The following is a 144,179-nucleotide window of genomic DNA, read 5'->3' on the forward strand; positions in this document are numbered from 1 at the left end:
CACAGCTTGTGTATAACAATATGGAAGTTAATCTACATAAATTGAACCTAGATCATAAATATACTTTTCAAAATATTCGTATGAACAAACCTTGCATAATGATTTGGCACGCACTTTACTGAACTGTGTGATCATACTTCTCCACATATCATAAAACTTTTTTTTATCAGTTTAATGCAAGTTATTTCGTTTTTAAGAATTCACTGTGTAACTATTGGCGACTTGCTCGTCCTCAAAGGTAGCCACTTTCACCACGTGGTAACCTTCAAAATATGTACCGAAACAATGACTAATTTATATCAACTTAATTATTCAACATAATGACTCAGCAGTATATTTAAAGTTACTAAGTTGGTTCACGGATATTCTATTACACATTTTTATTTTCTGTACTGTCTGTTGCTGCCCATTTATGCAGTTCATCTCTTAACTAACACGTTACACAATTTCCCTTCTATAAGAAGCCCCCCCTCCAGTGGCACAATGGTATGTCTGTGAACTCCCACCACTAGAAACTTGGTTTCGATACCAGTGATGGGCAGAGCACACCTATTGTGTAGCTGTGTACTTAATTCCAAATAATCAATCAATAATCAATTAGAAGTCTCTTTTCTTGGCCGAAAAGGGGAGGAAACTTTCTGCTGGTTCGCCATTTCTTTTGAAAGACTGGAGTGAGATAACGTTACAAAAAGAGAATATTTATGCTTCTCAAAATCCAACCTAACAGATGAATCCTTACACTGAACGTAAAGCTTCTTGGGCAATAATTTGTAAGAGCTTAAAGAGAAATCTGTAATATTATTTTTTATACGACTTTGATTTTAAGTCATAGTGTGAGATATAACATTTGCATTTAACTTTGTTTCTTACAATAATTTTTCCAATGCTTCGATTGTATTTGGCGTTTAAGTCGTAAAGTTTAGGATATTTAATAAGTTAGCACGAAAATGAAGTTTTATTTCATGAACTCTATAATTTATCGTTAAATAAGGCGACGGGTTGCTAGGTGATAATGCACAATTATAGGGTGCAATATTAATTTTCGATATAAACCTCTTAAACGCATAATGAGTTAAATTATTCACTTACAAAGCTCCTTTTGCCAAGTGTGAGTCATTTCTTGTGGCGGTGGCGAAGAGATACTGAAACATGTAGTCACTTTTAATGTTGCCCATCGCCAAATAAATTTATTTACTTTTAAAAGTTGTTTTTACTTTTCACAAACATTGTAATCTGCTAGTCAAATTTTGTAATTGACAAAAAAGTATTGAAAATTGTATATTTAATGGAAAAAGTAAAACGTATGCATACCTATCTCGCCGGCGGGGAATCGAGTCCCGGTCTCCCGCGTGGATACTCACCACTACACTATTATTGTAAATAATTTTCTTTTTATATAATTAGCACTTTATCCTGATTAAAAATAAAATAAAAAGAGATAGTGATGGTAACGTTATCAATACGTAAGCTTAATATTGTGTATGTACATAAAAGAAAGTTAATATTTGTAACTTTTATCAACGCTTGCTCTTAAATTTTGTTTTTATTATTATCACATCATCAACTGTAGCAGCCAATTTTCTATCGTACAAATATTTAGTGATTAACTGAAATTAACAGAAAATTATCGTACAATTACTTTACGTTAAAATATTGACGACGGAAAATAATTTCCTTTTGTCTGTGATGGACCTGCATTGCAGCGCTACCTATTGTTAACTCATGTCGCAATTTATTATTAAACACCAATATAATAAATTTCAGTAACTAGAAAATGAAGGAAAGTTAAATAAAATTATTATTAAAATGCAACTTAAAATAATTAATTTTTCAAAAGAGTTTAAAAATAGTGCTCAAGTCCAGAGACGGTCTATGTCAAGCTACTCTAAAAAAGTTGGAACTAAATTGTACAGTATTATAAGTTCTAACGTCTTGGTGATCCTAGCCTTAACATTCTTGTTGCTACGACTGAAACAAAGTTTATGAAGTATATTCAACTCGAATTAAAGCATGGGCTAACCGGGCTGAATTCCAGGGCTTCATACTAATTAGGGGGCCTCAAGCTATGACTATAGATGTTTTGCATGTAGAGGTTCTGTCTCGAGGGGACCTGTGAGTATTTTGTCTAAATGTTTCCGATTAATAAATATCTTTTGATTTAAGTGATAACGCATCCTTTCGTTTGCTTGAGTTAAATGAAAAAAAAAGTCATAATGAGCTACAACCATTTTGATCGAAACTCGATTATTAGTGTTTTGAGCCCTCAAGCTTACTGTTGAGTCATCAAGCGCAAGCGTTGGCTTATTTGTTGTTGCCGTGAGCTGGGTACCTGGTGGTATGGATCATATGTGATTTGAACCTGCTAAAATCTTGTCAAACAGGTTTCTACACTTTTGTTTATCCTTGATTTTGTAAGTACAATTGACTAAAGTGATATACTTTTCATGAGTGTAGGTAGATGATGCAGCACTGGTAGCGCTATATAAACGAGGTTTCAAGACAAATGTTTCATCTGTTTCATATCATGTACTCACAGTAGAGGAGACGTTATTACCAGATCTTCTTTGTAGAAAAGTGACGATATAGGAACGATTTATGTATGTCTATCAGTTTCGTATTTTCTTTTGTTTATTTAAGTATGTCATGTATTGATTTTGAATAAATTACTCTTTTTTTTCGGTAAGTTAACTCAATGTTCAGAAAGCAATTCTTGGAGTTACTTATAACAAATATGCAATATTTCCAACTCTGAAATTCAAAGCACATGAAATTTCGTTAATACGTATTTGAATATACATATCCTCAAAAAATTGGTGATCCTTTTATTGATGTAATAATAACAAAAGAAAATAGGAAAATAGATTTAAATTTCCATGGCGTACATATTAAACAAAAAATTATTCTGCTGTACATTTAGGTTTTTTACTGGATATTTTATTGTGGTTTAGGGCAAAGTTTGTTTTTTTTTCAGTTTGAACTGTATCTAGCCGCTATTTCCTTCTAAGTACCAGTTTGACGGAATATTATGATGTCTCAGCTTTCTGTGCTATTGTTGCTTGCAAGTGCTTCTCTAACACGTTGGCCATGTCAAGCTGGAAGTGCCAGTGGTCAACAAACCTCAGATCAAACAACAGATATCACAACTTCAGACTTCTGGAGGCACATCGACCTGAAGTCTCAAGAAATACCAGAAGAAATTAAACGAAAGGTCGCAGACGTTAATGTCAAAGAAACCAGTATCACAGTCGATGTAAGTTACTTTATGGTATTTGTTTTTCTATATCCTCTTAGCGTGAGGCTACTAACTCATGCGGATTCACTTACAACTAAGATAATAGATATTATTATGAAACCTCTACTAAACACTTAGATAGAGCAGAATCTTAGTTTTCAGCGTATGCTGACAGCTATTTTGTTAATGTATTCTCAAGACGCTGGTATAGGTATTAAAACGTAATTAAAATAAAGTACAGAACAATGTTTTGACCTGTTAACCAGAATATGACTTAAGAAGGTCGAAACATTGTTCAGTATTTTATTTTAATTAAAGTTTTAATACCCATACCAGCTATTTTGAGATACATTTTTACTTCATGTGGGTTGTTAGTGCTCAGTATCAAAACATAATCCTTACTTCAAATTAATTTGTTTAAAAATGGACAACTAAAGGCCTCGATATTCCTACATATTTGCTCTATTGATGACAAATTTAAGTAAAAAATGAAACTTATTTTATAATGGAGTTGTGACAGTTTATAACGTATATGAACGTTCATATTATTTGTTTATATACGTACTATATAAGTAATGATGTCAGAGTAGTGACAAGATGGCTATTAATCTTTACTTGATATAGTACATTTTCTTTTGTTACACATAAGTTAACCAACTACATCATATACTTAACTGAAGCTGCGATAAGTTCCAAGTTCTTTTACATGATTTAGCTCAAATTATGTTTCAAACAGATGTTCTGACACCACAACTTGTAATCATAACCAGTTTTCAACCAGATTGTTATAAAAATTTAGATTTTTTGCAATTTAAGCAGTTTAGATTAGCACCATCTTGAGTCCTGTATACGTAATGATGCCAATAGGTTTGAAAATTATCAACTTACAAGCTGTAATGGTTTCTTAACAAGTATAGCTATAGGATTTTACTAACGGAAACAAGTTTTGGTTTTTGTGTAAAAGTTTAACAAGTTGTAATCAGTCAGTGAAATTCAAGTTATTTATTCAGCATTACAGATTTATTTCCTTTAGACAAATTATTTAAACCCTAGTATTACCGATATACAGTATTGTGCAAAATTGTAAGGACAAAATCAAGGATTAGTTTTTAGGTTTCTGTCAAAAAAACATTGGAGAGTAAATCACAGGTAAAACACCAGAATGTTATTAATCTTCGTATTTAGTACAACGGAAATTCAGTGGAAGTGTTGAGTTCAATAAACATAATACAACAGAAACTCAGTGGAAGTGTTGAGTTCAGTAAACATAGTTTAACAGAAACTGAGTGGAAGTGTTGAGTTCAGTAAACATAGTACAACAGAAACTCAGTGGAAGTGTTGAGTTCAGTTAGCATAGGTTAACAGAAACTCAGTGGAAGTGTTGAGTTCAATAAACATAATACAACAGAAACTCAGTGGAAGTGTTGAGTTCAGTAAACATAGTTTAACAGAAACTGAGTGGAAGTGTTGAGTTCAGTAAACATAGTACAACAGAAACTCAGTGGAAGTGTTGAGTTCAGTAAACATAGTACAACAGAAACTCAGTGGAGGTGTTGAGTTCAGTAAACATAGTACAACAGAAAGTCAGTGGAAGTGTTGAGTTCAGTAAACATAATACAACAGAAACTCAGTGGAAGTGTTGAGTTCAGTAAACATAGTACAACAGAAACTCAGTGGAAGTGTTGAGTTCAGTTAACATAGTACAACAGAAAGTCAGTGGAAGTGTTGAGTTCAGTAAACATAGTTTAACAGAAACTCAGTGGAAGTGTTGAGCTCAGTAAATAGCTAATATTTTGTGTTCCCCTTTTGGTTTAATAACTGCAGATAGTCTTTCAACCATCGTTGCAACACATCTAATAAAAGTGCTCTTTGGAAATTTACTTCAAATGTCTGTAATACACTTCCATAAAGTTTCTTTAGAAGTAATTTTTGACATGTCAAGTTTTTGATCCATCGTGTTTCAGATCTACTTAAGCTGGTTGAGATCCGGACTCTATGGGGTCATTGTATCATTTAAATGACTCCAGCAGTTTCTTTCTTAATGTTTGAAAGAGGGTAGTTATTTTCTAGGTAGTAGAATCCTTAACCAATAATATACAAACCACTGGATATACCATGGCGGATCAGTATCTGTTGGTATCTGTACTGGTTCATTATTCCATTTATTTTGCAAATATCTCCTGTTGCATTAACCTAAAAACACCTCCATACCTTTACATTGACTCCACCTATATTTCATGGTTGGTGCTATGTACTGAGGTAAGTATCTTTCACCTTTCCTTCGTCGGACGTACGACCTATATTTTGAACCAAATATTTCAAAATTGGACTTATCCACTCATAAAGTCAATTACCAATCATTAGCAGTCCACCTTTTGTATTTTTTAGCAGATTTCAGTCTCTTCATGATGATTGGAGATATAAGTAAAGGTTTTCTAACTGCTTCACAACCAAATATTTCATTCTCATTGAGTCTTCTTGACACTGTATATCAGGACACCTTTCTGTCATTCTAAAGAATGACAAGTATTTTCATACTGGTTCATCAGTTCTCAACAGTAAAGTATTACCATGTTGTTTTAGGTATAAAATATTTGAGTTTTCTTACGTGGTGACATGGAAGAATTAGCCCCAGAAAATGGAAAGAATGACAAAATATTTTCTTGTTCTAACACTTTTGTATTTGTGTTTTCTTCTAGCAAAGCCACATCGGACTATCTGTTGAGTCCATCGAGGGGAATCGAACCCCTGATTTTAGCACTGCAAATCCGTAGACTTACCACTGTAACAGCAGGGGACAACACTTTTGTTCAGTACTGTAATTGAATACTTGTTAGATAGATTTTGGTTTGGTTTGTTTTAAATTTTGCGCAAAGCTACTCGAGGGCTATCTGCGCTAGCCATCCCTAATTTAGCAGTGCAAAAATAGAGGGAAGGCAGCTAGTCATCACCACCCACCGCCAACTTTTGGGCTACTCTTTTATCAACGAATGGTGTGATTGACCGTCACATTATAACGCTTCCACGGCTGAAACGGCGAGCATGTTTGATGTGACAGCGATTCGAACCCGAGACCCTCAGATTACGTATCGAGTGTCTTACCCACCTGGTCATGGCGGGCCTGTTAGATACATATGCCCTAATCAAAAGTGAGTGATATTAAGAAAAAAAGAAGACATCATGCGACTATTTTCACAAATGAATATTGAATTTTCTATTTGTTTCATATATAAAATATTTGAAGTCTTGCGTATTTTACAAATAGAATATATGAGTTCGCTATGTGCTTTATATATAAAACCAGTAATTTCATCCTGTTATAAAGTTTTTTATACTGAATGTTGTAATATTAATATAGATGTAGCAATATGATGTAATGTGTTGAACCTACCTGTATGGAGACACCTAAACAGTCTGTAATGTTATTGTAACTTAACACTGTTTCAAAACTGACTTTTAAATGATATTTTTTATAATGGAATTGTGAGAAGGGTTAAGGACTGTTTGATAATTTTGACTGATGGTAAAGATAGTTTGTACTGTTTATTATTTTATATCATATTAAACAACACGATTGGTAAATTGCAACTTCCTAGGTAGGAAATACAAACAGGTAGTCATTTACAAAACTGTCACAGTTTCAAACAGTTGTACATAATTTTTAGGCTTTCTCACGGAATCTTGTTCATGTGATACTTAGCTACAGATAAGCCTTAAAATCTTAGTGAAGAATAAATCGAACACGGATGGTAGGGTGAAGCAAGTAAACCAAAGTTTAATTTAAAACAATAAAATTGTTTATTCAACACTAACACAGTATTCTGTTACCTAGGGGCACCTGGCCTTCGCCTCACGAACTACTACTGATTGTGGATTTGAATCCCGCCATCAAACATGTTCGATCTTTTAGCCGTGGAAGCGTTTTAATGTGACGGTCAATTTTACTTTTCTTGTTAGCGGTGGGTAATGTTAACTAAATTCTTTCCTATGCATTTATCAGAAGCTTATGTATTTCCTGTTTGAATAGGCTGTATTCCAAGAAATTATAGTAGAAGGATTAACTCATGTTTACGGACAACAAAATAATTTCGTTAACTGCAAGGACAATTAGTGTAAAAATTTATGGATATACCTAAATACATTCATGATGTTAAGAAAACATAAATAAATAAAATAAAAAAATTGAAGCCCTGTAGCCTAAATGATTTCAAAAGGTGGAATTTTGTTCATCAGGGATCTTTGAATAAAGATATATTCGAATAAACTGAAAACAGTTTGATTTAGTAACGAATAAAACTTTATTATAAATGCACACCGTTTCGACCTGATTATTTCATTATCAGGTACAAGTAGTTTACAGTGACACAGTAATACACACACTAAAGAATAAAGAGGTCACATGACTGGAGATTGCTTCACAACATGGTAAAGGTATCTTAGTACCCTGGGTGTTGGTTTTTGGGCGGGGTTGTTTTGTTCAATTAAGATAGCTTCCTTCACTCTTTGTTTATCGTTATTTGGTTCTTTGTTTAAAGTTACACGGTTTTTTGTGGATGTACTGTGAATTTTTGAGTTACAATGGTGGAAAACATGGAAGAGTTTTTAATTTTTTGTTCAGTGAATCTGATTTATAATTTTCTTTCGATTTCTCTGATGTAAAATTCTGGATAGGTTTGGTCTGTTTTGGATTTCGCTCAAAGCTACACGAGTGTTATCTGCGCTAGCCGACCCTAATTTTGCAGTGTTTGACTGAAGGGAAGGCATCTAGTCATTACCAACCGCCTCACAGCTGAAAGGGCGAGCATGTTTGGCGTGACGGGGATTTGAACCCGCGACTTTGGATTACGAATCGAGTGCCTTATCCACTTGGCCATGCCGGGTCGAAAAGCGTTGGCACCTTGTCATAAAATTTAAAGATATATTATATATGGAAGGATGCAATTTATAAATATTTCAGTCATAACACCTGCGAACTGTAACCATCCTCCTATTTCTACATTCAGTCAGTTTAATTAAAATTACATAGAGCCAAATAAGTTTCATAAAGCTACAGAAGATTAAATGAACGTATTGACAGTCACAGGAACTTTATTAGTTGTGCTTTATTTTTAGAGATTACCTAAAGTTTATTCAGGCTTGAGAAAATTATTCAATAACTCATATTTTTATATATAACTATACAACCTTCTTAAATTGTCCTCATTTGGATATTTCAAGAGATCTGTCATTGCGTTCTTACCATTCGTACTTCTAATAGCACAATGATATTACACTGCAATTTTAATTTTGCATACGATTTCAAATTATTTTGATTGTTCTTAAGCATAAAGATAAACAAAGGGCTATCTATACAATGCCCATCACGGATATCGAAATCCGGCTTTTAGCCAGTAGACTTGCAGACTCACTGCTGTGATCACCGAAGAAGGAGGTTCTTTGAAAAGTACCTCTGATACTGCACCTTGCAAAAACTGTGAAAGTTCTTGTAACAGGTTTCAGAGATTTGATGTGGCAATCTTTTTGTTTTTTATTTGGGAGTAAAGCAGGCCTATTAAGAATGGTTTGTTTTTACATTGTTAATAATAGGAACAGTCAACTGTGGAGGAGTACTGCCATCATTTCCAGACAACTCTTCTTCATAGTCCTAACCTCTGCTTAAGTATTCTCTTCAGTTGAATTTCTACACATTATTCGTCATAAAAAGAAAACTATACCTCATTTCAAGATTTATTGTATATCAACGATATTTTTATAAAGCCAAACATTGTTAAATATCATTTGCATTTAATACAAATCTTCCCTATATTTGTATCTCTTTGTGGTTCCTGAAGCGATATTCTATTGTCCTGATTCCAAACTTGTACAGTTTTACAATACAACATTTCTTTATCTTGTTACTAAAGATTGGTACTTTCTCTTGACAAAACGGATGGAGAGTCAGTGACATCCCTCAAATCAAAAGTGTATTTTGTAGTTTTAATTAAAAACCCACATTCGTCACAACAAAGCTATAGGAGTTTCAAAAACGTTTCCAGTTGTCGACAAAATAGGAAATATGCTGAAAAAGTGAAAGATGTTGATTCCATGTTTTCTGCTCTTGTGGAATTATTTACCACTAGAATGTCACATATGTAAACATTTTTCTAATGTTACATTATTCTCATTAGAAATTACGTTTTATGTGTTTCCCACATCCCAAACGAAAATCACCAATAAGCTGACTTACCAGTGTTTTTTCCTATTATTTTAGTGCAGCCTATTTGAATAATCTACCATATTTATATTCTTTTACATAATGTACCTAGGACATTAACAATTATGTTTTAGTTGGTACTTCTAGGACTTAAACAAAACTATGTTTCAGTTGGTACTCCCAGAACTTTAACAGCTATGTTTCAGTTAGTTAACCAGCAGAACTCATCCATCACACAATTTGTCGTTCCTTTACAAGGAAAATCGCTGAAAGGTTACAGCAGCAACAGGCCTAATGAATGTTTCTGTGAGGAGAGACACACAGGATGATTGAAATCAATCGAGGCTTTAGTGTCATATAAACTGAAATGGAAACCTCAACTGTTCCACTGTACGAAGGTAGCCATTTTTATTATGTAGAAGAACTGTATGCAAGAGCTTTTCGTTTTTATTTAGTAGAAATAGGTCTATTGACCCACAAGGACCCTGCTATGGGACAGTGAGGCAGGTCCATGTTGGATAAATTAGAATTCAGTGAGTGAGTGCGTCATCAAATAACTGGCCTGCACTTCAGGGGGACTGATGGAGAGAGGTCCAAGCTGCAAAAGAGACAGGAAAAGACGTAGATTTATTAATACGTGTATCTTTGGAGGGCAGAAGACTCTTCACATGATGAGAGAAAGTCTTTATAAGAGAATCAGACAGATTTGTCTGTACCTCCGCTGTACCAGTAGAGTGGAATACAGCAGCATACATCAGAGGTGGAAATGTTGTTTATGGTATTCAAAAAATACATCTCTTTTTCCTTTGCTAATTCAGGGCAAGGACTAAAACATGGAGGGTGGGAACCATTACAGTTAGAGCAATGTGGGTCCGATTGACACTCATAGCTGTTGTGCCCTTAGCCTCCAGAACGAGTACGTGTCAAAGAATTACAACAAGATTTCTTAGAATCTCTAAACCTTTAGCATTGGAAACATGTGACAGATAATTTGCTTTGATAGTGGCAGGCAGACATAGCAATTTAAACGACAACATCAGAACGTTTATAATCCAAATTTTTCCATTTTTACAAATGGAGATAGGCCGAACAGCCGAAACACCTTGGCTGGAGAAACAAGCGAGAATCTCCGATTCAGGGATGTTAATTAAATCTTTCTTCATGTTCACTCCTCTTGAGGAATTCAGATTAGCATGGGAGTAACCTTGAAAGGCATATTCCCAATGGACTTCGATTTCATGAGGAGTGTGCTATCTTGTGTTTAAGATATTTCAACTGAGACCTCTCATATTGTAGCTTTTTGACAAACTCAGAAGATCTAATGAACCCCTTTGGTTACTCCTGAATGATAAAGGGAGCCATTTGTCCTTATGATTGATCGTTTTCTAATGAATTTTATTTTATTTTGACGATCATTATTTTTATAACCATTAGGAATACAGAATGATTCATTAGCCATTGACCCCACTCTCCATGGAGTCCAACAAGAGGACGCGCTACACTACCCAACTAGGACAGTGTAGCTATGCCATAGTTTCGTGAGTGTTATACCCAAACACTAGCATCAGACATATTGCCCATAATACCCGTTGAGAACGTTCAACACCAGTACTCAGTTTACCTCTGCCCAACAAGATCACATGACTGACTTTAGAGGAAAGCATCACAAGTTCACCCAGCTACAGGACTTTACGTCCAAAGTGGTGTGTTTCAGTGCCTCCGACGCCTCTCAACCAATAGAATCCTCTTCTTCCCTTCAAGGTCCTACAAGGTCCCCTCGTCATGTAAAGGAATTCATATCGAGAGGTAACCATTTGGACTTGTTTTAAAAACAAGAGTACCAATACACACACAATATATTATAATGGTTTTATCGTAAACCTGAATAACCATCAACTTCTATATTTATTTATAACTTTACAACATGTCTGAATTATTAGGAAGAATTATATTACGTTCATATTCCAAATCCACCAAGTAGTAAATGGATGTGGATTATGTTGATCCATATGAAATATTTGAAGTAAGTGGTTGTATAGCCTGTTGTTCCTAATGGAATGTTTCTGCTAAGAAAAGGTAGGTGCTGTTGCCCCAGATGGAATATTTATGGTAAATGGTATGTAGATGCTGTTGCCCCAAATGGAATATCTGTGGTAAGTGGATGTAGATCCTATTATTCCAAATGCACTATTTGTGGTAAGTTTTGTTTGTTTTGTTTGTTTTGGAATTTCGCACAAAGCTACTCGAGGGCTATCTGTGCTAGCCGTCCCTAATTTAGCAGTGTAAGACTAGAGGGAAGGCAGATAGTAATCACCACCCACCGCCAACTCTTGGGCTACTCTTTTACCAACGAATGATGGGATTGACCGTCACATTATAATGCTCCCACGGCTGAAAGGGCGAGCATGTTTGGCGCGACCGGGATGCGAACCCGCGACCCTCAGATTGCGAGTCGCACGCCTTAACACGCTTGGTCATGCCGGGCTTTGTGGTAAGTGGATGTAGATCCTGATACTATATGATGTTATAGTTTGCTGTGAAAAATATATTATTAAACATAGTTTTGCACTCTAGCAACCTCGGCAGTTTATTGACGTTTTCATCGAGAATGTCTATCTTCTCACTCACCTATTCATCTACACTCTTCTTCAATGTTTGACCTTTTCCATGACCTTTTCATAGTTTTTTTATTACCTACACCAATCCAACTGTGTATGTTTCTCAGTTTTATATTTCCTTTCAAAGACTTTTCAAAGAAAAAATGTGCTAAAACCTATCCATGAAGTGATAATAATAAATTATTTAACTATGTATACTGTTGTACTGCTTATGGGACATACAACAGTGAAAATAATTTGGAAATGTACAGGTGATTCACACTGATGAGTAAAAAAGAATGAATAGTTGAATTTAAATGTCCAGCTTGCCAGTCTTACAATAAATACAAACAAAAGTAGATACGTTCTATAATGTACTAATTTTATATTTGTTTTAAACCTATCAGTACATTTTGTTCTTACGATAACATAAGTCTATTAATGCATCTTTGTTAATTGTTACTTCAAACTGTTATACCATATAAATCAGCATAAATCAGCTAAATTTTCAAGTTGATGCTTGAACTTTCCAGTTTCATATTAGTCTATACAGCCTATTAAAATGTTTGTATCTGGACATCTAGCTGGTCGAGACATGATTGAGAGTGATTTTCCTTCCATTTCTTATTCCCTCACATTTTCTGCATGTCTGGGATCTCAGTTTGTCTGGATTATGAAACTCTGTCCAACAGGTCTTGTCTTTGAAAGCTGACACGATGAACAAGATTATATTGTACTTGTAGATGTCAAGATACTATCTAACATCATTGGCTGAGATGTGGATGTTGAGGACGTTATGTCTAGAATTGGTGTTTGTGTGTAGAGATCATTATATTCCAATGTTGCTGCATTTTTTAAATACGACAGTGTAGCATGTCAGCTTGTAAGACTCCATGGTGGGTTAGTCAGTCGGCACCAAATTATATCTCATTTTTATGAATACTGTCTTGTTTACGATCTGTTTCACAGTTTCAGATTCTTGTTCTTTGTTGGACAAAACTTCAATCCTTATTGGGTAAAATGATATCATTATTTATCCAATAGGATTTAGGGGAACTCCCTAAATGTGTTGAAAAACTGTCATCAATAGACATTGTTGTTATTGAAACATCAAAGCTCGTTTTTTAGGTATAAAACTGAGAAACGTCTTTCCAAGCCACAGGACCAGGGTGTTAGATAAACTGATGCATCATTATTCTCAGGTTAAAAGTCTCCACTCACAATATGCAGGTCGGGGGTTCGAACACTATGATCAAACATTTCGCCCTTTCACCCTTTTAATTCCACTATTACTTGATAAAAGAGAAGTCTAAGAGTTGGCGGTAAGTTGACTAAGTGTCTTTCCTCTTGTCTATCATTTCTTAATTAGAGACATGTAGTACAGATAACTCTCAAGTAGCTTTGTGTAAAATACAATAATTTACCTGTTCTTTCTAACTTCATCCTGCTATTGTTAACAAAAAGTACAAAAAGTCCTCTGACAGAACATGGCACTTTGTTTGTAGATGACATTCTAGCTTCATGTTATGCATATTTTGATCACCAGTTGGTGCACTACTTTCTCACACCAGTACGCTTGTACCCTATGCTTTTCACTTCTGATCAAGAGCAGGAAGGAACTCTGGGATACGTCAGGTTACTTAAATTCTTAGGAAAGATACTACTATCTTATAGTGTGCAAAGCAGTAGATCTTACTTTGAGGAAATAGAATATTGGACAAGTGCAATATAAATTATATAAATGGTAACAGAATAAACTGCTGCTTACGTCAAGATATATGTTTTATTCTTAAAATTCTATGAATGAGGCTGTAAAACTGAATGTTAATAGTTAAACAAGTAACTTTATTCAATAAAAACTAGAAGAAACAACAACAGCATAGTTATAAGCTTTCATTTCTTAAACAAATTCTGTAGAAAAAAGTCGGTATGTCATTGCTAAAAACAGATAAACAAATTATACATGCTAATATGTCTACGTCAATCAGCAGTATCAAATTTCAGCTTCTAGGGTCATGGCTATTTTCATTCAAAAGATATGTAATACTAACGCATTAGGGATTAGAAAATGTATTGAAGAAAGTAATTTATTTGGTAAAATATTGTGTTAAAAATAATAGAGAATGCAAGTAAACTATAATGACATACTAACAGGTGATGTCAAAACGCAGGCGTTTAAATCTTCGGGTTTGTGTAACAAATGATCCAGTCCACCAAAGAAAAACTTTTGGGTTTTTGATAAGAGATTACATAAATCAATCCAGAAACATATGGTATGTTTCGTGGCTAACTACTTATTTCAATTGAGATGCTGCATTTCTATACTTAGCATTCTGAGAGAGATAAAAGAAAAGAGAGAGCTTTGCCAATGTTAACTTCTTTACAGGGATTCAATTAAAGAAAACTACCTAAGGGAACGATATATAATAATAATAATAAATTGGTTTTCTTATGTAAATGCTTATATGAAATCTAACCTATTCTTTCCTTCAACATTCTCATGAATACTATCATATCACTGAAATGATTTAACTAAAAATGTGCAATAATAGATATCATCCTACATAATTTTTATTTTTGTTTGACTGAAGCTGTACTGGGAAATAAAACCACCTAATTACACTATATGTTAATGTATAGAATAAACTGTCAAAGGTAAGTGATACAAAATGTCTCACTGAAGTAAGGCTGTGATGCATATTATTGCAAAAATATCCAGATGTTTGAAAACAAACGATGCAATGAAGAAATACAAGTTTATTAGACACAAGTTCTAGACCAGTAAGGGTGTTTGAAATGACATTCTCCTACACTGATCGAGTTAATAACCATTGTAATAACGGGACAACTTTGATGGTAGACACATCCGCCAACATAGCCTAAACAAAAAACAAATTTCCATATTTTTATCTAGAAATATAATAAATATAATACACAAATATCAATACATTATCCATCTAGTTAATGAGCTGTTTGTTTATATTTTTTTAACATTTAACAACATTTGAGATATTACATCCTTTGTGAATAAAAGAAAGAACCTGTTTTCAATCTTCAATTATTTTTAACCAATGAATTACAACCATAATTAAGGCAAAACTTTTTCGTCCTAATCCATTTTAACTTAGATTAACACAACAACTGTCCCCCAGTATATTAGCAGTAAATTTACGGACTTAAAACGCTGAGTCCGAGGTTAGATTTCCCGCACTGGACAGAATGTAATAGCTCATTGTATAGCTCTGCACTTAGAAAATAATAACAATCCAAACCTTAATTTTTTATTCAATTCACTCTAAATCTTATTTATAACCATCATGTTGCTTAGTCCCCGAAGTTTTCAATACCTGCTTTTCAAGTTTAAGTAAAGACAACCTTCAATATATACGTAAAACCTATAACGAATATTCTAGCCACAGAAAACTGTAAGAACGTATACACCATATCTATTGACAGTTCAACCTACTTCCAATGTAGCTTGATTTTCTGCCGTCAACAAAATGCTTTTTCGGAAGGACATGATGGCGACTGCAAGAACTAAAACACAATGCTAAATGTAAGTGTTATGATGGTGTAACATGCAACTAACTGTACGACAAGATCTTACTAATGGCTAAACACAACAAGTGGAAAAAATAATACATAAAAAGACAACAAAGTGAAGTTCAGCAACAGATTCTTCCAAGCAAGAAATTAATGCTACTCCAATTTCACAATATTTAACTATTACTACTGCCGGATAGACATATGAATGTATTAATCAAACAACAACGAAGAAGCGGATTTGAAGAAAAGCGTTTGAAGTGGGAAGATAATTGAAATCAGAGTTAATTAATTAATATTTTAAACTTAAACTTCAATCGGAGTACCTCCCTTGGTTAATTGAAATGAAGAACAGAAATACTACCATAAAAAAATACCTCATCCAAAGTTATTAGAAGATTACTAGGCGTTCGCTTAGAAAGATTGTTTGTTTTTTAATTTCGCGCAAAGCTACACGAGGGCTATCTGCACTAGCCGTCCCTTGTTTAGCAGTGTAAGACTAGAGGGAAGGCAGCTAGTCGTCACCACCCACCGTCAACTCTTGGGTTACTTTTTTACCAACGAATAGTGAGATTGACCGTCACATTATAATGCCCCTACCGCTGAAAAGGTGAGCATATTTGTTGTGACGATGGTTCGAACTCGTGACACTCGGATTACGCGTCGAGTACCTTAACCACCTTGCCATGTCGGGCCCTTATTAGTGATATGATCGTTAAATACATGCAATTAAAACTATTTAATTTCAACAAAAAGGTCTGAACACACACGCTACAATAGACTATTTTAAATACTACAACTTAATTACAGTATCATGTTCACTTTTCAATAAGAATAATTATGTGCTGAGTTATTAAGTATATAACAAGAAAACGTCGTTCAGCTATTATAACAAAACCAATACTGGATCTTAATAGGAAACAGCTCGTTTCAACATGGTACTAATTTCATCTTGCACAGAATTACTATTCCTTAGCGAAAGAAAGCTTTTACAAGAAAATTGGCCCGGCATGACCAAGCGTGTCAAGGCGTGCGACTCGTAATCTGAGGGTCACGGGTTCGCTGATGACTAGCTGCCTTCCCTCTAGTCTTACACTGTTAAATTAGGGACGGCTAGCACAGATAGCCCTCGAGTAGCTTTGTGCGAAATTTCAAAAGAAACAAACAAACAATACAAGAAAATTACTGACAGGTTTTATTAAAGTAACAAAATGAAAAGAGCTCTGTCCGAATCTGAGCCAGGAAAGAAACCAAAGAGTTTTTAAAATTACACTTTTAAGCTGGTATAACAAGCATTAATTTATAATAATAACAATTTCCTATTACAGTAGGCTAGGTATTTAGAGTGGAACTGAAAATCAACCTGCAGTTAATTAATCGAATATACTTTTATTATATTTTTACTAAAGAGATTAAAATGCATTGCTTCATTAGTTGGGTATTGTTATTATCATCATATAAAAACAAATTACAGAAACTGGCTTACCAGGAAGAATTTCTAAAGAATCATACGCTAGAATTCGATCCCACAGTAAAAGTACTTGGTCAACTGATAAATAACCGGCAAACATTCGCATTATCCACTTCTGGGCAATCTTCAGCCTAAATCTCAATAAAATCATTCAGTAAATTAGCAAAAAGATTATTGATCAATAAATCTCCAGCCTAACTCATTTACAGGATCCTTAATTATCTAAGCGAAAAGATCATTAAACTAAGCAATCTTCAACCTAAGCACCAGAATTTCTTGACACCTTGGCAATGTATAAACCAACCACTTTGCATCGTCACTTTCTGGTGGGATCATAGACAAGTAAAGAGGGTGGTACAGAGATTTGTACATCTTAGTATGAGTTAATTTTCCCTTGAATATAGACAATTGCAATGATCAACGACACAAGTAATCTGGGTTTGTTGGATACTGCACTAGTTGTTTATCTAACTTAATAGTGGAGTACTTTGTTTATTTTCTGATATTTACAGAAAGTAATCTGTGTTAACTTTCAATGAAAAATTAATGACTAAATTTGTAACAATAAATCAACTAATAAGCAAGTTTCAGTTAGTTCAGGCTTTAACAAACGAATTGACAATGTTTCTTTGATGGGTTTCTTTTGTCATTTGATTTGAATATAATTTTAAACTATGTGAATGTATTGCGTCACAATGTCTGAAATAGTGATGTTGTAAATTAGATTATCACTTAACACATAGACATATTCTTATATTATTTTATAGATATTTTAGCTATCATGTGGTAAATTCAATATATCTACAGCTGTCTATTCTTTACACTTCCCTAGTCAATTACATTTAAAACAAAAAATACGTTAAAAGTTATGTCAAAACCGTTTATGTAAAACACAAGGAACAAAGCTGTATACTTCCACTGTATTACCATTAAACAAAAATACGTATTTATTTTGGTTCCGTGCATACCTTCTTAGTTTACTATTGCCAAAGGACTAGTGCTGAATCATGTGTGTGCTTTCTTATAGTAAAACCATTTCGGGCTGTCTATTGTGTCCACCGAGGGTTATCGAACCACAAGAGTATTTTTTGAATAGGAGAATATGGCACAGCCATAGTTATATCAACCATACAGTTTCTTACGGATTGGCATAGTGTTTAGGGCGCTTATTTCCTCAGTTTACTGCCACGAGATCGAAACCGTTCGCTAAATATGATCAACTTTCATCTGTGGGGGCATTATAACATCATAGCCAATCCCACTAATCGTCATTAAAGTGCAGTTTTAACGGTGTCTAGTATTGATTAACCGCTTCAAAATTAGAGACGATTAACTCAGATAGCTCTTGAGTAGCTTTGCGCAAAATTAAACAAACGAATTACACAGCCCTACATAGTCCAACACGCTGGCCACCCTTGCCTCACAGTACAGCGTAGTCTTAACATTACAACATTTTGCTCCAGCAGTCATCATATTTTAGTAACATAACTTAAGAGACTAATCAGCACTGTCATAAAGACCTTCAGTGCATTTTGATAGTTTGTGTTGAGTCCTTTTTGTTTCATTCTTTTGATATAAACATATGTAAGTCTACAAAATGTGATGTAATTTATAAGATGAAGTTATGAAATTAAAACTTAAAATTTTTAACATAAATTTGTAATATAACTAAGTGAAACTTGACAATTTTATCGAAATTCTAACCAAATATTTATAGTAAAGGTGAACGTTTGCTCCAGAAGTATAGTGTTTCGTTTGGGGTTGAAGAAATAGTTTGTTTGTTTGTACTTTAACAGAAAGCTATACAACAGGCTATCAGTGCTATATTCATCACGGTACAAAAACTCGGTTTTTAGCGTTATAAGCCCTCAGATTTACCGCTGTGTCACTTTGGAGCGCAAAGAAAGTTGCCCTGCACGTTAGATCACAAAGTTGAACAAAGTAACTTACGTTAAGATGATAGAGCTGTCTACCTTAATAGTAGAAACATATATTTAGTTATACGTACCTAATTTGTCTTAATTTATGGTAAAGAAGACATTAGTAACTTATAAGTTTACGATTAAAGATACCTATATCAAAACTTAAGTGGAAAGTTCATATGTACATACGGATGTATATCGTGATGAGCGCAGTGATACATAAGCTGTGGATCAGCCTCGTGAAGTAACATCTCAAACTGAAGACACAGGCAGAGAATCCCCTAGAATATCAGTAGTTAAATAGAACAAATAGGAATATATAAAAAAATTTCACACAACTATTATTTCTAAGGCTACAAATGAATGACACGTTACAGGATGATTTTTTTAAAGCTTAACTTACATAATTAAATAACACAGATATTAATGAGGGTAATATCTTACTTTTGTTATTTTGATATTCATAATGTTTTCGATAAACATAATATTACTACACTATAATATGGTAAGGTTTGATATTACTAAACAAATATTCTATAATAATATAAATTAATTATTTAAAAAAATTAAATACAAATAACTTTAAAAAACGAATTTTAATTGAATTGATATACAAAATAAAAATAATCGTAATTTTGAATCTTGTTTATTCTAAGTTTATATGCCTTAACTATTAGTTGATAAAGTTACATCATCTATTTATTTAGTAATCCAGCTTAAGCATTCATTTACTCAAGAAGCTATATATGTTAGTATATATATATATATATATATACAAATTAAACTTCTATTAAACCGACAGGAAATGCTTGGTGACATAGTTAGCATCATATTTGTAAGCGCACATTTAAAATATTTAAGGCAAAAATAGCATCACAATCAAAATGAGATGAACGTATATCAGCGATTCTATATAACGTGTAATAAAGATACGTTAAATTTAAAGAAACAGCAGCACTGTTTTTATATAGAGCCACCTCAATACAGTAGAGTCAGCTAAAGTTGTAGCTGTCAAAAATCTTTATAGAATGTCAACATTTCTTGCGTGTTGTCCAAAAATGTTTAGTTTTCTGGTATTTGGTTATTTGTAATGAAACAATTTAAAGGTCACAGAAAAACAGAACAAACTACATCATTAAACTGGTTTACCTGAGGATGTGATGAAACAGTGTGAAGACAACAGAGGTAACGACAAAAGAGTTCCTTGAAAACACCGTAAAGTGTCACAGGATCATCATATAAGTAGCACAATGGCGTTACTAAACAATAACGAAAACATCGTGTAGAGAGAAGCGTTACTGACAAACAAATGTTAAATATCCTACAGTATAATAATGTCACTAATTGCACATTATAACAGATTTGTAAACTCATTGTTAAACTTTTGTATCTTAGCAGTATAACCGACTAATCACATGAAATATAAACTGAGTAACAACGCTTTTAACCAAACACTTAACATATTTAATAAAATAGTGTCATTAAAGAATGTGAAATACATGTAAAGTGCTGCTGTTACTAACCAAAACCAAACAACTGCGCATTGTTTTTAAATACAAAGTTCTCAATACGTCAATTAAATAGACACAGTCATGTGAAAAAGTTAGGACACCTATGAAAGCCTGTGTATTTTTGTAACATTTTTGGATATATAAATATTTAATCTCAATGTTAACAATACTGAAAAATTATAGGAATATAACTAAACAATTAAAACTGAAGAAAAGACTTTTAAAGATCTTCTGTAAATGTAATTTTACAAAAATCCATATTCTAACTGAGGAAAAAGTTAGGACACCTCCCACTCAAAATAGCTCAACTCACACACAGGTGTATCACACCAGGTGTACATGATTAAAAGTTTGTTACTCAGCATTTGGAATGAGGCTTGCTTTATTTAAACCTCAGACATTTAGTTTAGTGTGCTCCTGACTGTTAAAGTGAGAGTGAGCACCATGGTGAGAGCAAAAGAGCTGTCTGAGGCATTCAGGAAGAAAATTGTAGCAGCTTATGAGTCTGGTAAGGGATTTAAAAAGATCCCAAAAGATTTTGAAATCAGCCATTCCACTGTCCGGAAAATAGTCAAGAAGTGGAGGGCTTTCAAAACAAATGCTAACATGCCCAGGTCTGGTCGTCCAAGTAAGCTCACCACGAGAGCAGACCGCAAGATGCTAAAAGAGGTCTCCAAACACCCTAACATGTCATTACGTGACCTACAGCAGGCTCTGGATACTGTTGATGTGAAAGTGCATGCCTCTACAATCAGAAAGAGACTGCACAAGTTTAACTTGCATGGGCGGTGTGCAAGTAGGAAACCTTTGCTCTCTACGACTGAAGTTTGTCAGAGAGAATGTAGACAAAGACCAGAACTTCTGGAATAATGTTTTTTGGACAGATGAGTCAAAATTGAATTATTTGGACACAAGAACAGAGGACATGTTTGGCGTAAACCAAATACAGCATTCCAGAAAAAGAACCTCATACCAACTGTGAAGCATGTAGGTGTAAGTGTCATGTGTTGGGGCTGCTTTGCTGCAGCAGGACCTGGACAGCTCACAATAATAGAATCTATCATGAATTCTACTGTGTATCAGGGGGTGCTTGAGGATCATGTGAGACCATCTGTACGAAAATTAAAGCTGAAGCGGAACTGGACCCTGCAACATGACAATGACCCAAAACATACCAGTAAATCCACCAAGTACTGGCTGAAAACTAAGAAATGGAGAGTCCTGGAATGGCCGAGTCAAAGCCCAGATCTTAATCCCATTGAGATGCTGTGGGGTGACTTAAAACAGGCTGTACATGCAAGAAACTTCTCAAACATCTTACAGCTGACAGAATTCTGCATTGAGGAGTGGGGAAAACTTTCTTCAGACCGATGTCAGAGACTGGTAGATGGCTACAAGAAGCGTCTCACTGCAGTTATTTCAGCCAAAGGGGGTAACACTAGCTATTAGGGTGTCCAAACTTTTTCCTCAGTTCGAATATGCATTTTTGTAGAATTACATTTATAGCAGATCTTGAAAAGTCTTTTCTTCAGTTTTGATTGTTTATTTATATTCCTATAATCTATCAGTATTGTTAAAATAAATTGAGATTAAATATCTATGTATCCAAAAATGTTACAAAAGTACACAGGCTTTCATAGGGTGTCCAAACTATTTCACATGACTGTATATTCCTATCTAGTAAAATCGGTGGACTCAGCAGATAGCCCGACGTGGCTTTGCTATATGAAAAACACACAAACTATCTAATAAAAATTAGATATGTTAGTCGATGTTATAGTATCATATAGGCTTATTTAAAGTCCATAAATATAGCATCTGGATAAAATGGTAGTTGCAGTTATAGAAAATTTAATAATGAATGTATTTGTGACGAAATTATATTAGAAGATAATTTTGAATATTTTCTAAATTGTTAAAAACTTGAAATGTTATTAACCTGTTTTACCTGCAAGTTTAAATATTTCATTATTATACCCAAGTGTTTCACTAGAAGGATGCATAATGCAGTGCAACACTTCGAAAATTTCAAAAAATCAGGTATTGCAAAACGTTTTTTCTAAAATTGCGTAACTTTGCTAAAAATAAACTGATCTTATTGGTAGTCACGTATCTTATGGCAACAAAAAGGTAGAAAGTTTACGAGCTTTAAATTAATGTCTACTTATTGTATCCGTTTTTGCGTGAACATAAAAAAACAAAAACAAACGCAACATGTTGTATTTTTAGTCTTCGATACGATGAAACTGCTTAGAGTGTTTTGAGAAACAACTCCATGTAAAACATGTTAGGAATTTTAATTAGCGGTTATCTAATATTGTGGAAGATCAAACGAAGCCTCAGTGTCCATCTGTGTACATTAATTTTATTAATAAATAAGTGCCATCTATATTCATCACAAATGTTTCAATTTTCTCACAAAGATATGTGATTCGATAATCTTATTTCACAAGTTTATAAAATATCTAAATGTATTCAACAAGACACAAAGCTAGTTCTTGAGTTACTTTTTTACCAACAAATAGTGGAATTGATTAAACGTTATAACGTCCTCACGTCTGAAAGGGCAAGCATGTTCAGTGACGGGGATTTAACCCCGTGGCCTGCAGATTGTGGTTCGAGTCCCCTGACCACCAGACCTGATAGGCTCGTAGATTAAAGAGATCTAATTGAAATAGATTTATTCATGTTTCATATTCTAAACATTTTAAGAATGTACTTTTAGTAACATTTTAAATGTATAGAGCAGGATATTCAGATAATGTATTTACCTTAAAATAACGAATATTAGATTCTTCCAACGTTTTGTAACAAAGTATTTGATCAACAATTTTGATCCAAAAATCAATAAAAGGTTTAATATTTAACAACTGAACGGTTGGTGATACGTTTATCAAACATTAACATTAATCTATATCTAATTAAAGTTTCTCATTACTATCATATATTTTCCTTGTTAACTACAATTCATTAATTATCTATTTTAAAAAAATCACGAAAATATATTATATTAATACAGATAAGAGACTGTACGTTTAAAACATTTTGTTGGTGAGTTGTATCTATTTGTAGAGACGAAATATGTGATTAAATGAACATCGTATACAGGTTACCACAGTTTTCCATGACTCTAACATCGAAAACAGAACTTACCATACATAGTAAAACCATGGTACGGAATGATACCACTAGGAGGATACACAACCAATCCTTCTTCCTGACCAGAACGACCCCTAAGGAAGCCTTTTGGTGGTGTGGCACTACTGTAGCGAAAATGTTCGACGATAGAGACGTCTCTTGAGAATACTAGTAAAATCTTAAGAATGCGTTTTAATTGAGAATGGCTTCAATGACAATAACATAAAATATTGGTCTAGTTTAAAAGTGTTATTGAAAGTAAAAGCAATAGAACTGAATACTAATACGAAATGACAATGAATAAAATATGGATGTTAAGAGTGCAAGGATGTACATGAAAGTAAAGTAAAAAAAAATGCAGTAAATTGTTATTGAAATGTCTGCATCATCTTTATATGTAATATATTCAAATACATTAAATACCTGATATAGCAAATCTTCGAACACAAAATACTGATCATCATTGGCTGCTGTGAGACGAATATCCTGAAATAAAGACATTTTTAAAACATCTGAAAAAGTCATATATATATGTAGTGTAAAAACAACATAAACATTGACTAATACAAGATTAGACTTAAAAGAATTAAACTCAGTAATATGTGTTTGTGTACAAAAAATACAACAAAAAACGAAGCTTTATACCAATTATTTCAATATTCAATAATAATTGAATATTTCCGAAAAAAATAAATATTTTTGTAGAAAAATAAGATAACGGTACTTTTAATTTGTATCTAAAACAACAGTTGAAGCAACTTATAGCTGACAGAAATTATTAACCTTTTTATTTTATGTACATAATTTGATTTTGGATCACTAAGCAACAAACCAACCTACTTGGCGCTGCATGACCAGGTGATTTAGCAGTATAATACTAAAGGGAAGGCAGCTAGTCATCACCATCCACCGCCAACTCTTGGGATACTCTTTTACCAACGCATAGTGTGGTTGACCGTAACATTATAACGCCCCACGGCTGAAAGGACGAACACATTAGGTGTGACAGGGATTCGAACCCGCGACCCGCAGATTATGAGCTGAATGCATTAACCCACCTGACCATGCTGGGCGTATTGTTGGTTTACTATAGTTGGTATACCATAAGCCTTGAAAGCTTTAACAGTGATTAACGTATGTTCATCGGGAACTTCAGATATATTGACCAAGAACATTTACAGATTTCGAACATTACAAATTGTTTAACTTCAGCGGATTAACATCAGACTTACTATTTTTTTACGCAGACATTAAATAACTTCAGCCGTGAGAAACTCACGTATGATCAGCGAAGAGCTAGTTAGCTCCCGGTTAAATGAATGGTACTTATATCAACTTGAAATTAGTTCACTCATTGCGAACCCTTGACAGGATATCAAGACAGTTACGGACCAGAAAAAAAGACTCAATATTGTTTGCAAGTTTGTAAAACATTTGTATATAAATCGTTATTTGTAATAACCATTATTATAAATAGTATTATTGTTTGTATATTAAATATACATGTATGAAGAAAGAAAGCTGTATATGTCAATCTTGTTCGCAAATATCATGAATTTATACATATCGACATTTAATTAACTTATAAATTTAAATTATCACTTAATTCAGTTTCAGTTGTAATACGTAACATAATACACAGGTGGCTCTTCCGAGATACATTGTAATACGTAACGTATGAAACTGAAGCAAGTCAAGTTGATGCGCCATGTTGATCAAGGGACATTACTGAGAAGTAAGTATAATTATTGAACTTATTATATTACTACATTTCTGTTAAAAATATCCGAATAATATATTTTTGCTTAGTAGTTTCACATAACATTTGTGTATTAGCTCAAATTGCGTGTGTTTTCCCAGCTACAGCGAGATAACATAAGCATATAATTATAATATACAGTTTTTATATAGGAATAATGATGAAGGTTAACATAGTTTCCTCTATACACTTCACTGCATTATTTTTTATGATGGGCCCGATGTAGCCAGATAGTTAAGGCACTCGACTCGTAATCCGAGGGTCGCGGTTTCGAATCCCCTTCACATAAAACACGTTCGCTCATTTAGCTGTGGGGGCGTTATAATATTACAGTCAATCCTACTTTTCGTTGGTAAAACAGTAACCCAAGGGTTCGGCGTGGGTGATGATGACTAGCCACCTTCCTTCTAGTCTTATACTGCTAAATTAGGGACGGCTAGCGCAAATAGTCCTCGTGTAGCTTTGCGCGAAATTCCAAACAAACAATTTTTTTTTGGTTTCCACTCTATACCAACTCTACTCTCTTGTTTTTCTTTTACTCATTAATCTTACTTTTCTCTCTTTCCTTAGTTCAGTTTGCTGATTGAAGAGAGAGTGTTTCTTTCTAGTAGCCCGCCAATCTGTGACTGTTATGAAATGCTTTTCTTTTCTTCTTTCTATCTTTGGTTAACTACTGTTACGAGTTGCTGATGAAGAGCGTAGATCAAAATGGACCTTTCTCGAACTTAGACTTTAAAATTAAACAACTTTCACAATAATAACTTTATTTGTTATAACGATAAAGATTGCCGGAGTAATAGTATATTCGTTTTGTTCTTGTACAGTAAGTTCTTGAAACTTTGTAACAATATTTAGTATAAACCAAGTACACGTGCTGAAGTATGTTCTGTTATACTACTTTCTATATCCCTACATATATGACACATTTTAATGTTGGTCAGTAAATTAGTGTTTTAAAATAATTGCTCTCTCATTGTCATTTTTGCCGCTAACTTATTTGCACGAATAGACTGGAATATAATTATCGAGACCATTATATCTAAATCAATTATTCTATCTGATTTTAATTAATTAATCATAGCTCTTTTGCTGCAATCTGTTTACTGCTGATTATCAAATGTCTTTGCTCAGTTTGTTAGAAGTAAAAGGAAATTAAATCATTTCAGCGTTACTTTTAGTAAACAATATTATTCAGAACTTTGAGGGATTCTGTCGTAAAAAGTGACTGTTTAAAAACAGTACAATTTTCAATCCTCTTCAATAGAGTTCAGATTTATTAAAGTGGATTAACTATTAGTATCTATTTCTGAAATATCTTTATATAATGTTCAAGTGAATCATTATTACATAAAGTGTAACAAGGTAAACTTACCTTGAATATCAGCTTATCAATCATTAAATCATGCCGAAAAACACATGATTTTAAATGTTCAAACTTCAGCCTATCCTGAAAGTGGTAAAATATTAAATGAGTTATCGTAAAAGATTGAAATTATAATACAAAGCAATTTTATCTGCTGTGTACAGTTTGTAATTGGCGCTAACTAAATAATATTTCAGTCTTCACAAACAATAAACAGAGATCAGTAGAAATTCATACTTAAAAGAAAAGTAACAATCCGTTATATAATTGTAAATATTAAAGTATCCCATTAAACTGATACCACATGATTCAGAAAAGAAAAATGTATAGATATACATTGATTAGAATATCTCAACTGTGTATCAGTGTAATATACTGCTAAAAAACATTAAAGAAACAAGTACGTTTTTTATATAGTATATCTCAATGTTCCAAATGTGATAATATTTTTAGTTTTTTTAGATAATTTGCCTTATTTCAGTTCCATTTGTATCCATTTTTAATGAACGGTAAAACATGGAAAAATAAACTTTTTAAAAATGGCCACTATCACCAAAACTAATATCCCATATGAAACGATACTTTAAACAGTTTTCATGCGTTTATTTAAGAAATGTTTGAAACATTCAATATCTAGTGTGACCTTTACAGGCTGTGACACACTCCTGATACCGATTTAGTACACTTTTAACCAGTCTATCGATGTTATCTTGGGGTATGGCAGTCCACTCGTCTACCAGGACTTGTGGGTGTTCCTGTACATTCTGAGGAGGTTGTTGGTGTTCACTAACACGCCTCAATAACATATCCCAACAATGTTCAATCGGATTTAAATCTGGAGATCTGGGGGGCCAGATTTCCTTCCTCGTCAAGGAAGTTCATACACAGTCTGACGACGTGGGATCGCGCGTTATCCTGCATGAGAATGAACCCATCGCAGACAGCACCGGCAAAAGACCTCAATGGGTTCCAGAATTTCATCTTTATATCGTCGTGCGCTCAGAACACCACTGTTGAGTATGTGTAACTCCGTTCGGCCACCCTAGCATATGCCTGCCCAGACCGTTACAGAACCTCCTCCATAAGCGTAGAGTTGCATAATGTTACAGGTAGAAAATTGCTCTCCTCGGTGTCTCCACACTTTCGCACATCCATCATCACGAGACACAGTGAAACTGCTCTTGTCTGTCCACAGCACGGTAGCCCATTGACGAAGTTCCCAGTCTGTTCAGGTGCTGACAAGTAAACTCCAACCTGGCTGCACGGTGTCGCGCTGTCAGAATAACGTCTCTTGCAAGTCGTCTGGCCCTAGGGCGTCCTTTGTACAGAAGATTGCGAACTGTTTGGGTCAACACACTGGTTCCTGTGGAATGCTGAAGATCATTTCGCAGTGACCAAGCCGTAGCGACCCTGTCCCTCAGATCGGTAGTCACGATGTAGCGGTCCTCTCTGGCTGTTGTACAGCGATAACAGCCTTGACCTGGTCTCCTGTCATAAGAGTTCGTCTCTTGGTAGCGTCGCCAAAGTCAATTGATGACGCTTGGTGACACATCGACGCGCTGTGCTACTCTCCTTTGGGTGTGGCCATCCTCCAGCATCTGGTCCGCCCTGGTCACCTTGTTCTGTGTCTGATGGCGAGACCCGTTTGGTACACAAAATGAAGGTGCACACTGACAAAACGAGCCGCTAAAGATCCATGTCGGTGTTTGTTTCGAGAATTAATGAGGAATATATGGCTTTACGTAACAGCCTTATATAGGGTACCTTGAGTTGTATTCTCCTTGGGTGAGGTGAGTTTTGTTTGAGTTGCTTCAATCTTCACTCGCAGCTTAAAAAATACACTTGTAGACGAATGGATATGTTTTTCATACATAAATTTAGTTATGACAAAAACATTCTGAAATAGGTACTTGTTCCTTTAATTTTTTTGAGCAGTTTATTATTTGGAAGTTTCATATAACTAAAATGAAGAGGTATCAGTTTCAATGTTGAACAGTTATAAAGTAGATGATTAAATTTAACCTCAATGAACTTTAAAATAATTTATTAAAATGCTTTTAGTTATTGATATGCTTATTGGTCACTAGAAACACACGAAATATGTATGAAAGTTACCTTTAGTTGAGTTGATTAAACAGAATATCTACTTTGAAAGTTATAAATATAGTATGGTATCGCCTAGCATATGTTCACGGCTAGTGGCAATACAAAACAGAATCCGAGACAGCCTGATGAGTCCTAGTATTTGGCAAAAGGCTTCGTCGGTACTGGAGATGCTTGGCTTATCGTGTTAAATTTCTAGCTTTAACAAAACTTTTCTCGGAGGATTAACTACAATAATTTCAGACCTCAACTTTAGAATCAAAAGACTCTTTTATACGAAGGTTTCTTTCATCACTGGCTCGAGCAAGGATATTAAACAAATCAGAATGGATGACAAAGTCAAATTCTCCTATGGCATGTTTTAACATATTTTATCCTTACATTTCAATACCCATTTTAACTGTACATATGGATATACCTTACGTATAACTTAATAACACAGGCCTGGTTTTATTGTTTTAAAATGTTTACATGTTCTAATAATTTTTTGTAAGCTGAATCGGAAAATGATATCTATTTTTATTCGTCACGTACACATTTTTCACAAAACGTCATATGTAATTTTAGATAAGTAAATCATTTTTATTGAGATCGGGTCATATTTTTTTATGATTAAAATGATGACAACAATTGGTTACAAATTTTTTTAGACCAATTGCGACGAGATAGTTTAATTAATCGTTCTAGAACCCGTACATAACAAATATAATAATTAAAAATAAATGTTTCTTCTGGTAAACGAAATAAACTTGATCTAAGTAAAAGTTTTATTTTTCTTCTTCCTGATTTTTAAAAATAAATATCAAAAAATCTTTACGTATTTTAAAAATAATTAATATTATTTTTGAAAGCTGCGTATCGGAATTATGGAAAACCCGATATTGTAACCAAAACAACTTTTATGAAGTTTAAATTTCCATACCTGTTAAACTAAAGAGTATTTATTTATGAATGATAAACATATTACCAAAGCGTAATTTGACAATAAAATTGGATAAGATACAGAACTTCGCTTATTCAAACAAGCACAAAGTATTTTGTCAATCATATCACATGAAACAAATTTTTGTATGAGGAATTATTGAAATTAGTAAATTCTTTGTGCATAGTTTCGTAAGTGCTAGATATTGTGTACAGACGATGAAATAACATTTTAGTTTAAATTTATTTAAAATGTTTGGAATGAAGTTTTCAATATTGAAATGTAAATCTAGAAATATTTTCTTATAATACATTTCACAATGGTTTGTTTTTTATTTGTTTTTTTTTTAATTTCGCGCAAAGCTACTCGAGAGCTATCTGCGCTAGCCGTCTCTAATTTTGCAGTGCAAGACTAGAGGGAAGGCAGCTAGTCATCACCACCCCCCGCCAATTATTGGGCTGCTCTTTTACCAACGAATAGGGGGATTAACCGTAACATTATAATGCCCCCACGGCTAAAAGGAGCGTGCATGTTTGACGCGACGGGGATGCGAACCCGCGACCCTCGGATTACGAGTCGCACGCCTTAACCCACCTGGCCATGCCGGGCGTCTTTCACACTTGAATCTCACGTTATTGTTACTGAGCAAGATATCCAACAAAGAAATTTCATGGTCGTGCTGATATTCTACAATAACTTTTATGCTCTTGTGTCTACTGTATAAATATCAAAGGTACTAGGAAGGTTGATTAAATTTACTATAGATAGTAAAGGTGCATTTTAACACATCTACAAACTAAACAGGTTTATTTTGTTTCGGGCAATTTTACAACTCTTATTTTTAATGAAAACAAAAAATACGTTGGCTGAAGATGGCACATGTCTCTAGCCCATTTGTCTTGTTTATTTGAGGTTAAACACCAAGTAACACAACGGGCTATTTATGCTCTGACCACTATGGTTATCGAAACTCGATTTCTAGTGTTCCAAGTTCGCAGACATGCGGTTGTGAACCTAATTTTATTTTTGTAGCAAAATTCATTGGTTAAAAAACAACAACAACAGACTTATTCTGAGGTAGACACATCATTCAAGCTGTTATTATACCCCAACTCATAACCAGCTGTATTGTCTCTTCTGACGGTATGTTGTGATTCAATGGTAAAACTAACACAATACACATAACTGTCAAACTCTTTAGTTTTATGTAAGAAACTGAAATTATTTTTTAGAGTATATTCATTTGTTATGAACCTTTTCAAAATACAAACTAGGAATTTAGTTCCAATGAAGGTGTGAAATTAACGTAGCTAGTTCTCCGGGAAATATATATGCAAAAACGGCTCGTTTGGGTTGAGAAAATATTTTATATAAAAGAGCGAACGTTTCGACCTTCTTCGGTCATCGTCAGGTTCACAAAAAAAGAGGTAACTGACCAGAAGCTGACCACATGTTTGAAAGGGGTTGTGTAACCGAGTGTCGGAATGTAGAGAGCGGTGTTAGATGTTTGAATATATAATTTATTTATTTTATTATATTAATATAGGTATAAAGGCGTTCCTTTATATTGGTTTATTTTGGGTTTAAGTTGTTGTATAAGTAAGGCTTCTTTAATTTTGCGTTTGTTTATGTTTGTTTCTTTATTTAGCATTTGAGTGTTTTCTATGGTTGTGTTGTGTTTATTTGACTTGCAGTGTTCGAAAACGTGTGAAGGTGACTTTTTATGTTCTTTGAATCTGGTTTCCCTTTTTCTACTTGTTTCTCCAATATAGAAGTCGTGGCAGTTATCACATTGTATTTTATAAATAATGTTGGTGTGGTGTTTGTCAGTGTAGTTTTTACATAGTATAGACCTCAGTTTTGTGTCTGGTTTTTGAATAAATTTGGTATTAACTGGAATGTCATATTTTGTTACTAGTTTTTGCCAAATATTGGTTATTTATCTGCTGATGTCAGGAATATATGGTATACAGCAGTATATGGTTTCGTGATTTTTTGATTCGTGAGATATATTTACTTTTGTTGGTTGATTTTGCTTTCTGTCTAGGTGTGTGCGTATAATTTTTCTACGGTTTGTTGATGAAGTATTGTTTTATTTTGTCTAATTCATCGTTAATTTTATGAAACATGTGGTCAGCTTCCGTTCCGTTACCTCTTTCTTTGTGAACCTGACGATGACCGAAGAAGGTCGAAACGTTCGCTCTTGTATGTAAAATATTTTCTCAACCCAAACGAGCCGTTTTTGCATATATATTTCTCTACAAGTGGGTTTTCTCGACATCACTGATTCTTCGGGAAATGTTTCCTTGAGGTTATAAATGCAAGATTTAAACGTTTAAACATGTCTGTTACATTTTTACATCTGAATAAGGACTTGCTGTAGTCTGAATGTTCATGTAGAATGAAGGTACGTGTTAGTTTGTTTTATTTCTTTATTTAGTTTTGTGTGAATGGAAGTTGTCGTTTTATTGTTGTTTTTGTCTTATGTTGTAAGTTTAGTTTTAACGTTAACTATATGGAAGCTGCTTATGATCTCTTATATAAACTTCACTCACTTCATTGTGTATACTAATTCCTAGAATCTGGCACCACAAGTTTGCTCGTTGACTTTGTAGACAGCCTCTTTTAGCGTATTCTCTAGATAACGGAGAGTGGTTAGTCTGAAGAACTGCAAATAGAAAATCCCGAAAGTTATATTTGATCTAGACTTAGGTGATTTTACAAAAACAAAAAAGAAAACAAAGACAGAATGAAAACAAAACTAAGTAAATAGCAATATAATTTGCACTTCAGACTTTACACAAAAGTAGGAACAACAAAGAAAACAAGTGCATTAATATAATTCTGTTTTTTAATTTTTTAATATATTAATGCAATAAATCAGTAGTTCCCAACCAGGGGTGCGAGATAACATTATAAAAATTTGCTATCTTTACCTTTATTCTTAAATAAATAATTACTGTGAGAGGTGCGAGAACATATTAAAATTTTTTAGGGGTACGGGGCATAAAAAAAGTTGGGAATCACTGCATTAAATATTCCAGTGATTTTCTGAATTTTTACATTTTTTAGTTGATAGTAAAGTATGAAACAGAATGTTTTTATTTACTTAATGTTACAAGTCTTATGGAAAGGTTAGCCTTGATCCTTGTCTGATCTGTAGCCCTTAACTCTCAGATATCTTCAACTATTCATGCTAAAACTGTCTTAATCAGTATTAAAATTCTCCTCGCTTATCAACAGTTTCGTTCTACATATAATTTTCCATATAAAACAATGATTATACAACCTCGATTTCATATTAACTGCCCTCTTTAAAGCAGTATTTGCAAATCTAATACAAGTTGCTGATTTTTTGTGATAAAACTTTTCAACACTAAATTAAATATCCCAACTTTTATTATGCATACAACTGTGGAAATAAAACAGAAATAACACGAAAAAAGAAAACACGAGACATAAATACAAAGATTTAAAATTATCTCTATTTTTATAAAATCTTAACATTTGATAATGGTTTTTGTCTTTTTATCTCAGAATAAAACCATATTGCACAATCTGCTGTGCATATCGCTAGGACACGAATCCAAGATGTTATCGTTATAAATCACTGTAACCGGGGGATATTTAATAATTCAACAGCGAAAAACAATGCATTCTTAGTTCAAATACAAATAAAGTGAGTTTATCGTATATTAAATATATAAATTATCAGCAATAGGTTCCATATACTTCAGAATGGCATCTTGTCCAGCTTTTAGAAATTTTGCGTCATTTATGAACAAAACAATTTTAAAATCTTGGAAGCTTTCACGTTCTTTACCTTTATTCAAAGTGTTTTTTATAGTTGAAAATATGCATACTTTGAAAACATTAACGTTATTGGAATATTTTGTGTATCTACCTTAGGTTGTTGTACCTTTAAGAAAAATGTAAAATCTAAACTGTGACATACAAATTTTAAATCTACGAAACTTACTAATAGTGTAGGTCCGGCGTAGCCAGATGATTAAGACGCTCGACTCGCAATTTGAGCGTCGCGAATTCGAATCCTCATCGCACCAAACATGCTCGTCCTTTCAACCGTTGGGGCATTATAATGTTACTATCAATCCCACTATTCGTTGTTAAAAGAGTATCCCAAGAGCTGATGGTGGGTGGTGATGACTAGCTGCCTTCCCTCTAGTCTTACACTACTAAATTAGGGACGGTTAGCGCAGTTAACCCTTAGTAGCTTTGCTCGAAATCCAAAACAAATAAAGCTTTCGTTGATTTATTTTACGTTATTTTCATTTTTGTACCTTATTTATTTGATTTGTAAACGTTACTTAAAAGCACTTTGTAGAAATGATTCTCCTGTGATATGTTCTATTAAAAAATATAATACAAAAAATGAAAAAAGACTGGTTCGGTTTATTGTTATAATAATAATAGGACTGAATAAAAAAATTGAGCTTTAAGCCTTTAATACTTCCATCCATTACCTTATTTCTTTGTTGCGAAGATATGCATATCTATTAATCATATTACAGCTTTTAATATTGATACTTAAGGCAGATTACTTAGAGGTAAGTCTGAGAGCTTATAACAGTAAAAGTCCGGTTTGATACCCGTAGTGGTCAGAGTACAGCTAGCCAGTCGTGTTTGTTTATTGGTAGTTAATCACAAAGCTATACAATATTCTATCTATGTTCAGCTCACCACGGGTATCGAAGCTCTAGCATTGTAAGTCCGCAGACATATCGCTGTGCCAGTGAAAAGAGACTGCTCCTTGTGTAGCTTTGCGCTTAACAATAAACATATCTATGGGTAAAAGGTTATGTGATCTGATGCACTGGTTGAGACTCTTGTAAGTCAAACTTATATGAATGTTTATGAAAAGCCGTGAAGCTAAACAGTCCCTATATGTTTTGTGGTCATTATGGCCGAAAATATAACATAACATAATGTTTAGGGAGAAAAAGGCCCTGTTGGTCCATCTCGGCATGTTCTATCTTCTAAGCCAAAATTAATATTAAATAAATAAATAAATATTAAAGTCTGCTCTTATCATTCATACGTATATCTATCTATTTTTCCTTTAGACTCACTCAAGTTTCCGCAACATCTGAAGGCAAACCCTATTTAAAATTTTAAAAATAAAATTATCTTAGCTGAAGACGCTTTCTATCTTGCCTAAATCTATATTTTTACCCCTAATTCTATAATTCTCGCTGTTAAGTATGCAAAATATTGATACATCAACATTTTCAGTTCATTTTACATTCTTAAACACTTCAGTCAGACCCACTCATATAACAATCCCTCTCGCGAAGGTGCCATTTTTAGAATCCTCATCTGAATCCTTTCCAGTAATTTAATGTCGCTTTACAGTTAAGGAGTTCAAGACGGAACATAATTCTCCAAATGTGCCCTAACCAGTGACCTATATATAGATTTGTTTTCAACATTTCTATAGATATAACATAAAATCCTAATTGCTACACCACTAGCAACAGAACACTGTTTAGATGGTTCAACAGACTGATACCGTTTCATTAAGATCATATCATTTTATGATGTTTTTAAAGTTATACTGATCCAGATTATACTTATAATTCAAATTATAATAACCTGCATGCAATATCTTGCATTCATCATAATTAAAATCCATCTGCTAGTTATATGCCAAACTCACTAAATGATCTAAATCTTTTTGTAAAGCAGCAACATTCTCTTCACAGCTAGCAACATCCAAGACCTTGATGTCATCAGTCAATGTAAGTCATTTATAGACCATTCCTTCATCTATATCATTAATGTAAATGAAAAACAGCAGTGATCTTAGGATCAAGGGTACACGGCTGAGGAAAAATGCATTTTAATTTTTATGAGAGGAAACGTAAGATATAAAGATTGCCAAGCCAATTTTTAGTTTCCTTAAAGTACGCAACTGATCGGAAATTAATATTAGTGAGTAATAAAAATATCGTTGGAAGTTTCCGTTAAAATAACCCTATACATTTGTATTATGTTTAAGTATTTGACCTGAAGTAATTGGTTTTCTGCACAGAATACATGAAATAATAATTGTGATAATAGTATACATGTTTTACTAACTTTCAAATCTAGAAAAAAAAAAGATGGTCCGGCATGGCCAGGTGGATTAAGGCGTTCGACTCATAATCTGAGGATCGTGGGTTCGAATTCCCGTCGCACCAAACATGCTGGCCCTTTCAGCCATGGGGGCCTTATAATGTGACGGTCAATCACACTATTCGTTGGTAAAAGAGTAACCCAAGAGTTGGTGGAGGGTGATGATGACTAGCTGCCTTTCCTCTAGTCTTAAACTGCAAAATTAGGGACGGCTATCAAAGATAGCCCTCGTGTAGCTTTGCGCGAAATTAAAAAAACAAACAAAACAATCTAGGAAATTATTACTTTCTTTCATCACTACTTATCACATGTAAAAATGATTACTTTGGTTACCTTATACACACAGGAAGTTAATTCGCGAAGTTTTAATTCTCTTTTTACTCAGGTATAACTGTCACTAGCTTAAAATAGTTAATTATAAAGAAACTATATATATAGTTTATATATATATAGCTTTATATAGCACTAAAATCTTAAAGTGCGAAATATGCTTGTAGCACCACATTTCGAACCTGGGATTTTCATATTATCAATTCGATATGATAACCAGTACGCTTCGCTCAGGTGAAATGGTAAAAGGTATTCCCAGAATATTATTGCGTGATTTTCGTTCTCGTACTAACAGATGGCGCTTAAATCTTATAAGTCAAAACAGAGCCCATTGATGAAAATATTATTAAGTTTTTGAAATTAAATAGCAAGCATAATATAATACGTTTACTTAATTATTCGGAATACTACGAGAAAAAATATTCAAAAAATTAAAAATAAAGTAACACCATAATTATTTTCATCACTCAACTTGACATGCTTCGTCAGCAAAAAAATATTTGTATTATCCTTTGTTTTGTTATGAATTTCGCGCATAGCTACAGGAGGGCTATTTGTGCTAGACGTTTCTAACTTAGCAATAAAATACTAGAGCCGAGTTATCACCTCTCACCTCCATTTCTTGGGGTACGAATAGTGAGATTGATCGTGACTTTATAACACCGTGCAGTTGAAAGGATGAGGATGCAAGTCGAGCGCCCTAACCACCCGTCCAATACCATTTCTGCCACAATTCAATGGATAATTTATCTATTTATCATTAATACAAGAAGCATCAGCTAGAGTAGCTGTGAAAATCAAATGATACAAAAAGAAGGCAGTTTTTATCCGTCGAAATTACTGTATAAGTGCCTATTTGTATTTCTTTTACCTAAATCTTAATCATAAAATAAATTATTTTAGCTCCCACAGTTCAATGATAATAACGCTAAAACGTGGGTGCACAGCTACCTTGTGTAGCTTTGTACTAAAATATAAAAATAATTATTTTATCGTGATTTACCTTTTTTTCCAAGTACGGACCTTTCGTGTAGAAAAGTAACACAATGTTCTGTATCAAACGATGAATAATTGTCCACTTCAACCTGACTAATGTTGCTGGTCAGTTCTTCAAATTCAGACCTCTGAGAAAAAAATGTTTAACACTTTATTCTTCTTTTCTATACTTCACGCTTGTTTCTCTTTCACTCTTTATCGTTAAAGGAAGTTAACCTTTCTGTCAAAATTTAACCTGAAATAGAAGTATTATAAAGCCCTCTATTTCTTGAGGGGTTATAAATATCCAAGAAATGAAAGTATAAGAGTTTTGTTCATTTATTAAAGTTATCATCCAATTGTATAATATGTCTTCTAAAAGTGTTCATGAATATTCTAGTGTGTAATTGCATTTATTGAAAGACATAGAACCACAGATTTCAAAATTGTGTCAACGAAGAAATTACTTTATAAATTCATGCAATTCCTTCACATAACTTCGCTCATTCGTTTCGAGTCAGAAGCGTGACGCCGAAGTCAACGGTTTTAATCAAACTGATGTTAAATCTTGACTAAAAGTCAATAGAATATTTCACACATTTTGAACCTTGTTTTGTGTATTCAACATCTGATAAAAGAATGAAACTGAATTTATCTTGGGAATTTAGCTTATACCATTTTTCATAGTCACCATATTCACAGATACAGATATTACAGTTTGTACTCATAATATTTTAAAATGTATATCAGACAAGTGTTGAATGATATTATCGATAACATTTAATTAAAAGTAAGTTAATTATATACTTACAAAACAAGAAACGCAAAAGGGATATTTTTGTTATTTTAAAGAGAAATATATGTAATAACGTTACAAGCTCAGAGTATGTGATGTTCACGTGTAAGGCACTGATTGTCAGACCAAAATGACAATAAAAGTTGTGCACTTTGAAAACGGAGGAAAACATCGGATTTTTCACCAAAACGCATTCGTGTCCAATAAATTTGTTTGAGAGATCTGAATGTTCTGCATGTGCAACATGTGCAAAATCCCTATAAAAGTTACGGGTTCTCGGTTTCCATAGCTCAGTGTTAAGCCACCGACACGCAATACAGTTATGCCAAGAAGTTACGCTGAAGCACAACGCAACAACGCCATTGGTCGCTTGGAAGCAGGCGAACCTCGATCAGATGTTGCCAGAGCTGTGAATGTCCACCCAAGCACCATCACAAGGCTATGGAATCGTCACCAACAACATGGATCAACTCGTGACCGTCCACGATCTGGCAGACCTCGTGTGACCACGCCCGCACAAGATCGCTACATCCGGTTACGTCACCTTCGGGATAGGACCACCACTGCAACGTCTACTGCCTCAACCATACCAGGGCTGCGTAGGATTTCCGATCAGACCGTACGCAACCGTCTACGAGATGCAGGAATCCGACCTCGACGTACAGTCAGAGGCGTCATCCTCACCCAGCAACATCGTCAAGCACGGCTGCAGTGGACTCGGGCACATCGGGTATGGCCTCATCGACGATGGAGGCATGTTTGGTTTAGCGATGAATCACGTTTTATGCTTCGTAGGCAGGATGGAAGGACCCATGTTTACCGTCACCGAGGTGAACGTTTTGCAGCAAACTGTGTGCAGGGAGTTGACAGATTTGGTGGTGGCAGCGTCATGATGTGGGCTGCCATCGCCTACAGTGCCAGAACAGACCTTTTGCACATTCGAGGGAATCTTACGGCTCCACGATACGTCGACGAGATTCTTAGGACCCATGTGCAACCCTTCATGGTGAACGTCAACGACATGACAACGCCCGTCCTCACACAGCCCGACTCACCACTGTCTTGTTGAGACACCACAGCATCAACGTTCTTCCCTGGCCCTCCAGAACACCAGATTTAAACCCCATCGAACATCTTTGGGACGAGTTGGACCGACGTCTGCGACGGCGACAACCTCAACTGCAGACTCTACCTCAGCTTGCAGCAGCTTTGCAGGCTGAGTGGACAGCCATTCCACAGGATGTGATTCGTCATCTCATCGATTCCATGGGCAGGAGATGCCAAGCAGTTATTGATGCTCACGGGGGGCATACTCGTTATTGACGTTGAGTGACGTTAAACTTCAACCAGTAAGCGTGAACTTCGCCTTTGCAGACTTTGGATGTTCAGCAGTAAATGTACAAAGTTTCACACATGTCATACAGAACTACCCGGAATAAACTTGTTAACAATTTGTCTCAAATTTTGCCTTTTGCGTTTCTTTTTTTGAAGAGTATATATATCAGCACAGAGAATTAACTTACAACTAAATGAAACTAATTCTAAATAAATTAGCAAGAATACAAGCCTCCAACAATTTGAGCTTGTTTGTTTGTTTTGAATTTCGCACAGAGCTACTCAAGAGTTATCTGTGCTAGCCGTCCCTAATTTAACAGTGTAAGACTAGAGGGAAGGCAGCTAGTCACCACCACCCACCGCCAACTCTTGGAATACTCTTCTACCAACGAATAGTGGAATTGACCGTCACATTATAATGCCCCCACGGCTGAAAGGGCGAGCATGTTTGGCGCGACGGGGATGCGAACCCGCGACCCTCAGATTACGAGTCACACGCTTGGCCATGCCGGGCCCGATTTGAGTTATTTTCATTTTAGTCCAAAGCTATACGATAATGTGTTTGCAATTTTTCAATCTCGAGAATCGAACCCCAGATTTTAGTATTATAAGTTCATAAACGTAGTGCTGATACACTCGGAAAATCTTAAAATTCTTATGACACTAAAAATTGAGTTTGAATACACGCAGTGAGCACTACACAGCTAGCCAGCTATATAGCTTTATATTTAAGAACGAATAACCAAGCTAGAATACATGATGTAATAAAGCAGTATAGAAGAGAAACCTGACCTAGAACTGGCTGGTTATAAATTTTTATTGGAGAGAAACTTTGATATTAATATTTCATATTTTTGGTGGAAAAATAGTATCACCAAATATAGTCGGTCACTATAATGCTCTCTTAGGGACTAATGCTGTGAAAAAAGAAATCCAATTAAATATTGTTTGAAACATAGTTATTTCTTCCTGCAGAATTTACCCTGAAAGAAAACTTATTTCAACCACAGTTAACATATGTTGTTTCTGACGGTATAAACAATATAAACTTAATAATTCTTATGCTGTTAATTAAACAGTATTATTAACGATGTGAAAACCCAAAGAATCTGCAAAATCGCATCTTATTATCCAATAATTTAGACTTTTCACTATATGTTTGTAAAACATCTGAACTTCTTTACTATTTGAAAAATTAGTTTTGTGATTATTTATAAAAATTAGCGTTAAAAGAAATCGACACTGATGATTAAATAGGTTGCTTATTAGTGGAACTCTGAGTTTAAAGTTATAAGTACAGCATTCAGGAAGTACATTTTTAAAAATAAAATCACTTATTGTAACTATATTCATTGTGTAATGCCTTATTTTCTTTAAGCAAGAAACTTGGAAATAAATTTGGTATAAAAAATCTCACTATTTAGATTTAATCATTTAGCAGATGTCCCAATAATATAAAAAGTTACACAATGTCTGTAAACTATTCTAAATGATAAATCGTACTTTCGAGAATTGCCTGTAATTTAATTGACAGTATAAAGGAATTTGATAAATGTAATATTCTGAAAAACTAATCAGTCCATACATTTTGTCTTAAAAATAAGACTCATGAGTTCGTGGGGTTTCTTGTTGAATGGTTGTTAATTTTTTTGCCGATCAATTTCTGTATTAATGACATTTTATGAAGGCTTTAGTGTCTGTAAAGTTTGAGACTATAGCATGTTTCGTTCGATTAGTTCTTGAAAAGAAAGAGTTTAAGTCTATAGAAAATTGTAGCAAGTGGTTGCATTTATTATAATTTTGTATGCTTCGGGTAGTATTATATAACTGACTAACTATCTTTAATTTTGTTCTCACAAAATATTTCGATTCTTATGCATTACTGTCATTTATATTTAATCCAAAACAAGGTAAGTTTTTCTACTTTCATAGAACGTTTTAAATGTCTAATTTTACGTTACCTAGAGGCTTAACTTTGAAAACTCATGTTTTATAAAGGAAATGCATGCAAACGATAGCCTTTTAGTTGGTTTCTATTGATTCTATTCATTCAAAATTTTAGTCTCGTTAGATAACAATAATCAGTTGAAATTTCCTTACAATTTCCACAGCTACTTTGCAACAATAGTACTACCGTGTTTCTCCGAAAATAAGACAGGGCTTATATTAATTTTCACTCCAAAATATGACACTAGGGCTTATTTTCGGGGGATGTCTTATTTTGATATATTAAAAAAATGAAGTTACAAAGTAAAACTATTAAACTAACCATTTAAAATAAACTATTATTAAACTATTAAACTAACTGATTAATATTAAACAAACTAATTAACTAACTATTAAACTAATTAACTAACTATTAAACTAATTAATAAATTAATTTTTTTTATTTCTTTCCTCTTCCTGCCACTCTTAACTAGGGCTTATTTTAAGGGTAGGGCTTATATTAAAACTATCCCCAAAAATCACACTAGGTCTTATTTTATGGGTAGGTCTTATTATCGGAGAAACACAGTAACGTAAGGTTTTAGTTAAGCAGAATGAAATGTATTTAATTTCTTTAGATCCTAATTGTACAAGCAGGGCTTACAAAACTGTTAGTATACGAGGGCTGTTCAGAAAATACGCGGACTGTTTAAATTGCGCGGCTCCAGTTGGTTCCAGAAAAATCCGCTTGGTGTCGCTAGGTTTGCACAGATCAGCTGATTATGACGCCATTTTCCGATTGCAGATATCTTCATTTGTGTATTAGCTACGCGGTTTTAAGTGAAGTGCGATTTTTTCGTTTGGCGGATTTCAGAATGAATGACCTGAAGGAGCAACGACTTGCTGTGAAATTTTGTGTTAAACTTGGAAAATCGGCGACTGAGACCTTTGCTATGCTTAACACGGTTTACGGTGATGTTGCTATGAAGCGTACGGCATGTTTCAAGTGGCATGAACGTTTTAAGGATGGTCGACAGTCCGTTGAAGATGATTGGCGTCCTGGACGTCCTTCCACGTCAACTGACGACCCACACGTCGACAAAATCAACACCCTGGTGCGGGCAAATCGACGTCTGACTGTCAGGGAACTTGCTGAAGAGTGTGGGATATCAGTTGGATCTTGTTACAAGATTTTGACCGAAAAATTGAAGATGCACCGCGTTGCTGCGAAATTCAGCCCTCAGAACTCGTGAGTTTTTGGCCAAACACTCGATCACTGTTCTTCCCCACCCCCTACTCACCTGACCTTGCTCCTTGCGATTTTTTCTTGTTCCCCAAACTCAAAAGACCCTTGAAAGGAAGAAGATTTGAGACGATTCCCGAGATTAAGGCAAATGCGACGAAGGAGCTGGAGGACATTACAAAAGAAGCGTACCAGGACTGTTTCAACAAGTGGAAACACCGTTGGGATACATGTGTGCGTTGGGGAGGAGAGTACTTTGAAGGGGTCCCAGACCTGTAACTTCTAAATAAAGTACATTTTGTTTTATGATGTCAGTCCGCGTATTTTTTGAACAGACCTCGTGTGGGTAAGTGCACATCTATTTCGCCTGAACTATCTCGTATGAGAAGTTCTGATGTTTGTCTAGGAACCTTCCCAGATTGGATAAGAACAGTGACTTTAGTTTTAGGAAAAGCGTTCTTTTTTCTCAATACTACACAAAAAGACTTTTGATTTTAATAAAATTGTTTACAGTATTCTATGAAATGGTTTTCAAGCATTTGAGGCTCACGTGGTTTGTTAAAATAGTCAAAGCCTCATTGATTCGATTTATTGTGAAACAAAAGTTCATTGGATGTAATATAATTAGTTTTGTTTGATTACTCTAAACATTGCAATAAGTGTTACGTCCTAATGTGATGAAAGTTTCAACTTTAGTGTTAACAGTTAGAAATTATCTTTTTCTTCATAGCTTTTCTAAGGTCATTTGAAAGTGTGTAGCATAACTTGAAATTTAGTTTGCGAGATATTTTCTCATCGTTAGTTGTGTCTTTTTATGAGATAGCACTTTAACATGATAGAGAAGGACTGATGCACAACAAAAGACATCATTTTGCATTTGTCGAAGAGTCTTTGAAATGGTCGTCTATTGAACACATTATTTCATATTCACAATGAAGTGTATATGTTGTAGGTTGTATTAGTGATTTTTTAAAAACACACAACTAATGCTGACATAGGAAACATTTCAAGGTAATTACGTCATGGATTATTAATGGTGTCGATAACTTAAAGTGAAATGTATTTATCGCAGATACACATGTTTCTACTTATGAGAATAATAATAAAAAGGAATTATTAAGCTTTTCAAACAACAACGAATTGATGACAGTGCATGAAGCAAACAACTGGTTTTGTGTTTTAAAATAAATATTATTTTACGTTTCTTTAATGCTACTTTTATTAACAGTATTGGTTGAAATGTTTAATATGCATAGTTCTTTAGTTATTATGCTTCTTTATATATATATATTATGAGGACTATTTTACATTGCTAGTTTAGCATATGGATTTAGGACTAAACTCAAACTTCTAACATGGCCAGCAATGGAATATTGTTTGTTTGGCTATAGTTAACCACAAAGCTACACAATGGGCTATCTGTGTTCTGCTCACCGAGTATCGAAACCCGATTTCTAGCAGTGTGAGTCCGCAGACATTTCACTGTAGTATTGGGCTATTGTAGGAAAAATATCGCTATCAGCGAGACTATCCACTTTGGGGGATCGAGCTCCAGATTTTAACGTTGTAAAACGAATAAAGGTATTCTAATTATTACAAATAAAATTGTATAATGCATTAACTATGTTCGTTAATAGATTAATTTTTATTTGCGATCTATGTAAGCAGATTGCTTTGATCAGAAGCTAACAGCGATTATAATTCTAACGTGATATCTTTTTTTATGATTTACATTTTAATAGTTTTAACAATGTCCATATACCCATTTAAATACAAACTTTCGTGACTTATCACGGAATAATATCAAAAATAGTCTGTTATAAAGGAAACATATAACCTTGATTACTTAGCACTCTTTGCCAGACAGTGTACTAGCGTCTTACTGATAAAACATTTGTCACATGTCACTGCACCGACTCTTAATTCAACTAACTAGCTGAATGGTTTCAGTAAGGTTTTCCAGTTTTTACTGAATATTGCTAAGATAACTGATAAAAAGCAATGAGGAAAGAGCCAGAACGAGTGGATAATAAACCCTGCTTCTCCATATAGAATACATTGAATCAAATTCGGATTCGTATCACCACATTTACTCTCAGGATTTCCTAAAAGGTGACAAGTGAGAAGTAGCCGAAAATGTAGGAGATTAACTGATAATAAGTACCTAATAATTTATAATTAATACCTAATAACCATAAAAAACAGTAAACGTTTATTAATACCTAATAATAGTAAAAAAACACTGATTTATAATTTTTACACGATAATCGTTAAAAGAGTAATTGAAAATTAGTAACCACTAATCTTAAAAAAAAACAGCAGTTAAGCTTATAAGTAATTAGAAGTAATTATGAGCTGTTAAATATAATGTATTGTAAATAGAACTATTGTAAGTAGTTAAGGTTTTCGTGGTACATATTTTATTTATTACCTTATTAATGCAGAAGTGCTGAAATAAATATTGAAACCAACGGTTTAATATTTTTAATTAAACAGTAATTGTTGTTAAAATTGCGTTAAGTTTATAGTAAAGTTCTTAAACCACAATGTTTGTGAATATCAACTCCTACGGGCCTGGGATGGCCTAGCGCGTTAAGGCGTGCGCTTCGTAATCTGAGGGTCGCAGGTTCGCGCCCGTGTCGCGCCAAACATGCTTGCCCTTCCAGCCGTGGGGGCGTTGTAATGTAATGGTCAATCCCACTTTACGTTGGTAAAAGAGTAGCCCAAGAGTTGGCGGTGGGGGTGATGACTAGAGTCTTACACTAAATTAGGGACGGCTAAAGTGGAGCTTTGTGCGAAATTCCAAAAACACAAGCACACACATCAACTCCTATACTGTAGGTTCGCTGTAGATAGCTTTTGATAAGCTTTTGAATAAAATAAAGTGGATAAAATATCATTATGTATCAACGACTTTCTTGAATATTTACCTAGCATTAGTTTTGTTGACTATATTAGTAGTTAACCCAGCATTTCAGTCGCATGATTTGACTGGCTGCCATGAAGTGACGTCATAGTTCCAAGTTATGTAAGTAGGAAACGAGTGTTACAAGGAGCAGGAATGAAGAAGACAAAGTGTAAGACTGTGAAATCATCAAGTGTGCATATGTTTAGCGGGAGAACCACTAGATGGGGTTATGAATTAGCAGATATCAATATTGTAATTACCGACTTTATGGTTTTTCTTTCAATAATAATCATAGTCTTACAATTAATATTTTATCTAATTTGCATAAAGCGTTTCTAAGAATTACACTGGTTTATTAATAAGTTCTCAAAGACTTTTTGGTATCATTTAATAAATAAAACATTAAAGCTTTCATATTCTATATATAAAGATAGACAACACATGTTTCGTTCATTATAATACAGTACAGTTTGACTTCTCTGATTACCTATATTCTTACATTATCAATTTACTTGTATAATAACTAACTCTTATTCATACTTATGTCTATTTTTATCATCAAGTTATTAAATTATTTTACTCGAACTAAACATTGCAATTATTGTTGATTTTATAGACCAGCATTATTGGATCTTTATGAAGTAAAGTTAAATTTAATGAACGAATAAGTTGATCTATGTTGAAAGGGAAACAAGGCTTAAAATTTCAAGGAATTTAGTAGCATTTATTACATTGATAATAAGAATATGTGTTTACGCTTGTCTTATAATTACAGCATTCAGGTGAGAGTTTAATGGTTTTGATAAGATTGGGATGGAGTTTATATTTTCTGCTGTTCAGACTAAAGACTGAAGTTCTCTTGTGTAACGATGTGTGAAACAAAGTTGAGCTTATCATGAATCAGTTGTACTATAATGCAGAGTACACAAGTATTAGGAAAAAACTGTTGAATAAAAAAACATATTTTGGGCTGGTTACTGAACTGGAAAAAGGAACCAAAGATTGTAGGGATAAAAGTAGACACATCACTTGATGTTGCTAATGATCATATAGCATGCTAAGCTATCTTAAATTTAGATGCAAAATACAATTCTTACATTACTGGCTTTCCCATTTTGTCTATCGAAAGAATGCTGTTTGAATTGAATCTCAGCTTTCATCGTTAAATATTTTCTTTAATTATCTCTAGAATACTACTTTATATAGTAGAGTAACATTTTATGATTCGTTCTACTTCTTTTGTCAGTAAGGAAGCCAGTAATGTAGGAATTATATTTGTCATGTAACGTTTAAAGTCCAGGAGGTTTAGTTTGCTATGTAATCATTAGCTGATCAAGAAATGTGTCCACTTCTATCACCATCTTTTGGTTCCTTTTTTCAAGTTCATTACCCAGCTCTATATAGTTTTTTATTTAATGATAATTTTTTCTAATACTTGCTTCTTTTTACCTGTTTTTAATAAGATGCCATACATGGGTTACTAAGCTATAGAGTGTATTCTAAAACTGCATAAATTTTGCATATAATAATAATAAACTAGCTATTCAAAAGTCCTGAAGATTGTTTTGCTCTACCAAATGATAATTAAATTTCAGTTTTTGCTAGAATTAGGTAGGCGCTAGACCTGTTGAAGAAAGATGATGAACAAAAGTAGAAAATCTTGGCTTTGGCTGCAAGTCGGTTTTTGAATTTGGGATAGCTGACATATATATATCGGTTATAGTGCGACTAAGACTAGTAGCTTTTCATACCTGATGACCTGGAGAAACGACGACTTTTGAAATGAACGACTGTGAACACCAAAGGTAGGTTTATGTCAATTTTCCATTATAGGATCATCATGAGCTAAGTTTCCAATATTATTTAAGTTATTCTCGTGGAAAATAGTCTTGTATTTCGGTTTTGTCACTCCTGGTCAAGTTCTATTACTGTGAAGTCAATATATTTTACCACTGTTTTTTTCACTCCATCAAAATTTTGTTGTATTCCTTCTTTCTTGTCAAGTGTTGTAGAGCCATCTCATGACACCTTAAGAGATCTCTTCTACTGACTTGCAGATACTCAAACAAATGGCATAAAAGTTTGAGGATATGAACAATAAAACTGTATCGAAGTGTCCATGTGTATCTTTGTAAGTTAACGCGTTTACTCGAACACAAGCTTCAATTTGCTCTGAAATTTAACATCTTATGAAGTGTCCGAATCATGTCTACGTACAAACAACTTCTTGGTACTCCAAACGAGACACATATCGTAATCAGTGTTAGTTCTTTAACCCACCATTTCCGTTAGTCAATGGGTTGAACTTTTCCTACACTTAACATCTTTATTGGCTTCACTTCAGACATCTGTCCTGATGTATGGACTTTAAAAAACACAGTAATCGAATTCATGAAACTCATAAGGAAAGCTCGAAAAATTGGTGCTTTTTTGCATCAGAGAGTATTAACTTCAAACTAGGCTATAATAATTTTACACTAACGACTAAAAGACATTTTTTAACTTTATAAGAGTTTTAATAAGTCTTTTAATTTTGATCCGCACTTGAACTTCTCTTATATTCTAAATTCGCTGCGACGTAATTATTCAAACAGCAGTTTCTTAATTCATTTGGCCAATTTATGGTCATCTGACAAATGTAGACTTGGAATATTTCTGGAGATAGTTTTTAAATACTTTTAGGGCTGCTTCTGCTGCCAGTTCTATCAATAAAGTTTACAAATCACAGTTAGAAAATTGTTAATTGTTTGTTTTTTTTTCGAATTTCGCGCAAAGCTGCTCGAGGGCTATCTGTGCTAGCCGTCCCTAATTTAGCAGTGTAAGACTAGATGGAAGGCAGCTAGTCATCACCGCCCACCGCCAACTCTTGGGCTACTCTTTTACCAACGAATAGTTGGATTGATCGTCATATTATAACGCTCCCACGGCTGAAAAGGCAAGCATGTTTGGTGCGACGGGGATACAAATACGCGACCCTCAGATTACGAGTGGCACGCCTAAACCCATCTGGCCATGCAGGGCCGTTAGAAGATTTAATCAATATAAGATGTAAAATATACACTTCGTTTTTGGCCTGTCACATTTGTTATTACAAATAAAAAGTGATGTAAATTGAGTGTTACTTTCACGGACCTCATAAACGAGGACTGTTTTGCACTTGACATTGACCTTTGTTCGTTTTTTTTCTACAAAAAGGCGTCACAGAAAAATGACATTATCAGCAATGACCAAAAGCTGTAAGTAATAACTTTTCCCTGACTTTATACTTTTTAATATATTATCAAAGAATTGTTCAGTAAGGTACCCTCAAGAGAGGCCAGGCAAGATCAGTTGGTTAAGGCACTCGACTTGTAATTCGAGGATCGTAGGTTCTAATCCCCGTCGCACCAAATATGCTCGCCCTTTCAGCCGTGGAGGCGTTTTAATGTGACGGTCAATCCCACTATTCGTTGGTAAAAGAGTAACCTAAGAGTTGGCGATGGGTGGTGATGACTACCTGCCTTTCCTCTAGTCTTACACTGCTAAATTTGGGACGGGTAGCGCAGATAGCCCTCGTGTAGCCTTGCGCGAAATTCAAAACAAACCAAACCTATTAAATTACTGTCAAGAGAAATCCTCAAGAGAACACTAAGTTTAACAGTGATTGATGCAACAAGTATATATCCTCCCTTAACCATTACTTTGCCTCCCAATAGCACAGTGGTATGTCTGCAGACTTATTCCTCTAGAAATCAGGTTTCGATATCCGAGGTGGGTAGAGCATAGATAGCCCTTTATGTAATTTTGTTCAAAATAATGAAACAAATAAGCTATATTGTTCTTCTTTTTATCGAACAATAAATTACTATCTCGTTACTCCACTACATGATTATCAAGTATCTATATTTTTCTTAGGTGAAAATGGCTAATGTCTTGATGACGAGAAACCCGCTTGAAATAAAAATGTATCTCAAAATGGCTGGTATGGATATTAACACATATCAATAAAAGTGTTAAATAACAAATTTGTTTTCTGGTACCATGCTATTTGACGTTGTAAGTATTCTCAGAGCTTTGTCACGTCACATGACATACTTGTATAATGGTGGACACGAATATGGCAAGTGGAAGATTTGTTAAATCATCCAGAAAAGGTATAAAATTGACCTTGTATGTCAGATATAATATCTGTGGAATTGGCAACACAATGTCTCACATATAAGTTATTAGTAAAACATTCTGCAAAAACTCAAATACTATATCTCCTTTGACTCACTATCATATATCACGTAATTAGCTGTATTTTTAAATTTCATTGTTTATATATTTTAATGTCGAAGAACACTAGTGTTTCATAGAAATAACTCGCAAAGACGAGTTGCACTGCTTCTCTTAGTTTATCAGAAATGGATTTTTTAAGTTAAAGAAGCTATGACTGCTCTTACTAAGTTTACAGTAGTCTTAGATATTAATATTACTTATCACGTTCACTGGAGTCTACATGATAAACTGAATAAATAAATAGTTACTTTGAACTTTTGATGTCTTTATACTTTCTTTGTCTTTGTAATGTGATAAGCGAACCGGTGGTCATTTCTCGGTGGCCCAATTTGTCACTGTTTGAAAAGAGAACCACACGAAGTGTGAGTGAAATAAAAAGCTTAATGGTACAGATGTGGAATAATGCTAATCAACAATATTTTTTGTAGAAATTTTAAGGTATATAAATATCGGGATAAATTAAGTGTGATAAAATTAAATCATACTAATATTTGTTTACTTATCACATTCTGGACAAACGCTTTTTGTCAAATTATTAAGGTACTTACTAAATTTTGTAGATTATTCACCTTGAGAGGTATTTTAATGTCTCCCCACAGAGTAGCAGCCCTGATAAAGTAGAAAAAAACAACTAGAAATTACTTTTTAAAGTGTTTTTTAAATAACAGAACATGAGTACATGTTTATTAAAAACATATTTTGCATGTGGATTAAAATAGAACAGTTTGAGAGTGGTGAAATAATAGAATTTAATAAGTGAATATTGAATATAATAAAGGCATTTATAACAATGTATCTAAAACGATAGTTCTTTATACTACAGATTTTATAAATAGTCACATGAAACATACTTGAATACAAAGAATGACTTTCCAAACTTGATACCTTTTTAATGTCGTTTATTCCATTTATAAGTGACGTTTATTACATCGTTAGAGAAGTCTTACACTCTTCACGCTTATAGTTTATAATTGCTTTAGTGTATGAACTTTTTTATTTATGGCAAAGATACTAATATTACCTGCCGCTGTCCCTAATTTTGAACAACTGATAGGAGGGGAGGCAGCCAGTTAGTAGAACCCGACTGAGGATTGATCTCATAGTGAGCAGTTCCGACATTTAGAACCTTACTACAGGACCAACCAGTGTCCCCTTGCTTTAGTAATATTCTCTCAGTAATATCTACACGTAATTATCGGTTTGGTTTGTTTTGAACTTCGCGCAAAGCTACATGAAGGCTATCTGCCCTAACCGTCCCAAATTTAGCAGTGTGAGACTAGAGGGAAGGCAGCTAGTCATCACCACCCACCACAAACTCTTGGGCTACTCTTTTACCAACGAATAGTGTGGTTAACTGTCATATTATAATGCTCCCACGGCTGAAAGGGCAAGCGTGTTTGGTGTGACGAGGATTCGAACCTGCGACGCTCAGATTATGAGTCGAATGCCTTATCCACCTGGCCATGACACTTATAAACAATATTCACTCATATTCCTAAATACTAGTTGTCTGTTGAAGTCTATCATTAAACAAGTTTAACAAGTATTTCAAAAATGTCATACATTTAGGGTTTTGCCAGTTATAAACTGTTTCTATATTTACATTCATCTGTTGGGACTTAGTTACCAAAAAAGTTTGCTCGACGTTTGGATGTGAATAAAGATATTTCGTTGGTAGTTTGAAGTGTAAGTGTGACAGTATTCTGTTTTGTAAAGAAAATATACAAGTTATGTTTATGTTTCTCTTTTAAAAAATGTATTCGTTTTGTGTTTTGTACATATTTAATGTAGTATAGTGTCAGAGAGCGACTAAGACTTACCAGTAAGTCTCAGCAAACAAAGAGTGTGAGTGTACAAAACTGTCTGCTGAGTCCTTTTCCATGTGTTTTACAGCAGTGCTGCACTTGACAATGAAACCCTCATGAATTTTACGTAATAGTTAAGATAACTTACTTGGAGGAATTTTATATCTTAATGTCACACATTCGAAACGGAAGATTCAAAGTCGACAAGTTACTTTTAATTACGGAAAAAAAACTATATTTAACTCCTGTTTTTCTTTGTGCAACAGCTAACACTGTGTAATACCGTTAATATAGTTGATGAGTTAAAATGTGGAGCTTTACCTATCCACTTATTATTATAATTAGGTCGACAGCAAAAAAGAAACGTTGTCGTATATTTGTAAAAGAAAAATAAATTATATCAATACGTTAACGATTCGTAGTTAGATAATAATATTCGTGTGTATTTCCTTATAATCACTTCAATATTCTTGAAAGTGGCTTTTTGTGATATTTTATAAATTAATTGTTCGTGTAAAAAATACTAACTGAATTAATATTATTTGTTTATTGTTGGATAACAAAATTATTAATTTATCTAAATTAGATGCTTGTGGAGTGAATGTTCCTGTAAGAAATAACAAAAACACGGAATGTTCTGTATCTTTAAGACTAAGTATATTTCGTTCACTGCTCGAGAGATGCTGTTCCTGTGATTTGCTGGCTAAATATAGATATGTTGTTTAAAAACCGCTAGTCAAACTTAGCTTTATTCGCTACTAGTGTAACTAAAAGAAAAACTACTGTAAACATAGCTTACCGAGTTCAATGTCTGCAATTAGTGTTCCTATTTAATATCAAATAGAACCAGATTGGTCTGTAATCACGACTTTAACTTACCCCTGTTCACTGTTGGAGAGATTGGGGTTTCTTAGGCTAACTAAAACGTCCAAAAAATCCTTTGGTGAATAAACAGGACGAAATCGACTGAGATCTAATGTAAGAAAAGTTAAGGTCTTGTTAATATTTCATATTAGAAAAGTAATCGAAATATACCAACTTACTTAGAGTAATTAGACTGAACATGAGTATGTTATATTATTACAAAATATATATTAAGATAATAAATCGACGTTTTATGAGATAAATAAATCGCTCAGAATTTAGATGAAGAAAGAATTATAATTTTATGATAAATTTATTTTGCAGGTGTTTCTTAAATGGTAAGTTACTTACACTAAATTTGTAGTTGATAATATAAAACGAAATAGTTTGAAGTACGTAGCTCAGGTTAGATGGAGAAATCTATTTTTAAATCGATTTAAACGATAAACTATTCTGCTATGTTTGACTGATAATGTTTAAAAAGAAGTTATTCTAAACTAACTCATTTTTCGTTTGATACTTGGACATATGTCAAGAGAGGTTTCTTTCGCTTGTGATTTGCATTAAAAATATTACAAATACAAATTGCAAAGCAGGGGATCATATGATAAAAGAAATAACCTGGTTAATTTGTCTTCATTGACATTTATGAATAGCAAGATATAACAAGTGTTGTTTTTATTATAAAATGAGGTTTGAAAAGAAAATGATTTCTGGTTAATTTTGGATTTTATTATGACGTTTTTGTAAAATAAAACACATAGTAACTTGGTGTCCCATGAAACGCTGCTTTAATACAGCAGGATATGGCAGGCTTGGCTTCTCTTGAAAACACTTTTAAATAACGTTGGATAAGAGGTTTAGTACGTATGTACGTTTATCTTATAGTTGAGTCTACCGAGGGAAATAAAACCCCTGATTTTAGCTTTGTAAATTCATAGACTTACCATTATACCAGTGGAAAACAAGGGGTTTGGTTACCTAGAGCATACTTTGAAAATAATACGGTTCAACAAATTTTATTTTTCTGAAATGTAGTTTCATATTTAATCAGCAGGCACTACAATTATTATTGATAGGATGGCTCGGATTGTTTACTGAAATGGTATTTTAAATATCTCCTCAATAGGTCATTAGAACCGTACAATACTGTACTGTGTTTCATTTTATAATAATATCTATTTAATGACCGCGTCACAAGTTCTAGGAATGTTTGTAAATATTATAATAAAAAAGTGGAATTTGTTGTTCTTCTTTCTGTTGTTTTGTAACCCCTAAACAATGGTGTCAACCAATTTTAGTAAGATGACATAGATGTAGAAAAAAAGAATCTTCTTATATAAATGTTATTAATAATTAATGATAATTAAAAATAATAATTCTCAATAAACGATGTTATTATTACACCTTGAAAATAGCTTTCTTACAGATAGTTGATGTTTTTTTTAATTGGCTTAAGCATAGGGTGAAATAGAAATTACCAGCCAATAATAGCTAAACAATAAAATATTACATTTGTAATCTCATTGTATTTAAAACTTTGTTATAAATATAATCCTTTTATGCCTATTGAAACAATGCTTTAAAAACAAGCAAACAAAGAAGAAAAATTAAAAAGTGGAGTAAATATAAGGATGACTAATATCAGTCTTTTAAAAACAATGCAAACAAGATAGTAGGGATGGCATTTACATTATTCCTACATCATGGCGCAAACAAGATAGTAGGGATGGCATTTATATTATTCCTACATCATGGCACAACCAAGATTTAACATATATCAATATATATATTTAACTATTCAATCACAATCAGTTTTAATTTATCATATTTTCATCGTCCCCCGCTGGGACGGTGGTAAGTCTACGAATTTAGAACGCTAAAATCAGGGATTTGAGACCTCTCGGTGAACACAGCAGATAGCCCAATGTATCTTCGTTATAAGAAACATACACACATGTACGCACCTATTTTTATTTGCTACCATTTTAATACACTGTGTGCCATCCCTACTATCTTGTTTGGATTGTTTCTGAAAGTTTGATATTAGCCATCCCTACGATCTTGTTTGGATTGTTTCTGAAAGATTGATATTAGCCATCCCTACGATCCTGTTTGGATTGTTTCTGAAAGTTTGATATTAGCCATTCCTACAATCTTGTTTGGATTGTTTCTGAAAGTTTGATATTAGCCATCCCTACGATCTTGTTTGGATTGTTTCTGAAAGATTGATATCAGCCATCCCTACGATCTTGTTTGGATTGTTTCTGAAAGTTTGATATCAGCCATCCCTACGATCTTGTTTGGATTGTTTCTGAAAGATTGATATTAACCATCCCTACATTCACCTCCCTTTTCTTGAAAAGTATATTTACTTTAGAAAATAAGCTGGCATCTCGATTAACAGATATATAAATAAAAATGGCTGGTCAGGTAATGACATTTTTAAAGAAAAATTTAGAAAGAGTGGTATGTAACGTAAAAAGCAATGTGTTTTGGAAACGTATTTATTAATCTTTACAAAAAATATATGTCATCCTATACCCTCATATGGATTGTGTGGTTTACTTTCAACTGAATATGGCATTTGCTTGAGACATTATTTAATGTGCATTATTGTTTGTAAAAACTATCGAATGTATGAAACTGCTATTCCAGGGACTTTTATACATCAGAAGAAAATAAATCTTACCCATTTCCTCGCTTCCAAGCTCTGTCCATTTGGCCTCCATGTCTTTTTGTTCTGACACAGGTCTCTATCAAAAGGATAATTAAAATTTAAGTACAACAACGTTGCTCATTAGTTGCTCTTGGGTGCTGGTTTAGGAAGTTAACCAACTTTATACGTGTTTAGACAGCAAGTTTTAAAGGTAGAAGGTAATACTCATAAAACTTTACGAGCCATTTTATATGTTTATCAAAAGAAAGAACTGAGATAAAGGACATATGTGAAGTTATTCGAGACGTTATAAATGAAACCTAACTTCTTTTGTGCACTTTATAGATATTGAGGTTTTATAAAACATTCGAAGTAACACAAGTTAATGCCCAAATTTTGTTTATTTTTAACACATCAAGTTGTATTATTTATATTTTAACAATTTTTGTTTTGAGCTTGATTCTAGGAATGAAAACTTAGCTAATTCTTTATAAACATTCGTAGCAAATGAATTTTAATATCATTTTTTGTACCTTCTTTATGTGTTAAAAATGTTTAAGGACTAATTTTGTAACTTTAGGTTTAAATGAAATTGCAAAATAAAAATGCTAAATTTTATACGGGTCTTTGAAGGAGGTTTTAAAACTTTGCCTTAAAATAGATGGAGTTGAACAGCTTAGTCATGCCAGGACAACTTAATCCATCGATCCTTGCCCGGCCCTGAATCGATCCGTTTGGTTGAATGGTTTGTCTCGTCTGCCGACAACTCACTTCTAATTCCGACTTTCTTCTTCTTCACTTTGCCAGCTGCTAAGTCGACCGACCTCGCGCCCATCAAGTTTTTCTAAAATATATCAGTCCATTTGGCCCAAACAAACGATAGCGCCTTAGCTAAAATTCAAAACTTTTTACCACAAGCGGGTTGAAGGAGGACTGTTCAGTCTTCAAACACCCTAGGGGTTAATTTTTCTTCAGAAACATTAACCTTATTCCAAGATAACTGCCCAAAATGTGTGTATCATGCCAGTTTTGTCTATTTATTCATGTTTGAATTCTTTATGAAATGTGTGTAATAGAACTATGCTAATTTTCTATGGTTTTAAATGGCAAATCTCTTTTAATACAGTTTTTTTTATTCAATGCATTTCAAAGCAACTATTTTTTTTTTACTTGCATAGTTGAACAAGTGATAATTAAACACTTTTGACAGTCAGTTTTGAGATGAAATATAACGTTTTTCTGAAATTTTATTTGATTTATTTAAGATGAAATTATTATAGGCATTATGGTATTCATGTTCACTAATGACCAGTAGAAAAATTTTAAAGTATTCACGAAACTCAGATTCTAGACAGTTAATAAATCAAAACTGGACAGGAAAAAAAAGATACGAAAGTGAAGAAGTAAAAATCAAATCTTTATTCAGAGTGAATAATGTGGGGTTAGTTCATTTCACTTACGTACCGGCCAGATGACAGACCGATTCTTGGTAACTGTTTTAGTTTAGTGTTTTCCAGGTCTCGAAGGGTCTGAAACTTAATCAATGGGGGATAAAATAATATTTTTTTTCACTCCACTTCACGACAAATGGATAAGAACGTTTGTGAGAAATAAAACAAATTCGGCTACAAGACTGATGTTATTGGTTGATGCATGTTTTGAATCTTGTCGAGATGCCTTGAACTTCTGCCTAGCTTCTAGTTCCGCTGCCATATAAACTTGATTCTGGGTTTGAGAAGGAGACAAAGCAGATTCTAACTAATCACCGAAATTCCAACAAAATGTGTGATATACCAGAATTCATCGCTGCATATGTTACCAACTATACCAATCAGCGTTCTTAAAGATGAAACTCCCTAATATATAGCACTTTGTAAAAGTATATAAAACACCCCCTGAGCTGGACACATGTCGAAAGTGTAGAAATTTTATGCCTTTGACACAAGTAACTTTGCTTGAATAAAACAACCTTTTGACAATAGTTTAGCAGAAGTTGCATAGAAATTTAGAAATATTACGTGAATATGTCTCTGTTAATTGTCCAAGACAATCTCCTAATCTTTATGGCTAGCATGAAACACACAATCAGCTGCTAGAATGATAAGTTGATTAAAAAATCAATGAGTGAAAGGAAGTAGATGTCATATGATCTCATCTCAAATAATCCGAGTCAATTTCCTGATTCAAATCTGAATACTGAAGTAACCAGTTCTCCAAAGGCTTGCCAATAACCTAAGATTTGAGCCAGTTGACGTGTTCAACACACGAACTTGAGCAGAATAATAGCTGTAATTTATAATTCATTTTACTAAACTGACAACAGAAGAGATACAGAAATAGTCTAGACAGAATTTAGCTGTTTCCTTGTTACAGACACATAGCACAAAAATACCCAAACATCAGACTTGGACATTTGTTCTGATATTACTTTGTAATAACATTTCTTGTTTTAGCACATTACTCTCTTGCACATTTACTATTATGTAAATTAATGTATACTAACTGTTGCGGAACACAATCATTCCACATACGTCTATGGAATCAGTGATATATCTTTACTGGATCGAAGATCAATATAGGATCCCACTGAGAGCTGTAATTTTCGTTCAAAAATGGAAAAAAATTCAAGAAATGTTAGTCAGCTCTTTCTCAAATTCATGGTGTGATGTCAGGGCATATTGCTCTTGGTCATCTAATCAGTCTAGTCAGGATTTAGAAAAAGCAGGCATATGCTAGACAGTTGCATGACGCATTTAGCCAAATCACCAGACACATCTTCTCCACTCTGAATATTCAGTGCAGTTATGTAAACAACTGGTTGTCGAAGTTAACTCCTTGATATGAGTGGAGATTTCCAGGTCACCAAAGCATTAGATTTCTTATTAAGCCAATGCATTTACAATAGACTGTGTTAATATGTTAGATAATGAATTAGTTTTATAAAACACGATAAAGTAATCAATAAAAACCACAACACATCGATTTCCTCTTTTTATTTCTAGCAGTAGATCAGCTGTATACATGAATTACTTCAGACAAAAACCTACAACTCATTGACAGAGTTTCTCCTGATTTGATAAATTTCTTCGTTTGGATAATTCACTTGGAATAATGTCTTCTTATCGCTCAATGTCCCGTCATGAATGTCACCAACAGAACAGCTTTTACATGTTTTTAATAGTGTTTGATATTTCCTGGTTAATTCTCTCTACTTCTTGCGTTATGTTAAGCCTGAAGCATTTTATATTTTATAACTTTAAGGATCACTAAGAATAGATTTCAGATTATATTTGGGTCCGTCAATCACTCTTCTTAAAGTTCATAACTAGTTATTCAATGTGTCTCTTAAGGTACTGAACTGACATAGCTTCTATATATATTTTGTCATTACTGCTGTAATGTTGTTAATTGCTGCATGATGTTCAGAGTCTGGCCATTTAATGAAATTATACGTTTTCATGGAATAACGAGATAATCCGTGAGACATTTAAAGCTGCTAATCCACTTGGTAACTGCACTCTTGCAACATTGTTATCCAATATGTAATAAAAATACCTGGGTTTCTAAAACTCATTAGTCACTTTAGTGTTTTGTAAAATACTGAAACTGTGAATTTCCTACTATTCAAGAAGTAGAGATAACCTTTAACTAATATTACAACTGCAAGCAATTCTTTTTTGGAATACAGTTTCAGTGATCAGGAATTTCATTTATGACTTGAAAATGTCATAATGTGTTCCATATGAGCCTTTATGCATGAAAAACCTGTAAAACGTCCATCATCACTGGCATCTTCTCCAGGATCACTGGATGGTTTTGACGAGAATACATTAATATTGGTGCTTCTACCAATGCATGTCAAGAAGGCTGGTCTGGGTATTAAAACTTTTATTAAAATAAAGTAGTGAACAGCAGTTCGACCTTCTTAGGTCATCTTCAGGCTAACAAAGAGTAACTAGACCAACTAAACCATAAAACCTTAATGGCCAGTTTTGGTGTAATCTCCCTATTCATAGAAGTCCCAACAACTGAAGCCTGCAAGTTAACTTTAAAATGTTATATCCAGAATGCCAACTCATTGATACACATTCTCAACAACCAATTAGCAATTCGTATAAAATTCACTGCCACCAAAACTATTCAGTGATTAAAACTACCTGCAAATAATAGCTCAAGTATGGACAATCCTGTGTCATCAGTTCTTGCCAACATTTTTATGACAAAGATTGAATCTTAAGTGATCAGTTCAGCCTTACACTCACTACTATACTGATACAGGTATGTTGACGATACAATTGCTGGATTCACATTTACAGAACATACACTTAGTTTTTTCAATCATGTTAATTCCATATATTCCAACATTAAGTTCACCCGTGAACACAAAAACCTAATGAAAGAGCATCTATCAACCTCAAGATCACAAGAATCGATACACAATTCTAAACAGAAATCTACAGAAAAAAATAATCCATACTGGACTATACATTCCCTGGAACTCAGCACATGAAACAAAACAAAAACAGAAACCAAATAAACACAGCTTCAAAACTATGTTCACCTGATAAAATTAACGATGAAATCAACAAAATAAAATAACACTTCATTAACATCAACAAATTCCCTCCAAAAACCGTGTAAAAAATTATACAGACACACCTAGATCAACAATTCGGTCAACAGCAAACAAACAATAATAATTCCAAGAAACTTCAATGTTCAAAACTTTACACTGCTGTATACTGTATATTCCCAATATCAGCAAAAAATAAACAACATTTGAAAAAAAACTTATAAAAAAAACACGACATTCCAGTAAACACCAAATTTATTTTAAAAAGCAGGAAGTTCAAACTATGTAAAAACTACACTGACAAACACCACGCCAGCATTATTTATAAAATACAATGCAACAACCGCCACGACTTTTATATTGGAAAAATAAGCAGAAAAAGTGGAAACCAGATTCAAAGAAAACAAAAAATACACCTTCACAAATTTTTGAACACTGCAAATCAAATAAACACAACACAACCATAGTTATTAACAAGAGAAATAAAAATAAATATCCGCAAAATCAAAGAAACTCTACTTATACAACAACTCAAACTAAAATTAAACCAAGGAACAACTTTATACCTATATTAATTAATAACCTAATATTTACTACAACACCCCCTGCAATCTCGTACCCATTTACGCTCTCGTCCCTAAGACGTGTGCCTGGCAAAGGCCAATTGCAAACTCTCTTTGTTAACTTGAGGATGATCTAAGAAGGTCGAGACGTTGTTCTCTACTTTATTTTGATAAAAGTTTTAATAACCATACCACCCGAATTGAGATACATTTTTACTTCAAGTGGGTTTCTCTTCATCACCAATTACTTCTATAAATGTGAACTTTAAGGACTGGAATGCACCTTCGCAGTTCCATGTCCATACAAATTATGTATCAAACTTTAGTCAGCACAGACATTGGCTGTAAATCATCGATAATACAATGTGAAACATAGAAAGCTGCAAACTTATCATTTGTTACAAGGTAGGAACAAGTCCTTAACTGCTGCAATATTTGTAGTTTAAAAGATTCTTCATCTCTGTTAACTACGTGATCAAGAAAAGGCAGATTTACAGTCATGTGAAAAAGTTAAACATCCTATGAAAGCCTGTGTATTTGTGTAACATTTTTGGATATGTAGATACTCAATCTCAATTTCAACAATACTGAGAGATTATAGGGATATAAATAAACAATTAAAACTGAAGAAAACACCTTTCAAGATTTTCTGTAAATGTAACTCTACAAAAATGCATATTCTAACTGAATATAGCTAGTAATAGCTAGTGTTACCTTCTTTGGCTGAATTAACTACAGTGAGACGCTTCTTGTAGCCATCTACCAGTTTCTGACATCGGTCTAAAGAAAGTGTGTCCCACTCCTCAATGCAGAATTCTGTCAGCTGTGAGATGTTTGAGGGGTTTCTTGCATGTACAGCCCGTTTCAACTCACGCCATAGCATCTCAATGGGATTAAGATCTGGGCTTTGACTCGGCCATTCCAGGACTCTCCATTTCTTAGGTTTCAGCCAGTCCTTGGTGGATTTACTGGTATGTTTTGGGTCATTGTCGTGTTGCAGGGTCCAGTTCCGCTTCAGCTTTAATTTTCTTACAGATGGTCTCACATGATCCTCAAGCACCCTCTGATACACAGTAGAATTCATGGTGAATTCTATGATTGTGAGCTGTCCAGGTCCTGCTGCAGCAAAACAGCCCCAACACATGACACTTACACCTACATGCTTCACAGTTGGTATGAGGTTCTTTTTCTGGAATGCTATATTTGGTTTACGCCAAACATGTTTTCTGTTATGGTGTCCAAATAATTGAATTTTGGACTCATAATTTTATCCAAAGAACATTATTCCAGAAGTCCTAGTCTTTGTCTACATTCTTTCTGACAAACTTCAGTCTGGCCTTGATGTTTCTCTTAGAGAGCAAAGGATTCCTCCTTTCACACCTCCCATACAGGTTAAACTTGTGCAGTATCTTTCTGATTGTAGAGGCATGCATTTTCACAGCAACTGTAGCCAGAGCCTGCTGTAGGTCCCGTGATGACTTATTAGGGCGTTTGGAGACATCTTTTAGCATCTTGCGGTCTGCTCTCGTGGTGAACTTACTTGGACGACCAGACCTGGGCATGTTGGCAGTTGTTTTGAAAGCCTTCCATTTGTTGACTATTTTCCGGAGAGTGGAATGGCTAATTTCAAAATCTTTTGGGATCTTTTTAAATCCCTTACCAGACTCATAAGCTGCTACAATTTTCTTCCTGAAGGCCTCAGACAGCTCTTTTGCCCTCACTATGGTGTCCACTCTCACTTTAACAGTCAGGAGCACACCAACTAAATGTCTGAGGTTTAAATAGGGCAAGCCTCATTCACAATGCTGAGTTACGATAGTGGGGGTGTCCTAACTTTTTCCTCAGTTAGAATACGCATTTTTGTAAAATTACATTTACAGAAGATCTTGAAGAGTTTTTTGTTCAGTTTTAACTGTTTAGTTATATTCCTATAATCTCTCAGTATTGTTAAAATTGAGATTAAATATCTATATATCCAAAAATGTTACAAAAATACACAGGCTTTCATACGGTGTCCTAGCTTTTTCACATGACTGTATGTACATACGTGTGCACAATTTCCTGTCTTCATATCAAAGTTACTAAATGTGAACACACATATGCAGCTAAAAAAACATGAATCACAAATGAAACCTGAATATTCTGTAATAACTAACAAGATAATTTCGCCAAACAAGTTCTTTACGGAACTGTAGGTTTTGAACCTAAAAAAACATGAATCACAAATGAAACCTGAATATTCTGTAATAACTAACAAGATAATTTCGCCAAACAAGTTCTTTACGGAACTGTAGGTTTTGAACCTAAAAAACATGAATCACAAATGAAACCTGAATATTCTGTAATAACTAACAAGATAATTTCGCCAAACAAGTTCTTTACGGAACTGTAGGTTTTGAACCTAAAAAAACATGAATCACAAATGAAACCTGAATATTCTGTAATAACTAACAAGATAATTTCGCCAAACAAGTTCTTTACGGAACTGTAGGTTTTGAACCTAAAAAAACATGAATCACAAATGAAACCTGAATATTCTGTAATAACTAACAAGATAATTTCGCCAAACAAGTTCTTTACGGAACTGTAGCTTTTGAATAAAGAACTTTAATTCAAGTGGTAATTTTTTTATTTTGTTTATCTACAAGGATTTTTATTTTGAACGGTTAAATATATTTCGACAAAAAGCAAGAAGAGTCATCTAAGAATCCAAAGACGTTGAGAACTTGGTATAAAGCAATTACTTTTTTTACCTGTATATTAGATGTATTGGAATACCATTCTTAGGTTCTTAGCTGATGCTTTGAATGTGTGCTCAAAAACAAATATATTATCTAACTAACTCAGTCAGTTATATCAATTCAGTCCTTTAAGTATAACCTTTAAGTGCTTCAAAAGTGGTGGGTGGATTACACAGATCAAATAACAAAACATGAATTTGTACAGTCCCTCATGAATGCTGAAAGCAGTCATAGGTTTACTTACATTATTTAATTCAGCTTGGGGCTCGGCATGGCCAAGTGTGTTAAGGCGTTCGACTCATAATCCAAGAATCGTGGGTTCGAATCCCTGTGGCACCAAACATGCTCGCCCTTTCAGCCGTGTGGGCGTTATAATTTTACGGTCAATCCCACTATTTGTTGGTAAAAGAGTAGCCCAAGAGTTGGTGGTGGGTGGTGATGACTAGCTGCCTTCAGTCTTGTCTTACACTGCTAAATTAGAGACGGCTAGCGCAGATAGCCCTCGAGTAGCTTTGAGCGAAATTCAAAAACAAACAAACAATTCAGCTTGGTAATAGCCAGAGGCTAGATATAATGTACTGAGCCAATAGACACCTTCCAATGGATACATACCCTAATCTGTGTTTGGTGCGGAAAAAGTTATAAATGTATATTACCATGTTAATCTGTCTGAATTACGCCTTTCCTCTTTTTACAGTTATTACTAGAGACAACCGTGCACTCTCTGAAGGTCGTATTATTCTATCCTTCAACGTCTGCTTAATTTCAGCATTGTTGTACCCATGATGCTCCAAGGAAGAGTAAATGGTGTTGTTCTATTGTACAAACATCACATAAGTTTTTTTGTGATGACGTGTGACTGTTGTCGAACTCAAATAACAATCTGTTCTGTAGCCACATCAGAAACTCTAGCACATCTTACTTTTCAAACAGAAAATATTGTGTTTCATGTGGTTGATTTCACTGCAGCAGACAATAAAAATATATTAGACTTTTATATAGTACACTATGAATTATTACTTGCACATTTGGAGGAGGAGGAATACCACATTTGTTTCAATATTCACACATGCATTGCAATTGTTCTATTATTTAATATGGTTGTTAATGAATAGTTTTGTAGTGCATCCATTTGTAAGATACTAGTGTATGTTTACAGTTGCACAGCTGCAATTCTTACTGCCTCTAGTTTCATTCCCTGCCTCAAAATTGAATTGGATATGATAATTTCATCCTGGGCCACCAGTGATATTGCTTTTGTGATACATGAGATACCTTTCAAACCCTTTCTGTGTCAGATAGGTTAATTAGCAATTATATTAAAAACTTATCGAATAGCATTTCATCACGATTTCTGGAAGACGTGCTCAGGAATGCTTTCTTTTAAAATCTCTTTCTAAGCAGACAGATTCTTCTTGCCGTTAAGTTATAAAGTTGGCTCTCTAGAATGCATAATTTTCTACGTGACTGAATATGCAGTGGAACGTATTGACCGTTGTGCGTCAGCCATCGAGTTTCTCTTTATCCAAATAATTAAATACTTAGAATAAAAAGCATCAGTTTAAGTTGAAAGTGGTGAGAAAGCAGCCAGTGTCTAAAAAACTAGGGGACTACAGTGCTTTAATTTATTACAAAATTGATCAGAGTAAGGAGATTCGCAGCTGCTTGTTTAAGCTCAGCCAGCATGAAGACTAAAAGACTTCTTCTGGTTATGAAACATTATAATCCGATATATAGGAAACAAGTACAAGACTAGAATGAAAGGATTGATTCGGTGTTGGTTTGAGGAGTTCAAACGAAAAAGAAAAAGAAGACTGGGATATGCAAGAGTGAATAAATAAACTGATAAAGGTGAGAAAAGAAGGTAATACTCCATCAGTAAGAAATGAAAGATTTTAAAATATTTGTGTTATTGATTGTTAGTAATAAACGACAACGTATTATACTTATACTGACATGGGTTTGTTCCCAATAGAAATAAGTAGATCTTAAATAAGTCGATGGGCGTAAAAAGGTAAAGAAAATTGCAAGTTAGCATAACATGATCATGACACAAATGTTCAAAGTCGTCATACACGAGAACGTCAAGACTGAATATCAGATGTTTCATCCTTTTTCTCTGGATAATCCATTCCTTGCAACAACTTGTTTGCAACAATTGAGAAAAGAGTTGTATTATTATTTGCATTTTTTAAACACTATATGATTTACCTGTTTTATTTTATTTCCGTAATTATGTGGTTGTGCCTTATAGCTACGAGTCTGTACACATTTGGGAAAAGGTTTCTTCTCCAATAAGCTAAAAGAATTGTACATTCTCACAAATGAAACCTTCTAGTGCTGGGTTCTCAGTGAGATGACTCAGCGTGTGTTAATGGCAACATCGTAATTTTGAGACGTGATGCTACACTGTCATTATATCACACTAAGCTTCCGACAGCTTAGTTAAAGGTAGGTGTTTCGTCGTCTTTAAAACTCTGGTGATGCACCTATCCTTTTAAATGTACCATCCACGGGATAGAAAGGCACGGCAAATCACCTCTTTGCTAACATCGTGACAGTGTGACGCGTGATGTCACATTTGTCTATCATATCCCATGGTGTCCTTTATAATTACATATCCTTTGGTGGGTCAGAGATACGTTTATGCATATATAAAACTAAAATCTGGAGCTCAATTCCTGGTGTGGTTAGAGCGGGGTCACTAGAACAGCAACAGCAATCATAGCCATATGCGGGTTTAGAGCTTCATTAGATTACCTCTTAGGCCTGGACGTCTACTGACTTGAAATTTTCCTGTTGTTCCAAGTGTTTTCTGTTATAAATGTAATCGATTACAAGAACACCTAGCCTCTAATGTTCTTTGTTTGTTAAGTATCTGTATTAAGGATTTAAATGATATAGGTCAACATTTCTCAACCTTTTGTATATCAAAGATCAGTTTCTTGTCTCCCTAAACTATCAGGAACAAATAAAATGCAAGTAAAAGAAAAACCATTAGAATTTTCATATGAATATTCTGTCAGTAGTTTTTGCTTCTGTTTTCGTAAAATCCCATGTATTTGTAAAAAAAAGTTTTTAATCAAACTAAAATCATCTAAACGTCTAAATAAGTTTAAAATAATTGAAAACGTGAACATGTAGTTTAAAGAATGTTGCAAAAGAGATTTCGATGAGTTATTATTTTGTCATAAGGTGAAACAAGACGAGAAACACATGAAAGTATATATTATAAAAGAAAAGTCACATTTCACTCACAAATAGTGTTAAAATCTAATTACGTATTATAAATACCACACTTAAAAAAGTTCAAACGTGTCCATCTGTGTTTAATTACTGAAAGTTAATTATGTTTTATTAAAGTGCTGCTATGATTTTGCGTTTGCAAATACTACTTTTAAAATTTTGAAACTGAATTAATTAATATCTTATACCGCTTTATTTTCGATTACAATGATGTGAAAGGGTAGTAACTGCGATATACTAAACAAATAGTTAACTTTCCAGCTGTTTTTTCCTGTCTAATAATTCTAGTATGTGCCATATTTCTGTTTTCACGTTTCTAACCTAAACTTGTGAAGCTCAAATCTAACTTAAAGCACTTCACACTTTTATGTCAACTATTTTCGATGTTTCTTAAAAAAAAGCTAATTTAGATTAATTATCTGTAAAATTGCAGATATTCTGAAAAATAAATTATATTAGTTAAAAGACGACGTTCAGTTGTCACCATTCATTAATATTTTACAGCATTGTGACTACAATGCTCAGAGATACATGGACTGTCGTAACAAAAACTAATATACACTGTCCTGAACGCACTTATAATACTTTCTAATAGGATCGATTTTATGTCATTTTCTTTCATTTACAGACTGTAATAATTTCTTATTTTTCGACATTTAATGTTCCAAGTAACCTATCTTATCAAATGTGTACATTTCATACAATGTTGCCCACCGTAAGCTGTGACAGACAGTGTTAGATACTGATAGTGTTGTTTGTGTACGGAATAAATGGTGTTAGTTGTCGATATCAGGTCTATTTAGTAATGACAAGTGTAAGTTTGCGGTAGATAAAGTTTTAGGTGCTCTATAGTAAAGCGTGATGACAGACCGACGTATTCAGCAAAGGTGTGTTGTTTGTGATAAATACATGTTACCAGTCGTTACTACGTAATACCCCAGGGTTACATGTTAATGTTAAAGAATGCTAGACTTTGATTGCCATGTGTACACCTAAAACTATAAGAAGAGCCGTATTAAAGCTGCAAAAACGCTATAAATCAACCAAAATCCAGAAAATAATAAAAACAAACGATATTTTGAATCCAAGGGTGTTTTGAATATCTATATATATCAAACACGCTTGAGAAAAGTACACCTATATATATATATATGAAAAAAAATATAATAATTCAACAAGTTTGTTTTATGTTTTAAGTTGTAAGTTATATCGGCTACAAATTAGGAAGCAAATTACTGTCAGAAAATTGCCAATATTATGAGTCACACTAATGTTAAACTCTGACTGAGGAGGTCAAATCACGGAGATCTGTGGATTATATAAAGCAAACGTATAAATGCCAAGTATTTGTCAAAATTGATTAAAGAAGCAAAACTTTCACATACTTTTCTTGAAAGTGCAATTCCTAACTCGTTGCACATGCTGTTTAGGCTCTTAAAAAATGCGTTTTTCCCAGGTAGTCTAAAACATGAACATAAAATAGATGAGGTAATAGAATAGTCATGCTTTAGCTGAATAAGAACTAAAATAATTAATATAGTAGGAAAAATATCTTTATATATATTTATATATAAAAGTGGATTAATTTGTTTAAATTATCTTATTTCGCGTTAAGGTTAAGTGTTGGAAGATAAGAAAGAGCAAATGTAAATACCAAAAATGTATTCTCAAGAAAGCTGGTATGGGTATTAAAACTTTAATTAAAATAATGTACAGAACAATTTTTCGACCTTCTTAGGTCATCTTTAGGTCCTAATGTTGACCTAAGAAGGTCGAAACGTTGTTCTGTTATTTTATTTTAATTAAAGTTTTAATGTATATACCAGCTCTTTTGAAAGTACATTTTTGCTTCAAGTGGGTCTCTCGTCATAATGAATTTATACACCAAAACATGGAAAAACTATATAAAGTCTCCGATTAAAAAATATATTCGAATAATGAATTTGTGGTATGATTGTGAATAAATGGCTGACGCATTCCACATAAATTCATTCCTTACTTCTTGTATAAAAAAATGATTAATTATGTTGGTTTTTTAAAGTGAATTTTCGACATAAAGTAATTATAAAAATACATTAACTGTTATTATAGCTATATCACAACTTTCCGAAGGAGCAGTTAAAGTCTGAGTGTATTGTAAAGATATCTATACCTAAAAAAGTAAGAACAAATATAGATTTCTCTACCTGGGCTTTCTGTATGAAATCTAGAGGTTCTCTTGTTTGACGACTTCCGTCCATTGCCGGAGAATTCTTCAACATACAATGATAGACTATGTTCCTCAGATTTTGTTTGTACCCTTAAATAAGAGAAAGTAAAAAAATGATATAAAGATATATGAAAGTAGAAAATACTGATTTTGTTTTCCTCTTTTTCTTTTTTCTTTCTTACATTTACATTTCTCAATCGCTCATTTTCTTCATAAGTTTGAAACGTGATTTATTCATTAGATATGATCAAAAGTTAGATTTATGTGTCCTTTTTTCATGGAAGTACATAAAATAACGAAAGCTAGATTAAAATAACATTATAATATCAAAATAACCTTGTAAGTAGATCTTAGTTAACTTCTGATGTCGTCTTGTGTATGAGCGAGCTTTCCTTTGTACGGAGGTTCTATCATCAAAACCGAATTAATTCAGGGTTGGAACTCCCGTTAAAATGTAACGTGTGACATTTAAGATCAGAAAAGGTCACGGCTGTTTTACTGGCATTTTTTTTGTGAAAGTAGCGACTGCCTGATAAACCCCAACCCTGCTGTCACGGAAACCCTACTGAAATATCAATGAGAACTGTTGAAAAGCTGAGTTTCTTACTTATAATTACCATACCATTAGTATTTCTAAAGTATAACTATAACGATATTCAAAATGTTTTGGTATGCATCATAATTTTGTTTGTTTGTTTGTTTTTAATTTCGCGCAAGGCTACTCAAGAGCTACCTGCGCTAGCCGTCATTAATTTAGCAGTGTAAGACTAGAGGGAAGGCAGCTAGTCATCACCACCCACCGCCAACCCTTGGGCTACTCTTTTACCAACTAATAGTGTGATTGACCGTCACATATAACGCCCCCACGGCTGAAAGGGCGAGCATGTTTTGGTGCGACCGGGATTCGAACCTGCGATTCTCAGATTACGAGTCGAATGCCTTAACCCACCTGGCCGCGCCGGGCCGTTTTTTGGTTTAGTATAAAACTTACTTCCAAATATAATCAGGGATTACGCAATAAAAACTGAAATTATTTAAAAACAGTCCACCCAAACAAAACTGTAGTTAGTTAGTATATATAATACGTAGAGAATGATCTGTTTAACCTTATTGCGTATATTGTTTGTGCTTTCACTGAACATTCCATTATCATCAGTGTTAATTTGGTAAAAGGTTTTTGATATTGTTGTAATTGCAAGTCGCTTACCATGCTATTATTTTGTTTCAATATGTGTGGAAAAAAACCCGTAAGTTGCGTCTTATAAAAGTATTTTCCAAGTGAAAAAACAATAACAATGTAACAGTTATGTGCAAGTTAAAAGAACATGTTTTCATGTGATGTAAATAGTTCCCGTTTGAAACCTGACCAGTATTTGAAATTGGGCAAAAGGTGGTAAAGCAACAAATGAGAAACTTGAATATACATAAAGGGGTTTCATTTATATTCAGTTTTTTTTTCCAGTACTCTTGATATTTTCAAACATCTTAAATTTTTCTTCACCCGAGTCAACAGTTTTGTTAAAGTACAACCAATATAACCTTGTTTACAACAAGGATAGGTAATTTTATAAACAATATTTGACTAATACAATGACTGAATGTGGTCCTTGAATCTAAACATTCTGCATGGAACAGTCAGATATAAATTCATCTCAACCGTGTTTGATGATACATGATACAAAGACTGGCTCTTAAGTTAGCAGCTGATTGAAATTATGCTTGTTGCACTAATGGTGTATTCAATGAATTGTAAATACAGGAAGATTCTATTTGCACATGAATTATTTAATGTTTTTAAAAAAATGTGTGCAAAACCGTGTAAGTACTTGAGTTTTACAAACAAGATGAATCAAAACCTTAATTAAAGTTTCTTTAAGCACTATCGACATAAACCTATGAACTTAGAATACAACATTTTGTTGAACATTTTATATCTGATGTTATGTTTTTAATTAAGTGCATCCAAATAAAGGGCGAACTTAGGATATTTCTGATGTTCAGTGGCACATTTAACACTATTAGGTTTACTGTTTAAGTACTCAAAAAACTGAGAAACACGGTAAGAATTTCAAAAGTTGGTAAAAGTATAATCTACATAACTACTGTACTCTAAAGGTTTAAAAATGCGGATAGTCTTTTAACCATTGCCTTTCATGAAAAATAATGGCTAAAGAAGGAGATGATATGGAAACTCAATCAGCTTGATACTAGAAAATTCCATTAAACACAAAAAAGAGGTTTCTTAGTTTCGAAATTAATTAATTTGAAAAATATAAATATAGAAAAAATCAAATTATCTGTGCTATAATTAACAGTCACCTCAGAGCTTTATTGAAAAGTTTATTTTGAAGGAATATTCATGAATAAAAAAATTTGATATTTCAAACTAGCGCAGTAAATAACACAATCAAAAAGCAATTTTAATGCGTGTTTTTCTTATAGCAAAGTCACATCAAGCTATCTGCTGAGACTACCGAGGGGAATCAAACCCTGATTTTAGCATTGTAAATCCGTAGACTTATCGCTGTACCAACAGGGACATCAGTTTTAATAATCCATTAAATAATTTAATTTTATCTTTCAAAGTATAGTCAATAGCAAGTCGATTAAAAACCAAACAAAACCAGTTGCAGTATTAAAAACAAGAGGTCGTAATGAACATCTTTCATTACGTATTTTTGATACTTTAAATATATTACAAAACTTTCTACATGACTGCTCCATGGTTTAACTTTAAAATATTGTTTTTCAATTGAAACATTATATTATTTTGACTTCGATAAATATCTTTATGACATAGTTTTTTTTTTCTGGTTTTTACTAGAATCATAATGTAACTTGAAAAGTTTTGATGGATCACTTAAGTTTGAAAATAGCAGTCTTTCGCCGAAATCAATAAATATTATTTATCACCGAATGTTCCTTGCTGTTTGGAAGGTTATTTTAGATATACTATAAGAAACATATTGGCTCGTGTCAAGGAACATACAAGTTTAATGCCTTTGGAAAGATCAAGTGTACCAGAACATGCTTTGCGTGAGTGTGAAGTGGTAGTCCACTTAAATCGTTTTAAGATTTTAACAAGGGCCAATGATAAACAGAGCCAATGTATAAAAGAGATTTTAACAAACAAAACAAGTTTTGCTAACTAGTTACTTTTGATTTTAACTCCAGTTGTGTTTTTATTATAAAACTGATTAATATCATAATATTAGACAAAGTAAGAATGCGATGTTCACATCAAATAAATATGCGTGTATGAGTTTATGAAAAAATAACAATGTTCTAACACATTCTTCAAGTATTTTTTCCTATTCAACATCGACTGCACACATCCTTCATCAAAAATGTTAACTATTTTTAAAGGAACGTTGACATAAACATCTCAATACTTAACAAGAAGAACAACAACGAAACATAAGCAGTAAGAGAAAACACGTGCAATTCAAATACAAGTTCGTATACAACTATATAAATAATAAAAATGTATATAGTGTCTAGGTTTTAATTATCAATACATTTGTTTTACACTAAGAAAAGGCCTGGCATGGCCAAGCGCGTAAGGCGTACGACTCGTAATTCGCGGGTTCGCGCCCGCGTCGCGCTAAACATGCTCGCCCTCCCAGTCGTGGGGGCGTATAATGTGACAGTCAATCCCACTATTCGTTGGTAAAATAGTAGCCCAAGAGTCGGCGGTGGGTGGTGATGACTAGAGGACTGCCTTCCATCTAGTCTTACACTGTTAAATTAGGGACGGCTAGCACAGATAGCCCTCGAGTAGCTTTGTGCGAAATTCCAAAACAAACAAACAAATACACTAAGAAAAATAAATGATTTATGAACCTGAACTTTCTAAGACAACTTTAATTTTTCTTTCGAGTTCTTCCGCTGATACTTTCGGATCCAGAACGAGATTCTGCAAAAAATATACATAAATATGTTTTTAAAAGAATGAAAGAACACAAACTACTGCTGTTAAAAAGTGTATATATTTCCTTTTGTTCTACGTTTTGTGTGTAAATATTTTGTCGGTGTGTAAAAAAGCCGAGGAATATCTGCACAAAATGTACAAAAACATTCTGTATTACAACATAATATTAAATAATTTAACAGCAGGCGACATTACATGTGCAACAACAGGCTGTTGTTTTTATCTTTAGCAACAGTTAAAAAATACAATTAGATTAGATTTATAGTTAACTTAGAAGAGTTTTTTTTATAACAAAATAACTGTGTTATGGTTACACTGTTTGAGAGTATTTAGCCTTTATGTAGTTCTATTGCGTATCCGATTAGCATAGTACCGTCCTTAGTACTAGGAAATTGTTGGCGAAATTACACTTCTAGCTACTTCAATTTAAATAAATGTATACGTTATCTAACCTAGTTATTTATTCATTTCACTATACTTAATTAATTATTATTATGCCTTATTCTCTAACCAAGTTCAAAGGGGGATATAAGGGGGATTAAACTTTAATACAAACAAGTGGAGATCAAGACTGTTTTAACAACAGGGTAAAATTGCAAACCCAGTTTATCATAAACAATTTCTTATATAATTGTACAAAATTAATACGAAACAACTATTGAATATGGTGCACACTGTATTTGAGTTATAGTAATATACTCTTCTAATTATTGAAAAATGTAACATTAAAACTATAATAGACATAATATTAATGTCCTATTACAAGTATAATTAATTATAATAATGTTTCACAAGCTTAGAAAAGGGTTTTACATCTTAACAGCTATTGTTGTAACAAATGGTTTATGTAAACAGTGTTTTGATCATTGTGTGTTCGTTGTGTTGTAGTTGGCCTGATAATTTCTGTATTGAGAGAAAAGCCTTGTCAACACTAAATATGGTAATATAGTGTGGTTGAAACACCATTAAACTTTACTACGTTTTCAACAGCTCTAAGGGACTGAATAAAGAAAATAATGTGAACATATAATAGATCTAATGCTAATGACCTACGAAAATAATGTAAACATATAATAGATCTTATGCTAATAACTTATGGCAAGTATTACCAAGCGAACTATTGCATTCTTAAATAATCCGAAATTAAGAACAGTATTTATATATTTAGCTATAGTTACTGAGAGCAAAACCTACTTAGGCTTTATTAAGTAACCCAGAGAATTCTTATTTTGTTTAATATGATATTTTTATGACAGTAAAGTTTGGTATTTTTTTTAACAATAATCTATTCTCGCATTGTTTTCTCCACTTTCCGTCTTTTCAGGCCTTAATATTTCATAAAGTTAACCAATCGGCTTCTCAGTTTACTGCATGTTTCACACCAGAGGAATGAGGAAAACCAATGCAAGCTTCATTCAGTATCAAACTACAGAGTCTAAGTAAATTGATCCAAGTTGAATAAAGTATTCTCAAAATAACTCAGATTAAAGAGTATGGTTTTAAGAACTTAAGAAAAATATTAATTGGGATTTGTACAGGTTTGGCTTGTTTTGAATTTCGTGCAAAGCTACACAAAGGCTATCTGTGCTAGTCGTCCCTAATTTAGCAGTGTACGACTAGAGGGAAAGCAGCTAGTCATTACCACCCACCGCCAACTCTTGGGCTACTAATAGTGGGATTGACCGTCACATAATAACACCCACACGGTTGAACGGGCAAGCGTGTTTGGTGTGATGGAGATTTGAATCCACGACCCTCAGATTTCGAGTCTTGTGTCTTAACCACCTGGCCATGCGCGGCCCGATTTATATAGGAAACATTATCTCGAAAGATTAGCTTTCAATAATGTTTACTCTCTAGATATTTGTGCAAGACAGATAAAATCATTGACCTGACGTAAATGATTATTATAACACATTATTCTATTGTGGACTTAACAATGTTTAATATATTCTGAATAATAGTATTTACAAATGTTATTAATACTTCTATTCAGTATGTAGTATTACCATTGCTGTTATAGATATTCATTGAATACCTTGTCGAATTATTTCTAAACAAACTTCAGTAACACTTCCTAAAACTAATGATACACTGATAGACTCTAGTGAATATAAATAGAAAAAACCAACTCTTACATTAAGAGCGGTGACAATTTCATGATAGAGATGATTTTTTTGAAGATCTTTTGCTACAATCTCTAAAGCTTTTAAATTCTTGACGCTTTCCATAGTTTTTGTTTTGATGCTGTTATTAATGAAGATATGGCTTCGTAGGATTGGAGAGGATTTTATACCATGTTGTCCTAAAGGAAAAAAACGAAAAACATCCGTATGAACATTAGTGTCAGCTTATACGTAAATAAGTGTAAATTAAGCACTAGGCAACTCCTCATGTGAAAACCAGTTGCCTCAAAGGAGGTAAAAGAGACTTCCTGATGTTACCAGTGACTGTATATTGGTATATCGACTCTTGTTTTTTATTTTTCCTAGATAGACCAAACTGTATTTTGTTTTACAGCAATATTATTCCTTATGAATCTCCATGAAGATCTTCCATAGTTAACATTTTCATTTTATTGGTAAAGAATTAGGTTAATATTCTGCCAATCAAGTTGGGTTTAATAAAGTCTGCGTGGTCTGACACTTACATCTAAATGATGATCATTTCATGCACCTACTCTGATTACTGTCATTCATCTAGAAACCAACCACTCTGAACTTGCAACTGGCTTACTACCTGCGAGTAAGTTGCAAATACTATGCTGGTGAACTGTATATTTTCAGATTATTGCCTTCAGTAATCTAGACGTGAGTTTGCTTTATGATTTCCAGTTCCATTCTTGTAATACTAGCACTAATTTTGTATGCACACCGTATTTATATAGAATTCTGTTGCTCCACGAAATAGTGAATACTTAATCAGATTCCTCATTATCTTTGATGTACGAACAATCTATGGCTTTAATGACTGAAAATTGTCCATCATAATTTTACATAAATACAGGATTTTAGCTGCATTTCTGTAAAATCTATAACATTTCTATCTAAGCTGATTTCAATGGATTCAAGTGGTACCACATGTTTGCTTTTGACGAAGAAATCTGAGATATAGTGGCTATATAACAACGTTATCACCATGACAGTGTGCTGAGATACGTTATAGGCAACCACTTATTTGGTTGGCGTCTATGTGGTTTGCAGATCTCGTATGTCTCATTTGCAGTGGCTCAATGATGAAATATATGTTCTGTACACTGAGAACTCTTAATGATTAATTTTGTTTGTAAACGCTGCTGGTGTTTTGCATACTACCGAGACTTGTCACGTGTAATAGGGTTTTAATGGGATGGCTAAAGTACATCCAATTACTTGTGCTAAATGGATATTTTAAAACATATATTAGTTATGTAAATAAATAAAGATAACCAACAATGCATAATCTAGGATGGGGTGGATAAGACTTTGGCAAATCATAAGTAGATGGCATTTTTCAGCTCTATTTCCTGCTGAAATCTGCAGTGCAATGATATGGTTTGTAGCTCTGTTTGTCATGGTGTTAACGTGACTGATAAAGTTTAGTTGTCTTCAGAGATTATTCCTTTTTGGTTTATTGCTTTCTTTCTAGAGGAATAGTAGTGGTCATAAAGGATGGTAATGGTTTATCCTCATCAGCATATGTTCTGTACATACAGGACTGTGGTTTTAGTAGGATTAATGGTTATTCCTATGTCATTGCACATTTTGTTCACTTTGCTAAGGAATGGTTGCATATTATATTATATTTTCGCTTTACTAGAGCACCTGTTGTATCCCAGAATATTTCCAATAAAGCTTAAAACACAAGTTTAAGAGAGCATGCAAAGATAGTCCTTGAAGCAAACTAGTGTTTATGGTGATGCAGTCTTAATTTCAGCTTCTATAATTTATGATGTACCTTTTAGTACAACAGTTACGTACTCTCTTACACATGTTACAATGATGTTTGTTCTTTTTGTAAAAAGCATGACAGCTGGAATCTACTGTAAGCGTTTCTCAAATCTGAAGCTTCTGTTAAGGTGTTCTGACCAATTTCAAAGTCATTAGCGTTGATCGAGGTTTCTCTTCCACTGAGATAGCAAGCTAGTAACATTAGCAATAGCGATACAGTCTGACAGTCAGGCCTCCTTTCATGGATGATGGTGAACATTTCATAAAGGTATCAGTTCATTTTTCTGGAATTCTAGGTATTGACAAGATATGTTGATTATTCAACATCACCTTTATAAAGCTTACAAAATCAAGCATGTTAAAGTTAATGTTGGAGAATCAACATATCTTGTCAACATCTATCCGCATGTAGGTGTAACTCAGACCAGAATTCCTGTTGTTTGATCCTCCCTTGCATGTTACTATGGCCACAGTGGTTATTGTACCTACACATAAAGATTTTATCTTGGTCTTCATCTGTGCAGAGTAAGGTACCATCATCATTGTAAATAACATTGTGAACCAAGATAAAACATTTACACTTTTTTTTATATTACTGGCACTTTCGCATTTGAAATTTGTAATATATTAAATGTTTCCAGTAATAAATAATATTTAGAGCACTGAGTTTCATTTAATCTAAAAACTATAACTTTTCAATAATATACATACGTAATCACACACATAAATACACACTCATATATAATATATCAGACGTGGACTGTCATTAGAATCGCACATTTTACAATCTAAAACAGTTTTACATGTAAAAAGATGTTTATGAGCTCGACTGAGTTGCAATCTACCGACAAACTGTCAAAAATATTTCGCAACAGTGACGTACTTCTACACTGCACTGGAGAGATACACCTATGGTATTATCTTAAGTGATGTTAATTGAAAAAAGCGAATATCAGGCTTGTTATTTATGCTTATAGTAATATATTTCTTTGTTTATATTTTTCTATCTTAAAGTCAGACAGTAACTTAACATTAGAAGTTACGTAACTTATTAAATAAGGTAATTAATATTAACTCCTCATCGTAGAAAGTCGCTTGGTTAAAAAATAAATAACCAATGTTTAGCTCTAAGGGCTGTTGATCATACACGCCATTTCCAGAGGAAAGAAAATTACTTAACTTTGTCAATAAGCAAAGTTTGTATATATATCGCATATAATACAAGTAGTTAAACAAAAAAACAGGTAATAAAATAAATTTACCTTAAAACTGTGTGTCACTCGCCTCGTAATCAATGAAAGCTCTTTGATAGTTATATCCTAATGTTAACTGGCTTCATTCTTGTTTACGAATGGTTACTATGGCAACAAAAAGTAGTGCGTCACCTAACGGAGAGAGCAGTTTCTAGTGTGTCAATTTGTTAGTATACGAATATACGTAAATTCACATTTATAAAACTCAAGGTTACAAACATGCAATAAATGTTTGATAAATATAATTATAAAAATTTAAAAACTACTTAATACATCTAAGCGTAAAACATCATTTTATTATGTACATATTAAGTTTGTTTTTGAATTTCGCACAAAGCTATCCGCACTAGTCCTCCCTCATTTAGAAGTGAAAAATTAGAGGGAATACAGGTAGTCGTCACCATCCACCGCCAACTCTTTGGCTGCTCTGTTACTAACATATAGAGGGATTGAACGTTACTTTATAACTGAAAGGGCGAGCATGTTCGAACCTTCGGCAACGAGATGACGAGTCAAACATCCTGTTCACCAAGCCATGATACATATTAAGGTAGAAACACCTAAATAGCTGCAATATAGCTCTAAACGTAATGCTGTGAATGATATGATTATTTATATCAGATATTGCTGATTTTGTTTTTATGCTTCCAGAATAGCGACTAATGCGACTTTACTGTATCGAAAATTAAACGTAGAAAATTAATAAATTTGTTATAATAAAGCTTACAACACAGATCTTATATAAAATTCCTAGAAAACAATTATGGTAATTTTACAAATAATGCTTTTTAACCTATAAAAGAGACTCCATGTTGTTTCATACACAGTAGCTTTGTGTTTAATGACAAACAAGCAAACAAAGTGGTAGCAATAATTTTATATACAGTTATAAGATATAGGCGCACTAAAAACACACAGATGTTAAAGCGATTGTTTGTACGTTGGATACTGTGTCTGTATAAGTACAAAACATAAACATCAGGGCAGTGAAAGTAACACAAATAACATCTTGATTTATTCAAGTCATACGAATTTTGCTTTAAAATCACAGTCTACCATTTATGTTATTTATTACATAAAATTGAAAAATACAGCACTATACCGGTCTTATAAATAAAAATTAACAACTTGTATGATCTTCTCATCGGTTACTCAATAAATATAGATCCAAATATTTTATAAAATAAATGGTTAACTTATCATGAGTGCGTCCGTCATTCACTATAATGAAATATATTTATCAAACAATAACGCTCTCATTCGCATGTATCTGAACTATCCGGCAACATAGAAACTATTGGTTTATACGAGCTTTGTATGTTATTAAATCATCGGGACACAAATAAACGGCCCGGCATGGACAGGTGGGTTAAGGCGTTTGAATCGTAATCTGAGAAGCGTGGGTTTGAAACCCCGTAGCACCAAAGATGCTCGCCTTTCAACCATGGGGGCGTTATAATATGACGGTCAATACCACTATTCATTGCTAATAGAGTAGCACAATAGTTGGCAGTGGATGGTGATGACTAAATGTCTCCTCTTTAGTCTTATACTACTAAATTAAGGACAGCTATTGCGGATAGCCCTCGTGTAACTTTGCGCGAAATTCTAAAACCTAAACTATTGAATACCATCATTTTCTACAAACACAAATTATCAACAAAAAGAATAAATACTTTAAAAAGATAAGTATTAAGAGAAAAAATATATATCAGAATTGTAAAAAGGTTGCAAAAAACGGGAATGTTTTTCTATTGAACATGTCTCCTTTTGATCTGTGTTTTTAATTTTGGCATTACGGTGCTGACTGATTAAAAAAAATTAGCATTAATATTAAATATGGAAATTGCGACGCCCTCTACTGTATGACTCATACTAAAAGGAATGACTTTCAATACTAATGTAATGAATTGAAATGTTTGATATTATTTATTGGTTATGTTATGAAAACAAAATAATTAAACATAATTTAGAGGCATATACAAAAATGTTTGATTTGGTTACAGAAATAGTAAACATGTCATGGGCTTCTTAATGGCACGTGTCTTCCTGAAAGAGTCCCCCGATAGTACAACGATAAGGATAAGGATTTACAACCATAAAATCTGGGGTTTGATTCCCCTCGGTGAACTCAGCAGGTAGCCTGATGTGACTTTGCTATAAGAAAACACGCACAAGCACACAGACACATTTTCCAAAATAACATGTTATGGTCGTGGAGAAAAATTATATGATGCCAGAAGTGTTTCAAAACGGCATAAAAGATATAAGAATTAGAGAAAAATTGCTCTTACCGTTTCTTTCAGTGAAATAGCAAAATGCCTTTCAAAGTTTTACTATTAAGTAAACAAAAACTATTATTTAGTTGTGAAAGTTTTCAAAAGTTTTGTTGACCTCTTCAATAGCTTTCTATGGACTGTTGTCCAGCCTGTTATTTAGAGACGACGTTTCGGATTATTACGATAGGTATATCAAATCTATAAAATACATTTAAAAACCACCACTAACTGACTTAAAGAAAAGATATGACAAAAACCGCGTATCGCTTTCACATTAATATTATTACAATTTGTATCACTTATCTTTGTATCTATCATTTGTATAAAAAGACCTAAAGGCAAAGTGATTTTTTCTTCATTAAAACTCAGAATATCAGCTTAAACGGAGTTATCTTTGTGTTTATTGGTGAGTAGATATATTTTGTGTTTAAAGAATTAATTACTATTAAACTTTAATAACGAAAAATAAACTGAAAAAGAATAAATTCAGCTTGTTTTCAAGATTATTTGTTCAATAAATTGATACTTGGTAGATCTGTTACACAAGCTAAGAACTTCATTGGATTTTAATAATATCAATAATAAAAAGTAACATTTATTTCTATCAAAACTTAGTCCTGTTGTAACAAATTCTATTATAATAAGGTTTAACAAATACATAATTAATGCACTATGCTTATTCAAGTTGTATTAGTGTAGGGGAACTCTGAAAGATAAGAACAAGTAATTTTTTTTTATTTTTCTTCAAACTAGTCTTATGTATATTACTATCTGATGGTCACGAATAGTCTTGTATTACTAGGACTAAGGTTATTAAAACAAAATAATAAAACATAATTTAAGGATAGAAAACTTTCCATATGATAACAGAAAGTAAACATATCATGTATGTGTTGTGTTTGTTTTGAATGTCGCGCAAAGCTACTCGAGGGCTATCTGCGTTAGCCGTCCCTAATTTAGCAGTGTAAGACTAGAGGGAAGGCAGCTAGTCGTCACCATCCACCGCCAACTCTTGGGCTACTTTTTTACTAACGAATAGTGGGAATGACTGTCATATTATAACTTTCCCACGGCTGAAAGGGCGAGCATGTTTGGTGCGACGGGGATGCGAACCCGCGACCCTCAGATTACAAGTTGCACACATTAACCCACCTGGCCATTCCGGGCCCTCATGTATGTGTCAATTGCACCTGTCTTTATAATATATCGTTTTATAGTCGTAGAAGAAAAACTGTATAATATTAAATGTGTTTAGAATGTTATGAGACATATACCAGTTATGGAAAACTGAACCCTGAATTTTGATATCACAAGTTTTCATGTTCACTGTTGTAACTAAGTGGAGCATTAGTTAAATTTTTAATATTGATGATAGTTAATTGTTGATATATGACGTTTTATTAATTAAATAAAGAACAAACAAAAGTTAAGCAAGGTATACTTGAATATGCTTTTGTTTTCTTTCCATAACTTCTCACTTTTAGCTCAGATAAATTAACTTGAAAATCACTGTTTTTTGAGTTTAATATATTTTACAAATATATCAACTACATAGACAAGATTTTTCTTTTAAGCCTGTAAGTGGAAATCCTTTCTTATTAGGCCTACATATATTGAAAACAATCTTCATAGGGAAATAAACCAGAATGAACAAAATCGACAAAAAATGCACTTTCGAAGTATTTCAAGAAGCTGAGAAGATGAAATGACATATATTAGATAAAACGCATTAGCAGAAGATTCCACCCCGACATGGATTCATGGGCATCAATCAGCATAATAGCTCTTTGGTAATTTATATATAAAAAAAAACACAATAAAAATTAATTTCGTGAATTTTTTTTTTTCCGAATAACTGATATGACATTATTGTGTATAATAATCGCACGGAGTTATACAAAGGCTGTCAGTACATAGCCTTCCTAATTTTGAGCTGATATGGAAGAGGAAATTCTTGTTTGAATATGCAAATTATCTCCAACCCAGATGATGTAAAACTGAATAGTATGAGAGCATTTATAGCTGATTAAGGTCCAAAATGATTAAACTTTCAAAACCATAAGAATTTTCTGAGCTTTACTTATCATAGTAGTTTTTTTTACTCCAGTCATCTATAAGCTGTTTTATCATCAACCCTAGAATTTATTGTGTTTCTTTATTACCATCATCACTTACTCTTCAATAGCGAAGTGAGTTGTATGTAACTGTTACTGGATAGTTACTTCAAGTACAGAAGACATAAGCAGAAGAGAGAGAGGTAGTTAGAACAAGAATCTAGAGCGAAGAATTGTCATGGGATGGCATGGAACAAATAGGTCCTTTGATAACTTGCTTTTCAGATACGATTCAGAAGATGTAACATTTGTTTGCTTCAATGATCTAGTTTTGTCAATAAACGTGAAGTCATTTGAGAAAAAGGGACTTGACAGAAGATCCTTTCTGTTAATGGTATGTCTCCAGGCACTTCTTCTTGGATCGAAATGAAGGAGCGTTCTAGGAATATAGCTGACTTAAACACAAGGTTTCTTATAGATTCCAACTTTGTCCTAAATAAAAAGGTTAATGTAATTCTGTTACTTTCGTATTGAGCTGGTTATTATTCTGAGATCCACAGATGGCTGCTGAAGTGTTTTAAGGAGATGCGAGATTTTTCAAGTTTATGTTTATACAAGTGAATAAAAAATATTAAAAATATTTTTGACTGATGTACATCATATTTTTACAATATAGGGAGGGTTGGAGCTAAGGAGGATTTACTCAGAGTATAATATTAGCATCTCTTTCTGGTTTCTGTTGTGTTTTTTTTGCACCATTCGTCTATATGTTTAATTAAAAACATCTGATATTCTCTGCTCGTTTGCATAATATTTTGTGGTGGCATTGTTCATCGTTGCTATATGAATTACAAAATGTAGTGTGTTAATGTTGATATATCTACCTTGTAGACCTCCTTCTATCTTGTTTAAGTATTGCAGAAAGTTAATTTACATTTATTACTATATGTTTATTTGCACTTTAACTGAAAAGCTTTCTTCGTTGTTAAATCACAGCCTGAGGAAAAGGAAAAGAGAAAGCAGAAGACATGAAAAACAAATGAACGAATTCCAACCTCTGTTTTCTTGCTACTGTCAAAGGTTGGTCGAACTTTAAACAATAGTTTCCTTTATGAACGGTCAAGCGCGTTTGAGCAATAATTGTCTGTACGGATTTGCAAGTGTTCTGGTGTTGCCTTACCCACATGGTACAGATTGGTTGCTATTTCTGTCTGTGACGTCCCTACCTAAGAGCCCACTACTGTATCCTTCAGTATAGATTTGTAAATCGCAGCTAGGCATTGCCAGTATTTCAGATTGTCATACTTTTTTCAGAAATGAAGATCATTGTACAAGTAATATATTAAAAGTATGTATAAAATGCACAGTTTCTAAAGTATATACATCCGTTATTTTTAAATTACCGTAAGTTGTAGCAGAAACAACTTACTATTTGATAAAATAATAAATGAAATGTTTTGGGCGGAAATCAGCATACGTGCGTTATCGAAACATAACAATTATAATGTATATAAGCATTTCTAATATACGAGTTTATGTTGGAAAAATTAAGAAAAATATGGCCAGTTTGTTGGATCAGTTTTTGTCCGTTAAATGTATAATATATTCATAGATATTTATATCCAATTTTGAATGGCCCGTATATACTTATCTAGAATAAGAAAACATTATTTTATATGCACAGAAAGTAAAAATCTCGGCCAACTGTTCAGAGTATAGTACGAAAAAAAATCTTACACTTCTAAAAGCGTGCATATGTTACTTCCGAGGTGTATTAATGAGAGAAATACTAACTACAAATAAGATATGAAAAATTACTTGTAGTGAGAGATTAAAACCTTTTTACTGCAAAATTGTGCAAAGATAATTTACACTAACCTTCTTAATTGTGAACGAACAAATTCAAATATAGGTTACTGGTCAATAACACACACTCTTGAGCTCTCATTGTCCATCTGAATTGTGGGATTTGACTGTTATTCTTATAATACACCCTTAGCTGCAAAATACAGAACACATTTTTTGTAGCAGCTACACGCAAACCATGAACTCTCAAACGGTCAATCCGGCTGGCTTTCCACTAGATCATACTTGTCCGATATGATGGACATACTAGTTTTTGTCTTCGCAAGGCTTAATTTGGAAAAGAAAAACAAACCATAAAGCAGGTCCCAGCTGGGTGATAATGTTTCTTTATTTTATTCGTAATTATATAGTCAAAATTATGATCATTGCTTATTACATTTATTGCTTGTCCAAAACAAAATGAAACACTTACTATTTCTTGGACTACAATGTGTATTATATGAATCGTGGCATAGGTTGAGCATGTTTTCAGTTAGGTTAAGACCTGGATATTGTGGTGATAGTAAGAGAAGTCGAAACTCATCTTTTCTTTTTAGCTTTCATTTTAGGTTTAAACTTTATTTAATTTTAACGAGTGTTTATATCTCATTTCTTGGAAAAAGTTAATATATTCAAATACCATGGAAATTTGACATTTTTAACTGAAGGATTTATCGTTTTTCTTCATTTGAATTGAATTATTACATTCCTTAGTAAAAGTATATAAACAAAAGAAACGCATCTAGAGGTGACAGAATGATATAACATCAGAAGTGGTATATTGACAGAGCATAAGAAGTGAGAAAGTGACATGCTTGTGGTATTCTCAGGTATACTGATTTTTTACAAGTCAGAGTGGTAACCGCTGCAACAAGAAGTTCGGTAGAAAATGTTTTATGAAATGAATCAGAATTTTGATTATGAATCAAAGAAACAGAATGGAGAACAATGTTTCATGGTAATTAAAAACACTTTCTTGACAACATAAAATATTAAAAAGACAAAAGCCAATGTTCAGTTACTGAGTGATTGCACAGTAACAAAGTACATTTGTAATTCTATATCTTAAGAATAGAAATATATGGACAAAATCATAGGTCTTAATTTATATATTCACAAGACTGAAATAATCTACTTGTTTCAGTACGTTCATCTTTCCCAGAATGCATTTGTTACCCACGTCATTTGACCATTTATGTTAAGAAGAAAAGAAAGAAGAAGCTTTGGTATTTCTATACATTCACAAAAATATATAACAACACAATGAGCCCAGAATAGAATTACTGGTTCGTTGGCTTTACGTAAAATTGTTTGACAAATATAAAAAAATGCATATTGTATCAATGATGGTATAGACAGCTAATTAAAATCATGTTTACACTAATTACGCTGTAGGTGTCATTTTTGATATAATTAAATAGAGTATATCTGTGCTGTCTTCAGGACAGTACGATATAAACTGCATGTTTCGTAATAAACATTTCATGATATAGCCACATGTATCATAATGTGAAAAAGTATAAACAATTTCACACAAAAGGTGTGTTTTTTGTATAGCAAAGCCACAAAGGGCTATCTGCTCAGCCCACTGAGGGGAATCGAACCCCTGATTTTAGCGTTGTAAATCCGGAGACATACCGCTGTACTAGAGGGGGGCCACACAAAAAGGATAAAATGGTCAAACTTTTCTTTGGTGTTTTGTTTTGGTAAGATACAGAAAAACATGTTCATTCGCGAAAACCCGTATTCCCAGCTATGACCTTAAACGTTCATATATGTGTATATACGACACTAGAATCACGCAGTATCAATTATACAAGTGTAATAAAAATAAAGACGTATTTGCAGTATTAGAGTCAGGAAAAAAAGGCTCTCAACTGTATTTCACTGTTCAGCATTTGCTGATTGTTTTCGTTGTCTCAACAAGTGGCCTGGCATAGAAAGGTGGTCGACTTATAATTTGAGGGTCGCGGGTTCGAATTCCTGTCGCACCAAACATGCTCGCCCTTTCAGCAGTGGGGGAGTTATAATGTAACGATCAATCCCATTATTCGTTGATAAAAGATTAACCCAAGAGTTGGCGGTGGATGGTGATGACTGCCTTCCCTATAGTCTTACACTGCAAAATTAGGAACGGCTTAGCACAGTTAGTCCTCGTGTAGCTTTGTACGAAATTCAAAACAAACAAACAAACCCAATCTCAATAGCTGGATTTTCAGTCCGGTATTATTCTAAAATGCATTCCATAAGAACCGAAGAAAAAGTTATTTGGTTTCCTCAAATAAGTCTGTTAATACAAAAACAACACAGTTCTACGTTTCACAAATACATCATTCATTGAAAACAAGGTTTCTTTTCGCCAATGAAACGTACAATTGCCTTGTTTTTTCACAATTCTTTAATTATGAAGTTTCACTAAATACTGGTAGTTTCACGTATCAATTGCATGAAGAAATGTAATTTAACAGCAGTTTCTAGTGGTAACAACGGTACCAGTCGTAATGTGAATGAATTGGTAATTTTCAGGTAAAAGGGAAGCAGATGTAGCATGATTTAAAATTTTGTTTAAAAGTTTCAATGTGATTAAATAAGCTCAGAATTACAAGATCATGATTATAGTAATATAGTCCTTCAGAAAAGACTTTTCAAATCATGTGCAGAACAAAAATATTTGCAGTATATATTATTTCAAGGATTGGGCATGGCCTAGTGGTTAAGGCCATGTACTAAAATGTCCAAGGTTCGAGACATAATGCCGTTGAAAACGCTCTACACTTTCAACTGTGTGCGCGTTATAAATGTAATAATCAATCTAGCTTTTCGGATAATATAGTCTTACAAAGCTCTTGAAGGCGGGTATTAGCGGTTGTTTGCCCTCTCTCTGCTCAGTAGCTCAAAATTAGAGAGGAGCGTATCCGTATCCTAAGGCACTCGACTCGTAATCTGAGGGTCGGGGAGGAGAATCGCCGTCGCACCAAACATGCTTGCCCTTTCAGCCGTGGAGACGTTCCAATGTGACGGTTAATCCCACTATTCGTCGGTAAAAGGGTAGCCCAACAGTTGGCGGTGGGTGTTGATGACTAGCTGCCTTTCCTCTAGTCTTACACTGCAAAATTAGGGATGGATAGCGCAGATAGTCCTCATGTTGCTTTGCGTGAAATTCAAAACAAACCAAACCAAAGCCGTATCCTAAATGTATCTGACCCTACCATTTACTTTATATCCACATCACGTGTCGTTCAGTTTGAAAAAAACTAACTTCGATCTCCTCTCTTCTGGTACTAAAAAGAATGTCACAGATTGGTTATATCACATATTTCTTAACAGTCTGATTAATATAAAGTTACTTTGTTCTTTGTGTTTACGTTTCTCATTAACATCTCAAGAGAAATTACGCACTTTCGTTTTCTCTGCTCTGAGACTTAAGGTGTTTTTTTTTTTTATTTCAGGAGCACGTGAAAATCAAGTAATACAGCTTGATTTGTTACAGGTATTAGAAATAAACGTAAATGAAGAGCTAAGTTTTTGTCTTTATATAAAAATTGGATTAGTTTACTAGTTACAGTTAGTACGTTTGTTTAATGTACTCAGTCTTTCCCTACAAGTTCCCTTACGACCATTTCCTTGTTTTCCGATGAGGTAGGGCTTGGCATAGCTAGGTGGTTAAGGCACTCTATTCGTAATCTGAGGGTCGCGGGTTCAAATCCCTGTCACGCCAAAATGCTCGCCCTTTCAGCTGTGGGGGCGTTATAATGTGCAGTCAGTCCCACTATTCGTTGGTAAAAGAGTAGTCCAAATGTTGGCGGTGGGTTCTCTCTAGTTTTACGCTGCTACATTAGAGACAGCTAGCGCAGATAGCCCTGGTGTATCTTTGCACGAAATTAAAAAACAAAAAACCATTATGTATTGCATCTGGAGCATTTTTTACAATGACAAGCAGTAATCACCCATTACGTTGATATCACACCTTCCCTGATATCATGATGATACCTTGTCTTGTTCTTCGCTGATGGTACTGAAATTTTCAGCGAAATAGTTCATTTGTGTGTATAATAAACGAATTTTCAAATTCATATTACAAACTAACTCTTTGAATTTATCGCGCATGTTATTGATAATTGTTTTTGTAGTTTGTGTCTTTGATGTGTTCCAAACATTTGTCAACAACATCCATAGAGACTATTCATGTTTATGTTTTCAAGAGACCCGATATGGCCAGGTAGTTAGGGCGCTCGACTTGTAATGTGAGGGCCATGGGTTCGAATCTCTGTAACACCAAAAATGATTGCCCTTTCTACCTTAGTGACATTATAAAGTTACGGTAAATCCCACATTTTGTTTGTAAAAGAATAGTCCAATATTTGGCGGTAGGTAATGATGACCAGCTGCTTTCCCTACACTATTAAATTAGAGATCGCTAACGCAGATAGCTCTCATGTAACTTTGTGAGAAATTCAAAACAAACAAACCTTTTTAACTAACCTCATTATCTTTTTGAACTGTTCATCCGAAGCTAATTTTCTGATCTGAAGCCTAACAAAAACTTACCACAAATATAACAGAATCTGTTTGGGTTATTTTCACAACCTTTTGTTGCATAGCGACGAAGAAATAATATTGAAAGGAAAAGTAAATAATGTACAAGTGCACTCACGCACAAATTATTAACCGTTTATAGATTAGTGGTATATTTCTCGTGGATTTTAAAACGTTTGATAAGGTGCTCACGTCGCGATTGGTCTACAGTGTTCTGATGTCGATGGTTGTCAACATTTTCATCATAAAAAATGTGAACCGATATTAACGAAAACGATTCACTTATGCAAAAGAACAAATGACATTTAGTGAAAAATCTGTACGTGATAGAAAAAAGAAGAATCACTTTCGGTTTTAGCGTACATGAATTATTGTAGAACATTGAAAAATTTCAAGACAATAAAATAATCGCAGACCTGTGAGCCAATGAAAAAACAACTAAAGATATAATATGTCTTTTCTCCTCTTTTATCTGTACTTGATATTTGTTTTTACCATCAGAGAGTAGTTTAATAAAACTTTAAGAATTTTATCTGACAACCACTGGTGAGGCATGAAAAGAGACATCTATCAAAGAAAAGTTATTAAACTTACTTCTTACATCATACTGGTCTTCTGTCATTTTGATTTTCAAAGTTATTAAGCACCACCAGGGATAATCAAAACTAAACCTTTCCAGATCTTATTTAAGGTTGTAAGATAATTCCAGTATGTGAAATTAGAAGTTGCTCTTCATCTGAAATTAAAACAGTTAAAAATATAAACAGCATTAAAATACAAAACAAAATTTACTTTGCTAGTGTTTACCCTGTCACCATTAAGAATAATTTATCTAATGGATATACTTGTTAAAAATTAACTCTGTTATGCTGAAAGTTCATCACTTACGCATTTTATTAATTAATTATTAACACAGACAGTATTTAAATAACCTTCGAGCATTGAATTATTTAAATAACAAGTCTAAAAAGCCGAGAAAGTAAAAAACAACAAGTTTCTTGCATATCAACACTCGCAAGTAAAAACAGTTTTAAAAGTTATATTTATATATCGTTTTTAATAAGAGTAAAATATACTCGTCTGTTTGTCGCAGATCATTTAGTATTCTTTTTCATGTTTAAATGGAACCTGGAATATGAAAAGGCAAATAAAAATTGGAAAAAAAATTCATTAGTTACGATTTATATATTTTTTCCACATATAAGTTTTCTGCAAATATTTAATGTTGTTTATTTTAACTGTAAAAAAACGCAGCAGGTAAACACTTTCTGTTGAACAGCTACCCAGTGTCGGAAAGGCGATAAGTTAGTCTGGATATTTTTTAATTCTTCTTAGCTATGACACCAACTGAACATTAGGTTTAAGAGAGCGAAATTGAATTGTAGAAATGCAACGTTTTAGTTGTCGGAAAATATAAAATTGGAAATCGCTGATTTCTTCCAGGATCTGTTGTGAAAAGTAGTTCTTTGTCCATTGGAAACAGCCAATCGAGATGTTCGATAAACACCTGCAATTATTCGAAGCATAATCGATATTAGTATATTACTTCTTATACGTAAGATCGATTTTTTTCATCACTGGCATCCTTCATATTGTCCTTGGTAAAAAATTGATACAACTGACACATAGAACATGTTATTAATTGCTTATTAGGATATATAAAATGAAATCAAATCGCTGAACACAAAAGTTAAAAAGATCAACGGATGGATTTAAAGAAACTTAAGATTCAAACCATCTTGTTTATTATCAGGTTATTTCTGAAATGGTGAAATGTTTCCGTTAATCTATAAGAAATAACCTTTATTTATTCATATACAAGGGCTATTTGTGCTCTGCCCACCACAGGTATCGAAACCCGATTTTTATCTGTAAATCCGCAGAAATACAGTTGTGCCAGAGGGGCCTCATATTTGTATTTCTATTTAACTTTACAGAGGTGACTGATAAAAAAAACATTTGCTTAATACACGTTTTTTATTTTAAAAACGTGTTGTAACGTGATTGTGATTGGTCAACAACTGAGCAATTACGTGACGCATTAACGACGCATGGATAAAAGCGAGGCTGCTCTATCCGTTCATCATGTTGTTTCGCAGCTTGGAAGAGAAGTGTAGCATTACAAAGAATCAAGAAGAGAATTTCTTTTGGCAGCTTACCGTTATCATATTCTACTTCCGAACTAACTTATAAATAACCAAACTCAATCCCAGTCTCAAGATATAAGAGAGAGAGAGAGAAAAAAAACCCAACAATAGTAGTAGATCCGTAACAAAATACCTTTAAACCTTAAGTATTATGGTGTAATATCAACCCGTAATTACAAAATGAGTATTATGGTGTAATATCAACCCATTATTACAAAAACATATATTTCGGTGTATTTTTTATCAAGTTAATATTTGAAGAAACATTTAATTATAATATATTTAGATCAATTTAAACGCAAAAAAAATAAAACAGACATGAAGATGTTTGAAGCAAATGATTCTGTAGAATATTCTGTCTTTCTAATTAACACCTCTGTATCCGAAAATGAGTTCTCAGAGCATACCAGTAAAACTTTCTCGTCAGGGGATACAGATAACATTACAAACTCCTCCCATCTGATCACACAGATTGGTTTGTCAACAGCAGACATCACAAAAAGCGTACTTTACTTATTAATATTCATCTTCGCCGTACTTGGCAACGTATTAGTCATCGTGACTCTAGCTCAGAACAAGAGGATGAGAACAGTTACTAACGTATTCCTGATGAACCTGGCTATCAGTGATCTGCTACTCGGAGTGTTCTGTATGCCTTTCACCTTAGTTGGTAGTTTGTTGAGGAACTTCATTTTTGGTGACGTCATGTGTCGTCTTATTCCATACCTTCAAGGTGTGTATAGATTATCTTATATCTATACTTATGTCTTATAAAGTTATACAATTGGACATTACTTAAATATTCTATATAAATAGTTTAGTTATATATATATACATATATATATATATTATAACCATAATACTTTTATTATATTTATTTAAATTATATTTAATTTCACAATATATATATATATATATTAAAAAATTAAAACTACAACCTATAATAACTTACTTTTCATAAAAGTTTTGTTTGTTTTTCTTTAAACACGAAACTGCACACTTGCTATTTGTGTTTTGTCCACCGTAGGAATTGAACCGTAAATTTTAATGTCATAAGCCCCATGTTTACCGTTGAGACACTAGGAAGCGCTGATGGGATCAGTATTTGTGTTGTTGTTTTTTTACCTTGATGACACCTAGTTATTATAGATCGTGTTAAAGTTCTTTAAGAACCATTTTCATAAATATTTTAAACTTTTCAAATTAAATTTAGCAAAAGTAATATCTTAGAATTATTTGTATAATTCGTATATGTAATTTCATAAAGAGCAGGAAACTTTTAAAACCAAAGACGTACATTCATATATATATAAATACAAAATATTTATTTTGTAGATATATAAAATACAAAATAAAACAAAACATTATAATGATATTGAAATTCAAAATGACTATTATATTGCAAATTCTCATTGTCATCCTTAAGTCATAATGGATAATATTTGTGGTCATTGCATTCAAATGAGTTAGGGATATTTCACCTATCAGACAAGATATGTTGATTTAAAACTCGACAGCAACTAAGAATAATCACTTAAGGGACAAAAACTAAATACTTGAACCCACAACGGCTCAACTCCTAGTGTATGAAGCTAGTGTTTAGCGTGATAAGTCCTCAGAGTTACACATTAAACAGTTTTGTTGTTTTGATAGCCTGGTGAAATATTTAAGAAAATAAGCGGTTATTAAGGAAATATACTTTGTAGCATGAAATTGTAGCTAGAAAAATGAAACGAAACAATAACCCCAAATAATTTTTAACAACAAATAACAATCATTATAAAATAAGTAGTTGTCGTTCAAAATAGACTTTTACGCTTGACGTCTCGGATTTTCATTTAATAATAGAGCATAATAAAGTTGAAAGTACACACTGAAAACTTGTAATTGTAAGCGAATGGGTAACGAAAAACACACTAGTTAAGGCTTTATAACACATCCATTACCAAAACAGTTTTAACATTTTGTGATCACATTAGTCCAGTAGAGCCAATAAAAGACTGTCTCTGATTAAACATTGGTCTGAAGAGGATGCGTGAAAGCGTTGTTTATTCGTGTATAAACTTGTTTTTCTGTAACAGTGGAGCTAAGCTTTACCTTAATAGAGAACATGCGCCATGACATGTTCTCTAGAAGGAAAATATTTATTTCTTAAGGATACACTTTAGCTAATGATGCTATTATGAAGAAGAAAAATAAAACTTGTTTATCTCGTTTCAAATATTTTTAAACGTTCTGGAGTATTATAGGGATGAAGGAAGCATGGCTTAGTGATTGATTTTCCCAAGCTACTGTTGAAAAGGTCCAAGTTTTGTGCCACAGTTAATAGCTAAATACGCTCCGGATTTTACTGTTTTGTGCAAGTTATATTTGTCATATTCGATCTTCGCTGTTGGGCCAAGAATAGTCGTATAAGTAGCAGATACTGGTTACAAGAACTTTCAATCCATTAGCAGTTTTAAATAAGGAATCTCCACTTTTGAGTCTGAAGCGTGTAAACTTATCCATATTTAACCAATTTCTTGTATAATGCGCCGTTCAGATTGAAAATATTGTATACAAATGACAGTTTACGTTCATTCCAAAGCTTGTGCGTGAAAAGTATGTTTTTAGTGCGACATTTTTTGTTATATTTAGAAGACACTCTGTTGTGTGCATCCACACGTTTCTGCTGTTTGTGCTAAGTAATTTATTTACTTTAATACTAACAATTAAAGTGGTATTCACTACAAATTTAATTATTAGCTTACATTTAAAAGTTTAATTATTTATAAATTTAAAATATGCCTGAAAAATATTCTTTCTCTGGCAAAAGTTTTTACATGGGATCATGGGACAAAAACTGGTGCAATTCTGAATTATAATACACCATTAAATAATATACGAGACATGTTGATTGCTTTCTTCATTTAACAAGTTTAAAAACTCAAGTTATGTGAGAAAATCTTAAATGAAACAAGAAAATGAAGCATTATGTTTACCACTGTTATAAAACGAAACCAATACCTAGTTTAGACTTGGTTTGCGTACTGAAAAACAAAGAAAATCAACACAACCTGTGTTATTACAGTCACTGAATTTAGATTAATAGAAAATAAAATCAACAGTAAAATGTGATTTGTTCTCAGTATACTTAATAAAGAACATTTACTATTACGGGTACTCTAGAAGGACAGCATTTAGTTTTTAAGGATATACTTTAGATAATGCTACCATTATAAGAAAGATAAAGAAAACATGTTATATTACACTATGTAGCAACATTTGTACTTTTTCAAGTTACTGGGCAGAAAGTGTAATTTTCCAACTGCTTATGCCTAAAGTAAATGGAAGAGACATATTTTTATCTTTAAACTTTGCTTTTGTGACCTGGGTAATGAAATTTTCAAATTTACTCATTTTCCAGAACATACCAGGTAGATTCAGTGCTGAGTAACTGATAAAGAATTTTCTCGAACTTACAAGAATTTTCGAGAACTTTTCAGAATGTTGTAGAAGCCTCAGTATCCGTCCGGGAATAAGTATCCGTCTCTTCCCCTGGCTCATTCGGTACACCTTAAAGAGGAATACAACAGTGTCAAGACCTTGAAGTATGATGAGTATGGCTGGAAGGTTATCGGAGACTTCAAAATAGTGGCATTCCTGATGGGTCTCCAAGGAGGCCTTACCAAGCTTCTCTGTTATCTTTGCCTTTGGGACAGCAGGGACTCTGCAGCGCACTACAACAAGAAGCACTAGTGGACCTCCAGAAGGTGTTGTTCCCACCATTGCACATAAAATTGGGTCTTATGAAACAATGTGTCACAGCTCTTGATAAGGAGTCTGCAGCCTTCAAGTACATTCGAGAGTTCTTCCCTAAGCTGTCTGAAGCAAAGGTCAAAGCTGGTGTCTTCGTTGGACTACAAATAAAGAAGATCCTGGAGTGCACAGAATTCCCCAAGAAGCTCAGAAGGAAGGGAAAAAAAACTTGTGGCAGCTTTGTCGCAGTGGTTCAGGGCTTCTTGGGCAATCACAAGGTCGAAAATTATGTGAAACTGGTTGAGACTCTGGTGAAGAGCTACGGCAAAATGGGCTGCAGGATATCCATGAAAGTCCATATTCTTGACGCTCATTTTGATAAATTCAAGAACATGGAAGTATACTAAGAGGAGCGAGGCGAGCGCTTTCACCAAGATATACTGGACTTTGAAAGCCACTACCAAGGAGTGTATAACAAAAACATGATGGAAAACTATATTTGAAGGCTGATACGTGAATGTGATTGGCATTACAGTTGCAAATCTCGAAAAACTACTTCTAAACATTTTTGTTCATTTTTGTATAACTTTAGCATAAATACATGTAAATCTTGATTCATATGTTGTTTTATTCAGACCTTATGTAAATAAAAAGGTGCAAATTTGCACATTTTTACATAGAAAATAGGTTAATTTCTAAATTTCATTATCCAGGTCACAAAAGCAAATATTGAAGAGAATAATGGCCATTTTCTGTACTTTTACAACATATGCAATTAAGAAATGACACATACTATCAGGTTACATAGTGTTGTAGTATTTACTGATATGTTGTAACAAGTATCTTATTTCAATAAAGTACCTTTCAGGTAATAACGTAAGATACATATAAAACTGTAGAAACGTGCTGTATTCTTAAAAGATAGATAAAAGAGAAGAATGAGAACGGAAGAAAATATCATAACATGAGAAAAAGAAAAACGTGAAAAGTAAACCAGCCAAAGGATAGAAACATTGTGTCTCAAAATGACAAAAATAAGTAAGACGATCATTGAAATTGGAGTAAAATATTTAGTGTAATTTGAAAGAAATAAGTAAGACGATGATTGAAATTGGAGTAAAAGATTTGATGTAATTTAAAAGAAGTAAAAGAGTAAGTAAGACTATGATTGAAATTGAAGTAAAAGATTTGATGTATTTTTAAAGAAGTAAGACTATGATTGAAATTGGAGTAAAAGATTTGGTGTAATTTAAAAGAAATAAGTAAGACGATGATTGAAATTGAAGTAAAAGATTTGATGTAATTTAAAAGAAGTAAGTAAGACTATGATTGAAATTGGAGTAAAAGATTTGGTGTAATTTAAAAGGAATTACCACAAAAGAACTAAAATTGTGAATTATGATGAACTTACGAAAGCTGGAAACATCTTTAAAAATATTATATATATATATATTGAAAAACACACATCAGTAATTAAATATTATTAAAAATATTGGAACCAAAAGACATCGAAATTGAGGTTTCCTGAATTGTGTACGACAGTCATTTGTTTCCATAGTTACGTATTGTCAGAATTAGATCTTGTTGATATTTGTGGTTGGGAAATGTTTCCTCCTAACGGTGGACTACAACATATGGATAAAGAATACGTTACAGGTTATTAGAACCAGTATTAATAAAAATGTAAGGTGTTGTCACAAAATAAACACTAATCTCCAAAGGGTGAAGATGTGATGAAGAGCGTAAGCTGGATACCGTGTACAGTTTCAACTAAATTTATACAAAATAAATATTTGAAATTATTAATGACATCTGACCGATTTAACATTAGTGAGTTATCATTTTTTAACAAAGCAACATGAATTTGGTAAGACAACTAATAACAAAATTTTGAATTCTTACGTCAAATTAAGTAAATTTACAAGAATATTATTTCTAATCGTTTTGAATTTTAGAGTATTCTGTGGCTGTAATATGTTCGAGTTTTGTCTTAATTACTATGATATGAGGAAGGAACTTACTTCCTTAGGTTTGAATTTAATTTTCATTTGTATATATATGTCTTCGACGTTATTAGTGAGCATTTTAATTTCAATCCATTTTAATAAAGCGTACTTATAAGTACCAATGCGTTATTTAGATGTTAAGGTGTTGAGAATGATATGGATTTTGTTTGTTTGTCTTATGAATTTCGCGCAAAGCCACACGAGGAGTATCTGTGTTAGCTGTCCCAAATGTTGCAATATAAGACTAGAGGGAAGGCAGCTACTCATCACCACCCACCGCCAACTCTTTAACTGCTTTTTTACCAATGAATAGTGGGATTAACCGTAACGGTATTATGCCACCATAGTTGAAAGGGCGAGCAGGTTCGGAGACTTAAATTCCCTCTCCGCCAAAGATGCTCTCCTTTTCTGCCGTGGGTTTTTTTAGATGGGATGATTAATTCCTCTATCTATTGATAAAAGAGTATCCCAAGAATTGGTGGTGGGTAGGGAAGACGAGCATGCACTCCCACTAATCTTTCAGTACTACATTAACTTTGCGCAAAATTCAGACCAAACCACTTACTTTTTCGTTTGGTTCGTGTAATGTACGCTCAGCATGGCCAGGTGGTTAAGGTGGTCAACTCGTAATATGAGATTGGCAGGTTCGAATCCACGTCGCATCGAACGTGCTCATCTTTTCAGCAGTGGGAGCGTTATAATTTGGTGGTCAATCCCACCATTCGTTGGTAAAAGAGTAATCCAAGAGTTGGCAATGGGTAGTGATGATTAGATGTTTTCCCTCTAGTCATTCACTTCTAAATTAGGGACGGCTAGCACAGATAGCCCTAGTATAGCTTTGCGCGAAATTCGAAGACGAACAATAGTATTATGTTGTTGAGTGTAACTAAGCACAAAGCTACACAAAGCGGCTATTTGTGCTATGCCCACTACGGTTATCAAAACCCGATTTCTAGCAGTATAAATTCGCAGACATACCGCTGAATGTCTAAATTTACTAAAACTGTGACAAGTTCAACATCTTAACAACATTTACGTACAACATTTTATACGTAACGTTTACTTATTTATTACAATCTTTATTTTACTGGTGTTTTTATAAGCAGAAAGTTATAGAATGGGCTATGGGAGTTCTGCATATCGGTAGGAATTGAACTATGGATATCAACAGCGTTAGCCTATAAACCTTTCACCGTAAGACTACGATAATTATACGTCAGGTGTATTTTTAAAAGTTAAAAAGTTTCACGTCTCACCTAAGTTAAATTTGAAATGTGTATATCTATATACTATTCACCGTCTGTGCTGTGTCCTCAGTGTGGAGACGCACCAATAATTTTAAATTTATAAGCTATAGGCTTACCGCTTTCCTACTTGGGGACTGTAAATCAAAAGCAAAAGAACCTTCTATTTTTTTAATAGCTGGCCAGCAACAGTTAGGCATACGAGAACCATACATTGGTATCTCTTAAACAAATTAACCCAGGTATAATGACCATCAATTTTTAATTTTGGTAAATAATACTTATTTATAAGAATTAGATCAAATACTTTAACTGGTTTCGAAGAACAATAAATTTCATTCAAAAGAGACATTTGTTTTTGCTCGCAGGAAAAAGATTATTTATTACTATTCAGAAATCTTACCATTCGTTACTGTTATCGATAAAGCATACCTCATACATACATAATTACTTAATGTTCGAGCTTCAGTTGCACTTTATCAAGTATTTAAATTAAACATGCTATATTATAAAATCACAACACAACTGTGGTGATCAATAAATAAGACCCGGCATGGCCTGGTGGTTAAGGCACTTGATTCGTAATCTGAGGGTCACGGGTTCAATTCCCCGTCACACCAAACATGCTCGCTCTTTCAGCCATAATAGCGTTATACTGTGCGGTCAATTCGACTATTCGTTGGTAAAAGAGTAGTCCAAGAGTTGGCAGTGGGTGATGATGACTGACTGCCTTCCCTCTAGTCTTACACTACTACACTAGGAACAGCTTGCGCAGATAGCCCTCGTGTGACTTTGCGCGAAATTCAAAACAATCAATAAATAAAAGAAGTGAAAATGTGTGCAAATCTATCTTCTAACTAAATTAAATGAGAAGAAAAATACAAGACTTCACGAAACAGCTTACAGTTTTGAAGCAAATTCTAATGTGCCTTCTTTAGAAAATCAATAAATGCAAAATATATTTCAGATTTCATTAACAAGAGTCTCCTGCCGGGACAGCGGTGAGCCTTCGGGTTTACAATGCTAAAATCAGGGATTTGCTATAAGAACTCATTCATTAACCAGTAAATCATTATGTGAGCGTATGACTCCTAAAGTACTAGTAGATGGTAATTTATACTTAGAAGTCTACCAAATCAAAGACACCAAAATGCAAATAAGCACTTACTGATAATTGCTTTTTATCATTTCGCTTATGTTCTTTGCAAAATTGTTTTTTTCTTATTCATAAGAACAAGAGCAATCATTCAACGATTACAATGATTGATTTTCAATGATTACATTGTTCAATTTTAACGAAATCCTTTTGTGCTATTCTAGTTGCCCCCCGCTAGTACAGCGGTATGTCTCCGGATCTCCAACGTCAAAATCAGGGGTTCGAGTCTCCTCCGTGGGCTCAGCAGATAGCCCGCTGTGGCTTTGTTCTAAGAAAACACACACAAACACGCTATTCTAGTTCGTCCAAGATACGATTAGATGGGATTGTTAAGGGGAATATATTGTAAATTACTTAATGAACTGCCCCCCGCTAGTACAGCAGTATGTCTCCGGATTTACAACGCTAAAATCAGGGGTTCGATTCCCCTCGGTGGGCTGAGCAGATAGCCCTTTGTGGCTTTGCTATACGAAAAACACACAAACACACACTTAATGAACTAGGGCAACATATGCTAAATAATATTTCTTAATATCTTGTACAGTTTTTCTTAGTATGTAACATTTCCCACACTGAGCCTAGAATGGTTAATTGGGGGGAGGAGGTCATTTCGAAAACGCTGATTTAGGGTTAATTTGATAAATTTTGATGTACAAAACTTCTAAATCTAGTAAATAAAAGTGAAATACAAAATATTAACGAAAATATGACAAGGTTTGGATTATGCTACGGTGGGACCATACTGGGCATTATGCCATCTTTTTTTTTTATATTTACTCTTTATTTGCAGTAATAGCATTTTAAATTTCATAATTGCTCGGGAAATTATCTTTTGATGTATTGTGCATCTGCTTAAACTTCATCTTTGGGCTTTACTATGTTGTTAATTTCACAAAATATTGAATATTATTGTTTCTTATATATGGTTAGGATCCCCCTATTTGAAGATAACAGTAATATTTTTCCTATTTTACTTTGTTTTTCGTGTTTTACTGTCAACGCTTGTTTTGTTTGTTTGTTTTTGAATTTCGCGCAAAGCTACACGAGGGCTATCTGCGATAGCCGTCCCTAATTTAGTAGAGTAAGGTTGCAGGGAAGACAGCTAGTCATCACCACCCACTGCCAACTTTTGAGCTACTACTTTACCAACGAATAGTAGGCTTGACCGTCACGTTATAACACCCGCACGGCTGAAAGGGCGAGCATGTTTGGTGTGACGGAGATTCGAACCCGCGACTCTCGAATGCCTTAATCACCTGGCTATGCTGAGCCCTGTCAATGCAATAATTAATTGACGAAGCTTCGATTCAGTTGTACCTGAACCTCACAGTGTCAAGCACCTTCTTTTTGTTTAATCAAAACAATCCAGACTTTTCCTAAATTACACTTTTTTATCCAAATCAAAATGCCAAGTTCATTCATGTGGCATATATTAAAGTATATATAAAAAACAAAAACAAAAAAACATGAGCAAATTCTTAGTAGCCGCGACACTTGAAATTCTTGTAGGCAAGTTTAGGGTAAATTAATTCATGAAACTTTTTGTCGTTTTTATTAGCTACATTTTTATTCACCGAGCAACACCAAGCGTGGAACGCGCATATACCCGATTCGACTCTATTAGTTATGAGGATGTCTACCAGCCTTTTCTCAAATTTAAATTATTTTAGGTTCGATTCTTCTTCTTCTTATGCCTCTTGATTCCTTAAGGAACATAGGGCCGCAAACGCTGCGGTTTCTGTAACAGGCTGGTTTTTAAGTGAGTAGGTTGTTAGCCTACTGCACAACCCCCAACCAGGAGGACATTTTTTCAGCCCATCGAGGGGAATCGAACCCCTGATTCTAGCGTTGTAAATCCGGAAACATACCGCTGGACTAGCGGGGGCCAAAAAGCGAGCATGTTTGGTGTGACAGGGATACGAACCCGTGACTTTCAGGTTACGAGTTGAGTGCCCTAACGACCTGACCATGCCTGGCCTTAGGTTAGATTAGGGTAATTTAATTTGTGATACCTTGGACTTGGTAAAATACATCAGTTAAAAGGGTTTGGTATCATGAGTCGAAAGATGTAATTAGATCTCAAATCAGCCAAAAGGTGAAAGAACTATGAGCTAAAGTTTCTACTTGGAACTCAGAGTAATTTTATGAGATATTATGCTACTGCTAAGAACCGCTCATTCTTCAGCAATGAAAAACTTGTTTCATAATTACTTTGATATTTTAAAAATAGATAATATAATCAAAGGAAGGACAAAAACGACACATTTGATTTAAAGGTCTATGATTCTGAATATTTGTTGTTAAAAAAAAAACCGATAGTCGCGTTGGAAAATGTGGATAAATATCTAGTAACCGAACACTTACAATATCGTGGTACTAAGGTATTATAAAGCATCCTGCCTTAACAGCAAAATTGAGTAAAAGATCCTTTCGCGAATGTTAGCTTCAGTTTATCAGAGAGGCAAGATAAATTACGCAGGACAATTAAGCATAAAAATAAAAGATTTGTAGGTATTTATTTAATGAGATTACCATAACAGTACTTCTCTTGAATTAAAATATTTCTTTTAATTTCGTACATATTTAAAATGATGGTCTGTTTAAGAAGATACTTTTTATTAAATACTGGATATTGTTAAAAGATATTACTTTTCAATAAGTGTAATTTAAAATGTAAAGATTAAGTTTATTAATACTGTGTATTACTGCCACACCAAACATACTCGCCCTTTCAGCCGTGGGAGCATTATAATGTTACTATTTATCCCAGTATTAGTTGGTAAAAGAGTAACTCAAGAGTTGGCGGTTGGTGGTGATGACTAACTACATTCCCTTTAGTCTTACAGTGATAAATTAGGGACGGCTAGCGCAGATAGCCCTCGTGTAGCGCGAAATTGAAAACAAACAATTTTCATATTTTTTTTCCATCTGTACAATACAATTTGATATTCAAATTTTCCAATTTTCAAAATTTCAAAATATACACTTACTGAACAGCTATATTCAGCAGTTAGACAGATAATTTTTATCTTCGTTGTTTTAAATTATTATTAATCTTTTTTACAGCCGTAACAGTTTCTGTCAGTGTTTGGACGTTGGTATCCATTTCACTCGAAAGGTTCTTCGCCATATGCCGACCATTTCGATCACGTCAATGGCAAACGATTTCTCATTCTTATAAAGTCATCATTTGCATATGGATGGTATCCCTGTTGACCATGTTACCTATTGCACTTTTAAGTCGTCTTTTACCCACCAGAACACCAGGCAAGTGCAAGAGTGAGAAATGATATATCCGTACTCTGGTACTTCAAAATTTCTTAATGAATAGCTGAGAACAAAGTATTGAAATTTTATAAAATAAAATACAGCGTTCTGCAGTATCTGATCTAGTGGTAAAATAATTACCTTATTATTAGTTCTGAATTCGTTTGAAAACTATTGTATTTTTTCATTTATTTTAAGAGGAGTTTGATGAAAATGTATTTCAAATCAATATGCAGAAAAGCACCATGAAAGCATAGTAAGAGCAAAATTACGCCAAGTGACAAAATCTGCATTAAAATATTAAAAGTATCTTACTGCAGTTCAGTTTTATAAAATCATATGACACACTTGGGTTAACTTAATAATAATAAAATAAACTACAAGATATTGTTACAGCGTTTACAATAAGAACGATTTGTTGAACGATATGACGTTTCGTTCACTGGTGCGATCATTCTCAAACACCCAAGTTTTATTGTTGATGCCAATGAGAATAATCGCGTCAACGATTGAAACGTCGTACCTGTTATGAAAAAGAAATCGTCTTTACTGTAAAAGCTATAATTTGTAATAAAATATTACTTAATCAGTACTTAAGACAAAACTACTAAAATATTACTTAATCAGTACTTAAGACAAAACTACTAAAATATTATAATGCTCTAACAACATGTAATTCAGGCCAATCAAAGCTGTTTATTTTATATATTTTGAATTACCTTTGTAAATAGCATCTTGGCATGAATTTGTTTTCTTAACATTAAGATGTTTGCACAGTTGTTACGCTTATTTAAGGCTCGGCATGGCCAGGTGGTTAAGGTATTCCGAGGATCGAGGGTTCGAATCCCTCTCACGTCAAATATTCTCCCCCTTTTAGCCGTGGGCGCGTTATAATGTGACGCTCAATCCAATTATTAGTTTATAAAAGAGTAGCCCAAAAGTTGGCGGTGGGTGGTAATGACTCGCTGCTTTACACTGCTAAACTAGAGACGTAGTGCAGAGAGCCCTCCAGTAGCTTTGTGACAAACCAAACTCTTTATTCAAGTTAAATTTAAAAACAAACCAACACAGGAAAAATATGTTAAATTTAAAATTGGAATACAAAGATAATGATAACAATTTACAAAATGAACCTAAATATACACATAGCAGTTACTTTTCGTGATAATACTGAACTTCTCTAGAGGTTAAAGTGTTTGTTAACCAATAGGAATCAAAACCCAGTTCTGAACAAATTTTCGCTTTTAATTTAGGAGGGGAAGAGTTATAATGGGATAATTAATCCTACTATTCATTGATAAAATAATAACCTTAGAGTTATGATGTATGCTGTTGATCACTCGTCTTCCTTTTGTCGGTAATAAGCAGTTAAAAACGGAAGCAAATAGCTCTAGTAGTTTAGTCATAAACAATGATAAAATTATTTTTGAAAGTAAAAACAAACATTGTTCAATAATAATGTCTTTATAAACGAGACTTATAGATGTAAGTGTAACGTTTATTAATATTATATAGTACATTGCTTGCAGCAAACTACAAAAACAAAGTTCTAAGCCAAATATTACCTTATTTATTTACAGGTGATTCTGTACCACAGTGTCATCTAGTTACAGCGATAAGAGATAAAGTATGCCAGAGTTTGGTTTAACTTGAATTGGCGAGCCAATTTTGGAGTGTCCCTAAAATATTAAATGTAATTCTACAAAATATAACGCTTGCAGATATATTATTTTTAGGATTATTGAAAATGCTTTTCAATATTTATTTTTATTTATTATTTTCCTAGAGATCAATAAAAACGTGTATTGTAAAGTTTGTGTGGCGACTGTTGCGTTTTGGTGTTTCGGTTTTAATTGAGGGATATTATGAAAAAAGTTCGTGATTTGATAATTTTGAAAAATCATTATTGTTTTAGCCCCAAACAAAGTTTTTAAACGTTAAACTGATATTCAAAATATGAGAATCTGCTTTTGAAGGATTTTACTCTAATATTAGCTCTAATGAATGTTGTTGAGTTCTTTGTATCTTAACTTTTTAAATTCAGGTCATGTTTTATTTATTCATGTCAAATAAACGTGCATTTCAGAAAAATACAAGTGTCGAGAAAAATGGCCCAATATGACGTCAGAAAAAGCCTTTAATATATACCTAGACGCTTTTTTGCTGGTCATTCCACTTGTCACCATGAGTTTGACTTATACCTGTATCATTAAAACCTTGTACTATGGAGCCCAGTTCGGGGAATTAAATACTGGTGGGTTATGATTATGATACATTTCCAAGTAATCAACTAATAAACTACTGTTGACAAATATACAATTTTTTATGCTTTATAAATCGAGATTTACTTTCCAAAAAAAAAAACCTAGTTTGCTACATTTTTCTTTAGAATGACGTATATATTTTATCAGCTGTTCTTAATAAACTGCTCAAAATTTAAAGGAACAAATACGTTTTCTTATATAATTTATCTCAGTATTACAAATGTGATAATATTTTTATCACATAATATTTTTTAGGTAATTTGCCTCATTTCAATTTCATTTGTATCCATTTTTTTAATGTGTGATGAATGGTAAAACATGGAGAAATAAAATTTTTAAAAATGACCAGTATCACCAAAACTGACATCCCATGTGAAAAAATACTTCAAACAGTTTTCATGCGTTTATTCAAGAAATGTTTGAAACACTCAATATCTAGTGTGATCTCCACAGGCCGTGACACACTCCTGACACCGATTTGGCACACTTCGAATCAGTTTATCATTGTTATCTTGGGGTATGGCAGCCCACTTCTCTACCAGGGCTTGTCAGAGTTCCTGTACATTCTGAGGAGGTTGTTGGTGTTCACTGACACCTCTCGACAAGATATCCCAACAATGTTTAATCGGATTTAAATCTGGAGATCTGGCGGGCCACTCAAAAGTTTCTATTCCTTCCTGGTCAAAAATGTTCATACACAGTCTGACGACGTGGGCTCGCACGTTATCCTGCATGGGAATGAACCCATCACTGACAGCAACAGCAAAAGGCCTTACAATGGGTTTCAGAATTTCATCTTTATATCGTCGTGTGTTCAGAGCACCCCTGTCGAGTATGAGTAAGTCCGTACGGCCACCCAAGCACATGTCTGCCCAGACCATTACAAAAACCCCTTCATAAGCTTTGACTTGCACAATGTTACAAGCGGAAATTTGCTCTCCTCGGCGTCTCCACACTTTCTCACGTCCATCATCACAAGACACAGTGAACCTGCTCTCGTCTGTCTACAGCTCGGTAGCCCATTGACGAAGTTCCCAGTCAGTAGAGGTGCTGACTCCAACCTGGCTGCACGGTGTTGCACTCTCAGAATACGCTTCTTGCAGGCCGTCTGGCTCTAAGGCGTCCTTCGCGCAGACGAATGCGAACTGTTTGGGTCAACACACGGGTTCCAGTAGAATGCTGAAGATCATTTCGCAGTGAACGAGCCGTAGTTAACCTGTCCCGCAGAGCGGTTGTTACGATGTAGCGGTTCTCTCTGGATGTTGTGCAGCGATAATGGCCATGCCCTGGTCTCCTGTCATAAGAGTTCGTTTTTTGGTAGCGTCGCCTAAGTCGATTGATGACGCTTTGTGACACACCGCCGTGCTGTGCCACCCTCCTTTGGGTCTGGCTATCCTCCAGCATCTGGACCGCCCTAACCACCTCGTTCTCTGTCAGATGGCGCCCGACTGCTTGGGTACACAAGATGAAGGTACACACCGACAAAACGAGCCACAAACGATCCATGTTGGTGTTTGTTTCGAGATTTCATGAGGAATGCATAGTTTCACGTAACGGCCCTGTATAGGGTACCTTGAGTTGTATTTTCCTTGAGTGAGAATAGTTTCGTTTGAGATGCTTCGAACTTCACTCGCAAGCTTACAAAATACATTTGTAGCCGAATGGATATGTTTTTCATACATATAATTAGTTATGACAAAAATATACTGAAATATGTACTTGTTTCTTTAATTTTTTTAGCAGTATATAATCCTATTGTTAGTTTCTATTCAGTTAATACAAGAAGTTCTGTTAGATCATTTGATGTCTACTAGCAAAAGGTGTTTATATTGATGAAATGCAAATGAATTATAAAACGTTTTAATATTTTAGTTTAGTCGCACACCTTCTTTCTGTTCCAGGTAAATATTTTATTTCTTGAAATATTTTCTTGTTGCTGATATTACACATTGAAATTTCCTAATAATTCTGAAATTGAATGGTCTTTAATGCAGGTTTACGTTTGAATTTTTTATTAACGTTTAACTGCAAATCATGTTGATTTGGGACTTATTATGTTGAAGAATAAATAGGAATATTTTCCTTTCAACTTATTTAATTATATGACTTGATAACTTATCGAGCACTAGCTTCTTAAAATTTCATTTAACGGTCTGTTTATTTAGCTTATTGAAGAGGCATCCGTTACCTAGATTGTAAGTGAACTAGTCAAAGTAAAAGCTTATTCGTTAAAAGGTTTCATGAAAAACCTTTTTTTTCTGTTAGTTATCTTTTTGTTTCTTAAATAACTGAACTGTTATTTATTATCCGTATATATTCTTTTATTATAAAGTTAGAATTTTGTTTGATTATTTACCCATTACCAGACGTCAAACCTACCAAAGGTCGTTCATGTCTACCAGTGAGGAAACATTTACTAACCAGAAGCAGAGTAGTTCGACAAAGAAACCACGCAAAACGTTCAACGATAGAAACAATTCGCCTTAAAAATATTGAACATTTACCAATGGACAACCTTCAATCAAGAAATGACACAAACACTTCAATGTCTCAATGCCTTTTCCGGCAAGAGAAAAAGAAAGGAAGAAAAATTGAGTGTCTGAAAGCCAATATGAAGAATGCCCAAAAAGACAAACGAAAAGTGGTCAAGATGTTATTCGTTGTCGTTTTGGAATTTTTCATTTGCTGGACGCCCCTTTACGTCATTAACACTTGCTCTATCTACGATCAACGCAGTCTGTACCGAAGTGTTGGGCCTAATATGATCTCAGCAATTCAGCTACTGGCCTACACTTCATCTTGCTGTAACCCTATTACATACTGCTTTATGCACAAAAATTTTCGATATGCCTTTCTGGCTGTCTTTGGACTTAGAATAAACAAAGCTCCAAGTTTCAGTCGTGCTAGTGATCTTTGTAGCTTAAACAGTGGATTCAGCAAGCAACTATCATTAGGAACAGGTAATAAAAAGTGTGATAAAATGTTTCCTTTGAAAATTCATAAGAATAACATATATTTAATACATATCTTAATCGTCTAAACGTGATTAATAATAAGACCTTACAAATAAACTTAAAATATATGTATACATAAAATGTCTCCTAGTAGCATAGCGGTTTGTCTGCGAACTTACAACACTAGAAACTGGGTTTCGATACCCATGGTAGGCAGAACACAGATAACTATGATGTAGGTTTGTGCTTAATTTGAAAACAAAGAGACATAAAACAGGGTTTTTTGTGGTCTATTAGTAGGAACAGAAGATGAGTAATGGGAGTAAAAATATATAAACAAAACCAAAAATAAATGGCAAAATATGGAAAGATTTTAATTTAGTACTCGAAGTTTGAAAAATAAAACATGAATGTTCAGTCACTTTTTTATGTACTAAAACGTTAATAGATGGCGACACTTCCAAAATGGCTCAATGGTTAGGTTTATATAAAAAAAAAAACATTGTTAAACTGCTCGGTCGGTTTCACTGCACTGATATCACGCCCACTGGAAAAAAAAAAAAATCAAATAATTTGTCGCGGCTTTCTACATTTTCAAAAAAGTATGTTATTTAATTATATGATTAGCTACGTTAAGTGAATGTGTATACTGAAAAGAACGACTAACAATTTATTTTTCAAAAAATATTTTTCTGGTTATAGTAATTAACTTTCATTCTTATTATAAAAACGATAATATATCTTCATAAGAATAAAAGCAATGCGTAATGTGTTTGTGTTTTGAAGTGAAATTCACCAAAATGTAAAGAAATATACTATAAGAGCAATAAGTTAATTGTCAGTCTAATTTAATACAAAAGTATGCATGTATATACGTTTCTTATAGAAAAGCCACATCGGCAGTTCTAAACCTTGATTTTAACGATGTAAACCCGAAAACTTACCGCTGTGGCAGCGGGGGTCCCGATATGGCCAGGGGTTAAGGCACTCGACTCGTAATTTGAGGGGCGAGAGTTCAAATCCCCCTCACACCAAACATCTTCGCTCTTTCATCCGTAGGAGCGTTATAATGTGAGGGTCAATCCATTATTCGTTGATAAAAGAATAGTTCAAGAGTTGGTGGTGGGTGGTGATGACTAGCTGCCTTTTCTCTAGTCTCACACTGCTAAATTAGGCTAGCGCAGATACCTCTCGTGTAGCTTTGCGCGAAATTCAAACTAATCCCAGCGAGGGGTTAATAAAACAGAGAATCATTAAAAGAACAAACAGTTTAAACAAAAATGTAAACATTAATTACTTCTATGAAACAGGAAAATATATATTGTTTGAAATCAAACAATTTTTTTCTTATGCAGAGCTTAGTTTTACGCAAAGTGTTTAATAAGAGTAAAAACAGATATTCATAAAACATTAAGTGTCTGTAATGATATCAAAAACAGTATAATTTATAAACAACGATTATGTTGAGTACAATAACACATGATTCTGTAGTTTGGAGATGGAAATTAACATTTTCCTTTATAATTTTTTTCTCTAGATGATTTGAAGGAAGAGACAACTGACTGATATAACGAGTCACGTAACGTCATCTAAGGTAATATTTAATAAACATTTCAGTGAAGCAAATGTTCAGATTTTGTATTTGAGAGAGGGATTGGTCAAACTCTGCATTAGAAACCTTATGAACCAGTACAGTACGTAAGAGTTTATTATTGAATTTTATGAAAACCCTAATGCTTTTTTAAATTAAAAAAAAAAAGATAGAGAAAAGAATTCAAGTTAAAAATAAGACAGAAATAAATATGAATATTTGAATCGCGACTCCCTTTGGTATCAAATTATAAAATTTGACTTATTGAAGGATTTAAAACTAAAAACATTTTACTTATATTTATGAACATTATTTCTTTTTTACCGTTTCAATGACTGTTTTTTACACCTATGTAAAATCCATCACTGATTCCTTATTTTATTATCTTCATCGATAATTATTTTTCGGGAAGTTTACCTTCAGTTTGTGTTCTAGTGTTATATGTATCGTTGCCACGACAACGTAATCTGTTCGAACAGAAGTGCACGACAACTTTTAAGAATAGCGAGAGTTGTGAAAATGTAGAATCTTGAGGAACAAAAAAACTGTGCATGTTAAAGCCTAAATAAGGGAAATGGAAGACGCTGAGACGTAAGATAGCAAATGGATGTGTTGAAGACAAGGTTTCTTCGATAACTAAAATAGTTTCCCCTAACAACGAATGTCTCTCTGTCTCACTTTCTTTACAGAAATCATATTTTAGGCTAGGAGAAAACCTTAGAGTCACGCTTCTACCAGTTATGCTAGCTTATTTTTTATCCTAAACCATAGATTAATTTTTTTAAAAAATGAACATAATTTGATATAGGACGTAATGTTTTTGTTTACTCTATTGATTTGAACAAAGTTGATTTTATGATAATTCAACGCGTAGATTAATCATAGCCATAATTTTAGTTGCATGTCAAAAGTTAAAACATTTGTTAACAATAACTTACAATAAAAGTGATATTATAACTAAATTGACTGACCGAATCTGTTATATATATATCGGTTTCAAGAAACTGTAATATACAAAGACATATTAATTTACAGAGCTCTTAATTATCTTAAAATTGCTGATGCAATACTGTTCTTTTCTGGTAATTTTATGAATTAAAAGTATGATGAGTTAACGTAATAATTACTAAAATCAACAGCTTGAACAGTTTTTGCCTCAAAGTCTTTAATTTTCTCTCTACATTTAATGAGATTAATAGAGATAACAAAGGAATTCGTACGGGTTCTTTCGTTTTTGTTTAAATGCGTTTTGATGTATTTCAGATCTTTATCAACAATAATTTATAAAACCCTTGTTGCAGATTCTCTAGCATTGGCAAATAAACGGTGTTTGTTTGGTGATTTATGTAGTTTCGGAATATAATGTAATTTACATATCTGAAGGTTTTGTTTCTTTCAGAATGCACACCAAAGTCTAACAAAAGAACAGTTTGTGTAACACTCTCTTTATTGTGTGTAAAACGTTTATACAACTCGTTACCTGAAAGCGTTAGTGTTTATACGTTAAAGTATAGTTATTTAACTTCAAATATTTTACCTACAAAAACAAAATTGTTTTTTTTTTTATTTCGCGCAGAGCTATACGAGGACTATCTGCGCTAGCCGTCCCTAATTTAGAAGTGTAAGACTAGAGGGAAGATAGCTCGTCATCATCACCTACTATAAACTCTTGGGCTACGTTTTTATCAACGAATAGTGAGATTGACTGTAATTTTATAACGCTTCTACAGCTGAAAGGGCGAACACGTTTGGTGTGACAGGGATTTGAATCCAAGTCTATCAGATTATGAGCAGAGTGCCCTATCACATGGCCATGTCGGGCCTCGGACAAGAACAAAGTTGTTGGTAGCTTTTCGGTAAGAATGATTAGGTGTGAGCTTATCTAATAAATCATAGTGTTTATTTACATGCTTTTTATTCAGGACTTGTACATTTTTATTAATAGTAAATGTCTTTAATATGCTATGCATTTATTGATTGTGTACGTTTATCTCTGTTTATTTATTTTAAGACAGTTTTACGATTTTAGACTCTTTATGTAAACCTTATTAATTAATTACTAATTATTTGTCTTGTGTCGGTCAAGATACTTTTAGCACTTTCTCGAAATTTTAGACCTTTGGTCATTAAAAAATGTAAATCGCCATTAATTACGAGATCAAGAATACAAATAAGTATGAGGGCGTTAGGAGAATAAACGTAACCCAATGAATTATACTTCACATGAGATAATAAAATATTATATTAAATATTTACTGGTCTGGTTACCTACCTTGTTATAATTCAAGCTTCTATTAACGTTTTTGAATGAATTACTAAATAATAGTTGGCTATTTAGTTTTGCAAGAGTTAAATAACTGTTCTACAAAAGAGTCCTTGTTTATAAATTATCATTTAACTAGCCTTATACTTATATTTAATATTCGAACCTTTCATTAGTAGTTATTGTTTTAGATCTTACTGATGATAAGTGTGTATTTATGTTTAATTGAATAACAGTAACTTAATAATCCTCGTAAGGTAATGTATAAATACTTGAAACTTCCTAGAAGTCCCGAAGGAAATATCTCTTTCTAAGCTCATATGCTTGTTTCTTCTGTTGTGTATGGCCCGGCATGACCAGGTAGCTAGGACTCTCGATTCATAATTTGAGTGTCGTGGGTTCGACGAAACATACCTGCTCTTTTAGCCGAGGGCATGTTATAATATTATGGTTAATCCATGATATTATAACGCGTTGGTTAAAGAGTAGCGCAAGAGGTGGCTGTGCATGACGATGACTAGCTGACTTTCTTCTAGTCTTACACTGCTAAACTGAGGGCGGCAACGCAGATAGCCTTGCACGAAATTCAAAAACAAACTAAAACATTTAGTGACAGAGTAAATTGTGACGTGAGTTTTGTTCCAGTAGTGTTCTCTTTCCTGGAGATTAACGCGCGAACCTGTCAAATACCTGCATTGTATGTGTTTAATGGTTTATATCTAATGATCTTGAAACATAGGTTTTTCAGAAGTTAAAATATCTATAGAGAAAACTGGAAATCTTACTTTTTGGTACAGACCTCGTAATCTTTAACTCTATTAGTTTAGATTAGTTTGAACTAATCAAGTATACATGTCTACTTCCAGAGTGGAACTCTCGAACACCTTTAAAGTAAATATTATATTAATAATTTCGCTAATGACTATGTTTTTATAAACTATATGGCTACAAATTAAACAGTTTCTGTCATAGTATTTTTTAACAAATGAATAATTTAAATTACACGGATGAAAACAGTTATAAAAATGACGATCACGACATGAAATTTTCAAACCAGTGTGAAATCCTGAGTTACAATTATTAATTTGAGTGGGTGGGTTCAATACTCGAAGGTTGGTTTAAGTTGCTTCTGTAATCAGGGAGTACGTGTTTCTACTCGGTAACGAAGTGCGTCTCCAAGTGGGGAATAAAGAATTATGTAAAACTATCGTATAAAGTCGCTGTTTTAGTTTTGAATTCAATTATCAATGTTTACTTAACAGATCAGGGAATTTTGCCGATTATTTAAGCCACGTTAGTTAAAACTCTAGCTAAATTTTGGGATTAGACTGTCACTCTTATAACACAATCACGCCTGTAAGGCGCGGAGCGTAATTTCATGGTAACGGGATACGAATCATGGCCATTTGGGTCCACAATCAGATATACTAGCCACTATGTTATGTCTGGCCTGTAAGAATTATACTATCAATGCTAACTTAAAAGACTAACTACTCTGACGTTTTTGTCAATTTTTCTCTCAACCATCTTATTATAACAGCTTATAGACATGTGAGTGAAAACGTCCATGGTAATGATATTTGATCATCATTCTGATAAATGATGTGACTGTTGCATTATCCCGTTAAAACTTTGCACGAGCGAGCAGCCGTAGGGTTTGTACCCTTGTTGTACCCAAACATGCTCGCCCTTTCAGCCGTGGGGGCGTTATAAGATATGGTCAATCCAACTATTCATTGGTAAAAGAGTAGCCCAATCGTTGGCGGTGGGTGGTGATGACTAGCTGCCTTCTCTCTAGACTTACACTGCTAAATTAGAGAGAGAGAGCGCAGAAAGACCTCGTGTAGCTTTGGGCAAAATTAAAAAACAAACAAAATAATAACAACAATAAAACTTATGAATGTTTAAAAACACGGGGTTAAAGACATAATTCGATTGAATGTAACTGTTGTTTTTTCTCTAAAAAGACGCTAGTGTCTAATATACCCATATTTCGAAGAAGTAGATAAAATGTAATATTTTTTCATAACCTCTCCTGCTTATTTATTGTGTGAACAACAACACATCTTTCTACAACATGAAGCCTAGTTATAACCAAAAAATTATGTAAAAAGTATCGATAATGCTATCCAGATCCGACGATAGCTCAACTGGAGCCATCGGAAGAAACTGAGGTTGTTTTCTATTCAGGGTGGAGTTCCCTGAAATTTGCTCTCCCGAGAATTTGGCGTCAGAGGCAGCTGCCTATGTTGTCTATCCGTATCGCCGGGCCTGACGTACTTCAAATAATTCAGTTGTTATATTTTGCCTATTCTCGACCACAACATTAATGCTCGAATGCATCCAATGTGAAAACGTACCGAACCGAAACATATAAGTTCAATGTATTATGGCTGAAACTACAAAACAAGGAACATAAATTATTTCGTTTTTTCATATCATGTTGTAAGTTTTGTTATTGTCAGGTATAAAGATACCCAACTATTTATGTTGTGCACCAGAAGTTTCGAAATCCAGTTTTTAGCGTTATTTCTTTAAACCTACTGCTGAGCCATTGGGGACCCATTAGTAAGGCTATGAAAGTATATTTGACGTATAATATATATTTAATACCCATTGGTTTCTTGTATTTGAAATTAAACAATAATTTTACTTCTATAAGCTGAATAGATTTGTTGTCATCCATTTTGTAAAAAAATATATTTGAAATCTGCGTCGGTTATTGTGATTACACGAAATCTACTGCTCTATAATTTTTTATCAGTCTCTTATTACAGAGAGCATTTGACACGTTTTTATTTTATAGGTACACTTAGACCAAAGAGGGCGCTGATTTATTTGAGTTAAGCCTGATGAAGTAAGATTTAATACAGCTTCTGTTTATAATTACATGAAGTATTTTCTATGGTAAGGCAAAATAAACACAACTATCATTAATTTTTGAAAATATACAATACTTATACTACTTACCTGATTTGTTTAAAGTTAATTTAAGATCAATAAAAACAACAGTTAGAAATTGAAACAGAAATAAAGCAGTTTATTAACTGTTTAAGGGATATTTTATTATGTCGGAAAGTAATCTTATTGGTGTGTAAGTAAAGGATTTTTATTATTTGCAAATAAGTCGCCCAGTACACTTATTCATTTTCTGAAAACTTGAGGAAGAATCTGAGTGAAATACTTAACGGTAAATATATCTTTCCACATTCTGAAGACCTGGTAAAGGATGTTAGTGAAACACTTAATTATTACTAAAATAAATTTTACAAGAAAATCACAGCAAAATATTTGTACTTCTAATATGACGAATAGCGGAAATGAAACCATGCTCCGTCATTATTCTATTTTGTTGTTCATGCTTGAAATATTATAACCTTAAAATTTGGAATTCATTCTCTGAGATTGGCATTGGAAACAGCTCACTGTTAAACACTGTCTTTAGCAAAATAAACTCCAAAAATATTTTGTCTTGATAATAGTCACACTTGCGTAAAGTGTTACAAATGAGATTAGAAAGAATAAAATAGAGCTACAGTACTAATAATTAATGGTAAATAAAAGATAATAAATGAAGAAACAGCTTGATATCTTTTAGCTTTCGACGGTTACAATTAAACTTGAAATCATATTTTAGGCTTAGCATATTTAAATTACACAAATTATTTTGTTTATATACATATTTATACGCTCTATAAATTTAGGCTTAGCGTAGTCAAATTATACGTTAGTTTGTTTATACACATATTTGTATACTCTTCCAATGTTTTTCCTCTAGCTGAGAATTCCTTCATTTTGCGATATCATAAATTATAACGAACATTAAGTTGTACATATTTTTTAGGAGATAACAGAGTATAAATAAGGAAAATATGACTATTTTAGAAGTATTAAGTGATGTAGACAAAAAAGAAAAAGTAATGTGTATATAATAAACAAATACAAATACATACATTATATACACATTATAATAAACAATTACAAATACATACATTATATACACATTATAATAAACAAATACAAATACATACATTATATACACATTATAATAAACAATTACAAATACATACATTATATACACATTATAATAAACAATTACAAATATAATCACACAAATTTCAGCATCGGAAGATGTATATATTCTATTAGTTGAGATTTTCTGTCGTTGATCTAGATGTTCTAACGAAAGCGGATGATATTCGAAATTACAGTTGCATTTGTTCATTATACGTGGTATGTTGCGAACATGTGCTGCAATGTCGCTAGCTGTAAACTACAACAGAGCAAGTTGTAGTAAAAACTTTAGTGTCAAAATTAATTGGAAAGGCCTTTCTAAAAGAAAAATTATGAATATCTGTATATAAGCAAAATTACAGACATCACATTGTGCTAATTTTAATTTTATTTGTGATCTTTTTAAATATGTGGGCTTATGAGTCACACCATTATAAGTAATATACATACATTACCTCGTTACAAAAGTATTCTTAATCAATATATTATATTGGTAAAACATAATATTTTAACAAATGAACTTCGATTCAGGTAGTAATTAAAGTGGATTTGTTTTGAATTTTGCGCAAAGCTACACGAGGGCTATCTGTGCTAGCCGTCCGCAATTTAGTAATGTAAGACAAGAGGGAAGACAACTAGTCATCACCACTCACCGCCAACTTTGGGGATACTCTTTTACCGACGAAGAGTGTGATTGATTGCCACATTATTATAACGCTGAAAGGGCGAGCATGTTTGGTGCGACGGGGATTCGAACGGGGGACCCTAGGATTACGAGTCGAGTGCCTTGACCACCTGGCCGTATTGGATTTATTTGTTTTGTTTTTTTGAATTTCGCACAAAGCTACACGAGGGCTATCTGTGCTAGCCGTCCCTAATTTAGCAGTGTAAGACAAGAGAGAAGGCAGCTAGTCATAACCACCCACCGCCAACTCTTGGACTACTCTTCTACCAACGAATAGTGGGATTGACCGTCACATTATAACGCCCCCACGGCTGAAAGGGCGAGCATGTTTGGCGCGACGGGGATGCTGCGAACCCGCGACCCTCAGATTAGGAGTCGCACGTCTTTACACGCTTAGCCATGCCGGGCCAGGCCATGTTGTGCCAATTAAAGTGGGAAATAAAACAATTCACCCAAAGTTAAGCGTATTAAAATCAAGTTTAATTTTAAATATTTTTTTGGCTTTTTATGGAGCGAAATTCTTGTAAAGCTTTAATTTTTTTAACTTAGAGGAGAAAAACTCAAGGAAAGGTAATTAGTCGGCTCCACCCATCGCCAACTCTGAAGTTAATCTAATAGTGGGGCTGACCACCCTATTTCAACACCCTCACGACTGAAAGAGTAAGTATGTTACGTGATAGGATTCGAACCCACTATCCGTATATTACCACTCACGCCCTCTAATCACCAGATCATATAATACGAGTTTTTTGATATAATCCTTCAATCATTTTATGTTGACTGTTTTATTAAACGTTTTTTTTATTTCAGGGTGGTTTCGGTTTACAAAAAATATCATATATACTGGAATTAAGTTTATTTTTCACATTTTAGTTTTGATCATTAATACTATTTATTCCACCTATTTTTATGGTCAGCATTTTAAACTATAGCATTTCTATGAAATTAGTTAGACCTCTCCTCACCAAGTGACTCAGTTGTTTGAAGGCTTATAATGTCAAGAAACGAGTTTTGTTATCTGCGGTGTAGCCTTGCTTTTAATAACAAATAAACAATAGTAAGAGCTACATCAACACTGTCAGACTTAAAGTACAGTATAACTAGGCTTCACTAACAAGAAAACAATAACTTTGAAAGTAAAACGAATGGTTTTCATGTTTTCTTTTGTCTTAGAATATAAATGGTTGCAAATTTGTATTATGCAACTAATAAATGATGTAGACAAAAAGAAAAAGAGCGCTTTAAGTAAAAATATATATTTTGTTTTTGAATCGGCTCTCTGCCAGTTCTAACACTTTATGATCGTACATATTTACGAACAATAGTAAATATAACAGTTAGAACAGTAAGGTTTAATCTTACTTACATTAATTAAACTAATGTTAAAAAAGGGTTGATTTATTTTCTTTAAAATGTTCATCACGAATTTTGTAAATGAGTTAGAACCATCCATAATTGGTAGTGTATATTTATTTTTAGTGTTCTAAAAGTCTCTAAACTGCTTAATTTAGACATTGCCTAAGCAACATCGCGGGGTTCCAACAACGTTTAAAAACAGAACTTTTCACCGGGAGTTTTTAGTGTAAAAACCATACCACCACCAATGGATCACCACAAGATCTCATGACTCCTTCCATGTGGAATGAACGTTTGGAGTTCCATGTATCCATGGAAATCAACTTAGAAAAATGCAGTGACTCTTCAGAGAGAGAAGCAAAAAATAGCGTGTCAGATCTTGTTAGAAAACCATAGTGGAGAGTGAAACATAAAACAAAATGCTGTTAGCTCCTCCTGTGGACAGTCAACTGTCTTCATAGCTACTGATAGTTCATATATCACAGAGAATGATAGAACTGGCTAGACATTCATAATCCTGTGGAGCAACAATATTCTTCAGTATATTAGTGATTGGCTCGTAGTCCTTACTGCGTAAAATTCAACGTTAGTCTCTATATGGATGACAGAAAGCAAACTAACTGGATATGTGTGTCAAGCCAAGCAGCGATGTTGATTTTCCCTACACTAGTAGATAGAATACCAACCATGCAATTTCTTCATCGATATTCAAGGTAAGACTGAAACTGCTTACAAAATATCTTATAGTGTTCATAGGAAAAGCAAAATATGAGGTTGCATCAGTAGACAGAATTTTTCATACCTCCTGTAAGACGGTCATCTTCACGTGAGGGTGTAGTGGCATCTGGTGCAATTCCTGGAATTGTCACCTAATGTTCACCAGAACACCATATGTATATATATATATATATACAAAAGCTGTGTCACATTTCTCTGTTATTTAACATTACTGAACAAAACTGCGTTATCAGAAAAACAAGCTGTTTCACTTTTCTTTGATGTTTTAGAAGATACCGTTCTGCTATCTAAACTTAAATGTCTCGCCATTAACTGAATGAGAAGATATTGTAATTGCGCTTCGTTCAGACTCATAACGATTTACTTACTCTTATCACAATTTAGTCTTATGCATATATATAAGCACCATCTTAATAGGCCTTGATTATGAATGGAATTTTGTTATTATTTAGGCCAGATGGTAGGGTGCTCTTTCTACACCTGCGTGTGTTAACATTATAACACTAAAAGTTAACATTTGGTTCAAAATTAGTATAAAGGCTGAATGTCCCCGAATAAAAGGTTTATTAACTTTTGGTAAATTTAGCTCGAGAGTTAAAACCATAATGAAGGTCAGCAACTTTTATTTTAATAGCACTATACCGTGGAGAAATTAACTTACGAAAGGGTTCTTAGAAATTACATTTCTGAGGGCGAAGAAATGTTTGATGTAAATTTTAGTTTGATTACTATGAGAGTCGAAAACATTTTGGAACGGAGGCTGCACTCTAAGTACTTTTCTATGTTATGTTTAGATATACTGATTTGAAATACTATCGTTACAGTCTGTCTTATGTTGTAAATTAGAATAAGCACTTGGAAGAGGATAAACACAGCGAGACTGACAATTTGCATTAAACTAGCGAGATAAATTGATTCATTCTCATGCATATATACATGTACAGTTTATACTGTGTTTAGTGAAATCTCCTTCGCATCCTTCAAATTGTTTTATGTAAGTGTTTTTTATCAGAATATGATGAATTGTTTTCATACATTATTTTACACGTGTGCACAAAATATATACAAAAAAATTCGAACCCGGTGAATGGAAAATAAAAATAAAATTTTTCCTAAAATGTTTAAATAACGCAGCACTAAAAATAATCCACATTTATATATTAGTATTGTATTAAAGTTTGAATTATTTGTTACTTACGTCTGCACGTGTTAATGTCACCATTTCATGTACAACTGGGTTTTAAAGAAATCTTACAGAAATACACAATGAATACTATACTCTAGTATTTTGCAAGATCAAAGAGTAGTGTGTGTAAGTTATTTGTTACAACACTGAAGAACAGAAGCGTTCAAAGACAGATCTCAGTGATTTGTAAAAAAAGTTGTGTAAAACGGGACAAATTAAGAATCTGATCTTAATTCATGAGAAGTATTGTATTGGGCAAAGTGTCTGCATAATTTATAAAAATAAGATAATTATTATTATGATAGGATACAAATATACTTCGTGTTGCCAAGCTGAGAAATGTGTGTTATATTAAACACCCTCATATGTAATTCGTATAATGATTCATCAGAAAAGCAAACAATTTTACCAGACATCCCTAGAAAAATGTGTAATTCAACATTTCACCTATCACAACAAAGCCTTAACAAACATATAATGACAAAGTATAAAATTATTGTAAATAGCTTATGTAATCTTATTTCAGATCATATTAAACATTCATGACTGGATTGATCCTCCTCGTACTTTAATAACCATCGAAAGGCGACGTGACATGCTGTCTTATCTACTGTGATATTGCTCCAGTTTATGACTAAAAGTGCTGCAACTCAGCTGCAGTACCTGATTTAGTGTTGTGGTTAGCAATTTTTTGGCTCAGTTCTGCCGAATAGTTTTCAGTGAGTATACAATCTGGAGACTTTGCTGGCCACGGTAATTTTGTAACTTTCTCATGGATGATATAATTCTCTACAATACGCACACTGTATACGGTGGCATTGTCATCCTGGAATACAAAGTTATTGCCAAACCTTGCTCTAACATATGGCAGAGCTATTGTTTCCGTGTAATTTCCGTGTGATGCCTGTGGGAGACACTACTAACGTTTTCCCGGAGGATGTAAAGAGCAACATTTCTATCATGATGAATAGCTGCTCAAACTTTTACTGCACCACCTCCTGTGTGTTAGATGTGGGAAAGACAGTCTTTCTTCATCTGTTCTCCAGGCAAACGACTAACACGAATCCTACCATCAAATTTAATAAACAGAAAACAGTACTTACCAGTGTCCTTCCTAACTGTATGTTAGTACGTTCTCTTGCCCTAGCTGCATGGCAGTGGTGGTGAGTTCTACTTAATATCAATTAACAGATAGATCTTCTTGTAAAATAACCTTGTTTGGCCAATCTCCTTTTCACTATTATTCTTGATACTCTGGAATTAATATGTTCCTTTTACTCCTGTTGTAAGGTATTGCGAGACTTAACCTAATAAAAACATGATTATTTCGACCAGTAATTTTTCGGCATATACCAGTAATCCAGTGGCGTTTCAGGAGTCTGTATACAGTTCATTTGATCAGTGTACATTTGCTTCATACCGTTTCTAGACAATCGAATATTGACGACCTACAACTTCTGGCACGTGACGAGGCAATGACTCTAAACCACTTATAGAGAAATTGTTTCAATAAAATGTTGATTTGTTTCGAACAGCCCCCCGCTAGTACAGCGGTATGTCTCCGGATTTACAACGCTAAAATCAGGGGCTCGATTCCCCTCGGTGGGCTGAGCAGATAACCAGATGTGGCTTTGCTATAAGAAAAATACAAACAAACACACAGTTTCGAAAATGATTACACCTATATATATATATAAATATTATATAACACAGTTTTGTATGTGTGTCTTGATGAATTGGTACTCAAAACAACTTATACAGACCAGAATAACAACTTCTGTACAATATATCTCGAACTTAGCGATAGTTGCCCCATCTTTCACATCACTCATCCCAAAATTCTTTGATGACGGAAATCTTCTGGGAGAAGACAAACCCATTGTTTTCCCAGTTGTCTCTAAAGAGTTCTACCCAGTATAATACAAGATTTCTTTAAAATACGTTAGAAATTATTTCATAACAGACCACACGCTTACTTCACTGAAATATGGCATATTATATCTAAAACGAAATAAACTGCATTGCTCTCTAAGGCTATTAGACACAATAGTAATCTCTATAAACCGATGACTAAAGTGCTTTGGGCTCTCGACTCGTAATCTGAGGATCGCGGGTTTGAATTCCCATAATACGGAACATGTTCGTGCTTTCAGCCGTGAGAGAGTTATAATGTGCGATCAATCCCACTATTCGCTGGTAAAAGGGTAATCCAATAATTGGCAGTGGATAGTAATAACTAGCCACCTTCAACCTAGTCTTACACTCCTAAATTAGGGACGGCTAGCGCAGATAGCCCTTGTGTAGCTTTGAGTAAAATTCAAAACAAACAAACAATTATTAGATATTATTAAAAGTATAAGATACTCAAATATATTTACAACAAAAACTATTTAACAATGAATCTATTGATTTTCACCACCTTCAGTAGAACCAACACCTTCACTGTTGAAAACACCGATCGTCCGCCAAACTCTCTGAGATAGTTGTGTATGCACGTATATATGTGTATATTAATTTTTATATCATTACAAAATCGTTTTGCTATAAGCGGAACGAAGGGAAATTGCTTAATTTCCGATCAATTTGAATATTAAATCTCAAATCCTTGTTAAAAGAAAGACGAAAAACATTGTATGTAATAAGAAGATAGACCTAGAACAATGTTTTAAAAATAAAATTTCAAAGCAATTTGGAAAGTTCAACAGCTACAAATACTGCAGTATGAGAATGCACTGTTGATTCAGAGTGCAATAAAAATAAACGATAAAAGCCTAAAGAATTAAAACAGTAACGTAAAACTAATATGTAAAAAATTAGATAAGTAATAGGACAGACATCCGCCATGTTTTATTTTTATGCTGTAAAATTTTATTTTATGAAGGAAGTATTATAGGTTGAAATAATTTCACTATCGTCTGCTATAGGCTCAAAAACATCAGCCTCATTTACAAGTCATGTTGAATGATATACAATTTATTAACGAGCTACAGAAATAACAAAAATCACTAAGAGGCCCGTTTTCAAGTAAAAGCTACCTTTTAAAGAAACGGCATGAAAGTGTAGTTTATCACCTCTATGAACGTTGGAAATGGTAAAGACGTGCTTTTATATAAGTCAATTTCTAGCTGATATCGGCTAAGGTTCACAATTTCGGCATCTACCTGTCTATTGCAAGAGTAGCTCACCGATCAATGAAAACGAGTAGATAAGCTACGTCATAACAACATCACAATTTAAGGATTCTCCTGAAACGTATGAACTCGTGATGAATTAGCTACAATTGGTTACTAAGTTAGAGCTGATTAGGATGTGCCAGCAAATGTTTGTATCCCAGGGATACAGTGATGGACACAATAGATAGCCCAATGTGGCTTTATTATAAGAAAACATACATACCTAGCATGTATTTATTAATATAATATTGCTGTTTCATAAAATGTAACATACAAAAGTGGTACTATGTAATAAAGTGGGAATTTTAGGATTAAATACAGTCATTTTTCCTAAAATCATTATGTTGATACTAGAATAACATCTAACGACGCTGAGATGTTTTACTGAAGACGACAGATAATCATCCCGACGAGGCTGTTGTTCTTTGATTTTATCAAATAAGAAAATGTATCAGTTTTTGATAAAAATATGTTTAACCTTAGATGGAACTTCCATGCTATCTGTCTAGCTTACTTAGCTAGTGTGCATTGGTGTCCAAAAGCTAATGAACAGACTATTTGTTAAACATTAATGACTTGTTCCTTAACTTTCGGACAACAGTGTGTTTACGTGCTATAAAATAGCACTGATTGGTTATGTAAATCTCTGAAAACTGACGTAAATTATGCATCATGGGATACTCGTCTAATTTACCTCTTAAAGTTGTCAAATAGTATAATTTCCTTGCGGGTTAACCCAGTCTTTACCAACAGAAGCGGTAAATTGCCAGTTGGGGAAATGCTTACAATATCCTGCTGCTTGTCTTCACTGAGAAATCGAAACATTTAGTTTTGCACGTGTATTGCAATCTGAATTTTAGCATGCACGCAACTTTTGAAAACGAATCAATAAAATCCAAAATAATTTTCGAACATATAACTCAAAGTTAATTAAATGAAACCTATGCCTTCATTAAATTTGCACATTTGTCAAGTCAAAATAAACGAAGACTGCAGGTTGTACTATACCAGACAGTGTGTCGAGCTTTATATAGTAACCGTGTTGTAGGAAAAAATGAACAGATACTTGTTACTAAGTAACAAAAAAATTGTCCGATATTTGTATGTTAGTGAAAAATGTCTAACATGTTTTTGCAGCTTACTTAAAGCTATACAGTACAAGTTGTGCTCTTCTATAGCAGTATTTGTTTTTTATAGTAACGAGACAAGATTCTTTGATTGGTTAACTTTACTTAGAAATAGTATTCATGTAAAATCATCTTATAAACATCACATGTCAAGGAAATGAGTAATATCCTGATGTAATAGTACGGAGAAATACGTAAGAAGAATTCCGTTACGTAGGGAAAGGAAATGTGAGTCAAACATTCAGCTGATATCTAGCTCATTCATGTTTGATATGAGTATCGTGATAGACTTCTAACTAACTGTATCGTAGTTTATAATAATTTTCTTTTAAGGCTTATATAATTGCGGACAACCTGAATTATTTTAATCTAGGTGAACCACCAGATACCATACTGCCGGTTTTGTTTGGTTTTTTAGTAAATAAGCAGCCCTTTCTGGGATCATCAAATGTTCGTTGACAATACATTAAGAATCGTTCTCTTATAGTAATAAGTGGATCGAGTGATAATTAATTAATCAAAAGGTCCAATATTCAAAGTTCTGTATGTCATTCAATACGCTTTACAATTTCAGATGATCTAGGGCTTTATGAGTAAAATAATCAACTCACTATTAGCTTGATAATAGTCACCTTGGCATCAGATGCTCCTCATTTTTCTGCTTACCTTTTGGTCAGCAGTTCCAAACTTTGGGAGTTCTGATTTGTTCCTTAATCATGTTTTGTATGAGATGCAGTTTAACTGGAAGAAATCAAATATTAGTTGAATAAATGTTAACTATATACCAACACAACCCTGTTTTATTTACCATTTCGAGCAACGTCGTTTTTAAATATTGCGTAACTGTCTTTTGAGCATCTCTTATTACAAATCCCTTTTTACCAAATCTTAGTGCAGTTGAACAAATGTAATTTAGTAAACACCTGTTAGTTTAACAGTATATTAAGCGTCAGACAATAACATTAAAGGGACCCTTAAACTGAGTATCTTTAAACGATTACGATATAACTGACGAAGTTCCTTACAACCACACTGTGTTAGGGTTAACGTGCTGTATTTCTGCTTGCTCATGTCATACACACAAGACAAAACATTAAATAAAATAGTAACGTACAAGGTAATGCAATTAGATCAAGCAAACCGAAAATGTTATTTTAAGTTACGAATCTGTTGTTTCATTATCGTTGAATGTGTGTGTTTTTTCTTATAGCAAAGCCACATTGGGCTATCTTCTGAGTACACTGAGGGAATCGAACCTCTGATTTTAGTATTGTAAATGCGTAAACTTATCGCTGTACCAGCGGAGGACTCATTATCATTGAAGTTGACCAATATATCCTATTTAATGCGTCATTAACTAATTAGTTTTTACATTTCTTGTAAGCGTAGTATAACCTTTCTTTTCTAATTAGAAAAAAAGAAATAATTTGATAATATTTTATTTGATAACTTTTTATCTTATAGTTAAGCATATAATTATATGGTTTTATATATTATGTGACGTTTATAGCTAATTTAAAGGTGAGGAATTTTCAAAGTGATCTCCTATGTTACGTTAACTTTGTTAAATGTAAATCTAACAAATAAAACGTATTAGTTTCTTATTTGTCCGGACTTACAACGCTAAAATCAGGGTTCGATTCCCCTCGGTGGGCTGAGCAGATAGCCTTTGTGGCTTTGCTAAAAAGAAAAACACACAAACACACTTCTTCTTTTGTCAGCAGCAGTGAAATACGTTTTTATTTTTATCATGCGAAGTCTCTCATGTATCCGAAAGGGAGGTAAACAAAGAAAGAGACAGTGACAAAATTCTATACAGGGAAGAATATCTAGTATTCCAATTGATATCGTAACATTCAGTTAAGTCTAGGTGAGATTTTACAGCTCCCTGTAAAACGCCTGAGAAAATAAGAGATAAGCCATTTCTTCTGTAAGCTCATATTCTACTTTGACAATGTACCATATATAGAAGCGCCGTCAAGTGACACATAGTTTTAGTACTGAATAGAATAAAAATGATGGCTTCACTTTCTGTTTTTGTTTTTAAAATGTTATCTTCAACCTGAAAATTCATGTTGCTCGATATTGAGATTATTAAATCAAGTTTTAAATCTAAACTATAAACCACTTTCAACGCAGATAAAAAGACAAAATTATTTTCATAACAACGTATAAAAAAATCTATAACTACTTCACGTGCCAGGCATAGAACGGCATTTTTCGTTACATAAATTAAATGCATATATATATATATATATGACATTTATTGTTGTTTTTTGTTTGTTATTAAGCACAAAGCAAAATTACACAATGGGCTATTTGTGATGTGCCCATCACTGGTATCGAAACCAGATTTTTAGCGTCACAAATCTAGAGATTACCGTTGAGCCATAGAGAGCTATGACCTTTCTAGCACAGTGCTAAAAGTGAGAAACTTAAAGTCTATTCTTAGAGTTTAGAGGTATTTTTATTTTCCACTTTAATGTGATTGTTTTATTTTCTAGAATGGACTGAACATAAAAAAGTTCCAATTGAAAGCTGCGTTGCGCCTATCATTCTAACAATAAGATAACATCCACGCATGAAAACTGATTATGAGCTTTACTAACCACTGACCATTTCAGTCAATTGACTTGTATTTTCTGACCGTTAACGATCTCTTTCCTGGTTTGGTTGCCTAGCAGATAGTAAAAAAAAAGAACTACATTTATTTCCTAAAGAGTTGATACAAATCGGTAATGATCTGTTTAACATCATTACCGAACATTAAACTCCTTAAATATAAAAAGGTTTACTGACTATGAATCCAGCTAAAGTAAGTTATTTGTCGGTGTTTAGCATCGTCTGAAATATGTCTTCTTCTTCTTTTTAATTACACTCGATTTTTGTCACTAGAGACATTTCAGCAGGCAATTGTCTGATGAGGCTAGTTTTATGGTTTCCTTGTGATCTGTCAAAAATGTTCACAGACTTCATTTCAAAAATGGAGACGGTAGTAAAAATCACCTAGACAGTTATTGTACTTGTAAGTTCGTGTTTTTTTGTAACAGAAAAAGAGGTACGTAAGACACAGTCGACGACAGAGTGCATAAAGTATATCTTGTATTTTACAAGTACACTCTATACAGCACAATAAATTCTAGTTAAAATCAGTATCATTACTCACTGAACAATTATCTCGATAATACAATCCCGAAGTACAATACTTTACTTCTTAATGCGTTAGCTCATATAATATTTATTTCTTATTGTGTTAACTTATATAATACTTTATTTCTTTATGTGTTATGTTTCATAATACTTTACTTTTTAATGTGCTAGCTTATTCAAATAATGCTAGTATGGTTTGTATGCTATAATTAATAATAACACTTATACAATGGTATTGAATAACTCTCAGTTATTCTATCTAGAGAGAATGTTAGTAAGGATCTGCGTTTTCTTGTTTATATATTATTATTATTACATTGTTTAGAAGTGTATGTAAGCTTTTATATTTAGACTGTTTAATTGTTGTCTTAAACGGATGGAAAATGTCATATAAGTGATATAAAACCATTTCTGCAGAATTTTTCGAAGTACGTATAGTTTTATAAAATTTGAAACTATATAACTTGTGTAGAATAATTATATTCATTTAGTTAGTTAGTTAGTTATCACCATTAGATTCCATCAAGGAACATATGGCCGCAATCGCTTGCGGATTCTTCAACAGGTATTTAAGTGAGTAGGTTGTTAGCCCACTGCACCGAGCCGTCCCAAATTTAGTAGTGTAAGACGAGAGGGAAGGCAGCTAGTCATCACCACCCACCGCCAACTCTTGGGCTACTCTTTTACCAACGAATAGTGGGATTGATCGTAACATTATAACGCCCCCACGGCTGGGAGGGCGAGTATGCTTGGCGCAACAGGGATGCGAACCCGCCACCCTCGGATTACGAGTCGCACGCCTCACGCGCTTGGCCATGCCTGGCCATAATGATGTTATACAATTATATTTTCATAAAATATATCTTTAGAAAAACGCCTGCATAAGCAGATCGTATCTATAGGAGGTGTTGCTGGGTGTGTACTGAGAATGTCGTTTAATATTAAAGTGTAGATTTAAAATTCAACACTTTTTATATCTTTTGTATTATCTTTTTTCAGAATTACTGGGCGTGGCATAGCTTTTATATATGAACGTGCTGGGCTGATCAGAAGTTTAAGGACTAAATACACAATGCTGGTGAACACGTTCCACACTTTAAGCCGTGTGTGAGTTGTTCAGTTCGAGGAACTATACAAAGTCTGTGTGGTGGCGGCTGATGCTGACTGACTGCCCTCTATCAGATCGGCACTTCAATTTAAAGACGACTGTATTTGGACGTTAGGGGCTCTGATACTGCACTTTAACCGACATAAGCTTAAGGTACCATTTAACTTGAAAATACCAATATGAATGTTCATCAGTAGGCAGATATGTGTATAATTGTATGAGATATATATATATAGTGATGTGTATGAATGTTCACCAGTAGGTAGATATGTACGTAAATGTATAAGATATATATAATATATATAGTGATGTGTGTTTTTTAGATCTTAATTTATGTAGTGTAGTACAAAGCTAATTTTTGATTTCAATTTCTGAAGAAACTGCAGTCTCTCTCTCTATATATATATATATACACACACACACATATGGGTTTGCTAAAGAAATTAGTCAATGTGGTTTCTAGAAAACTTTGCGGTGTTTAATCTAGTGAAACATGTAAGTACAAGAAAACCTTCTATAATGGCCTGGACACTTGCTCACTCCAAGGTAGTTTCTTAACGTAAATTAAACTAACAGTCGTCCAGAACTTAGAGTTTATCAGCATCTTAATTTTTGCACACACACATACAAACCGTAGAGAATTCAAGTTAAATTCAATTACATTAAATCTCGTGGGTGTTTGATGCAATATAGACTAAACAACACCATTTTAAGTCTCCGCTGGTACAGCGGAAAGTGTACGGACTCAGCAGATAGCCTAGTGTGGCTTTGCTATATGAAAACACACATACACATCACTTCAAAACAGTAGACCAGCAATATTATCCCTGCATATTTTAAATATAGCTATATATATGTATAAAATTAGATACTTAAAGTGAAATTAGTAATTTATTGTTTTTGTTATGAATATTAAACGTATATTTTATTCATATATGAAATTATTCATTGATCAGTTTGTCTTGGTAAAGTTGACAATGCTGATAACATACCAAAGCAAACTCTACAGGGTAGAATACATTATATTAAAAGGATTTTAAATATGTAAATAAGAAAGTCTCGTCTGAAACACAGCAGGTATAAAGCCACATAGTGTAAGAACGTATCGCTTTTGGGAATGGTATGCAGTAGTCATTTGCATTTATCTCATAAAGACGCATTTAGATCGAGAATGTAGATTGTTCAAGGAAAAAATATCGTTTGTACGCAGCAGTATTGGAAAACAGAATTATATGAATTAATTTGAAAGGCCAGGATCCGTCAGAAAGAGACTTGCAACAAGCCATAGCTCAGACTTGATAGACAAAACGCAATATCTTGTAATGCCTAAGAACCCCTGAACACAAAGGTCAGTGACAAAAACTATCCACGTAACCAAAGCAACAGCACCAAACATAATCAAGAAGGATCCTAGTGTGAAAACGAGAAAAATTGGGCATAGGATCACCACGATAAGGCTTAAAGTCATTTCTTTCCTTCAACTGTCGCATACACCTCGTGCACCTTGAGAATTACACGGGTATTTATGTTGTTCCATACGAAGTTGCCGGAGACAAAGCCTTTTGATATATTTGCTATTGTACTGTAGAAATTGGTGCTGAGAAACTGTCCTTATCGTACACCAGATGTACTACAGAAAACAGCAAGGAAGAGTGGTGCGTTTTGAACATAATAACCTTAGGAAAGAGCTATTCGCAATGAAAACTTCGTTATAGGTCTGTTGTCAAGATGCGCATTCGTTACAAAGAACATCCTACATACGGTAAAGCTCCAAAATAGTTTTTACTATTCATCCCAGTGTAATATCAGGATCGAGCAAGCTATATAAGGTAAGAGAACCTTTTCATTATAATAAATATTATTAAAGTATTGGTACGTTTTTAGAATGCAATAACTAGTTTGTTTTTGATACTTTCTGTTTCATATTTCCAATCTGATGGCCTTTGTTTAGATTTTTTACAAATTATTTTTTCTCTATTTGAAAAGCTAAAATCGATAGCTACTCTAAAGGCACTGTGTTGTCTTTATATCTGAAAACAGAACAATGAAACGTATATAAAAATAAAAACTGCACAGAAGGTCTAGGACAAAGTTCAAAAAGGAAAAAATAACGTTATATAGAATGGTAATATAGTCTATATAGTTATATAGAATGGTAATATAGTCTAATAAAAAATCATTTTGCGACTACATTTCTTCAAGTGATGTTTGTTAAAGTCATATACACAGAACGCATTCGAATATCAACATAAACTTTGTAGTTCTATTTGTCTGTCTAGGTAGCTATTCAATTTAGCTCACCAACAACTGTGCTGCTCCTGTTAAATTCAATAGTGAGAATAGAGCGTAACTCGTATAACGTATAACGCGTTGAACGGCGTTTCGTTTGCAGTTAGTAACACAGTGCGTGACGCGTAATTTCAGATACGAAGCATCACCTGCTAATTACTGAATTTCATTCAGCCAACATTCTTTCTTGTTTCCTTCAAAATCGTTTAGCATCAATTGAAAGTTAAAACTCACATTAACAGTGATTACGTGAAATTATTGTACAATGTACGAACGAAGTTCGAAACAACGTTGTAATTTAACCTTTTGTTTTTATATTACTCTTTCTGTGATGTAATGTAAAAATAGAAACAAATATTTCATTACGAGTTCGGATACGAAAAGTCGTAAAATCTAATAAATCCTGATGAATGAAAACATTGTATAACATATATATATCGTTACTACTACGAGAAAGTTGGTAAACAGATAGTTAGACATAAAAAATGAAATAGGAGTAATTCATGAGACAGACCCATTGTTTCAGAAATGAATGAGAACGAAGAAACATAGGCAACAAACACCGTTTGATGTTTGCCTGTTCTGGTTTATATATAACATTTTATTATATAGACGTTACGGTACAGCGTAATATACTCAAGAAAAAGCACAAGTTTAATCATAGCAGATTAAGAACCACATTCTCATTCATGGAAGAGATAAATGGGTTTTGTTGTTGCTAAATAACAACAGGATTTTAACTGTAAATTATTTACTACGATAGTTTTCAGAAAATAATGTGTCGTTATTACAAAATATTCTAACTGATATACTGCTGGTGAACTGGTAGAAAGATGAAGTTTCATTCTTTAAAGATGATTTGAAAGTGTTTTTTTTTTTTCTGGCGGTGAGAGGAACAACTTTAACTTTGTTGTTCAGAAGAGTTACTTCACTTGACTGAAAAGCTACTATCTTTTTACAGTTGTATAAGTTCTTCATCAGTTATACAAAAACCATTTTTTTTTGCAGGAAGAAAGCAATAAAACGGTAGTTTAGTAAACTATTTGAAATGTCATGATATTTATTGACATAGACTTTTATCATTCAAGTGAAAGGACATTTACCAAGTAAGGTGAATAGTATTCTACCTTTCCATTAATTGGGTTTAAACCAAAATATAAAAAATAAAAACATAGTATATGAAAACTTACTTTTGTATACATTAATTGAAATTATTTCATGTTGTTTAGAAATCTTCTTCAACTACAGATTACAAGTTTTATAGTCTTAAATGGTCAATTAGTGTGACTGTTAGGAACGAATAAACAACTGGCGATATTCGTACAAATTAAAGTTAATTGAATTTATATTTGTCAGAAGTCATTCAGTGACAAGCAAGAATTTAAAACTCCTTTGTAATACCTACAGGTAACTTACACTAAAAGAGTAAACTTGTTTTGGAAGCATATTGTTAACTTTGTATTGAAATAAAATTCCAATAAAATATTTTCGCATGTTGAGTTTTAATTAAAAACAAAAAAGCAGAAAATTGGTATTTCGCAAGGTCTTCAGGTAATTTGTTTTTTGCTTCTATACGAATATAACACATGTTCTATTTCTTGGATATATTTTTTTGTTCATTGAATTCCCAGAAAAAATCTGATTATGTAATAAAATTCTTGAAGTGAAGCTGGAGTGAAGATTTAATAACCAAAATAATTAATAAATGCCTTTGATGAAACTCAATCTGCAATGAACAGAAATCATTGGATAGAACATTGTAATATGAAAAAAAGCATTTGCGAGTGAAGGGCAGTGCAAAGTAGCGAAGTCCGTATATCCATCTGCTATAGTTTGCTTTGAAGAATTGCAAAATTAAGTCTTCATTTCTTAACTTCCTCTAAAAAGTATAACTGAGTTTAACTTACACGTCTTTAACATTATATTTAGTACTCTAAATCAATAGAAAAAAATTGAAAAATAATTATTTATTGATATAACATTTTTCTCTAAGTTCGTAGGATCTGAGCCGCTTCTAAACTACTATCATAAATAAAATCCACAACAGGCTTTCACCTTCATACTTTCGTTACTATACAAGTTTATCTTAGCAACTTATCTGTCTTAGTCAGCGACTGACAATTAAATTCATATGTCATAACCAATGCAGAATTTAACCACTCCATACACTATTGTAGACTGGAGTAACGTGGCAAAGTGTCAACCGTTTACATAACTTATAAAATAACTGTCTGTCCTAAGTATCTTCTTGATTTACAGTAATTTCTCCAGATGTCCCAGATCGTGGTATATTTTTCAGCTAACACGTGACAGAATGTAGTAATGTGTCAGCGAATAAGTAAAAAAGCATTATCTCATTTAGTCCCTGGGAGAAGACCAGTTATTATTGGGGCTATTATATGTAATGGAAAAGAGAAATTATTTACTGAAGGTTTACTTCTGAACAGTTTTATTTGCTATTGCTCAATATTTAGAAGAGAACGTGACCAGAAAACTTGTTTTTGGCCATAAGTAAGTGTATATAACAATATTTTTTGTGAAGTAAGAATTAGTTTTTGCCTGAACGTTTTTGTGAACCACTGCGTCTGAAATTGAGAGTTACATTGTAATACCTTATAATAATGGTACAGTACATCCTCATGCACTCGTATCATAGATTATATGTATTCATGCTATGTTTGCAATCTGCAATAGGTTTGCTTAACCTTGCTGCATGCCAAGTTGTACCTTAGCTAGATAGATCTGTATCTTACAGTGGGTTTTTCCCCAAAACGTCTGAAGCATCATTCTTGGAGGTAATATACTACTGAAATAATGACACACGCACTATGTGAGTTGATGCCACAGCTGCTGTTATGGCTCGTCCACATTCAGTACATTCAACAAATGGACGTGATTTTACCACTTGTTCAGACAATTCATCATCATCTCTATGCTGCAGGACCAACCACTGATGTACAACAAAATCATATCTTCAAAGCATTGAAATTCAGTGCATGGTTATACTTAAAGACCATAAACTATTTCAGTTTGTGGAAAATGTTATTTTCTCATAATTTTATTGAAAATATCATTAGTTTTAAAACTAAGTTATTAATTTTTATTATGGTACACAGATGTAAGAAACGCATAAAAAATTATACCAACGAAGTGAAATGGAAAAATCTGCGATGATAAATCATATAATCGGAGCACCAAAACTTAACCTTACTAACTCTGTGCTAATCAAGTGTACTGATTAACTAAATTAATAATAACAGTGTCCACAGTGGCAGAAGAAAATGGAGAATATTTTAAATCTCAATTTCTGAGACTGTTTGCTTTTGAAGAAAGAAACCACGTAGAGTGTAAAATAAAATGGAAACGAAAGTTTATTAAAATAAAAATAGTCAAAGCTGAAGAGTGCACGAAGACATGAAATAGCATTGTTCTCTGAATGGAGAGAATTCTCACGAGAAAATCTAAGGAAATATCTCTGAAAACCCAAATAAAGCTTGGAGAGTACAATAATTATACACAAGATAAAGTAGTGTAAGTTATCTCAGAAGGCGTTTGTTACTTGTGTGGTTTATCATTTCACTAGTAAAAATAGAGGAAATATATCGTCAGGGGTCAAAAAATCAAAGACATAATTAAAGTGCTACAGAAACTATAACCAAATATTTTGTTGTAATCTCGTCCATGTGAATATATTATTAATTCTGTTCCAAAACGTTATTCATATAGATCAGAACAAATAATTAACGCAATACTAGAGATAATTTAATTGGTGCATCTGTTAGGTGTCCTCATTGTTAGTGTGACCTTGCATAGCCAAGTGATTAAGGCAATCGACTCGCAATATGAGGCTCGCAGGTTCGAATTCTCATCACACCAAACATGCTCGCCCTTTCAGCATGGGGAGATTATGGTATGTTGGTTTATCCTAATATTCGTTGGTAAAAGAGTGGTCCAAAAGTTGACAGTGTGTGTGATGATAACTAGATCCTTTTCTCCTAGTCTTTCACTGCTATATTAAGAATGGCTGGTGCAGATAGCCCTCGTGTAACTTTACACGAAATTAAAAAAAACGAAAACAAATCATAAACAAACAAACAAACCGGAATATTATCACCCCTTGACTTTCTCCTTCAAATGATTCAGTGTTACAAATATTACTGGAAACCACGATCAATCCTCTTTCATCATGAAAACAAAACCTAAACTTTCTTTAAATGTCACCCTTTCTCATCGATAACTTCGTTCATTTTATTCAGAAGTTTCACTGCAAACTACTTAAGGGGTTATGGCTACCTTTAATTTTGATCTGAGGCTAATGGGAAAACAGATAGTCAAGTGAACCCACCACTAACAAATAGAGTATGCATCACTGTTTTAGCACAACCATGACCCTAAAATGTGAAAGACATTTTTGAAAGCAACATGTTATAAAGCAGAAATTCTTGGATTAAGAGCCCGAGAACACTTTATACACTAATCAGAAGTTATAATTTTCTTCTATGTACAAATAAAAGTGTATAAAGATACCCTTTTCCCTTATGTTTATTCAGCAATAAGATAGTCGTTATAATGTTATCTAGTCTTATTTTTTCTTTATAAGTTTATGTAGTCATACGATACCACCCTAAGTTTACGAAACCTAAGATAATTACCTCTTTGATGTGGAACGTTATGTGCAATATGTTAGACCACACTTTTCCTTGGTAATTCCAAAATAGTTAGCTCATTCATAACATAGTTCTGTAAATAGGTTATTTTTCAAATACAATAAACAGCAATAATATTTTCAACTGTTTCAAAGTAAAATATCTTGTCAATAATTAACTTTGTCAAACCTTAAGTGTTCTACTTTAATTTGGAAAATGTTCAACACTTTGAAAGGTTAGTAGTGTCTTAATTATTTTGCTGTATTTTATAAAGTTCAAATAACTTTCCAGAAGCGATTTTCTGAAACTAAAGAAAGCTAAAAGGTGTCTTGCATTCCTCATGCTTCTTGAGTAAAACTAAGAGCTGATTTGCTGTGAATGTACTTCAAACGCATAAAGGATTTATCTGATAATTTTAGGATTTAGAAGATAAAAAATTGAAAATTTTACAAATTTAAAATATAAATAAAATCTAATACATCTTATGCTCAAGAAAACTTTCTGAGAAGTGAAAGGCTCGAATTAAACCATGTAAAGTTTTATTTTTATAGCATCATAGATTTAGACTTTACCAGAAAAAAAGATTCAATTTACATGATATTTGTTGCAAAGTTTACAAATCATGTGTTGCACTAGAAGGTAAAATTTTTAAAACGAAACAACAAAACTTTTTAATCTTAGTTAACGAACAAATAGGCCAATAGAAACCATCAACAACCATTTCGACACAGATATAAAAAGAAAATAGTTCTGAACTATGCAGGAATGCAATAAAAATCGATGATCTTGTAATTAGGTAAATTACAACGAAACTGGATTACTGTAGATAAGTAAAATATGTGAAGAAGTTTAGAGGTAAAATGATGCAAATGAAAAAAAACGTTTGCCTTTCGTTTAATTGGTTTGTTTTTTGGAATTTCGCACAAAGCTACACGAGGGCTATCTGTGCTAGCCGTCCCTAATTTAGCAGTGTAAGACTAGAGGGAGGGCAGCTAGTCATCACCACCCACCGCCAACTCTTGGGCTACTCTTTTACCAACGAATTGTGATTGACCGTCACATTATACGCCCCCACGGCTGGGAGGGCGAGCATGTTTAGCGCGACTCGGACGCGAACCCGCGACCCGAGGATTACGAGTCGCACGCCTTACGCGCTTGGCCATGCCAGGCCTTCGTTTAATTGGAGTAGCGTGTAATTGCTAATATTAAACTATGCAAGTTTTATTAATGAAATGTCGTTTAGTTTTAATATATATTATCTGAGTATTTGTGTTTTCTTTTGTAGCAAAGCCACGTCGGGCTATCAATCGAGCCCACCGAGAGGAATCGAACCCCTAATTTTAGCGTTGTAAATCCGGAGACATACCTCTCTACTAGCATGGTGCTATATTTTTTGAAAAAATAAATTTTATGTAAAACTGAATGATTTTTTTACTTCATGTTAGCATATTTTCTAATGAAAGAGTGAATATTTGAATCTCTCGACCATAAGTTTTTGACGATGAAAGAAAATTTTCAAACTATCCCACATCCCCTTTAGTTACCGCAGTTGTAAAGATACAAGCAAGGAAAATATTCCATTAGTTTAAAATGAAGAATGTAACTGTAACAGTATTATTTAACTACTAGATTAATTTATGACGTGTTATACAGAAAAGATTCAAAATGTCACAAATAATTATTATAGTCGTTACTAAAGGCACATTAGAGGGTATACATATACTAACACTAACGTAAAACTGGGTTGTGTTAATTTATATTTATCACAGTTTATTTAGATTCAGTCCACTTCTTTAGGGATAATAATGATATATCAAGGTGGATTAAATTTGACTGTTTGGTGTTGCTCGATTGTATTTGCTAAAACAATATAAAATTATAATTGTAGTGCTGATGCAATATAGAATTATAATTGTATTCTTTAAAAGATTGTTTAGGCAGAATATTCATGATTAAACTTTCTAGAATGGACAGCAACTGTCTGTTGTGGAGACATAAGTGTAGAGGACGACGTTTCGAAAGTTATTGAAGACGAAAGGCAGTTGACGTCCATTCTACAAAGTTTCGATATAATTGTAGTTTTCTATGACCTACGAATGACTTTTATATCTAAATTATTGACATTTGACTAGATACTGAGGTCTGCTCACAAATTTGTGCCATAATTTTCCGAGTCTTTTTTTAGTTTCAGTGTTCTGGTTTACTAATAAAAATTTCTTTAGGACTAGAATATTTACCTGTTGGTTGTCAAGCACAAGGCTATGCAATAAGTTATATGTAATCTTCTCACTGCGGGTATATAAGCTCGAATTTTAGTCTTAAAAGCCTCAGATCTCCCGGGAAGAGGTTTAAGCAAGCCAAATAAATAATAATAATAACTTACAATGGAAATAATATGTAATTATTAAGAAGTGAAATTAGATTCTCACATCATAAAATAAATGTCTCACAGTGGATCAGAGATGCAATGCGCCCCGCTAGTACAGCGGTAAGTCTACGGATTTACAATGTTAAAATCAGGGGTTCGATTTCCCTCGGTGGGCTTAGCAGATACCTTGATGTGGCTTTGTTATATGAAAACACACCCAGAGACGTAATAATGGTAAAAAATTCGTGATTCGACTTCACAAGATAATGAATCTTTTTCTATGTTTATATTAATGTTTAATGGTAAATATGTTTTAGTTGCAACGTGTAAAAGTGAGAGTGAATGAATAATAGCAAAAAAATCAGTACTTTATTATTACATTAGTAAATTTTAATAGTAAAATACTGATTTCTTTGCGACCTGATAAACTGTAATATCATAATATATATATATTTTTTTTTTTATTACCAATTCAAAGTTTTATATATTTCTCCACTGTTCTGAGCTATTACTGAAACTTTGTGCATCCATTTAAGCTGAGCCTGGCATGGCTAGGTGGGTTAAGGCGTTCGACTCGTAATCTGAGGGACGCGGGTTCTAATCCCTGTTGCACCAGACATGCTCGCCCTTTCAGCAGTGGGGACACTATAAGTGAGGGTCAATCCCACTATTCGTTGGTAAATGAGTAGCCCAAGAGTTGGCGGTGGATGGTGATGACAAGCTGCCTTCCTTCTATTCTTACGCTGCTAAATTAGGGATGGCTAGCGCAGATAGCCCTCGTGTAGCTTTGCGCGAAATTCAAAAAACACACAAACAATCATTTAAGTTGAGTTACTTCATGAGCTGGTCAATGAGAAGTGTTAAGAACAAGATATGTAAATTGAAAGATGTTTGTCTCTCTTGCAACAATGAAATCTACGTCTTTCTTGGTCTCGTAAGTGAAATAAAAAATACTGAAACCGTATGAGAACAGAAAACAATTATGAAGTATTATGTTATGCTCGTCATTCACTGACTTTCAGGGTAATTAAATAAAGTAACTTTGTTTTGTACGCTATTCTTCTGATGTTTAACTCAGTTTTATTGAGCTCCCTTAAAGGTTATCACTATAATACGTCTTTCCTTAGGCTACTTGTTTATACACATTTCCATCGTCAGAAAAACAAGTCCAAATACCGAATTGTAAGTAAATGTATTTTAATTTGTTATATGCTTTGAACACAACACGCCATTCACGAGCAGCACGATCCTATTAAAGTATATAGATATTACGTTGACATAATAAGGATTCTTATGTATAGTCTGTTTTGATAGACCGTAATATGAAAGTATTACCATCACACTTCTCCTGGTTGTGATTGGCCTACCTCTCCCAAACTGCCATGTGACTTTTGTAGCATCCTAATGCTGGAGATTTCTGTAAATAATGGTCAGCGTGTAACAGATTGTAACATCAAGGTGAGAAGGACCATAATTAATGAATTACTATTGAATTCAACATGAACAGTAAGAATGTGAAAACAAATGTTAGTCCAACTCTTATTAAAACCTCTGTAGGAAATGAGCCAAAGAAATGGGAAACAAAAAGCCATGATAATGTAGAATATTGGTCTAGTTACCAAGAATAATTATAATTAACCTAAACAAGAGCTAGTTACCATTGAAAATCGATTACTCTATGCTGACTGTGTGACGTTAATTTGCTTGACATCAAGAAAGATAAGGGGTTGTCTATACATGTTACAGTTCAATAATAAAGTTAAAACTATGAAGGTGCAAAAAAACAAAACGTAAGTATCTTTGAAAACGTTAGCACTCAAATGAGCTGATTTGTTTTATACTATGTACTACCGACGTGGTCCTCATATTACATCTTATTGAGTAACATTATGCTTTTGTGCGTTACAACAGTTATTGTAAATAACTAACCTAAACAAGCAATAAAAGGCACAATAATCATTTTTTATGTAGAATACACAAGGAAACGCAGAAATAAATTGTGGAGTTAGTTGTAATATTAATGTATTGATGCTTTGGTGCGATTTATATGTTATTACGGTTCCTGTAACCAATAATGACAAGGACCCACAGGTAACTGGCGACAAGTAGTTGAAAAATGTATTTAAAAAATGGCTGATATCTATATTGACGTCATCTATAATCCTACGGTTAAGTAAATATAGAAATATGTTCAGCTATTAGAATGATTTGTCAAATGAAATACTTTTAGCCTTGCAAGACCTAGCTGTTGAAACATATCCCTAAATAATGACAGTTTTTTTTTAATTATCCGAGGTAGTTCTCGTACAAATAGCCATTTAAATAATGTTGTACCATACAGAAAACGTTTTTAGCACAAGCAGAAAGTGAAAGTAGAATTTTCAATATTGGCATCATATTACGCATGCTTCGGTAAGCCGTCGGGTTAAATATTCCAACGAGCGCAGATAGCCCTCGTGTAGCTTTGCGCGAAATTCAAAAGACAAACAAACAAACAATATTTCAACGATTTGGTTATCGCTCAGAAATGGAAGCCAGCCAGTAACACCTGCTCCCAGAAGGAATTTGTTAATCACGAGGACTGATTACCACTTTTATATCTTATCCACAGCTGAAAATGCCAGTCGTGTTTGGCAGAATTATGTCTCGAACCTTGGACCGAAATTCGATGAGCTATCCAAGATCACTTTCGTCTAAAGAGAAGTGAGAATTTTGTGTATTATTATCACGTTTAGTGTATTGGAGTAATTATAATACGCAAAAGTTGAATGATTATCTTAAACCATAATTTTTGCAGATCTCAGATGGATAATTAAATGAACCAAAAAAAATGTAATGGAAAGAAGCTACAGAATTTATTATTTGGAACGAATATATACAAGTTACACAATATCATATTCACACAAGTTATATTCACACAATATCATATCCACACAAGTTAAGAAATAAGCGGTCAAAAAATAAAATAAAACATTTTCAATTATTTAAAATATTTATATTAAAACGTTCAATCATTAAATAATTAAAAACAAACCTACAATTATGTAGTAAGTGGGGAACTGGGGAACGACCTCCACTTTTAATTCTACCACTGTAAAATGGTATCAGAGTTAGAGAAATTACTCTGAAGAAAAGCAGGAAAATGCAAGAAATCTCATTCAGAAAACCAAATGTACCAAGTCTTGCTTAAAAACCGTAATAGGTGGCACACATTACCTGGTTCCCTAGGTCTAATAATCCTTTGTCTCTCCTCCATTTTTAATTTGCCTCCTAAACCTATGATATATTAGAGGTTTCTTTTCATTTCTTTATAGGTAAAGATTCGTCGTATTCTCTGCTGCCATCATTGTAATCAAAAGAGAAACAAACACGATTGGTTGAAGAAAAATAATAGACGTCATTCTACACAAATCACACTTCTGTGTTTGGTATTGAATTTCTGGCCTTTGGAAGAAGACAGAAAGTGACTGCTAAGACGATTGTTCCTTTTTTTTAAATTTGTACAAAATCCTTGAGGAAAATCTACACTGCGTTCTTAATTTTAAATTGAAAGACTAGACGAAGGGAGTTACCCAACACTTCCTATCGGTAACTCTTTATCAACAAATAGTTGAATTAAATGTAATAACATTACAACGCCCTAAAGGCTAAAATATCGAAATATACAACAATGATTTTGGTTCATCGACTCGCATATTGCAAATCGAGCACTCTGACCACGTGACAGTCCCAGATCCACTAGAGAGACAAAGACAATAAGCATATGAATGACGTCATCGTTATGTCAGGTCGAACCGAAGTTTTCATACGATATCTTACAATTACTAGCTTGCCTAGTTCACCGATAATTCGTGTTTTATATTTTCTCTCAAAGTTAAATAGTGTTCGCTTGTCTCATTTAGGCTATTTAGAGATGAGATTATCAGATTTCGTAGAACTTCTTCCTTCCTGTTGGTAGATGGTTCATGTTACAAATTAATATAAATTTAAATACATTCAGAACAATGTCCATATAGGTACTTACAAGGATATTCTATAAATTATCTCTTTTGAGCTTCACAAGTATTTATCATGACACTGTTTTTCCTGCTCGTCGTGAACATTTACGTATAATAATCCTTACAATACTAACGTACAAACGTAAAACGAATGTTAATAACTTTATTAAGCGTTAAGCGGCTTTATTAAAATATTTCTCTTATAAATGTTAAGAGGTGAGAAGAACATATGGCTATTTTTATCATGTATACATTAGCGATATAATTTACGCAGTAGGTCATTTTTGTTCAAAATTTGCGCGAAATAATTTATCGAATTTTATAGAAGTATGTTGGAGAGCGTTTGTATATTTGCATTTTGGACAGAAATTTTGATGAGGAGAATCTTGGTGCTTTGTATGTTGTCATTAGTAACAAGTTGTAAATGTTGTAATTTATTTATGTGTCTCAGTGTTATATTAATCCATGCCGGGTAAGTATGGTCTGTTGCTGGACGTTTCTTTTTGTTTCACTGAAAGTTTGACAACTAACGAGTAAAACTGGGCGGTATGGGAAACTCATTCTGTTTTTACCGTTTAATTTCCAGAATACTGGTATCAGTTTCTTGTTTTTGTTTTAATGCTTTGATATCTGTTCTAATTTTGTTTCTGAAAATATTTTTCAAAAACCAGCTATGTAACTCTAGTTTCTCTTTTATTACATTTATTAGATGTGTATGCGGTTCACAGTTGTAGGCATTTATTTGGTGACTGTTTGTGTTTTGGTGTTGACTTTTGTGCTGCTATGCCTAAGCACGCAATGACTATTTGGCAGCACGTTTCTATTTTCGATGCGTTCGCGCCATTTTGGGGTATTTTTAGGTAATAATTTTTTAGAAATAGTCTCTATTCACTCCAGTTTCCTTTATTATTATTCAGTTTTTTGTGGATTATTATTTGGTTTTTATTAATGTAGAGGGTGAGAATGAAGACTCGCCAAATAGGTAGGTGATTTTTATTTAGGTCAAATCTAACTTTAATATCAGTAAAACTTTCGTTCTTGTCATAAGAACATAAACGCAGGTCCAGTATATTATTGGCATTACATGAATCAAAGGTATGTGTAGAGGTAACGTTATTTATTAGTACAATATTTGAAAATTTGAAGACTTCTCTCGGTCCTGACTTGTAATGTGAGGGTCACGGGTTCGAATCCCCGTCACATCATAACATCCCCACAGAAGATAGGGCTACCCACACAACTATTTCTTGGTAAAAGAGTAGCCCAAGAGTTAGCGGTGGGTGGTGATGACTAGCTCTTTTCTTCCAGTCTTACACTACTAAATTAGGGACGGCTGTCGCAGATATCCTTCGTATAGCTTTGCGCGAAAATTCAGAACAAACAGGCAAACAAGTATTCTTTCAAACGTCTGTTGTTGGGTTAGTTTCTCTGCAACTAAAAATCTTCCTATTTAAATTTGCTATTATAATGGTGTTATGATTATATAAGTAATATAGTTTAGAAGGATTATATCTAAATTGTCTATGGTATACAACAAATTCCTGGCACCGTTTGTTTGTTTGTTTTTTAATTTCGCGCAAAGCTACACGAAGGCTATCTGTGTTAGCCGTCCCTAATTTAGTAGTGTAAGACTAGAGGGAAGGTACTTAGTCATCAACACCCACCGATAACTCTTAAGCTACTCTTTTATCATCGAATAGTGGGATTGACCAAACATTATAACGCCCCTACCGCTGAAAGGGCGAGCATGTTTGGTGCTACAAGGATTCGAACCCGCGACCCTCAGATTACGATTCTAGCGTCTTTACCACCTGTCCTTGCCAGGCCGCCTGGCACCGTTAGAAACACTGTTTCCTTTATGTAAACATCAAGTTATACATTGTATTTTCTATGTTAACAACAGTTATATATTCATTTGTGGTACATATTTCCACTTATGTTTCTGATAGACTTGATTTGTATAGTGGCAGGATTCTTCTGTTTTGGTCATTGTTATATAATCGATGATATTCTTAAAATAGAATATCCCTTTAATTTAAATCTATTATTTTTATACAGTCATGTTTCATTTGCAACTATAACATCAGGTCTCGCATGTTTGGTGGTATGTTTAATCTCATGTTACTTGGAAGAAAGTGCACCTTGGATGTTGATGTGTTATACAGTGAATTTTCTTTAGGAATTATCCGTAAATAATGATATGATCTGTGATAGGTATGTTTTGGTGTTCTGTGTTATGATTACTATTATGATGTTTAGGCAGCTTTTAGTTTGTTTTGGTTTGATGTATTCAGCTATAAAAATCGGTAAATATGTAAATCAATAATGTATGTGAGTAGATGTGCTATTTCTTTAATTTCTGTATTGTAATTGTTTTGTGTGTTTAATGAGTTTTAATTGTTTCTATTATTTTTGTGTTTGTATATTTGTAAGGGATTGTTGTAGTGTTTTGTTGTTGGACTGCTGTTTCTAGTACACATGCATGTGTTATTTCATGCTCTTTTGTGTAATGTGTGACGTCATTATCTTCACTACATTCTACACATCTTGATGATGCGACCATGGTAATATTGAGTTACCACTACATCATGTGTTTTTTTTCTGTTTAGCCTTATACTTTTCATACCGCATAACTATGCCATCGTTAATTTGGTTTTCTGTGATTTCGGTGATCTTTATGTCAATCTTTATAAGGTTAGTGTTGTTTTTTTCGGTGAAGGTTTAAAAGTGATTCTATCTTCTTTGATATACGTTATTCCTTGTTCACACAATGCTGCTTTCAGTTGATCTATGTCAATAGGTTAGTGCATACCTTAAATAACAAAGAATTTGGGTTGTGGGCCATTTCTAGAGACATATTGTTATTTGATACTCTTGTACATACAAGTATAACTAAACAATGACTCTGATATGTAACATTTTTATCAGTTAAATGATTAGCGCATTTTGAACATTTACAAGGATGCGACTTACACGAGAATTTTGCCAAAAATATAGAACTAAATAAAAATATTTTGTTATGGAAATATGAAATGTTGTTCTTTCAGCATTCACGTTCAGTGTCATATAAAACGTTTTGATAGTGACTGTGACTGTCTGTGTTGCTTTGGGGTTTCTGAGTACATCAACCAAGATGTGTTTGATGTTACGAGATACTGAAAATAAATTTTGGCATTAACTGACGATAATATTGACTCATCTATGCATAGAAATGGTTTGGACTGTCAAAGTGTGAAACTCTCATTTTCTCTTACAACCTATGATCAAATAGCACCATCCAATGTCTGATCTTTCATTATATTACAATTTATTATAATTAATTTTAAAGTACAATAAAATTGCGTTACTAAGCCAAGTAAGCATTGTTAATTCATATGTTTTAGTGTTCGAAGCTTCTTCAGTGTCTTGACTAACTACAAATTATTTCATTTTAAGTTAACCTTCACGTGCGTATGTATTATATACATGCCGCTTTCTCATTACCAGAATTTAAAGTGAAATTTTAATATGTTATAATTCATATACAATGTACATTCTGTTGAAATCCATGAGGTAAGGATAG

At 33.5% G+C, this 144,179-nt stretch overlaps 3 protein-coding genes and 1 long non-coding RNA gene across 14 annotated transcripts; 3 read left to right on the forward strand and 1 right to left on the reverse strand.

Moving 5' to 3' along the window:
- The first annotated feature begins 2,093 nt into the window (after positions 1 to 2,093).
- Positions 2,094 to 23,712, forward strand: LOC143238243 (uncharacterized). 7 transcript variants are annotated; one of them, XM_076478307.1, is made up of 3 exons: positions 2,094 to 2,112; positions 2,972 to 3,250; positions 8,819 to 9,125. In XM_076478307.1, exons 2-3 carry the CDS (start codon positions 3,026 to 3,028, stop codon positions 8,906 to 8,908), a joined length of 315 nt encoding a protein of 104 aa, XP_076334422.1. In that variant the 5' UTR covers positions 2,094 to 2,112; positions 2,972 to 3,025; the 3' UTR covers positions 8,909 to 9,125. The 7 variants fall into 7 exon arrangements, with proteins under 7 accessions (XP_076334422.1, XP_076334424.1, XP_076334425.1 ...); XM_076478309.1 differs by lacking the exons at positions 2,094 to 2,112; positions 8,819 to 9,125 and adding exons at positions 2,512 to 2,597; positions 23,578 to 23,712; XM_076478310.1 differs by lacking the exons at positions 2,094 to 2,112; positions 8,819 to 9,125 and adding exons at positions 2,512 to 2,597; positions 10,860 to 11,281.
- LOC143238241 (TBC1 domain family member 19) lies at positions 13,858 to 68,411 on the reverse strand. 5 transcript variants are annotated; one of them, XM_076478300.1, is made up of 15 exons: positions 68,300 to 68,411; positions 67,499 to 67,574; positions 55,024 to 55,087; positions 52,347 to 52,440; positions 50,232 to 50,271; positions 37,223 to 37,343; positions 32,310 to 32,422; positions 26,739 to 26,813; positions 24,031 to 24,093; positions 23,623 to 23,785; positions 20,108 to 20,217; positions 19,148 to 19,239; positions 17,052 to 17,173; positions 15,489 to 15,559; positions 13,859 to 14,901 (listed from the first exon to the last, which is right to left on the reverse strand). In XM_076478300.1, the coding sequence occupies exons 2-15, from the start codon at positions 67,532 to 67,534 to the stop codon at positions 14,830 to 14,832; spliced, it is 1,236 nt and encodes a 411-aa protein (XP_076334415.1). In that variant the 5' UTR covers positions 67,535 to 67,574; positions 68,300 to 68,411; the 3' UTR covers positions 13,859 to 14,829. The 5 variants fall into 5 exon arrangements, with proteins under 5 accessions (XP_076334417.1, XP_076334415.1, XP_076334416.1 ...); XM_076478298.1 differs by having other exon boundaries at positions 13,860 to 14,901; positions 50,211 to 50,271; XM_076478299.1 differs by having other exon boundaries at positions 13,862 to 14,901; positions 17,052 to 17,167; positions 50,211 to 50,271.
- A 22,203-nt stretch (positions 68,412 to 90,614) lies between these two features.
- LOC143236345 (cholecystokinin receptor type A-like) lies at positions 90,615 to 108,491 on the forward strand. Its single transcript, XM_076474619.1, has 5 exons — positions 90,615 to 91,029; positions 101,507 to 101,719; positions 103,794 to 103,961; positions 106,338 to 106,931; positions 108,463 to 108,491. The coding sequence occupies exons 1-5, from the start codon at positions 90,615 to 90,617 to the stop codon at positions 108,489 to 108,491; spliced, it is 1,419 nt and encodes a 472-aa protein (XP_076330734.1).
- Positions 108,492 to 117,211: 8,720 nt separating this feature from the next.
- LOC143240050 (uncharacterized) lies at positions 117,212 to 127,778 on the forward strand. Its single transcript, XR_013021539.1, has 2 exons — positions 117,212 to 117,547; positions 127,208 to 127,778. It is a non-coding gene; the product is annotated as an uncharacterized LOC143240050 (long non-coding RNA).
- Positions 127,779 to 144,179: the final 16,401 nt, after the last annotated feature.

This window comes from Tachypleus tridentatus, chromosome 13 (assembly GCF_004210375.1).
Source record: "Tachypleus tridentatus isolate NWPU-2018 chromosome 13, ASM421037v1, whole genome shotgun sequence".
Classification (NCBI taxonomy): domain Eukaryota; kingdom Metazoa; phylum Arthropoda; class Merostomata; order Xiphosura; family Limulidae; genus Tachypleus; species Tachypleus tridentatus.

Coding starts and splice junctions, on each gene's coding strand:
- LOC143238241 (XM_076478298.1), bottom strand. CDS start 67,534: ATGTGCAACGAGTTAGGAATTGCACTTTCAAGAAAA. Junction 37,344..50,210: donor TGAATAATCTACAAAATTTA/GTAAGTACCTTA, acceptor TTTTTTTCTCAG/AGGTCTGAATTTGAAGAACT. Junction 32,423..37,222: donor GTCCGTACTTGGAAAAAAAG/GTAAATCACGAT, acceptor TTCTATTTGCAG/TTCTTCAGACTAACCACTCT.
- LOC143238243 (XM_076478307.1), top strand. CDS start 3,026: ATGATGTCTCAGCTTTCTGTGCTATTGTTGCTTGCAAGTGCTTCTCTA. Junction 3,251..8,818: donor AAACCAGTATCACAGTCGAT/GTAAGTTACTTT, acceptor TGTTAATAATAG/GAACAGTCAACTGTGGAGGA.
- LOC143236345 (XM_076474619.1), top strand. CDS start 90,615: ATGAAGATGTTTGAAGCAAATGATTCTGTAGAATATTCTGTCTTTCTA. Junction 101,720..103,793: donor AACACCAGGCAAGTGCAAGA/GTGAGAAATGAT, acceptor CGTGCATTTCAG/AAAAATACAAGTGTCGAGAA. Junction 103,962..106,337: donor GTTCGGGGAATTAAATACTG/GTGGGTTATGAT, acceptor ACCCATTACCAG/ACGTCAAACCTACCAAAGGT.